The 144,179-nt window shown below is 43.6% G+C and overlaps 1 protein-coding gene and 1 long non-coding RNA gene across 2 annotated transcripts; one reads left to right on the top strand and one right to left on the bottom strand.

The window, feature by feature from the left end:
- The first annotated feature begins 11,413 nt into the window (after nt 1-11,413).
- On the top strand, nt 11,414-13,210 carry LOC134478540 (uncharacterized). Its single transcript, XR_010051248.1, has 2 exons — nt 11,414-11,540; nt 12,078-13,210. It is a non-coding gene; the product is annotated as an uncharacterized LOC134478540 (long non-coding RNA).
- On the bottom strand, nt 13,024-98,734 carry Nid1 (nidogen 1). The gene is made up of 20 exons (XM_003473369.5): nt 98,447-98,734; nt 72,692-72,991; nt 71,310-71,536; nt 68,404-68,762; nt 65,576-65,725; nt 62,379-62,630; nt 59,299-59,499; nt 56,108-56,353; nt 54,063-54,206; nt 48,710-48,835; nt 43,528-43,677; nt 42,316-42,438; nt 31,644-31,871; nt 29,532-29,704; nt 24,898-25,024; nt 21,317-21,488; nt 20,338-20,495; nt 17,111-17,234; nt 16,192-16,304; nt 13,024-15,009 (listed from the first exon to the last, which is right to left on the bottom strand). Exons 1-20 carry the CDS (start codon nt 98,669-98,671, stop codon nt 14,888-14,890), a joined length of 3,720 nt encoding a protein of 1,239 aa, XP_003473417.1. The 5' UTR covers nt 98,672-98,734; the 3' UTR covers nt 13,024-14,887.
- Between the last annotated feature and the right edge of the window lie 45,445 nt (nt 98,735-144,179).

A 144,179-nucleotide genomic window follows, 5' to 3' on the forward strand; every position in this document is an offset into this window, starting at 1 on the left:
GGTCTGCAGCAGCACCAGCAGGTCACTGAGTCACATCTGTGTTATCATTGAAAGGAGCTGAGTAATGAAATCAAACACAGGATCTAAAAGAAAGACTCGGCGTCCTGTCTTTAGGGTTTTAGGACTATGTCCGGGTAACTGGGTATACAGGAACAGTGTGGTTTGTGCCTGTCACCCAGAGGTACAGCGGATTTGCAGACATAGTGCCCCATGTATCAACAGGTAGGTATGCCATATTGCCCCGGATGAATATGCATCTCTTGTGGCTCTTCTCTTTCCCGAGAAGCATTTGAGACTGTGGCCAGTATGTCAAGGAAAGTCAGACTTCTGCATGATATGAGGCTCTGGAATCCTCCATCCAAAGGACTTATAACCATTTCACTTCCCCTTCCCTTCACAGAGGCTCAAGAGGAAAGGTGACAATGGAAGGACACTGCCATAAGCAATGCCAGCTCAGTCAGAGAGCCTGGGATGCCGGAAGCAGCAGGGAGGAAAGGGTCTCCTTATGTGGCACCAGGGGACGGGGACTCGGAACATTAGGTACAACGCAAGTAAAAACATATAAATATATACTCTTAAAAAAATTGAGAAATTCACTGTATATTTTGATCACACCTTATGGTCCACTCAGGGATGCTGGCACTGCCAGCTGACTGTCCAGCTGCCCAAGGCAGCCACATTTGTCACCTGATGCAGCCTTGCTGAGGAGAGCAGGGTGAGAATCAGTCCTGAGGCTGCCAGAGCTGGAAGAGGGAGACCAGAGTTGAGCTGCGGGAGGCAGGGTGAGCCCTGGCCACGGTCCATCCCTGAGCTCAGAATCTCTCTTCTGTGCAGGGCAACGTTCTGAGGTGACAGGAGGGTCACCGTATCCCTCGGATTTCCCAGAAGAGTAGCAACTTGACGCTTTTCTCTGACTGTCAGAGCCTCACCTGGAGGCTATTGACTGCTCTGGTGTTGTGTCCCCCAAATTCATATGTTGGAGTCCTAACACTCAGTACCTCAGAGTGTGGCCCTCCTTGAAGAGCAGCTCTTGTAGAAGTAATCACAGTCTTCAGGGCAGGTCCCGACCCAGTGTGACTGGTGTCCTTATTTAAGAAGGAAGATAGTTGGAGGCAGCATTTAGGGAGACGCCGTGTGAAGATGAAAATGGCTCTCTGCAAGCCACAGGGATCAGCCTGGCACAGATCCCCCGCTCACGTTTTATTTATTTATTTTTTTATCGGTACCGGAGATCGAACTCACGACTGCCTGCTTGCAAGGCAGGTGCTTATGCCGCTGAGCTAAATCCCCAGCCCCCCCCCCCCATTTTAGATCCTTGGGAAGAACCAGCCCTGTTGACACCTTAATTTTAGACTTCTGGCTTTCAGAACCATGAGAAAATACTAGGGGTGATCACAATATAAGAATATTTATAATATTTTTTTACAGCAAAAGACACACCCTACTGGAAAGGACCCCCCCTTACTCAAACACACTTCTCCCTTTGCCACTTTCTGCAAGTTTTCATGTGAGTGTCTTTACAAGGAGTGATAAAAATACAGTGAATGCTGCTGCTGAGTGTTCTCCAGTGGAAATCAGCCTCATAAAAACATTATGTCGTGTCCTCATCCACTGTATTCACTGGCCCTGGTACCATGCACCTCTCTCTGTCTCTTCCCCAGAGTCAAAATGACAGTAAAATGTGAACATATCGAGTAAGTTCAGGACACCAAAGCAGACACAACAGTGCAACTAAAGACACAAAAGAGGGTTCCAGAATAGCTTCAGAATCTGAGTATTTAAAGGGGGACCAATGACAAGGTATTTTTACATTAATGTATTAAAGAAGAAGAATGTTTGATACCGCATATTTTGATCACATTGAGTAGATTTTTGTTGTTGTGCCCACCCACTTCACGGTGCTTTGGACTGGGGATAAAGCTCAGTGGAATAAATACCAGCCTGGCAAGTGTAAGGTCCTGAGTTCAATTTCTGGTCCAAAAAGAAAAAGAAGGTAAAAGGGCCAGGGTTATATAGCTCAGAGGCATAGCACCTGCCTGGCAAGCACAGGGTGCTGAGTTTGATTCCTGGTACAAAACAAACAAAAAAAACAAGGTAGGAAATGTGGTGCTTTGTCATGGCAGCCATAACCAACCAATACATCCTGGGTGGCCCTCTGCTGAGCCCAGGGGTTTTCTGCATTTATGCAATTCCAGATCCTCCGATACCAATCCAGCACTGGAGATATCTCCAGCCCCAACACAAAGACTTTGATTTTGTGTTTTATTTTACATTATTTTAGATTTTTTGTCTTCAGTGTTGGGGACCAAATAGGAATCTCATATACGCTACCACCAAGGTACAGTACTGTGCTTATTTTGATTTAAATATGTAAGGACAGTTACGCATGCACGATTTTAAAGCCATTTCATGAGGAAAGATTTTTAGTAAAAAGCAGGTATTCCCAATCCCCACTGTCTAGCAGTCAAGGGCTTCCCTTGCTCCCAAGCTGAGGTCTCTGGTGGGCTCAGCTGGATACCTGCCAAGGGCACAGAGCAGAGCACAGACTTGTTTTTTTCTTCTCAGAGCGTCACCTCCAAGAACACCTGAGGGAAACCCCAGGGAAGGTCAAAGAGACCTGTTCATGGGGACATGGCAACTGCTCTAACAGCCACAAAGGTTCCCAAAGGGCTTCAAGGACTTTAGAACGGTGTTGGACTCCGTCCCTGAGCAGTGACAGGAACAAGAGCAGATGTGATTGGCCAGACTGGACACCCCAGGCTGGAAACAAAAGCGCCATCACCTCATCTTCCTGAGCCTCTAGGCATTAGGGAACCTCCCTGTCCTGCTGACCCACATGCAACAGTGCCACAGGGATGCCAGCCCCAGGGGGCAAAGGGCTAGGGGCCCTCCCTGTACCCCATGCTCACTATCCTCAGCCACAACTTCCTCTTTGTGACTTTCATACAGTACCTTTATCCTCAAACAGGAAGTGCTGCAAGGCTGCAGTGGCCATGGGATGGTGGCCCAAGCACCCCAAGAAGACAATTGCTGCTCAATCTCAGGAACAAGCAGCTCAGGCTGGGTTCATGGTCAGCTGCTGGAGGGCCCGGGGGAGGGCAGACGCAGGTTTATGCACCTATGTGGTCTGTGTGCACCCCCTCTCCTTTCCCAAAAGAGGGTCCATGGGAGAGGGGAATTACTCAACGGTCACTGCAGTTGTGAAGGGGGAACCAGGCAACTTCCTATTCTCAAAGGTCTACAATTAGCGATATAAGGGCAGCTTTTCCCCACTTCTCTCAAATAGAAATGATTTTAATTGTAAAAAGAATACATGCTTGTAGCAGAACACTCAGTGTCAGAGAGGACAGTCTAAGATGACAAACTGAAGTCCTTACTAACCCTTTCCTACCACCATGGCCTCTCCTGAGAGAGGCTGGGACTCTCCTGGATCTCCTTTCAGGCTTGTCCTAAATGCAAACACACGTTTCCTTGGTTGATGAAAACAGGTCATGGACCTTCCACAGTGGTGTGACTTCCCAATTCACTTATCTCTGCAGCTGGGATGTATTTCTGTGTCACTATAGAGAACCTTCTTTTGTTTGCACTCAACCTCTCTCTTTTTCAAAGAGATGGTGCCAATGGAATGACCTAAATGGGAGCTGGCTGGGGTGAGAAGAGGCACAGAGTGAAGTGGGAACCGCAACAGAGAGATGGCGCCAGGAATCCCAACACCCCGCTGTATGGCATCTTCATACGTTCCTCAACGACTCTGGGCTCAGATGTTGCATCAGTAAAATATAGATTGCCTTTGACTTAGGTTAAGGGCTAGAGTACCAGACATCAAGAATCATAGCCCTTCCTAAATAAATGTTCATCAGCTGGTGTTACTGTGAGACAGTTGTCCCCAAGTGCTGTACAGATGCAACATGATCCCTTCAAAATCCCAACAAAACTTTGTTTTCCAGAAATTTTGTTCAGTGGCTCTCAACCTCCACGCACATTACAATTGCTTGTGGGGAGCCATAAAAAGAATTCTTAGTCTCAGATCTCTGATTTTAAACAGGGATAATACCTCGTAGCCCAGGGTGATGATGAGTTCAGAATGTGTTAAAGGACAGACAGGGGGCAGTTCCTCAATCATGGGCCTTCACACGCACAGCTAACCGTGATCTCCTTTTGCAAACCTAAGCTCTTTCATTGCCTGGAATTTAAGCTGGATATTGATGATTGGAGGAGCAACTAAGGGCACCTCTGTGGCACACTGAATATCAATTCTTCTCATTTGCTATGTGTGGGTGCCTTGCCTCACTTATTTAGATCACTGCCCTGGGAGGTGGTGTCCAGCAGAGGAAACAGAGATCCTATGAGTTTAGACAGGCTGCTAGATTGCCGCTGAGCCAAGACTTGAGGTCATGTGTAGACACTGTTATCTGGGGCCCTCCTGGGTCCCCACAGCTGCCATCATCTCGGGGGATGTAACGATGTAACACAGTCTACTGTGACAAGTCCAATACCTTGGCCAAGCACCATGATGCCTTTGCAGAGGGACTTGGACCTTTAATATGCACCAATGAATGCACAACATGCCCGGCAGCTGTGTGGTGACCCTCCTGCCGGGCACCTACAAGCTGTTCTGATTGATAAGCAGCTTCACTTAGAAGAGCCACTGAATTCCTCACCATCTCATTATCTCTCTTCTTTCACATGAGTGTCTTCAGAGACAGCTATTGTAAGTGAATCCTGCTTGAAAGTGTTGGAAACCACTGCTCTGAACCTGCTTCCTCCAGCATTTGTATAGACAGTGAAGATCGAAGGCCTAAATGGAGGAAAAGAAAAAAAAATTAAACTCATTCTCTTCCTCTTGCCACGCACAATAAATGCTAATGGAGGGGCTGGGGGTTTAGCTCAGCAGGTGTAAGCGCCTGCCTTGCAAGCAGACAGTCGTGAGTTCAATCCCTGGTACCGATAAAAACGAAAAAGACAAAAAAAAAAAAAGCTAATGGTTTTCCCTAACAGGCAGGCTTTGGTGGTTGACAGAATTATACATTTAAAAGAATAAATGTTAAAAAAAAAAGAATAAATGTTAGGCAGCTTACTAGTCATCAGCTAGTTTGGTTTTTGTTATTGCAGGAAGAGAGGCAATGTTTTGATGCCTTACCTGCTGGGACTTGCCTTGTTCTAGCTTATGTTTATAGTTATTTCTACTATTAGTGTACTGGCTTCCTCAGCCCAAGAATCCTCATTTACTTCTTTTGAATCATTATTGTACCTAGGAAAAAGCAGGCCTGGCGTCTGTGCTTCTGACATGTTTTCTGAAGCATGTTAACATTAACAGTGTCAACAAGGGATAATGTAAAATGCTGTTCTTGGCATTTCAAACAGTGATACGCCAATGGTTTTACTGCGATAACCCTGCCATTGGCTTTTGTCCTTTTAATAAAATGTGGGCCTAAATCTCCTCTCTCAGGAATAGATTTACAGTTAAACACTGCCAGACACACATGATGTGCCATCATCTTCCTGATATATCTCTGTCCTTTGTCTTTCCATTGAGACACAGTGTTCAAGTAGCTCAGTCTGGAAAGATCAATGTCAACCTGAAATAGAACGCTAGACATTTTTCTAAATTGCATCAAAGTGAATTATACTTGGAAACATCCTGTGCTTTGAACCAACCTACTTAGAGCAATTAAAGAGGCAATTATCTATGTTTCCTGTACCTGAGAGGGGACTGAGGTTTCAAATGCTTTCCCTGAGTGCCCTCGCAGATTTTTAAATTGGTCCATTTTCTTCACTGGGTTGGTAGTACCATTTCCCAGAAACCTCTGTTTTCTCTGCCGCTTCTTAGCAAGAGCTGGTATCTCCTTATCAATTAAGAATTCATAAATTGCTTACACATGTGTCTTCTCAACCTCTTAAGGATCCCTGCAGAAGCACTATGGAGTTCCAAGGCAGGGCAGCAGCTGAGTCAGGGGCCTCCCTGGAGGCTTCTCTCAGCCATGGCCTCTGTGCCCCTCAGCGAAGGCCAGCACAGCCAGGGCACTGCTGGCCTTGTCTGCAGCCACAGAGGGAAACGCCCTTGCTGACTTAGATGCCACTTCACCGCAAACAAAGTCTTTACCTTCCAAATTCTTGTTCAGCGTTAGTTGTTCCCCTGCCGTGGGATTCTCTTTGGGAAAATACCAAAAGAGAGCTGTGTATGCTTCCTGTGGTTGGAATACGGTGGTTTCCCCTCCAGAAATTCATGTTGGAGTTTAATTCCAACTGAGAGGTGTCAAGCCTGTGGAAACAGCAGGGTGCGGGGGTGCATGCCTGTAATTCCAGCTCTCTGGGAGCCTGAGGCAGGAGGATGGAAAGTTCCAGGCCAGCCTGGTCAATTTAGTGATTTAGGGAGACCTTGTCTTAAAAAACTAAAAGGACTGAGGAATGTAGCTCAGTAGCCCAGTGTCTTTCAAAAGAAAGTCAAAAGAGAGTGGAGTCTACTGGCCATACCACCGTGAACGCGCCCAATCTCGTCTGATCTCGGAAGGTAAGCAGAGGTCAGGCCTGGTTAGAACTTGGATGGGAGACCGCCTGGGAATACTGGGCTTAAAAAAAAATAGCGTGGAAGCTTAAAACAGCCATGAAATTAGGGGTGCTTTGGGGAGGTGGTTAGGTGAAGCACTCAAGATTGAATTCTGGTTGCTTAATTAAGAGACTCCCTCTTCTTTTCTGCCCCAAGCATGCTTTGCGACTGCCCCCATGTGGCCATGGATGGAACTGTCTTGAGAAAAGCCCCTGGATTTCAAATGAACGGGCAGGGACTGGGGCTCGGGGTGGTCCTATGACCACACCAGCAAAAAGCGACCAGGAACCAACTCACAGACTCTGGTTTCAGTCCTTTCTTGTTTTGTTTTGTTTTTGGTACTAGGGGTTGAACTCACGACCTCACACTTACCAGGTAAGCACTTGAGCCTCTAAGCTAAATCCCTGGCCCTTCAACCCATTTTTTGACTTTTCCGTGTCCTAATTTCTGTCTGCATTGTTTTAGCTCCTTGTAGGAGACCTGATCCTTTATAGAGGCTTCTAAATCCTTAACTGCAGCTTTTTCTCCCACTCTTGGGGAAGGAGAGGAGGACCAGTTTTCTACTGAGGGTCCAAGCCCCACCCTGCTTCTGCTTTCCAGATCTTGCCGTCTTCACGTGAACCCATTCTGATAATGTCTAAAAGAGTTTGTGCAAAGCTGTGTCTCTCATTGTGGAAACATTGTTCGTCACAGACGCAGTTAGTGACAAGGAGATGTGATTCTAGGTATAGATGTGGAGGGGCTGGAGTTTAAACTGGAAACCTTGGAGGCTTGTACAGAACTACCTGGTGAAATCCAGTAGTGTTTTCTGTTTACTGTTGTCTATTTGAAAGAGATGCAAATAAGATCTCTAATGGGACCCCCTTTGGTTTTGTATTCCCATTCCCCATAAAATGTTACAATTAAATCAGGCCTTGTGGTACATGCCTGTAAACCCTGCACTGAGGAAGGCTGAGACAGGAGGATTCCAAGTTTGAGCCCAGCAATTTAGTGAGGAGACATAGCTGAGTGGGAAAGCTCTGGTTCAATCCCCAGTACCACATTACTATTATCAAATGTGCTTTTGTCCTTGAGAGTCTTTGAGTGATCACCCTGCATTGAAAAGCCGTCAGGGTCAAGAGGACTCTTTAGCCTTATGCTCAATTAGTGGTGAGGAAATGGAGATGTGAATTACCCTGACTCCAGCAGTACATGTTGTATACATGTATGGAATATCATATGGTACTGTGTACATGCTATAATTACTATATGGTGATTTTTTTTTTAGTATTTAAGGAGATGGCAATGTTAACTACCCTGATTTGATCATTCTACTCTGTATATATATATATATATATATATATATATGTATATATATATATATCAAGTGATTGCACAGTAACACATAAATTTTTATAATTAAGATAATTTTTAAAACAATTCCCTTGCTTAAAAGTGAGGCATGGCAATGCATGCCTGTAATCCCAGTACTCAAGAGGCTGAGGCAAGAGGGTTACCATGAGTTCAAGGCCAGCCTGAGTTACATAGTGAGTTCAAGGCCAGTCTGTGCTACATAGTGAGACCCTGTCTCAAAAAACAAAACAAGAAGTTCTCTTGTTTGCTGCATAAGTCTACAGGAATGTCTGTTGCCCCATGGGATGGTAGTGTTGGAGGAAAGTGCAATGCGATAGTCAAATAAGAATTTCAAGGCAAACCTCCAAGTATAAAAGTTTTGCTTGAGAGTTATATAAAAGTGAAGGTAGCAATCTAGGACACATACAGAGGCCAGAGGGAACTCTGGACTGTCCAGAGCACAACAGAGAAGATTGGGATTTCACTGGGGAAAAAGAGAGTTACACAAGTTGTTTTTGGGAGCAAGTTCACCGGCACTTTCCAGATATAATTTATCTGAAAGTCTGTCCAGTGTTGGGATGTGGTTTACAAGCTGGGCTGAAGAAATGCCAGAGCCGGGGAAGGTGTCAACCCCTTCCAGACCCCGAGATGCTCAGATCCTGAGTTTTTTTACTTTACAATGGTGCAAAAGTGATGTACTCTGTAGAAACTCTAGTTGGAACTTTGAATATTGTTCCTGTCCTGGCTGGAGATGACATGGCATAGGCCTCTCTCATGTTGCAGAGTGAGGCTGTGTGGTGGGTCAGGTCTAATCCATGTATTTTCCAGTTCAGATATTTTTCATTTTGCCACTGGCTTAGCAAGCCATGCCCCCCAGGTAAGTCGAGGAGCACCTGTGGAAACTTAATCTTGGCTTCGAGGCAGACCCTGCATTGATAGAGGGGGAAAGGGAGGTTTATTGTTTCATTCTTGGATGCTAAACTCTCTAAGGCAGCACTGGTGTTACTGGAGGCCTTGCCACCTGGGCATATAGCAAACGCTCTGCATGGTTGTGGTTATTTAAATAGAATCTGTGAGTGGGTGAAGGAAGAATGGGAGGGTTCTGAGATTTGTAATCAGACCCCAAAACTTTTGTCCCTCAGGACATCTAATATAAGCAGTAAAGTAAATGACTTGTGTAATAGCAAAAATTCACCTGGTTTTAGAACTAATTACAGCAACTCTATTTGCAGTGTCTGTCTTTGGATCAGATTTGTCCTTTGTTATGGTTTATGCCTAGATGTCCCCCCAGAGCCTCATGCACTCATAGGTGGGTATCCTAGGGCTTATCTGCATGGACCTGTCCACTATGACCCTGAAGCCTGCCCCCTTGAGTGAAGCAGGGCAGATGGACCTTACCTGTCCACAGAAGGGCTGAGGAGGGGTTGAAGCAGTCACTGAGGTTAGTTAGGCCAGACGAGCAGGAGCAGGAGGCTGCAGAGTAACTTGCAGGACCAAGCTAATGACTAAGGCCAACAGGAGGCCCAGTGGGAACAGAGCCACCTGGCTCAGTCACTACCTGTGAGAGAGACAGCATCCAGGCTGGGTTCCTGGACTCTGGGAGTTGAGATTGGGTCTGGGGAAGAACCCTGAGAAAGCATGAGGTTGCACGCTTCTGAATGTAATCAAAGTGGCTGAGAAATTCCTGTGAGGGGCTAGAAACCCCCTAGATTAAGAGCTCTGCATCTGAAAATCACAATGAGCTATTAAATGAAACAGGGGTTTGGGGGGGGTACATTTTTGGAACATCTGCTAGTTATACTATAACTAAAATATGAGAACTGTAAAATGTGAGATGTGATTATAAAAAATAGCTTTTGAATTTTTAATAAATTCAACTATGTAAAATTCCAAACATCCATAAAAGTTAGGAATACAAAACTTAGGAACTCCAGCCAGCTTCAGTTGGGAATTCAAAAGAAAAAATCCCTAAATTAGGACCATTTGATGGAAGTTTAAATTTATAGTGAAGGTAAAGGGAACCCAAGAGGAATACAGCAGTCCCAGGACAGCAGCAAGGGTCTGTCACCTCCCTGAGACTAGCTCGAGAGTGGCTATTGAGACCCTGGCAGAGTGCGGGTAGAGAGCAACACCCCAAGGGCCTCTGTGACCATTGGTCAACTTGGCAGAACAGGGGGACACAACCAGCCCACCTCCTCCCTCTGTCCACTGCCTGTGAGGAAGCCAGAGAGTATGGGAGCGACAGATGTTGTCCACATGGATGGGTCTCTTGGGCCCTGACCAGGGAAGGGAGGACCAATGGACATGTCCAGCAGGCATAATCCCATCTGGCAGCTCTCAGCGGCAAAGAGCATGTCAATTCTCTATGATTGCATAACAAAGTACTACAAATTTATCAGCTTAAAACAACCACCACTTATTGTCTCGCATTTCTGTGGGTCAGAACCTTAGCCTGGCCTGGCTCCCTGGGTCCTCCAGTGAGTCAGTCTCGCAGGGCTGCAGGTCTTGAGAGAGGTCTCAGAGGAAAGAATCTGCTTACAAATCCCTCTGGCTTGTGGTAGAACCCAATTTCTGGCAGTTGTAGGACGGAGACTCCCAGGGCTGTCGGTCAGGAGTTGTTCTCAGTATGCTGAAGTCAGCTTGCACCTTGGTTCATGACTCCCTGCAAGACCACCCTCATCTTACCTGCTTTCTGTTTGTGCCCATCTCTGACTTTTCCCTCCCTCGTCTGCTCCTAAGGTCCACCTAAGGTCAGCACATTAGTAATTTTAATTCCATCTACAAGCTCCTTTCATAGCAGAATCTAAATTAGAGCCTTGAGATCTTTAGAATTCACCCCGTAACAAGGGTAAGCATTTTGCTAACCTTAGGTAACTACAGTTTGTATTTTGCAGTTAAAAAATGTAAACCCAACCAGTTTTATTGAGATATATCTCACGTGCCATCCAGTTTACTCAGTTAAAGTATACACAGAGTGGTTTTCAGTATACTTGTAAAAAAATGGTAGAATGTAACATGGGATTTGTCCTTTTAGCCATTTTAAGTGCCCAATTCATTGGCATTGATTATACTGTGTTATGCAATCATCACTATTTTCAAAACCTTTTCTTTGCCCTCCAAAAACACTCTGTAACCTAAGCAGTAACTCCATTCTTCCCTTCCTTCAACCCCTGGTAACCTCTAATCTACTTTTACTGTTTATGGGTTATCCCCTATGTAAGTGGGATCATACTATTTATTCCTTTGTGTCTGATTCATTTTGTACAACATAACTTTTTTTTTTTTTTTTGGTCTTTTTGAGACAAGGTCTTGCTGTGCAGTTCAGGCTGGCTTCAGGCTCACTCTGTAGCCCAGGCTGGTCTTGAACCTGCTATGATCCTCCTGCCTCAGCCTCCCGAGTCCTGGGATTACAGGAGTGTGCCACCACGCCTGGCTTAACATACACTCATTCATGTTGTAACATGTGTCAGAATTCCATTCCATTTTATAACTAAATTGTATGTGTAACCCCTATTTTGTTTATCCTGATGGACACAGGTGGTTCCTACCCTTTGCTATGGTAAATTGTGCTGCAATGAACATTGGGTTCCAAGTGTCTGGCCAAGCTCCTCCTTTCATTCCTTCAGCTGTGCATCTAGGAGAGGGACCTCCAGATCACACGGTAAGTGTATATTCAATTTTCTGAGGCTCCAAATTGTCCTCCACAGTCTGTGCCATTCTACATTCCAGTCAGCAACGCATAGTTCAAATTTTTCCACTTCAGCATGTTTTTCTGTATAGTAGCATTCCTATGGGTATGAAGCAGTATCAAATTTGGTTTTGATTTGCAATTCCTTCATAACTAATGACACAAAACTTTGTTGCTGGTGTTGGGAATCAACTCAGGGCTTCACATATGCTACACAGATGCTCTGCCCAAGCTGCAGCCCCACCTTGGAGCATCTTTTCATGTTTATTGTCAATTCTGTATCATCTTTGTAGAAAGATTCAAATCCATTATTCACTTTGGATTGTTCTCCAGTTGTTGAGTTGTAGTTCTTTACACTTCATGTTAATCTAAGATATATACTTGCACATATTTTTTCCCTTTCCAGTGATTTTCACTCTTAATAGTGTCTTTTGATGCACAAACATTTTAAATTATTAAGTCTAATTTACCTCTTTTCCTCTTCTTTGTGCTTTTAATATCACATCCAAGAAATTGTGGACAAATCTGGCGTCAGGAAGGTTTCTCCTATGTGCCAGCCCCTCAAGGATGACAAGCAACAACCGGTAACCAGAGCCCAGAATTTCAAGGTTTTCAGAGAACAGAAGCCTGTTGCCTAGCCTGGCTCCAGCAAAGAACGGCAGGAACTTGGGCTGCTGTCCCCATGGTTGCTGCCTTTCGGGCTGGGGGCTGATAAACACAAACAAACCAGAGCTGAAACGAACCGAACTGGACCAGCCTCCTCCAAGCTGTCTCCTAGGCACTGGGCATGCATTGCCACATACAGAAGCCCGGAAATCCCGCCACAGTCCTACCCATCCAGTCGCTGTTCTGATGCAGGCATGGATTGCCGGAGCTTTCTATTCCACCATCTTTTGGCCGCATGTCATCTTGAGGTCACTAGGTTTTATGGATGGTATAAAATACTGGAAAATTTAAGTCCCAGTACAAGTTGCCCCTTTCAGACAACTTACAATGAGCCCTCAAGTCCTGCCTCCCTGCTCTGTGGCACCTGAGCTCTGAGCCCCTCACTTGAGATCCCGAGCCACTATCAAGTCAGAGGCCATTTTCACCCCACTGAGGGACACGTGGTGGCACAATCTCAAAACAGACTGGGTTCTCACTCCACGACTGCCCTTCCTTCTCCTGCAGGTAAAGAGGGCAATCGCGGCTCACTGTGAAGCTGAGTAAGGAGCCTTTTTCTATTCCCTGCAGCTAGAACACCTTTCCTAAAAAGTGAGAACAATGTCCAAAAGGGTGATTTGGGACTTATGATGTGATTACTGTTTAAGTCAACAACAAGTCCCTGAGCTTTTTCTAGACTGGGGGGGAAACATCCAAGTCCTCTGACACTCTGACACGGTAAGTCTTGGGGCTCCATCGTGAACTCACTTCCTAACATGACAGCTCTTCATTCAAAACAGACAGGGAGACTGTCTTTTTAAACAAAACATTTTTTAATATTCTTCACTAATATTTGTACAGCTGTAAACTCAAGGAATTGTTCAATACTTGTGTACATTTTAGGGAATAGTTAATAAGCACCTTCAGTGGTTTCCACAGTTTAAAACTTACCATTTAAGACTTTAGAATGAATCTAGTGAAATGAGGAAAACAGGCATAAACACTAACATCATGTTGAACACTTGATATGCGGGGCTTGATACAGGATGATAAATACAAAAAAGAAAGACTAAGGTGTGGGGCTGGCCTTGTGTAAGACCCACGTTTCCCCAAGCCTGGGATTCTTGGGGATACAGTTGCCTCTCAGAATACTCCAATTACGTAAGGAAAGATATTCAATTGGGGTTCCCAGGCCCCAGAAGCAGGTCAGGCAAAGGCAGGAGGGAAGGGGCAGGGACAAAGTGCTGGGGCTTGAAGCAAATAGGTGGGGAGAACAAATCCTTCCATGTGCTTAGGACAAGTGATCTTTGGCAGAAATGTACCAGTTCCTCTTTGGTGTTGTGCATTTTCATATTGGTGTTCTTAAGCCCCTCCTCGGCCCCTTTTCTTGGCGTTTCCATTCCTGCCTTTGGTCAGTCTCTTCTGAAGCTCTCTACCCATGGTCTCCACCCCTCTCACCCCATGCTGTCCTGGCCCAAGCTCCTTATGCTTCCAATCCACAATCTCTGTTATCTCAGGCCCCTGGGAAGCAGCTGGAAGAGATAACACCAGCTACTCACATGGTCAGGAAATGTTTAGGAAACCAATGTTGAAACATAAATATGAAATGCAGCAGTCGTCCCCTTGCATTAGGCAATGTACAAGTAAGGGTCTGAGCCATTACTATAAACACTCAAGCAGATCTTCCCGAACTGTGCCTTCAGATGAAAACAGAGCCAGCAGGGGCCACCGAGGGAGGTAGACATGAAAGGCCAGGTCCTGACTGAGGGCAAAGCAATACCCAGGGTGGGGGCTGCAGGTGAGGGGCCAGATGGACCACAGCCTGTGACCTGCCCCAGCCCGTGCCACATCTGGGTCTCCACGAGAATGGGCACTGGTACCAGCAGCAGGGCTGGAGACCAGCACAGCACCACAGGCAAATGCTGAGACGCAGGTGCTTCTGGTAAAGAAGGATAATGGGTCATCTCTGGTATCATTTAAGGCACATCAAGATAACTCTCATAGTCTCAAACATCTCTACATCTTACAATTTCTTCCCCAGGATGCTTCTTTGACAGAAGCCTCTGACTACCAAAAGTCACTGCTGAACAGCCAGAATTTCACCTGGAAGGGCAGCTCCTTATCGTCTACCAGCTTCCAAACCGCCCTGGAAGTGGGTGGGTTCTGGTCAAAGGCAGAGCACGCTCACCGAATCATGGCTTGGGCAGGATGAAGATGGTGAGGAGCTGGGAAGTGGAAAGGTGGGGAATTAAGAGCACCAAGAGAAAAGGAGTGGCAGGGTCAGCTCCCTCCTTCACATCCTTGTCCAGGCAGGCCCCGGCTGGCGTACTGAGGAGCTGGCAGGTGTCTCAGAGCGTAGGCCGCTCACCTCTGGGGACTAGGACCAGGAAAAGGTCCTAAGACATGGGACGGGGCACACTGTTTTCACCTGGGGCTCTGTAAGCTTGTCTGAAAAATGAGGTCAGGGTGGGAGATTCAACCCCTGAATCGGGGCACAGACCTCACTACAGAAACCCTGGGCATGCTTTGGGGAACAGTGTGAGAAAAGTTGTTTGGGCTCAGGCTAGTTCTGAGCCTAATGATCCCTCAGCTGGAAGACAGGTGTCCGTCTGGACCAAGCAGTATCAAGTCGGGCACTGCTGTGAAATACTCGGAGAGGGAAGGAGGCACTCCTGTCTTCAGTTCTGCTCCACACAGTCGACTCCCAGGGTGTTGTCAGGGCAGCGGCAGGTCCTGCTCCCTGGGGTGGCCAGGCAGAGGTGGGTGCAGCCGCCATTGTTCACAGAGCAGTAGTTGTGACCTGGAAAAGGCAGATGTCAGTCCACAGCCTCCTCTCTCCTAACGCAATTAGCTGACTGGAATGCAGCCTCCTGATTAGCCCTATTTTTGGGGTTTGCCAGAGACCACACTCATGAATGCTCCAGGGGAGGAGAGGGGGCTGTGCTGGCAGTCGGCCAAGCTGAGCTACTGGTTTCCTCCTCATTAAACCAGGCAGGCAGAGACTGGCTCCTGAGCAGGGCCATACAGATTCACCTACACAGACTGTGGGGAGGACTCCCCAATCAACCCGAAGCTGGGACTCCGTCTAGCTCATCAGCTGGGGTTCACACTGCCTGTAGGGAGGACGGACCATGAGGCTCAGAGAGAGGCCTTCAAGAGGAACACAGCACAGACAAGGATCCACCCGCTGCTTCGCCACTGTGAATGCGCAACTTTGATCAAGTGGTTTCTGTTTCTCTTGTATAAAATGGGAATCACAATAGCATCAAACCCACAGGGTCACTATGAAAACCAAGCAATATATACAAAGTGCATACAACTTTAGTGAGCTAGTGTCTGCAAAGAACCAGACTCAGATAAGCATCTTAGATAGATTTCACTTCTTATTAAGCATTGCTATTGCTGTTAAACCACACAGAGGAACAGTCAAAGCAGCCAAAATGCTATGCTAACATGAGGGCCTATTAGGGACCTGACGACCCAGCCAGGGGTTAGGACTTTCCTCACCGTGTCTACTTTATATATTTATGGATCTGGCTCACTGCTTGTGGGAGTTAGAATGGAGTTTCAACTTGATTAGCTAGGAATCTACCCTGGAGACTGGGGGAACACACTTCTAGGTGTGTCTGGTGGGTCATGGAGGCCCAGTCTTGGGGTGCCTGTCTCATCCCTCACTGCTTCCCACCTGGCACACTTCTACTCTGTTTCCTGGGTACCATGAGCCCTTCCACCACAGTGTCTCTAGTTCAGAGCTAGCTGACTGTGGACTGAACTGGTGAACCACATTAAACATCTCCCACTTAATTTATGGGTGTCAGGTGTTGTGACCAGCAATGGGAACGCTAACTAAAACATCACTCCAAAGTGGAGGCTGGAAGGGAACCTATCTCTCATCATGTGATCCAGCCTACCAACAGCTAGCACGTGGGCTCTGAACCTCATGATCTCCAGATCCCCAAGAGTGGCAGCATAGATGGTTTACCTTGGGGACACTGTGCCAGGGTGGTGGTGATGCCATACGGCCGGCTCTGCTTGTGGGGGTGAAACGTGTCTGTCACACTAGAAATCGTGAGATCAATGGCAACCACGGAGTTCCTGCAAAACATCAGAGGGCAGAACACTTCTCAACTGGACAGCCTCCTTCGTAGCTTGGAGGCCATAAACAGACAGGGTGATCTTGCTCCCTGGAACCCCTCTCTCCTCCTAAGGAGTGGCAGGTGGTCTGAGTGTGGGGCTGTCAAGCATGCAGCTCTTTCTTAAAGATGGGCAGAAATTAGCAAGCTCTAAATTCCAAGAGGGACATGGTTTCTGTACAGACAGCCCTAGTCAGCTACCTCCTCAGCTTATGCCTCCTTCTGTGAAAAAATGTGGTTAATTACAGGTTAAGAATTGTAATTAAACAGGGTGTGGTGGTACATGTTTGAAATCCAAGCATCCTGGAATGCTGAGGCAGGAGGATTTCAAATTCTAGTCCAGCCTGGGCAATTTAGTGAGATCCTGTCTCATAATAGATAAAACAGGACTGAGAACGTAGCTCAGGGCAAAAGCCCTGGGTTTAATCTCCAGTACTGAAGAGGAGGAGGAGGAAGAGGAAGATGTGGCTGTGGCAATGGCAGAGGCATGCAACCCGCCAGCCAAGTGACCCTGGGCCAGCTCCTGGGGAAGGAACAGAGAAGCTCTCAGAAGGCCCCAGCATGTAGTCTGGAAACTGCCTGGGAGCGTACAGACGAAGAATGACGCCTGCTCGCTCAGAGTCTTGCCCTCCCTCCTTCTTAACCCTCATCTCCGACCCCTGAAAAGAGGGGCCAGGGGCATCTTTGAAGGCTCAAAGGTCTTGACAGGAGTCAGAAGCAAGGGGCCCGGCCTCCCGGAGTCCCAGGGCAAGGCAGCAGCCCACGTACCCCTTCCAGTCTGTATAATACAGATTCTTCCCAAAGCTCGTCACTGCAAAAGGGTACTCAAGTCCCGGGAGGACCTTGCGTCTGCTGGGCTGACTCGGGTTCAGGCATTCGGCCCGATGGGTGCCTGTGTGAGGAAAAACAAGCTGTTCATTGTTCATGCAAGAAACGGGCCCTTTGTGTCCCGACTGTGGGTGAAGAGGCCAAGAGTGGGAGAAATTCAGCGCTGTAGCCACAGATCCTGGAGGACTCAGGGCTCGCTTTAGGACATGGGCGCACTGCCCCTTCTGGTATTCTTGCTTCTTTCGTCTGTGTCCAGGCGCCCACACTGGGTCCTAGAAGGAGATGTAAGCCAGGGTGCCCTGCCCCTGCCAGCCTCGGCCTCCATCTCAGAGGAGGGGCTGCGCCATCTCCAGCTCTTGCTCTGCTAAGAATCTTGGGACCCCGACTCCCTCTGGTCAGAGCAATTACAAAGGTGGTGCCTGCTGAGCGCTTTCTTTCCCTTTCATTATCTCAGCATCTATTGGACCTTATTATTCTTTCAGTTTTTTTTTTTAATTGGTACCAGGCATCGAACTCAATACTGCCTGCTTGGAAGGGAGGTGTTTATGCCTCTGAGCTAAATCCCCAGCTCCCTCTTTCAGTTTTTTTTTAATACTAGGGAGACAATACAATATTTACAAATGTGAGCTTGATTTATTTCACCTGAGGATGGTCTCAAGTTGCCTCCATTTACCTATAAAAGCCTCAAGATCATCCTTCTTTATAGCTGAGTAATATTCTATTGTATAAAAATACATCTTTTTATACATTTTGTGGTTGATGGGCATTTTTATGCACACACACACACACACACACACACACACACACACACACACACAAAGATAACCATACAGAACAGTTTGTGCTTTCAATGTTTGATCATTTTTTATGTCTAAATCTTGTAACCTGAACAACTACTTCTAATATAACAATATGCAATATACTAACTAGTGTTAATTTCCTATTTTTTTTAAAATTCTGTACCATTTCTATCTGTCTTCTATCTGTATTCTATCTATATATCTACCTTTTATCTGTCTTGCTTTAAAAAAAAAAAAAAAAAAAAGAAGAAGAATCTGTGCCACCTTAATGACCGTCCTGAAGCTTGTGTGGTCATTTACATGGTGTGATAAAAAAAAGAGTGAGTATTTAAATTTTTTTTATTTTTGTCTTTTTCCTTTTTATTGGTACCGGGGATCGAACTCATGACTGCCTGCTTGCAAGGCAGGCGCTTATGCTGCTGAGCTAAATCCCCAGCCCAATATTTAAATTTTTAAAAATGTAGTATAGTAAAAGCCTTTAATTCCCTTCAGAATATTCCCCCTCACTTCCGACACATTCATCTCATCATTCTTGGCTCTTTCTGAGGCAGTTCTGCAAGTCCCCTTCTGTGAGTGTTCTTAATCGTGCTGTTGTGGCTGCCTATCCCAAACTGATTCAAAACACTGACCTTTTAGCAAATAAATATATGAAAAGTGTTCAACATCAATGGTCATTCAAGAGATGCGAATTAAAACAACACTAAGATTCCATCTCACTCCAGAAAGGATGACTATTATCAAGAAACCAACTAATAACAAATGCTGGCGAGGATGTGGGGAGAAAGGAACCCTGCTCCAGTGTTGGTGGGAATGCAGACAGGAGCACCACTGTGGAAATCAGTGTGGAGATTCCTCAAAAAACTAGGATGAGAGGTCCCATTTGGCCCAGGCGTTCCCCTCTTGGGTATCTTCCCAAAACAATTAAAAGCATCATAGCACAGTGACATATGCACACCTATGCTTATAGCAGCACAGTTTGTAATAGCCAAATCTCAGAAACAATCCAACTGCCCATCAACTGGTGAATGAACAAAGATGTGGGTTTCTTTTCTGCAGTCAAATACTGCTCTGCCATAAAGGATACACGAGACATTACCATACTCTTGAGATAAGTCAGACACAAGCGTGAGTACCACATTGTTTCTCTGGAGTGAAAAACCAAGAGTGTAAACAAGGACCAAAATGTATTTTGAAACAGGAGGAAAATATTCAAATAGAGAGGGGAACAAAATGAGAAAAGAAGGAAAACATGGAAACAAAACTTTGTAAATGGGAAAGGGAGGCAGGTTCAGGGAAGGCAGGGGAAGGGGGCAAAACATTACATCATGTACAGGCACAAATTCTCTTTCATGAATGTGATCATTATGTATATCTGAAATGCACTAGTAAAATCTAATTAAAAAAGAAAAAAAACACTGACCTTTTCGTGGTCATTTTGACTTTGGGGAAAGTGCCAGATCAGGGTGGCAGATTCTCGAGGAAGGTGGATGAAGACACGCTGTGATGTTTTTATGAACCTGCTTTTTCACTGGATGACACTCAGCGGCAGCATTCGCCACTTTTTTTTTTTTTTTTAAGGTACCAGGAATCAAACTCAGGACCTCACGCTTGCCAGGCAGGCATTGAGCCCTATCCCTGGCCCTCACCATACTTTTTATCATACAGACACTTGTGAAAGAAGACCTCCAGAGCTGCTTTAGGAATCGGCAAAAAATAGCGTGCAAACCAAGAGGGAGTGGCCTATTTCAATTAATGGCAATCTTTCTTTCACTGTAATTGATTTTTAAATTTCAACATTCACCGTTTATTTTGATCACCCCTTGTCAGTGCTTGTGCCCTACTTATCCTAACTGGACAGGGACGCAGTCCTACCGCTCCACATCCTGACATCTGACACACAGCTTGAGAACGCAGCAGAGACTTCTGCAGAGAGGGACAATGGATGCTCTCCCTCCATGCCACGCCTGAGGGGCACCGGTACCTCGCAAGGAGGGCACATGCCAAGGACCACACATGGTGTAACTCCCGAGACTCAAAGTCCTGCTGAAGCCATGTGGATTAAAGGGAGCTCTGAAAGTGCTTGACCCATGCAGCAGCCTGCAGGCCCCCTGTGGTGCCACTTAGAATAGGGGACAGCCAAACTCTTTAGCAGGGCCAAACAGTAATTATGCTAGGTTCTTTGGGCAAAACCAAACATAGTACCAAGGTATTGATACAACCTCTTAAAATGTAGTATTTCACACTGTAAAAACTGGTCAGAGCATCTGGGTTACACAAAAACAGGTAGCAGGTTGGACTTGGCCTGAGAGTCACAGTTTGCCAACTCCTGACGGAGAAGCCTCCCTGGATAGTCAAGCTTCGCATCACCTGCATCCACCCAGCAAAGCTGTGATGAGAACGGGTCGAAGGTCAGGCCATTGGGCAAGACCAGCTCATCCTGTGCAAGAATCCTGCGGTTCGTGCCATCCATGTAGGAGGTTTCAATTTTGGGGTTATCTCTGTTCCAGTCTGTCCAGTAAAGGTTCCTGGAGGAGGAAAAGAAAGATGAAGGGGAAGAGCAATGCTAAATATGAATGAGAGAAAAGATTATGAGAAACATTTTAAAAGAACCTACAACAAACAGACTAGCAGACAGGAACACACAGAGGAGTTGAACAAATGGGTTCTTTTCCAAAGACATTTAGATTTGGTTCCTCATCTGAATTTGGTTATTCTGTTACTAACACATTCAGCTCCTTAACATAACAAGCTATCAACAAAATGTCATAAATGACATAAATGCAAGTTAATTCTCCATATGCCACCACCATACAGACCCAGGGGACCAGAAGGCGGGCTGCAGACACTGGGAGAGGCGATGGCCAAAGCTCTATTATCCAAGAGGTGGCTGAGTAGCCGTAGCACAAGGAATGTGCTCCCAAAGTGGGTCAGAATGTTGGGGGCGCAAGACTGCACGAGGGGGAAAGAGTGGAAGCAGCATTGTGCTGAGGAGACCTGCAGGGGCCTCCAGATGGTCAAGCTCCAGAAAGCAGTCCAGGGGAGCATGAGGTTCACGACCACTTGACGGTAGATCCACATCGAACTCGTGGAGAAAATGCCCAGTTTTGGAGCTGTCAACTTACAAAGTCTCTTGGCAAGAGATTTTTAAATGGAGCACGGTCTGAAGTCTGCATCATAATAAATGTGCTGGCTTTCCGCCAGCTTGCAGGATCCCTGTGAGTCACCGACCACAGACCCCTTCATCCCAGACCCATTCATCTCAGGACAGCAACGCTGGCGTTAGAGCCTCACATTTAAGAATATCCAGCAGAGCCAGATGCAAATGTAACAACAGACACACAAATACCCTCTCACGGGATCCGTTACGATGCTCCTGGGGTTCACCAAATCAGTATCAAACAGCACTCGGCGCTGCGTGCCGTCCAGCTTGGCAACTTCTATTCGATCCAAGTGAGAATCCGTCCAGAACATGTTGCGACCAAGATGGTCAATGGCAATGCCTTCCGGGCTCCCCAGACCTAGAGCCGGACACAAAGCAGGTGAGCTTTTCCTTTCTTTTCCTCTCTCTCTCTCTCTCTCTCTCTCTCTCTCTCTCTCTCTCTCTTCCTTCTGCCCTCCCTCTCTCCTTTGGCCTTCCTTCCATTCTGTGATGCTGGGGTCAGAACCCAGGGCTTTGTCCCCTGAGCTGCATGCCCCCCTAAAACTAGATTTTGCTAATCACCCAGTGCTATTTATTTCACAGGGTATCGAACTCTTACACTTTGAAAAACTAAGTGGGAATGTATGAAATGAGTGCTGTTTATAATATATCAACTCTCAAAGTGACAAACTAAAATCACATGTGGTGGTGGGAGCAGGGCCAGCACAGGCACTGAGAACTCAGCGCACAGCCTACCACAAATCAGACCGAATTCCAGGTTCCAGGGGATCCTCGAGGAGGGATCCAGCCTGCAGAAGTCAGAGAAGATTTCCTGGGAGTGGGGAAAGGCACCTCCAAAGCTGGCTCCTGAAGGACCCCCAAGAGTTTCTCAGGCAAAGATCCTGGATGAGAGTTTTGGGGAGCAAGGCCAGCACATGGGTACAAAGGAAGATGGGAAGCGGACTGAAGGGAACTGTAACTTTCTACAGCTGGAAAACATGAGCCAGAGACAGAGTGAGGATGCTGGGCATAGTGGTGGACGTCTGTAATCCCAGTACACTAGAGGATGAGACAAGGGGATTGCAAGATTCAGCCCAGCCTGGGCAACTTAGTGAGGCTCTAAAAACAGAAAGGGCAACGGATGTAACTCACTGAGAAGGCCCAAAGTCCAATTTTCTCAGTATTAGGGGGCGGGGGAAGAATTTAGGTTTTATTACACAGGTAAAGGAAAAGGTCTTTAGATGGAGATGGACCAGTAAGTCTTCCTTTTGCATTAATTATGGGGCAATAATACTTTGAAGAAATGTAAGTATAAGGGGTAAAAGTGGTACCACTGATTACAAATGACCCCCACTGCCCCGCAGTGCTCACTGGGCTTTAACAATGGTGTTCAGGCCAGTGCTGGCACCAAGTACCAGACTCTGCAGTGTGAGCACTCAGCATGCATCTAGCTTTATCTGAAGTTCAAGATTTCAAGTTTTTTGGCTATAAATTTAAGAAATTATAGTGACATTGTGCAACTATTAGTATCACTTAGGATTCTTCCCTGCACCGAGCAGGGACAGGAAGCCTCATAGCATAGCTGGAGGGGAGCAGGCAGGAAGAGGCTGCCCTAACTGAGGGCCTGGGGTTTTCTTGTCTGTGCACAGTGAGTCTAGCACTCAGCCCTCTTGGTACATCAGCTGTCCCTGGACCCCGGCATGTCAAAACCTCTGGTACTAGAAGTAAAATGATAAACTAGAAACTACACTTGAACAATGTCTATTACTGAAACCCTAAGTGCTTTGAAAAGCATATCATAATCTTTCCCATGTCCCTAGAGCCCCAAGGACTGTAAGACTGACCTCCAGATGTGCCTTCTGGCTTTCAGAAAGAACCTGAGTAATCCATTCGGGGGAATGCTTGGAATGAGCACATCTGGTAAGAGATGGGAACCACATGGGCACACAGAGCTCAGGGAAAGGCTGCCCGAGGCAGCCTTGACACAGTACCTGGAGGCACCCCGCAGGAGCTCCGTGTCACCACATTTCCTCTAACACAGTCCCAGTCCTGACTCGAAACCCAGAAGTCACCAAGGCCCTGCACACCCAACCAGGAAAACACTATGCTTCCAAAGAAGAGCCTAAACCTCGCTCCTTACTGTGCAGAGAACAGGGTGGATGGCATGGTGGTGTTTTATTCTGTACCGCCCTGTGAAAAGGAAATTGATTATGAAACTCACTAAAGATATTGGTTAGGATTTCAATGCCTAAAGAGAAAGAGAAGCTCTGAATTCTGAGTATATGAAACCAGGAGGAAAAGGGAAAGGTGCCCACAGCACCTAACTCCCCAGCAAAGCACCGGCCTGAGCCCTGCTAGGGAGATACAGTACCTGAAAGGCATCCCCCACCCCCACCACTGTCTCTGTCTCTGCCTGGTGATTTTCATCTACAAAGACTATGTTTTGATTGAATTCTGTGTCTTTAAAGTAAGCAGGCTTTTCTTGGAAGGTTTTTCCTGTGTTTAAAACATTTTTGGATGATTATCAGTTCCAGAGGCAACAGGAAATAGTGAATGATGACCTACTCCCTCCTTCTGCTAGGCTTTCAAATGGAATTGGAGATAATAGCATTTTCAACAGAGATAAGAGGCACAAAGGCATTTTTGAACTTCTGTTCAGTAAGCCAAAAAGCTCCTAACGACCAGCAGACATCATTTAAATGTCCTATCTGTTTCCAGAAAAAGATTCAGGGTTTAAATGCAAAACCAGAGAGACTTAATCCAGCCTGGGGTCAGTTCCCACTGCAGCAGGTCCCGGAAGGGGGCGAAGGGAGGCGAAGTGCCTCTGGGGATCCTTCAGCACTAAGACCCTTGCAGGGCACCTACTGCTACAGAAATACTAACCCAGAAAAGGCAAAGTCTCAAGTGAAAAGGTACACAAAATGAAGTTTATATATTTTAAGGATAAATCTCTGGTTTGAAAATTTTACAGACAAAGCAAGAAGATGTTATATATAAGTATCAGCATGACAAATCTGAGCAAAAAACATTCCCAGGATGAGTCATGACTTAAGCAACGTGTAATTCTTGACAGCACAGGAAGACTTTTACAGGGCCTAGGATTTTTGCTACAGTGGCCTTTGATCTAGATAAAACATTCCCATATAAAATGGTCTTGATGTATTGAGTATGGGCCTTAAAATACTGCAGAGTCCTGGGCGCATACTGGCTTCCTTTGGCTGAGACAATCTAAGCAATTAGAGAGGTAGAGAAGAAAAGTTACCCCTAGCCCCGCGATGCTACAGGGTGAAATGGCAACTCTTTAACTCCACAGCTGTCCTGAGAATAGACAACCCTCAAGGTCAGTGTTTGTCAAGACTTGTGACCTTCCTGCCTTGTGATTCATCTGCCTGTCCCCTTTGAGAAGATCTTCCTGAATTACATGGCAGAGTGGCCCCACCAGGTTCCGTAGCCAAGAGAGACATACACATAAACCTAGACAGTGAGTTTGACCTTCATGGCTCGTGAAAACTGGCTACAGGTGCTTTCTGGGAAAGGCATGGCACTTGTCCTGTTTTGATTTTATTCTCCTGAGCTAGCAACAAACCTCAGTGACAGTGTCCCTGGGTTAATGGTGGGTCCTTGAGGGACGTTTCAGAGGCGATGGAAACGTGTGCTTTGGGACAGAAGCCCAGCCTCCAGCAAAGCACCACACCTGGCAAGCAGCCATTGCACTTTCCACCCCCCACCTCCTACATGAGCTGCTACAAACAGGACCAACGAGCGAGGGGTGGCATCTGCCTGCCTACCCTGCTGGACGAGGATGGCCGGCTCTCCACCATGCAGGCTAGCTCTCCCGATGCAAGGCTCCGTGATGTCCGTCCAGTAAACCATCTTGTCTACACAGTCATAGGCCAACCCAATGATGATCTTCTCCTACAAGTGAGGGGCAGGGTGAGGCTTTGAATGAAGTACATTTAAGTCCATTATCTATTTCAAATCTTGCGTCATTGAACTACAGCTTTTTATATATTTCATGTAACACTTTCCCCACAGACACAGGCATATATACATGCAGGAATGTGTGCATATTTCCTATCACCTGTAGCTTGGCTTTTCTTAACTGTGCTAGTTTTGAAGAGCAAAACTTTAAAATAGTTATTGTTTAATTTATTATTTTTCTTTTATGACTAATGTTTTTTATCTACCACCTAAGGAATCTCCCTACCTGAAGGTTGTAAATAAAAGGCAAAATATTGGAGGGGAAGAAGTACAACCTTGATACAAAAGTAATGCATGTTTATGGAGGAAGTACTGCGGAATCTATGCAAGTGTAACTGAATTGAGCAAGGGTACCGAATATAAGGTCAATATAAACCTGTACTAGCAAAAAATAGAAAATGAGCTTTAAAAATGTTTACACTGGTCTCGAAAAACTCATAAAATATTAAGAATAAACATTTTTAAATGTGCAAGATTCCATACCAAACACTACAAAACACTGCAGAGTAAAAAAAAAAAATTTTTTTTTTGTTGGTACTAAGGATTGAACTCATGACCTCAGACAGGCACTTACGCTGCTGAGCTAAATCCCTGGCCCTGCAGAGTAAAATTATAAAAATGAATAGAGGTATATTAATTTGGTGGATTGTGAGATTTAATGTTGCTAAGATTATCTATCAGTTCTCCCTTAGTAGAGTTAGATTCAGTGCCATTTTATCGAAGTCCCAGCAAGCTTCCTCTTTTTATTTGTAGAAACTCACAAGCCTATTCTAAAATATTATACAAAAATGTGATAACATCTAAAATAATCAAAGCATTTCCAAAAAGAAACCAATCTGGAAGGCTCCCTCTCCATGATTTCAAGATTTAGTAAGTATATCAAGGCAGCGTGGAGCTGATGTGCAGTTTGGCAGAGAAATGAACACAATAGAACAGATCTTAGAAACAGATCCTCAGTCATGTAGTAAACCAACGAGCCAGGGAGAAGTCATTTTTTTCAACAAATGATGCTGTGACATTTGGATTAACATGTAAGTAAAAGACTCTTTGTCTCCCGTGGGAGCACGTGCTTGTAACCCCTGCATTCCGGGAGACTGAGGCAGGAGGATTGACAGTCTGAGCCCAGCCTGGGTAATTTAGCAAGACCCTGTGTCAGAATAAAAACTAAAAAGGACTGGGGTGGCAGATGCCCTAGGTTCAAACCTCAGCACCGCAACCCCAACACAGAAAGACTCTCAACCTGACTTCTCACCATACGCAAACATTAAAAGCTGAAACTGGCCAGGCATGGTGGTGTACGCTTGTAATCCCAGCACTCAGGAGGCTGAGGCAAGAGGACTGTTGCGGGTTCGAGACCAGCCTGGGCTACAAAGTGAGCTCAGGGCCAGCCTGAACTGCATAGCGAGACTGTCTCAAAAAGACAAAATAAACAAATAAATAGTAAAAAATAAATGCTGAAATTATATGGCTCCTAGAAGAAATGATAAGAAAAGATCCTCATAGTCTTCTAAATAAGTTTATCTACCAGGCTAAACCTGTAATAACAGACAGGGCACTCCAGACTGCAAAACTGTGCTTCTAAGTTCACTATACTGCATTATCAATATACATGTGTTATAAGTTTAGGTATAATTATCTATTAAATTTATATTACAAACTTACATTCCATCACAGTGTGTATGTCATGTCGATAGGTATTAATCGTCTGGGTAGCCTCTACACTGGGCAGGCACAGCATCCCCAATCACCAAGACCAAGGGCCCAGGCCACGTGTGCTGCCTCTCTCACTGCAACCCATGGTCATCATCTTCTCTAACTCCCATCTTAATAAAGACCATTTCCTGTGGGAAACATACCCAAGAGCCTCTACTCACTGATTCTTAGCAAAGTGAAGAAAAAAGGATCAGGGGAAGTAAAGGTGAGGAACTCTTTTGAGTTTAACAAAAATCAACTGGGCTACACTCACAGTTGAAGAGACGCTGAGCAATAAGATACCTCTCCTAGGAAGAGGGGAGCCAGTTATTTGTCATTAATTCATTAACAAGTATTTACTGGCAAGTATTTATTGACAAACATCCTTTGCTTTGCTAAACTTCAGGGAAGCACTTGAATCTTCCTCTAGGTCCTTGTACACTGCCTAGGAACATTCAATTTCATCAATGAATGCCTCTAATCAGTTAGTGGAGCAAGAAACGGGCACCCTCAAGATGTGACAGGTTCCTCATCTGCAGGGGAAGGCTGATAGGCCTGGCCTGTCTTCAGCAAGATTCCTGTCTGGTTGGCTTAGCCAGAATCCCTGTGACTCCAGACAGTCACTCCCTCTCTATGCACTGACCCCACCTGCTCCTTGCTTGTGCATCTTCAGAGTTGAACCCAGTCTCTTCCTCACTGCAAGACCTGACTGCCGTAGTCCCTGCACCCACCAAGATGTCCTGAATAAAGACTTTACCACATTTTAACAAAACATTTAAAAATAAATAATTTTTCCTTTAACATCTGCATGTGCGAGGTGTGATAAAAAATACAGTGAATGTTTAAATAAAACTTCATTACAGTAAAAGATGCACTGCCATTAATCCTCCCTCAGAATAGTCTCCCTCACTTCAAACACATTGTTCCTATTACTTTCTGAAGAAGCCATTTTGGAAGCCCTCTTTCGTGAGTGTCTTTTCATGGCGTTCTTGATGTTTTAAACCTAAATTGATTCAGAACATTTACTGCAATTTCTGTCAGATAAAACCACTGCAGTGTGTCCTCATCTCCTTATTCACCAGCCTTCTTTGGCTCTTTCCAAAGTGAAAATGGCCATGAACGGATAGGTGTGCTGGCACACGCCTGTAATCGCGGCTCTTGGAAGACTGAGGCAGGAGGAGCACCATGAATTTGAATCCAGCCTGGACTACAAAGTGAGTTCAGGGCTAGCCTGAACTAGATACAAGGCTCTGTCTCAAAAACAAACAAACACCATGAAAGGTAAATACTTTTAACCCATACAGGTCATCAAGGCAGCCAGGACAGCACAATTAAAAACATGAAAGAGAACTTCTAGAACTACTTCAGAAGGTGGCGAGAACCAAGGGATGGGTAAGTATGTTTGAAGTGACATGGAATATTTCAGAGGGGATCAGTGTCTTTGACTGTAACACACTTTTAAAAAACTTTTAACATTTGTATCTCATATGGTGACCCTTAGTCAAGATTCCATTCTGTACAAATACCAAATTACTCAAATTGCCTGAAGCACCATAGAGATTGCCTCAGAGTGAACCTTTGCTTACAGATTGTTTTGGAAAAACTTAGTTCAACTCTTGTAAATTAAAGTATGTATTTAAAACCACAGGTGGTTTTCCCTTGATCCAACAGGCAGAAGTTTATCTCTAGATGTTGTCCATGAGATGCTCGAGAAAGACCTGGCAGCCAGGTGGGATCTCAGCCCATTATGAGGTCAGTTTCTATCCACAGCCTGGGAAAACCAAATTATCCAGTTTACAAAAAACTCTGGAATGAGCACTTGGGTGTGGACTCAGAATCAGGCATTTTGAGGATCAGAAAAGACTCAGAAAGAAGCCTCTGGGGAACCGTGGGAGAAGGGGACCAGGACAGTCTTTTCCTGGCAACATTAAGGTTATCAGCAAGTAGTTCCCCTCAAGAGGTCAGGTCACACGGATAGTGACCCCCGTCTCACAGTACTCAAAAGTAAACTCAAAAGGGATCAAAGACATGAATGTTAATGCTAAAACTATAAAACACACAGAGTAAAAGCCTAATGACACTGGATTTGGCAATACTTTCTTGGACATAATGCCAAAAGCACAACAGGCATCAAAAGAAAAAACAGGCTAAATGGACATCAAAAATTTACACATCTTTGTGCATCATAGGACATGATCAACAGAGAGTTTAAAAGGCAGCTCATCAAATGGGAGAATATATTTGCAAACCATATATCTTATGAGGCCAATATCCAGAACATATAAAGAACTTCTACAACTCCACACAAAAAAGCTGATTTTAAAAAGACCAAAAACTTGAGAAGTCCTTGAATAGAAGATATATAATCAATAAGGACACAAGATACTCAATATCACTAATCTTTGTAGAGCTACAAGTCAATACTACAGTGAGGTGCCACCTTACGCTCAGAAGAATGGCTACTATTGCTGAGCAGCTGCGCTGGAGGACACAAAGGAGGCCAATGATGCCATCTGAAGGATTTATGTTTTTAGTGGGGCCTCATGTATTTTTAAGTGAACTTTATTCAGTGTTCCAACACAGTGAGCCTCACTGGGGGGCTGGGAATAGGGTGGACCAATCAAGAAGTGGAATCTCAGGGCAGCATGTAAGTGTCCCATTTCTGGGGTCAATCCAGGGTGCTGCTAGGACTTTACCCTCTAGGTCACAAGAGCAGGAGCTGTCACCAGGGCCAGCAGCCAGCACTTACCGGAACATGAAGAAATGCCTTGGCTTCTTCCTTCTTCATAGTATTCCCCTCCAGGGGGAGGCGCTCTATCTTCCCAGTCTGGGCAAAGAGTAAGTGGGTCCCAGGGGGCAGGGGAATCACAGAGGTAGGCAGTGCAGGTCTCTGGTCAATCACGGGGGGGACTGTGCTCAGACCTAGGGGACAGCAGAGGCCAGTGATGGAGGGCTGTGCACAGCAGAAACACAGATACACACACACGTGGTCTCATAAACACATATACATACATACACGTACACATGAACACGAACATGTGCACACATACAAAAACAAAGAGGCACATGTACACAACCACACATGCAACTACATTTTGGGTCATGTCACCTTTATAGCACCACAAACCTAAAAGTCACACATTTTCTACCTGAAAGCCCACAGTCAAAAGAGCATTTGTGAAGAAGGCAGGATATAAGTTTATCTCCTGGGACAGACTTTGCCACTCATGCTTCTTCAGTGGCCACTCTGCAGTCACTGCCCAAGGAAAACCATGTTTTGCAGGTGCCGCTGCTTGTTAGTGCCAGAGGAGCCCATCACATCACTCAGGGCATCCTGCACACCCTGTTCTGGGCTGAGAAATGGGGTGGCGTCAGAGCTGGACTGGAAACATGTCCATTCCAAGACCTCAGGATCAACAGCCTGGCAGGGACTCCAAGCCCTGCCCTCTGACTGAGCCAGCTCCTTCAGTCTCCGGGTAAGAGGAGTCCCAGGAGGGGGTGGACAATCTGTGGCACAGAGCACAAGCTAATCTGCTGTGTTGGGAAGACACATGCAATTCCTGGGCTTCAACTTCTCCTCTCTAAGGTGACAGCTGGATGAGCTGGATAAAGTGACAGCTGCTTCTCTGGTCTTGCCCAATATATGCAGTCAGTGACACACAACACTCTGGTTGTCCTCCTTACAGTCTGGACTTCCCCTGCCCGGCTCCCCTTGCCAAGCTGGGGCTCTAATCTGCACCCACTGTGGTTTCCATCAAGCAGCTGGGTGCTTCTAAATCCGAAACTGGCTTCACACTGGCACTTACTAACCCCCTTCTGGGCCTCCAGTGCTTTTCAATGTGCCATGACCAATACCTGGGCCCCTCAACCTGGCATCTGATGCCCCCTTGTCCCTCACACCTGAAAACTAACCCCTGAAGCTCTTGCACAACCTCAAGGTTCCTGTGGTGTTTTCCAAAGGCCTCCCTGTCAGCCACCACTCTTGCAAGCCAGGGTCTTCTTTCCATGGCTTTCTGATCGCCATCCACTGTCCCTGGAGCTCCTTTCCCCAGACTTTCCCTGTTCCTATCTCTCAGGGTTGTTGAGGGGCCAAATCCATGACATTCCTCTGGTGTCACCAGCACCTATACCAAATGTCATGTGGGTAAGTTAGTGCTGCTCCTTAGCAGCTTTGGGGAAATATCTGGGAGAAGCTCTGTATCTTGTGGTTATTAGCTAAGCTGAGAAGAGAGACTCAAATCAAAAGTTAGCTGTATCAAGTTAGTTGTGGCAATGACTGCTGTCTAGAGCCCGGGCATCATGAGGGCCAAGCCTGGGCGTCAGCTCTGCAGTGGGGCCACAGATGACTGCTGTGACAGAAGCAGAATTTTAGAAGCAGGCAACATCCTCAGGATTGTCCTGCTCGTCTGTCCTGCAGAGGCCAAGGAAGCTGAGGCAGCAGAGAGAATCTGCATGGAGTCCCACAGCCTCGGAGCTGTCCTACACCAGCATAGCCTTGAACTGGCTGCAGAAACCTTGGGTTGTTTGCTCCTTGAGGTCACAAGCTGCCCTGGCATCTTAAGTCCTTGGGCACATCAGTAAAGGCATGAGATGCTGAAAGATGTTAATGGATGCCTAAATAAACACAGCGCTGGAGAGGCACCAGAGGTCCCCCAGTTGCCCTGTCCCCACAACCCAAGGTCAGGCCTCCCACACACATCCTCTCTGCCCATCTCATATCAGTGCCTGGGCTCCACTGGGCAGCTACACAGTACCTGTGCGTGCATGAGAGTATGGGCATGGAGGGGACAGGGAAGTGAGCAGAGAGACCCCTGCACCTGTGGTTCTGGGCCCCTGGCTCTCCTACCCGCTGTCTACTTACATGGAGGCTGCAGCCCAGCCCTGGTCCTGGTGCCCTCCAGCTCACGGCCATCACGGTCCACACACCAGCAGTAGCCAGTGCTGCCATGGCACTGGGTGGGTGCATAGTGCCCATGCTCGTCACACTCAGGGACAAAGAGTCCTGGTGGCCTGGGCCGCTGAGTGTCTGCTGCCCCCACTGCGCCAAGAATGTGTTCACGCTCCTGCTGGCACCGGGTCTTCTCCACCTCTGTCAGAGACAAGGAAATAGAGCCACCAGCCAGGTCGGATGTCCTTGTGCACCACTGGGGTGTGACTCACAAAGCACCTGTCTCTGGATTTAGTGTTACTAACTTTTAAAAATTTAAAACATCAGTTATGATTTAATGGACTTAACTGTTAAGATTACATTACCTTTACTAAAGTTTTTAAACAATTGTAAAAATCAAGGCAAAACAACATAAAAAGAATCATTTCAAAGTGTGATATTCAATAGTACATTCACAGTACCACGAATCTAGTTCTGAAACATTTCCATCACCCCAAAAGGAAACCTGGTCCTCAGTAAGTAGTCACTTCCAGTTCTGGGGGTTATATTTTGTTTTTTGATGCAGTAGTGGGGACCATTGCACTAAGGTACATCTGCAATCTTTTCTATCTTTTTCAGACAGGGTCTTACTAAGTTGTTAAATTAATTAGGCTCTAATTGGAAATCCTCCAGCCTCAGTCTGCCAGAGTCAGGATTACAGGTGTGCACCTCAACCACCTGTCTTATGGGGAATTTTACATCTTCCTTACACGTGTCTTTTCACTCTCATGCTCCTTGCTGACTGACACTGAGTCAAGACCAAAGAGCCTAGAGATAAAAGATGAGAGTGCTCACCAACTCTTGTGTTTTCCTTTAATTATCTGGCATGAAACTGGGCTTCTCAACCATGCAGCCCAAGTCCCAGAGCAAGTACTACACGTGCTCCCACATAAGCTATGGCCTGGAATAAGTGGCTCCCGAACACCCAGATTTGCAACTGCTTCCACAGTCACTAGAGCCCGGGCATCATGAGGGCCAAGCCTGGGCGTCAGCTCTGCAGTGGGGCCACACAGAGGGAGGCCAAGACACTGGGGGAAGTCCGTTTCCCTCTCCCCTGACCGCCAAGAGCTACAATTATGTCTTGTGGTCTGTCCCTTTCAGGTTGCTCCACATGCTACTGGTGCCCCTCCTCTCTCCCTCACCAGTCCTTCCGGAATCAGGCTGCACTCCAGACTCTGAAGAGCTGTTCCCCTAAGAGCACAGGGGGGCAGTCACTAACTCCTCACCGGGCACACAGCCTAGAGGAGGGAGCAGGCATTCCCATCAGCACAGAGGGGCCAGGGCACATCAGCCACAAAGGAGGACCTTGTTCTCCACAGGACAGGGTCACAGGAGGCCTGCCTGCCTGTTTCTTTTTTATTTTCCACTCCTGTGATGTTGAGAATCAAACCCGGGGTACGGACGGTGCTGGCAAGTACTCTGCCACGCATCCACACCTCCTGCCCTGCAGGCTTGTTTTCATGACTGGAGGACCAGGGATAAGGAGCACTAACAGTAGGGCTCAGCCAGTTTTGCAAAGTAAATACTCTCAGCTTTGTGGCCATACATACACTGTCCATGACAATTATCCAACCGTATGGCTGTGGTGCAAAAGCAATCATGGGCCCCTCATGTCCCTGCTCTAGGGACTAAATCCAGGGATTCTCTGCCACTGAGCCACATGCCCAGCCCTTTATATTCATTTTGAGACAGGATCTTGCTAAATTGCCCAGGCTATACTCAAACTTGCAATCTTCCTGCCTCAGCCTCCTGAATAGCTGGAATTACATTTGTCTGCCACTATTCCCAGCTGCAGCCACATTTAGTACACAAATGTACCAACTGCATACAAGGAATATAAACATCATGTACTGCAAACTTGTACAGAAAAAGGGGGGGGGGGGTCATGGGATGGGGAGGGGGAAGAGAGAAGGAAAGGGGGCTAAAAAGGAGCTACGATTCAGATGTGTTATGCACATGAACCACTTTGCATGAGATAAACACTATTCCTACACCCATGTACTAATACAATAAAATGGAAAATGCACAAAAATACATAAATGAATGTGACTGTGTTCCATGGAAATGAAAGGAAGAGAGAGACATTGTATATAATAACACATGCCTGCTGTAATCCCAGCACTCTGGGAGACTGAGGGAGGAGGATCTTAGTGATGTAGCAAGACCATGTGTCAAAATACAAAATAAAAAAGAACTGGGAAAGCACCTCAGGACAAAAGTCTTGATTCTACCCAGAAAGGAAGAAAAAAAAAAAAAAAAAAAAAAAAACGAAACCCACAACAATGGGCTGAGTTTGGCCGATTTGGATGGCAGTGGCTGACTCAGGCTCTAGCACATTACTAAGGGAGGAAAACATGTGTGCATGAGTATGTACTAGTAAGACACACTGTGAAAGCCCTGACAGATTGCGTAGTTGCAGACCTTTGTGTCTGGGGGTTTGCGTCACAGTGGCGTCGGGTCTGTGGTGCTGTGGGCATGTCCACAGTGCTGCCCAGCTTCCACCTCCCCCAGCTGCAGAACGGCTGGCAGCAGCAACCTACCTCTCAGGATAACTTTGAGGAGTGAGAGTCAAGTGACAAGTGTCTGAACGTGTTCCCCAGTGTTCACTTGTTGGGGGCCCCACTGCAAGTGAGAGGCGAGACCTTTAAGCGGTGAATTGCTCATGAGGGCTCTGGGGGAATGCCCCATTTGTGTTTCCTGGGGACTAGCTTCCCTCTCTCTCCCCCAGATGATGCCAGGTCATAGGGCAGCCCTCAAGAGTCCCTCTTAGATTTCGCAGCCCCCAGAACTGTGGCCAAACAAACTTGTTTCTTATAAATTACCTAGCGCGTGGTATTCTGTTGCAGCAGCAGAAAATGGGCCGGGACAACACACACAGATGCATGTTAAGCTCTGCGCTCAAATGTTCACGTGTGGTAGATCCAATGACACGCGCTGCGCTGCCAGCAAATGCTCAAAGCACCCTTTGTCCCTGTGCCAATCCTCGTGTTGGCCTGCCCACCAGCTTAACAAGATTGCACCCCTGGGGAGAGGCAGTTCTTGTGCCAGAAAAGTGTTTGTTGCATCTGGCAAGAAAAAACTGTATTTTTCTTCTGTCCCCAGACTAATGTAAACAACAAAACAGTTGATGTAGGAAAAGCCAAACACGGATATGAATAAGCCAGCTAGGTGGAATACAAATGTTGGGTTTTGTACACTCCTAAATAAAAAATTTGTCTGCTTCCTCAAACCGTTCCATTTGTGCTGGCTTTCAGAGATTCCACATTAAGGGGCCACAGTGGCACAGTGCTGGTAAAGTGTGAGGTCATGAGTTCAAGGTCGTGGAAGCTGAGGTAAGAAAGTTCCAAGTCTCAATCCATTCTTGGCACCCGAGTGACTTATTGAGACCCTTTTGCAAAAAGAAAAGAATTTAAAAAGTTGGGGATGTAGCTCAGTGCAAAGGCCCTGGGGTTCAATGCCCATTAGCACAAAAAACAAAACAAAAAACCCTCAGTGATCTTAAACTGACAGTGAAACTTTTAAGTGCTGTATCTTGAGTTTATGGGAAGGAAAGGAAACTTCAGTTCTGACTCAGGAAACTGAATTTCAAGTTGTTTACAGAAAGCTGTGACCTCAGTGGGGCTCCTGGGATGTTGTCAGCTGGGCCAGCAGGCAGTGGAGGCTCCTACTGAGGCTCCAGGGCCCAGGGATTGTCCAGCAAGGGCCCACTGGATGGGTGGACAGTGGGGTCATGGAGACTGTCTCCTGGGCTTGTGCCTGGTTGGGAAAGTGCTGACCGAGGCAGATCACTTCTGGCTAGAGGCTCCCGGAGGAAGCTCCCAGGCTGATATTCATCAGAGAAGGGGCAAGCGGTCAGGTGACTTTTCTCAAGGAGGGGACAAAGAGAGCCAGAGGGAAATGAAGTGGAGAGAAATAACACCGGGGGAGGACCTGGGGAGGGAGCACGGATAGGGGGCATGAATTAGGAAAGTTGCTCATTCAGCTCCACCAGGGACTTTGGGTGGCACTTAGGTGACACATCTGCAGTGTGCCCAGTGCACAGCAGCCTGGGGACAGTTTCACTGGCGTGATGTTCACAGATCTTTTTTTTTTTATAGGTACGGCGAATTGAACTTAGGACTTTGCGCTTGCCAGGCAGGCACTTAAGCCCCTGAGCTGTATCTCCAGCCCCTGATCTGGGTACAGTAGCTGCCCGATGGAAGGCCAGGGAGGACAGCAAGCCCAGAAATCCTGGGTAAGGGTGGACCTCTTTGCACTGTTCCGAGGAGCAGGTTAGAAGGGACTGCAAGGAAAAGAGGGGAAGGAGGAGGCTCAAGGCTCAGTGGTACTGATTTGGAAATAAGGCCACCAAGAGCTCAGGGACACAGAGGTGACAGTCCAGGGTCACAGGCATCGAGTCTGGGACATTGTCAAATTTATGGGCCTGGCTGGGGCTCCCACAGCCCGACCGCATCACCTGCTCCGTGCTGTCCTGCCCCATCTCCTTGGCAGTCCCACCTGCCCTTGAAGGCTTGGTGCAAAGCTTTCCCTGCCAGCTCCTGGGGTCTCTGCCCCGAGCCCTAAGAATCACTCACACATTTACTGGTTCCTGCCAGTTACAGTGCAGGCTCCTCTTGGTACAGGGGGGGATGCTTAAGAAGTATTTAAGCATGTTACTACTTCTGCTACTAGTTATACCACTAGTTATTCTAGTTAGCTGGATACTTTGGAAAACTAGCTAGACCCTCATATCCTACCCACTCAAAGGGGCTAACTGTACCAGCAGTGATACATCCCAGCTGGTGAGAGTGAAATGCAGAGCTGTGGTTTCCTGGACAATGAATGCATAAAGTATTTCAAGAAGGAAGCAGAGACAACAGAGAGGTTTGTCATTGACTTTTACATGAGCAGTTTGCAAGAGAGGCAGGTTTAGGGGCAAAGACCTGGGCAGTCTGAGGAGAGGCTCTAAGAAGGTAGTGACCTAGTTTTAAAATCTAATCACCAGCAGGTTAAGTAAATAATAAAACCTAAAGCCTACACATGCCTGTAATACCTGTATTCTGGGGGAGGTTAAGGGAGGAGAAGCACAAGTTTAAGCCCAGCCTGAGCAGCATAAAGACAGCCTATCTCTAAATAAAAAATGATTGGGCGTGTAGCACAGTGCAAATGGCCCTGGGTTCAATCCCCAGTAATATGCACAGAAAGGCAAGACAAAGCAAAACAGGAAAGAAGGAGGGGAGAGAAGAGGAGAGAAACAAAGGAGACCATGACAGTGTAGAACTATGAACCCTGAAAGAAGCAGGTGAGGCCACACCACCAAGGGCCCCTGGTATGGTGCCTGTTGGGAGATAGCAAATGGAAGCAACAGAGCATCCAAGAGGTCTGGGAACAGGCAGACCCCCAAAAGGAACCACAGGCTAACTGCGGCACAGTACGTGAACCTAGGAGCTGAGCAGCTGGAATTCTCAATAAACCTAGGAGCTGTCAGGGACCCACAATGGGAGAAGCTACAGGAGTAGAGTCAAAGTCAGGCAAAATAACATCTCTGAAAGTGAAGGACCAATCAAGATAGATCATGTGCAGGTACAAATTCCCTATGATGAATGTGAGCAGTACGTATATCTAAATTGTACCAATAAACAATTTTTAAAAAGAGAAGGACCAGATATGGATGGGAAGGGTAATATAGCCAAAAATCTCAAAAGCAATTGAAATATTTTTAAATACTTCACAGAAAAGGAAACTCTGCAAACTAAGCCACTCTTGCAAAAGTTCAAGTAAACTTGGATTCACATAATACAGAGACAGAAGAATATAGGACATCAGATCCCATAGGAAGTTAGTATAAGACAAGGATAATAAAGAATAGAATAACAACCTTAGGGACAATGAAAGTTTGTCAGAAAGATATACTCACAGAATAGATCATAGTAACTAAGGCACAATAAGAAAATGATGCAGACAGCAAAGAACAAAATGAATCAAAATTTGGAAAACTACAAAACAGGTCAACAGAATTCAGAAAGGACATAAAAATAAAACAAAAAATATGAACCCAAAAATGAAGACTGCATTAGAAGGAACAAAAATGTGAAACATACAGATGAGGCTTTAACAGAGACAGAACTGAGGAAAACATTTAAAGTCAAAAAGAAATAAGATAAAACAGACTGGAGAGAAGGGAACAATTACTAGACAAAGACAAAGAGGATTCAAAATATGAGTCCCTGAAGAAGAAATAAACCAAGGAATGAAAGGAAAACACACAGTAAAAACTGTAATTCAAAACAACTTTCCTCAAATTAAAAAAACAAAATAAAACAAAAATCCCAGTCTGGAAGGGCATACCAAAAAAGCACACCGTGTAATGAAGAATAGTGACTCAGAACAATCAGCACCAAACCATGTTCTGGTAAACTTATCAGACTCTAAATAGAGAACCAAAAACAGAGCACAGGCTTTAGGAATGTAGATAAAGAGAGACGGCACCATCAGATCATCATTTAAGTCTGACAGCTGTGCTTTATGTTAGAGTCAAGGAAAGACAATGGGAACAAGGAATACAGTTTCCACAAGCCCTTCCTGCAGCTCTCGCAGAAAACCTGCTTCTGACAACACAGTAACTAGACAGTGACTGAATAAAGCCATGGGGGTGAGCCATGGGCGTGCATTCTAATTCTCACTGTACTTAGACCCTCTCATAGAATGAGAGAAATGCAGATGTAATCTTGATGAGGGTAGAAAAACTTCTCTAGACATGACTTTGAACTGGAAATATTCACATGCACCAGTAAGGCACACCCCACTCTGTGGGCGCATTCCCAGGATTCAGATTGTGTGTGACTAAAGGACTGGGTGGATGTCACTAGCCCAGAATGTCTTGTACCCTCTGACCCTCTCCTGATTCTCCTGCATTGCAAAGCTCTAGCCAGTAACATACTCTCTGCAAGACAGCCTCCACTTCCCACAAGAGAAGTCCCTTTTCACACTGCCAGCTGGTCGGCCTCTGGGGATAGCACAGCATGGAGGAGGCCACTTCCTATCTTGGTTTCCCTTTCCTTGTCTCTCTCATGCATCATGTGCCCTGGAGGGAGCCAGTTGCCAGTCTCACAGATGCTAAGGTACCCTGGGGAGGGGCCCTGCCATGGGAGGACATGAGGGGCCAGCAGCTACATGAGTCCTCTGTGCAGAGCCTTCTTTTCCGTCAGAGCAGACCCCAGCTTTTGCTGCCACCTTGACCACCTTAATCTGAGACTACCCGGTAAACTGCTTCTGAATTCCTGACCCAACCCATACAAACTGTGAGATAATTAATGTTTATTGTTACAAGCAGCTAACTTTGGGAGACAACTGTCTACAACAATAGGTACCCAATATGGTACACACATACACACTCACATATGCATATACACACGACACATGCACAGGTACACACTCACACATGTATCTCACATATGACTCTTGATTTCTGAAATGCTATTTTTATACTCTACCTACAGCTATTTTCTAGAGTTTTCTACTTCGTTCTATCTAAAAAATAATGATAATAGTAGTCCACTAGAGTGATTTCACAACCACACATAATTATGGGCAGAATGCAAAAGGATGGAGCAGGGACAAATTATAATTTCCTCTACTTTGTCTGTTCTCATTTGACACTGCCATAGCCATGACCTTTTAGGCTCACCTTTAAAGCCAGGTTGGTTTTGTTTTTGGAGCCAGCAACTCTGTATACACCAGGTGCCAAATGAGTGCTGACTGTTCAATTCCTGTGCTTCATTAAGTTTGGCACCAGGAGTCATACGATATCATGTACCATTTCTCACTGTAATGATTCATAGACTGTTTTAGACATAGAAAATTTAGAATAACATGATGGAAAATCTCCATGTTCACATTCTAGCTAAAGAGCAAATGTTAGAAATATAAAGGCAGACCCTACTCTGTGGTGGGAAGTGTGTGTTCCCTTAACATTTGAACATTGAAAACTGCACCCCCCTACACACACGCTGTCGAAGAAGGAGGCCCTCTGGGAGGGTATGTGGTCACAAGGGCGCAGCCCTCTGGAATGAGACCAGCACTTTATAGAACAGCCCCAGAGAGACCCTCACTCATTCATCATGTGAGGACACTGCAGCAAGACAGCTGGCCATCTGTGAACCTGGAAATCGGCCCTCCCAGGACACTAAATTTTTGGCGCATTGGCTTCAAGTTTCTTAAACTTTGAAATTATGAGATTAAGTTTCTGTTGCATATGAGCCACCCACTCAGTGGTATGTTGTCACAGAAGCCCAGGTTGACAACGACACCCATTCCTCTCCCATAACCCCAAACCCTATCTCCCACTACAGGTGACCTCAGTGTGGGCCCCTTATTTACTACTTGCATTTCACCATCTTCCTAGGTATGTAAGTTTATTTTTACACTGGTCTCTATTTTATGCACATGGGACCATATTGCACACATCCTTTTGCAATTTTTTCTTTTGCTTAACAAATATTATAGTTAAACTGGGCGTGGTGGCACATGCTCATAATTCTAGCACTCGGGAGGCTGAGGCAGGAGGATTGTTGCAAGTTCGAGACCAGCCTAGGCTACAAATTGAGCTCAAGGCCAGCCCAAACTGCATAGCAAGACACCATCTCAAAAAGAAAAAAAAATAAACAAAAAACTATGGTTTTGAGATTTATCTGGTAACTCCAGTTCATTCATTTTAACTGTTGCCTGCTATTTCACTGTGTGGAATTAATCATAACTCATCTGTCTCTTCCTCCTGCTGGCAGTCATAGACGCTTTTCTACCGAAATTTGCAGTGAACATTCTTGTACATCTCTGATAGCGTGCTGTCTCTTGGATATATAGCTAGATGTTTAATTTTCTCAGGGAACAGGACCAAATATATAGACAGTCCGATAAACAGTTCCTACTAACACTGTCATTGCCTTCTCTTCATATCCCAGACTGCAGGTCTGGATTCGTTTCTGTTTGGTAAACAGAACCTTAAAGAGAGGGCAGGGAGTCAAGCTAAAAACAACAAAAGCCAAAACCCTGAAACATCTGCTTCTCTTTGAAGTAAAGATGAGAGGCGAGCCTGTGGACTAAGGGACACTAGTCGGTTTTATAGCTGTTGGAATGCCCAGACTCGCACTGCCAACAATTCTTCTCTGTACTCTGCCTATCAAAATCTGTGCGTGGGCCTACAGTACTTACCCATAAACCCATGAACAAAAGGTTAACCCTGCCTAGATCCATCTAAGCTGGGTCTAATAAGCTATTTCCACCACAGGCCAGAAAGTAAACTATTTAGGTTCTTTCCACTTTGTGGGCCTCACAGACTCAGTTATAAGTACCGATTTCTCCTTTCCTAACACAAAAGCAGCCAGACTCCATGCAAGACCTAAACAGCATGGCTGCGTTCCAATAAAACTTTATTTACAAGCTGGGCATGGTGATGCGTGCCTGTGATCTCAGCACTTGGAAGGCTGAGGCAAGAGGATCACTGTGAGTTTGTGGCTGGTCTGAGCTACAAAGTGAGTTCAAGGCCAGCTAAACTGCAGAATGAGTCCCTGTCTCCAAAAACAAACAAAAATTTTATTTACAAGATCAGATTGAGGGCCAAATTAGATCTATAGGCCATAGTTTACTGATCCCTGTTCTAAACAGAAGACAATTTAGCCTAGAAACAATTTAAACTTCATTTTATTTGGCCATTTTCTCCTTTTGGATTAACACCATTCTAAAAACTAGTCCTAGTAAGGGTGTGGGTAAACAAATACTTTTGTGTACCGCTGGCAGAAATATAGAAACTGGTGGATTCATTTTTTCCCCATTAACTGTAAACAGCCATGACCCTGCATGAGCAGTAAATCCCACTGGGTACCAAAGATATAGAAAATGTCTCTGCACACTGCTCTCAGTGCACTCAGACTGGTGAAAGAGGCAGGCACTTGCATATCTCCTGGCTGTTTGCAAAAGTGGAGAGATGGAAATGTCCCAGGTAGCTCTACTAAAACATCCATAGTGTTATGAATCCATCCAACCAGCAAGAGCAGCAATAACTAAAAATAAATAAGGTGCCTGCTACCTCCTGCTTGAGGGGTTAAGGACATTCTTAACCTCATGTAAGGACACGAGAGGTTTGGAGAACTGAATCCACATTGAGAGTTCACTTGACCAACCCAGTTCTAACACTTACTATGTTGGCAATCTGGAAAGAGTATTTTTCTTCCCTGATGTCACACCCTCCAGTTACAAAGAGATAGTCGCAGCACTTACCTGATAAAGACGATCATGAACATGCCATAAAACAGACCTAAAAGGCACTGCTTAAGCTTGGATCTTGAATGTTCCCCAAAGGGCAGGTTTTGAAGCTTGGCCCCCATCTGTGGCCCTACTAGAAACTTTGGGAGGTGGGGCCTAATGGGAAGAAGCTGGGTCACTGGGGGTGTGGCCTCAAGTGGCATATAGGGACACAGCCTTTCCTCTCTCCTTTTCCTTTTGGATCACCATGAGGTGAGGACTGTCCCCGAAGTCTTACTAATGCCTCGCCTCCCCAGGGCCATGTACTCAGCCCTTGTGGATACAGCAATAGGCCACCAACTCTACCACCTCCACTGTTGTCCCTTACCGCCAGGCACGCATTGGAAGCCGTCTCCTTGGTAGCCAGGTTTGCACTGGCACATGAAGGAGCCTGGAGTGTTGTAGCAGAAGGCATCAGGGTGACAGCGACTGAGCTGGCATTCGTCCACATCTGCAAAACAGACACAGGCCAGGGTCAGTGAGATTATTCCTAGAATTTGTGGTTTATGCAACAGTGTAATCCATTTACTCCTATCTATGAGAACCAGCTTTTTGGAACAGTGACTTTAAACTTACTAAACATTAATTTTCAAGACACTAAGTCCCGAACACCCACATAGAACAGAGGTGGTAAACCTATGACATGGGTGCCACAGCAGGCTGTGAAACTCTAAAAGGTTTGCTATCACTAATCTAGGACAATCACAAATGTGTTTCACTTTGGCAATAATGTCCCCATGAGAAATCAAGCTTGCAGAAAGGAAAAAGGAATTACGTAAATCATAAGGTGATCCCTTTCATCAAAAGCAAGAACTGCTGAAATGTCTGCATATTTGGAGGCAGGTCATTAACTGGTAGACAAAAAGCCCCAGAGACCAGCAACTCACTCACTAAACAATGAAGAGACAGTATCTCAAAGCATCTTAAAGAGTGTGAGCCTTTCAAGAACATTTCATGGTATATAGTCAAGCAATTTTGCCAACTAAAAGATTTGGGACAGTGCAAGTTATCTTACCTAAAATTTCTTCTGTGAACACTTGGCAACCACCAGTGGGGCTCCTCCCAGGTGTGAAAGGATTCTGTGTGGCATTTATTCACTGACTCTGGAGCCATTTACTCAATAAGGGAACTCTGGTTTGGTGGGAAGAAAGCTAGAGCAAGCCAGCCGAATGATTGTGTGTATCTTGCTAAATAAAAGGATAGACTTTATGATGTATGTGTGCAGGGACTGTGCTTTTTTGTGAAACATTAACAATGTCTTCAGCTCCCAGCAGAGAGCAGGTGTCTAACTGTTGCTTGAACAAGCAGACCAATAGAATGAACCAGTGTGGAGTGGACAAGTATCATCACCAAGACCAGCCCCAAAAGAAATTACAGTTTCTGTGTAAGAAGCAGTTCATTTCTCCAATAGTGCCAGGACCATAATTCTTTCTTATATTTGGGGGCTGGGGATGTGGGGTGGCTGGGAACTGGTCATGGTAGGTATCCCCGAGGAGAACTTTCCAAGTAACACAGGGAAAATCCAAGAGTGACCACATACCTTGGCAGGCTCGGCCGTCCCCAGAAAAGCCTGGCAGACAGGAGCAAGTGTAGGAGGAGCCTCCCGTGTAGATGCAGGTGGCCCGCTGGGGGATGTCACAGTCATGGAGGCCAGTGGCACAGTAGTCAATGGGGCGCTGCTCCACGATAGCTTTGGAACAAAAGGTTAAGGCCGACAGTTGGAAGAAGATCCCTAGACAGGCTGTGCCCAGCCCAGCTCCCACCATTCCATCAGTTCCACCAAGTGGGCTTGATGAGGGGCCTCCAGGGTGCTCCTCTGCTCCCCGGTAGGTTTACATCTTGTTTCTTCCCCTGGATTAGGCCTCCCACGCCTTGGTGGGTCATTCCAATCATTCAAGCTGCCTTTACCCTCAGTTGCCCCCAGGCTCTGGCTCTTACCACCCAAGAGCCCAGCAAAGGACCCATGAGCCCAGTGAAGCTCCCAAGAGCCTGCTTTTCTGGAGGTGGAGTCTGGACATATGCAGATGTTACTAAATGTTACCTAAATGGTGCTTTCCACAGCCTGGCTCAGGCAGCTTTTGGAGCCAAAAATCTGAAACCACATAGTGTTTGTGACTTTGGCCCACTCTGGACAGATAATACCTTCCAATGCCAAAATCAATGTCACTTACTTCTCACCAAGGTAAGAGAAGCTTCTTCAAGGATATGAGGTAAATATGGCATAGGACTGAGGACATTTGGGGTATGTGGCTCTGGCTTTGTACCAGTTCTGTATGGGCTAAGCACATGGACTTGGATTCACTGTTTATTGCATAGAGCCTTGGATTCTGCGTCTGCACACCAGGAATGATGACTTCTGGTGTCAGGGAATACAGCAAAGGGAGCCATAGCCCCGATGACAGGCACAGGAAAAGTGATTGAGGAAGCCCATGAGAGACATGGGCTGGTGATGGGGCCTCCTGATGCCGCAGCCAGCCATGACAGAGATCAGAGTGGTTCCCGATGGCTGATTCTGTTACTCTGGGTTTTCATTGCACCATTTTCCTTCTGGCTTTTTGGAAGCACTAAGACTCAGGACGGTTTACCCCATGGTGTGCCAAAACGCAACTCTTTTTTCCTTCCCAAGACAACCTTGGATCTGGATTATTGTATGGACAGGACTCATCTCTAATTGATGAATCCTCCTAAGACCGATTTTGATTTATCCCGCCTTAAAGTAGAGAGGAGAAGGAAAGCGAGGGGCAAAAACGAAGAGAAGGAGTCTGGCAGGTAAAAAGGAGACACTTCAAAGGTCTGTGCGGAGTGACAGGCAGCCAAGGATTGGGGATAGAAGCTGGTCTGTGCCCTTAGCAGCTTAGACTCCTGAAGCCCATGGTGCTCACCACCTCCCCCGGACACGCAGCATCAAACCAAACTGACAGATCACAAGGAGGCCAGAGTTCACAGTGCCGCCAGCAGTACCAAACACCCGTCTGAAAACAGTAACCCAGAATCTACCTAAGCTGCCGGGGCACAGCCCTGTTTCCCTGGGCTCCTCCTCTTCTCTCCCTTCCCAAATTCAAATGTTCCCTTCTTTAAAAAAAGAAAGAAAGAGAAGAAAAAGAAAAAAAAGAAAAAAAAAAAAAAGAAAGATTCCCTTCTACCAAGGCCTCCTTCCTCCCAGCTCCCTTAACTACCATAATGTGACAGCGGAGGCTTCAAGAATTAAAACCAAAAGAAGGCAGGGAAAATAAATTCCCACCATAGCCACGACAATCAGGAGATGACTCCCACTCCGCTTTCCGCTCTTTCTTCCACCAAACATTTATGCAGCTTTTCAGCTCCTCAGGAGCCACTAGACCTTCACACCTGCGTGCAGCTCTAACTACTGCTGCTTGTCTTCATTTTCACACGTGTATTTCTAAAAGCTTCAAATCCGTGACAAGAAAGAGCAGTCCATAGTGTAATTTTTTAAGCCGGATCTTTCTTTATGTAAGACAGTTTCTCATGCCCAATGACTTCCATTCTTACCAAAGCTTTCAAAATTAACTTTACAGCCCTGAACAGTATAGCTGCATGGTTCTCATTTCTAAGTAAATAAAGCATTCTAAGCTAATGTCTGCATATCAGTTAGTGAAAAGTGGCCCTAAGGGGCCTCTGTGGCTGCAGGACCCGCCCGTTCTCACGGGAACACAGCATCCAGACGGCCTTGCTAACTTTATTGCTACAGAGAGGAGCCCCTGGAGCCTGGGAGGGTCAGTGACCAACACCACAGAGGAGAAACTGCTGCTCCAACTGCCGAGAATGTGGGCTGATATGCGTGCGAGAGGGGACACCAATACTTCCAGACTCAATTTCCCCAGGACTGCGCCAGGCAGAAAGGTGGCTTTCCTGCCTTTTCAGTCATAGGGAGAATGCAGGGGTGAATGTGGGCAAATTTTTGGAAAGGAAAGAAAATTTGAGCTCAAAATGGGAATCCAGAGACTGTTAAGTCAATGTTTCACTTTTCTGGTGCATTTGTTTCTGAAGAAAACTCAGGAAAAGGACTGTACCCTGACCTGGAACAGTGATATGGTCCCTGGGAGACACATGCAGGCAGGCCGGGGCTGAGAAGTGAGGCACAGAGGATCCAGCAAGAGATACAACAGGAAGAGGGACAAACAGAGCAAAAGAAGCCATTTACAGGAGGAGCAAAAGGCAGGTCACTCAGGTCCCAGGAGAGTAAGTCACAAGACTTTGGATACTATAAATTCTAAAACAAAATACAATGAATCCTTCGTACAGTTTCCCTAACAATACAACTGGCAAAGGGCTTTGTGCTCAGCAGCCTTTTCACTAAGCCTGGCTTTGCTGTTGCTTTGGCTTTTTTTTGTCGTTTGTTTGTTTTGTGGTTTGCTCTTTTGGGGAGGGGGGGGTACCCGGAATTGAACTCACAACCTCCACTTGCCAAGCTTGTGCCACTAAGCTAATTCCCCAGCCCTTCTGCCGTTGCTTTGTTAGAAGAGCCAGGGCACCCTGCCCAATACACCAGGCCAAGTGCCACAGGCCAGTGTCCACTGAGAGGACATTGGTGTCAGAAGACATCAGCAAGGTGACTTATGAGCAAGCTGAGGCACACCTTTCCTTCACCAAAGCAGCTTTCACATGTGTCAATGAACTGTAAAAGTCTGCATCTAGAGGAGAAGAGGAAGTCACAGGTGTCCTGCCTGCCTGGGCCCCAGCCCTCTGCAGAGTGGGACAAACCAGGCTCCTCACTGCTTGGCTTCTTTTTCATGTTCCCTGCTCTGGCCTAGACAGCAATTCCCAGCCCAGGCTTTCAAACTAGGATACTGTTTGGAGAGGGAATTTCAAGATACAACTGGAGCTGATGAAAGGGGCAGAGATCTGAGCAGGAGGGAACTTCTTGGGGGGACTGGCAGTAAAAAACAAAGATCATGTAAGGCCAGTCCTGCCAGAACCCAGTGACCACCTCCTCTCCAATGGTTTTTACTCTTATTTTTGAACAATGGAATCCACTATTCAAAAATCTTGCTTAAAATTTGATTTACAGAAAAATGGGAGGCTGGGGGTCAGAGGAGCGGACATCAGCCTGCCCATGACCTCTCTGTCTTTATAGGCAGCTTCGAGGCACTTCAAGGGTTCTACGAGACACAGGATGCCAATGATCTCATCTGAATACCTCATTTTACAGATGAGGAACTGAGGCCTAGGAGCTTAACTGTCTCCCTCTGAATCAAATACCCAGGAGCAGCTATTTTTTGCACAGCACTAGCTCCATACTTTGTCCTGCCCCTTCAGTGTATGTGGCCATCAGGAGTGGTCAGACCCAGAAACTCAGGTCACCACACCTCCCACATGCATGTCCAAATCGGTTACAGCGACTCTGCAGACCACCACCCAAGGGCCACAAAATCCGCCATCCATGCTTGAGCCAACACAAGGTAGAAATGGCATTGCCATTAAAAACAAACTCTGGAATCTCCTGCACCTCCAAAACCAGAGGAGGATTTCAGGCCAAATACAGAGAAACTGAAGTTCTCTACTCAGAGGAAAAATAAGTAACTTTAGCAGAGTGAGAGGAAATCTCAAATCTGCAGAGGGAAGTGACCTCCTGAGCTCCCAGATGTTTGGGCTGCACTCAAAACATGAGAACTGCCTGTTCTTCCACCCTGAGGACACTGCTTCAGCCTGGAACTTTCTGGTGCCTTGTCTGAGCAAAGGGAACATATTCAAGGCTTAGCAAATAGCCAGGAAGGCGAAAAGAACACTGGCTAAAACAGCACATAGGATGCTGCTTGAACCAGACACACACGGTGAGCTCAGATGGCTTTCAGCTGACTTCTTTCCAGGCCTGGAAGTCTCCAAGAATCTTGGAACATGAAATTCTTGGACCCTGTGTCCACGCACAGCAGTAGAAGGAAAGATAAAATTAACAACCTGGCTCTTTGTGGTTGGCCCCTAATCATCATCACCAAAAGAATCAACTAAGAGCAGCATTAGCCTAAATAAATTAATACGGCAGTATTAACTTACTTCAGTAAAACTAAGAAATTATGCTGTGATTTAGAGTGGCTCCGAAAGGAATTTTAGATGTAATTTAGGTAGAATTCAGTCTAAAATAGCTAATAGCATAAAAGACCCCTGGAAGGAAGCCCTTCAGTAGCATTCTCAGCTTTACAGTCATAGTGAAAATGGTTAGACATTTATAAGCAGTGCTGGGTATGGTGGCACATGTCTGTAATTCCAGTCACTCTGGGAGGCTGAGGCAAGATTTCAAGTTTGAATCCGAATTGGAGAACTTAGGGACTTAGTAAGGACTTGTCTTCAAACATAAAACTTTTGGCCAGGGATTTAGCTCAGCAGCATAAGCACCTGCCTGGCAAGCATGAGGTTGTGAAATCGATCCCTGTTACCAATGGGCTGGGGAGGTAGCTTAACACAAAGGTTCTGGGTTCAATCCAATGTCACACACACAAGCACACACAAATACTTATAGAAGCAAATGCAAGACAAAATTTACAGCAAATGAGGCGATGATGCTGCCAGCATAGACAAGAACATAGCTCATTCCTTGCAGCTCTGACTCACCAGGTAGGTGAGAGGGGCAGGGTAGATCCCATTTGCCTCCACAGACTGCCCTTCCCAAGGGCAGACCCCAGCTCCTTCTTTTTGGTCAGCATTACTACTCTGCAGAGCCAGCACACAGCATGAACACCTTTTGAAGCATCAGCCTGAGAACTTACCCACGCATTTGCCTTGGTCTGAGAAGCGGTAGCCCTCGGAGCACTCACAGCGGAAGGTGCCTGGCAGGTTGTTGCAGATCGCTTGGCTGCCGCACACGGAGGGCTGCTCTGAGCACTCGTCGATATCTGCAGGAAATTGTGTGAGAATGCACATTCTTTTCAAACCTCTTCCAGGATCACCAAGCGATAATAAAATAGACAGCACTTTCTCTGAGAATGGATCTATGTTAACTTAACATATATTTTTCTCTATCCCTGAAATAATGTGAAATAAAACATTTCTTTTTTTCTGTGTATAACTTTAGAAAGTAACTCCCCAGGCCCTTTCACTAAGGAAGGGTGAGCTTCTCTCAATAAGCCCCTGACATCAATGAGAAATAACACATCTGAAGGATACAGAGACAAGTCTGGTCTCTGGATGAAGGCCCTAAATTTGACAGGATATTTAAATACACTGCTGCTCAAACTTTTGCAAGGCATGGTGGGGCAGGCCTGTAATTCCAGCCCTCTGGGAGATAAAGACAGGCAGATAGCAAGTTCAAGCCCAGCCTGTGCTATTTAAGGACTTAGAAAGACCTTGCCACAAAATAAAAAATGTTTTAAGAGCGAGAGCTTTGAGTTCAATCACAGCACCCACACAGAACAAAACAAAAAATAACCTTTCTCCAATTATAATTACATATGAAGGCTGGACAATTCAAAGCCTAATTGTGGATTTCTGAATGTTGTTTAAAGTTTACCAGACCGAAACAAAAGTGATTAACTCCTAACACGTTGAATGAAGGCCTGGAGTGATGGCCTGTCATATGGCAACACTACAGCCATGACTATGGAGTCATGTAGATTTTCAGATGTGCTTTGGATCACGTTCAAGCTAGCTTCCTTTAGTTATTAAGTGGTGTGGTCTCAGGCAAGTGACCTAACTATTCAGCCTGAGTCTCCCCATAGGTAAACAAGCATAGTAACACTCATCCTGAGGATTCTAGAAAATGAAGGCCTAGCACGCTCAACATGTAGATATTCTTGTAATTATTAGGCATTTCTCCTAAATCCTCCTCCGTAATGATAAGCATGGTTGAGAACACAGCCCTCAGAAAACCACCAGGCTTTGGGAGCCAGTCTGTGGCTACCAATAGCGGAGAAACGGAGCTAACCTCTCCTTAACCTGGTTCCTGTCCACTGATGGGTTGCAGTGAAAGTGAGGTCCTCCCTCACACTCAGCATGTACACAGCTCCTCCCAAGAGGTGTGTGCAGATTTCACGTCAGCTGAGACCATTCAGCTGCCCCTTCAACCCCTCTCCCCAGCACTCTAAGGTGACTTTCACACTCTGCAGTCTCCAGGGTCCTCTCTGATGGCCAGCCTGGTCAGGCCCTTCATTGCTGAGACAATGGTCTCTCCGGCTTCTTGGACAACACAGCACAAGGCAGTAAACATCCTTGCCACATCAGCCCACAGTTTGTTCTCTGCCCAGCCAAAAGCCCAAACTAAATGTTATTCAATCTTTTGAAGATATACTGATGTGTACACACATATACATGTGAGCATGATGTGTTTATGACACAGGATCTCAAACACAGGACTGTGCCTGGCCCGTGTGAGGGTTCTATGAGCTGCGCCAGGCTGAGGATGAGGACCACGCAGCAAGTGAGCGCCTCCCAGTGCCACGTGCCAGTGGCTGCTCCCCCGACAGGAAGAAACATCATGCTGTGCCCGCTGCCCTTGTCCTTCTCCTCTTGGAGGATTCTCCCACAGATGGCCAGACGCGGAGTGTAGGGCTGCAGGCCAGGCACTCAGACCCAAAAGCCAGAGAACAGAGCAGCAGTTTTCAATCAAGAGGACACAGCAAAATCACCAAGGGAAGTTTTCCAATCTTCCCCCTCCCAAGAACACTTACGCAGACGGAAGCTATATTTTTTGAAAAAGATTCTGGAGCATCAGGCTCTTCCCCACACCTGCAGTTCCTCCAGAACCACAAACAGGATCTCAGGAGGGTGGGACGATCCCCAGGCAAGGCCCCCAGTACCATGCAGGTTTATACATATGCGGTCAGGCTGGTGACATCCAGGTCTTACTAGAAAGTCCCTAACAGTTTCCCTGCTAATATCTTGTGGTTCTTGCAGTTTGGGAATTTCTCCTTGTGTGTTATTTAAAATTCTTCCATAAATTGAGGCCAAGGCCTTAACTCCTTCTTTAATGGAAATAGTGCCCTGGTAACTATAACAACGGTCTCTTACAGCATTCCACAGTATCCGCTTAAAGATCATGATTCTTATTACTCAACATCTGTCTGGCCTCTCAGGAAGGATCTTCCTTTTGCAAAATCATTCTCTAGTCCAACAGGAAATGCTATTGAACAGGATTCAATAGAAAGATTTTTTTTTTTTTTTTTTTGAGACAGGGCCTTGCTATGTAGCCCAGGCTGGCCTTGAACCCATGGCAATCCTCCTGCTTCAGCCTCTGAGTGCTGGAGTTAGACATGTGGGTCACCACGCTCAACAATTATCTTTTTGAAGTCTTTTCAAAGTGGCTACTTTTCACAAATTTTCAACAGCTCTGTTTCTTTAATATGTCCCTTTTATAAAGGCCAGATTCTTTGAAGAATCTCACTGATTTGTGAATCGCCCTCCAAAGACCCCAAAATTATTCAGTGAGGGTTAACTGAAACTGTCTCTACAGATTCCACATTTCGGATATACAGCCACCACTATGCCACACACTCCCAGTGACCAGAGCTCCACAGTCCCACTGGAATTCTCCAACCTCCCTAGAAGGCCCATTGTGAGATGTCTGGCCCAAACGAGCCCTGCTGTGGAAGTCACACATCATTATGTCAACAGTGCACACACTGAATCACAGAAGTTCACCCTCACTCTCCTCAAAGGCCCTGCCTGAATCAAAACCACATGAGAAGTGATCTGCTTAATGCAATTTCCTATCAAAAGCCCAAGTCCTGAGGCATAAATGCTGGGAGGAGTGTTCTAGTGACCTACAACAATAAGTAGCCCGACAGGAATATCCCCACATTCCGCAGAGCTAACACCCCAGAATAATGGCTGACCACCAAACAAAACCCAGTGTACACATGACCACTTGCATGCCTGCCTGGTAGGGATAGCCAAAGGTTTCCTGAGACACAGCAGATTGCATAAGGCAGGACTGGCCTTCTGAAGGGACGCGCTCCCTCTGTGACAAGCTGAGGCACCAAGGTGGCATCAAGAGAAAGGCTGTAGGACAACAGCAGCAGGTGGCGTTGCTTGCAAGTATGAAGTACAGATGCACACATTAGGGAAGTACAGAGAGATGAGGGCAAGTGTCATCTGCATCTTTAACTGCTTCCGGACCATCATCTCCACAGACTAGAAGGGACACACACACACACACACAGCATCAGGCTGCTTGGAACTTGGAATAGAGCAGCTATTTAAGACTGTCATACACCTTACTGGGCAACTGACAATCACCCAGTGAAGCAGTGTTATATCCCCAATGCAGTGTTGTGTTACCAGGAAGGTGAGTCTCAGACTGAATTTTATTTCGTGTCCAAATGTATCAGCAAGCTTCCAAACAGTCACATAACTGCTTCTGTGAGCCCAAGACCCTGCTCTCCAACATTTCAGGTTTCCTGATGAGCACCCTGCATGGAATTGACACTGGGAGACAAATCCCGCAACACACTGCACCAGGATCTGCCACAACAGTACCCCAAATCCATCATCGGTCAGCAAAAAGAATTCCAAGGCTTCTGGGCTTCCAGACTTGTATTCTCTGGTCAAGCAAGGGTGGTGGCAATTGCCCACCTTGCTATACCTGAATACATTCTTCATTCCCCCAGGAATGCAGCCTTTAGATCCCTCTTCCTCATTAGGGAGCCCTCTGGTGCAAATCTAAGCAACAGTTTGACATTCCTGCTTTTGGTAAATGGACTAACTTCTCCTTGGAAGTGCACTAAAATTTACTGACATATAAATACCAGGTGATTTATATTAAAGTTGAATTATAAATAATAAAATAAACACAAGGAGGAAGAGAAATACAGATGTTTAGGATAGAAGCTCAAGTTCAAATATTCTGTCACTGGCTCACTTCCATTAGTCAGGCTGGTTGCTACGAAAACAAAATGAAAACAGAAGACAGCAAGTGCCATCAAGGCCGCAGAGGACTGGAGCCTTTGCGCACTACAGGTGACAATGTAACATGGCACATCCACTAGAGAACACAATGTACAAAGTCCTCAAGAATTCAACACAGAAGTGCAGTATGATCCAGCAATCTCACGCTATGGGACACAACCAAAAGAATTGAATACATTCGCGGGGCTTTCAAGGGGATTTGTGCACCTATGTGCATAGCAGTATTATTTCCAAGAACCAAAAGGTGTCCGTCCATCAATACAATGTGGTGAAATATTATTCAACCTTAAAAGTATTCTGACATATGCTACTGTGTGGATGAACCTTGAGGACAATGTAGTAAGTGTAATAAGCCAGAACAAAATTCCACTGACATGAGGCTTCAAATATAGACAGAAAATAAAAGTGAGATAAGTGGTTGGGTGAGGAGAATGTGGAGCACCTGTTTAAAAAAGAGTCCACTATGCAAGATGAAGAGTTCTAGAGAAGGATGGTGGGGATGGCTGTACAACAATGTGAATGTACTTTGTATCACTGAACTGCACATTAAAAATAGTTACAATGATAAATTTCACCAGGTGTGGTAGCACACACTGTTAATTCCAGCACTCTGGGAGCCTAAAGAATGCAAACTCCAGCCCTGCCTGGGCAATTTAGTAATTTAGTTAGACCCTGTCTCAAAATAAAAAACTTTTAAAAGGAGCTTGGGGAATGGGGATGTAGCTCAATGCAAAGGTCTTTGGCTTAATACAATCCTCCTGCCTCAGCCTCCCAAGTGCTGGGATTTACAGGCATGCACCACCATGACAGCTTTTTATTTTATCACAGTTAAACATAACTTTAAAAAAACATGTAAAAGAGTCTCTCGTTCCATGTTACAGAATTGAAATAAAATGGTATTTGTGAATTCCTTAACACAGAGCCTGAATAAATTACATAATCACAACTATAAGGTATATTCCAGCTGCGCTTATATTCCTAGAGTTAGCAGCAACGGTGGCTTTTGTTTCCCTTCAAATCTGGAGCACAGCATGGAATTTGGCCCCGCTCTTGGGAGTTAGGCCCCCAAATCCTACAAAGGAGCAGTACTCCTAAACTCACCCAGGGCACAGCAGGTGCATGAGCAGTTCAGGCTCTCCCACCCCCAGTTCGACTACATGAGCGTCTTCCCAGTGAACTGCCCCAAGCCCCCACCTCCCACACACAACCCACAGGATGTACCGTAGCAGGTCCGCCCATCTCCACGGAAGCCAATGGAGCACTCGCAGGTGAATGTTGTCCCTTGGCCAGGGCGACAGGCTGCATTGGTGTCACAGCCGTGAGTGCCGATGTAGCAAGGATTCTGAAGGGCATCGGGGGAGCCCTCTGTGAAGGAAGAGAGGCGGGAAGAAATCAGTGTCCAACAACTCCTGCAGGCCCCCTCCTTTCCACTGAAGCAAGCCACAGGAGACAGAGAGGAATAGCGGAGCTAGCCCGGCACCTCTCGTGTCACCTGGGGGTGGGACCAGTGAATCAGGCCTCTCTTCCCCACTTCCTGTATCAGTAAAAATGTTTTATCGGCACCAGTCATACTTGTTCGCTTCCATGTGGCCTCTGGCTGCTTCTGTGTGACCATGGCAGAATGAGATGAAGATGGCTGGCAAAGGCTACAGTATCTACCACCTGGTCCTTTTAGGAAAGAAAAGCTGATCACTGATCTCTGGAGCCACAGCTGTCAAAGGGGAGAACCACGCCTCCCCTCCCCCTGCCTGGGAACTAAAGTGAGGATGCACTGGCCAGCTGGGGGAGTAACATGGGTAAGGAAGAAAAGTCAAAACAACTGAAAAAAGACCTAAATTATAAGGACCCCAGGCATTCAGATGGGGACAATGGGAAGTCAGATGGTGACGTATCACAAAAGTTCGATGTTACGGCTTATGTCTAGATGATCCCCCCCAAAACTTCATGCAGTCATGGGATGGGGGGCTTTTCAGAGGGGACTGGATCTAGAGTATATGGTATTGAGAGCAAGAGTGTATGATTACTAAATCAGTCTACTGAAGGCTTTGGCATGGTTCTGGCTAGAAATTAAGACTATGAGTGCTACACCCACCCTAGGGAAGGTACACCCTAGGGAAGGTAGGCTACATAAAACATAAGGGACAGAAAGAGGGTTAACATGCCCTCACTTGCCTGCTGGCTGTGGACTATTTCTGCTCTATGATGAGCCTCTGCATTACGCCCTGCCTTGGAGTTAGCTGATTATGGACTGAAACTTCTGCAAACTATGAGCTAAACAAACCTTTTCTCCTTTACCTTTAGGTGCTTGGCATTTTGTCTCAGCAATAAGAAAAAGTACCTGAGACACCCTAGTGTTGTGCAGTCCCCAGGGTAAGAGTTTGTCTTCGTGCCTGATTTTATTTAGATTTCTTAAGCCCAAAGTACACAATTACTTTCAAAATGGGAGCATTAAGAGTTTTTTTAAAAGTTCTTCCTTGAAAGAATAAAGAAAGTGTGCTCTATACACACAATAGAATATTGCATAGACTTTTAAAAAGAATGAAATCGTGTCATTTGTGACAACATGAATGATTCTGGAGGAGGTTAACTGAAATCTGGCACAAACAGATAAATACCCTATAATCTCACTTAAATGTGGGAGCTAATAAAGCTGATATCTAATAAAGGGGCAGAGCTAATAAAGCTGATCTCTCTGATAAAGGGGCAGAGAACTGAGAGTGTGGTTAATGGTTACAGAGAGAGGGTGGGAGCTGGACAGGAGAAATGACCTCTAACATTGTATTGCGCAGTGGGTTAATTCTGTTTGGCAACAATTGCATGTGTAAAAACAGTAGAGAGGATTTTGAATGCTTTCCTCACAAATGATAAGTGTTTGAGGGATAAATATACCAATTATTCTAATCTAATCATATACGGTATACGTGTTAAAATTAATTACACTGCAACCCATAAATATATGCAATTATTAATGCATTAATTAAAAATAAGTTTTGAGAAAAGGTCTGCCAAAGCCAGCAGCATCCTTTGGTTGATCGTCTGTGTAAGGTAACTCATGAGGTTAGTATTCTTCTCTTCCCCTAGATAGGATATAATCAGCCCTTCGGTTAGAATATATGCAGGTAGGATTTCCAAGAATCACAGGTGGAAAGATATTTTTTTCTTAGCCAATATTTTAGCACAATTTTCTCCTATAGATAGAAAGAGACCAAAAACCTAATTTAAAGAGCAGGGTTTCAATGAGTGAGTCCAGAGAGCTTGTCCCTCACCCCTCACGGGTCCAATGGAGTTGCTGAGGGCGTAGCGCAGGATCCTCTCCTCCTGGTTGTACAGGACAAACACGCTGTCCACCGAGAGCTGCTGTGTGCTGGGCAGGGCCTGTCGCGCTGTGTCATGCACACACTCTTCAAAGGTGATGGTCTGGCGCCACTGGTAAACGTAGGTGTGTGACGGTGCCGCACCAGCTGGCTCAGGCTCAGTCACCGTGTACTCCCGGGTGGAGGAGGACATGATCACTGGGGTGCAGCAGGGCAGGAAGGGACAAGGCAAGAGACAAGAGAGATCTTTAGACGCACTCATGCTTTGGAGCCATCAGTGGCATTCCCTGCCCACAATGCAAGAGATGACAGCGGTATAGGACAGTTTAACAGAGTGGATCAGGTTTGAGAGTTGTGCAGCTTCCTACACTTCTCACACCTTCATTAGTGGTATTTACACTTTTTTAACCCCTTGCACCAAAGATGGAGTGCTTGTTGGCAGTAGATGCTCTATTGGTTAAAATAACACACACATTTGGGATTATCATTTCATAATTTAGTTCACAGTCATGTTAGATAAAAAGGTTAACATGCAGAGGAAAAACAATATTCTGCTTACTTCTTCATGGGTTTACCAAACACAATTATGAAGATTAAGCCCTCATTCCACTTACTATGATTTGCCCTTGGACATCAAATGAACATACATACCACGTATTGTTTCAGATAACGAATATTCTTTATGGTTATTACTGTGCTCTAAAATTACTCAGATCAAGCTGGGTGTGGTGGCGAACACCTATAATCTAGCACTTGGGAGGCTGAGTGAGAAGGATTGCTTCGAGCTCAAGAGCAACCTAGTCTGCAAAGTGATTTCAAGGCCATCCTGAATTGTAAAGTGAAACCTTGACTCTAAAAGACCAAACAATAAATAAACAAATGAAATTACTCATATTAATAAAGACAACTTCAACAACTGAAAAAGACTGTAGAATGCCTATAGAAAATCCTAAAGAACCTGCATTATTAACATCTCTTGTTTTTTATATCAAATAGTTCCCTGGAATTTCCTAGACTCCTAGCACTACAGATCAAGGTCTGGTGGAATGAGTGTATTTTTGGAAAGAGATAAAACCAAATTCATTCCTCACACTACTTGCAAGCTGTGTGTGTGACCACACAGCTGTCACTAGCAGTGTTAGCTTCAGTTTCTTTCTTAGAACAGGAGTGATGGGTGGATGAGGACATATATATAAAAGGTGCAGAATCAAGCAGACTGATCTCCTAGCCAGGGCAACTACCATTTACTGAGAAGTTAATGCCTTCTGTAAGTTACTTTACTTAGAGTTAATAAATTGCGGTTAGTCCAAATCACCCCAGGGCAAGCAGTTCTGTAACATTAAGAAATGGAATAAATGGGTTTTAGCAGTCAATTTTGGAAAAGTTATCATGAGTAAACCTCAGCAGAGGGACACAGTCTTCCCCACTCAGACTACAGCCGCTATTTGCGCATGTGACAAAAATTTTCAACTTCCTATTAAAAAAAAAAAGGATATAAAAGACTCTTTATATTTTTCCATTCTACTGCAGTTGGCTCCCTATTAGAAGCATAAAAGCCAGAGGATAAATAAAAGATCAGTGTAAGATGCTTCTGTCCAGCTCCCACGTGCTGGCTTCAGAGAGCCTACCTGCTCCCGGCACTGGCTCCCTCCTGCACCAATATGCAAAGCCCTAGGCATCTGCACAACCTTTCTGGACAGTTCTTAGGTTGATACAGTGACACACCAGTAATTCCAGCAAGTGTGTCACCTGTAATCCTGGCAGGCTGTGGCAGGAGAATTACAAGTTCGAGGCCACAGTGGGTAACTCAGTCAAAGCCTTGTCTTAAAGAATAAAATACAGGTTGAGGACACAGCTCTGTATGGAGGCCAAGTTTAATACCCAGTACCCAAAAAATAAGTTCTATTATTTGACTCAGTGCCTCTGTTTCTAGAAACTGTCTCTGAAAAGAATCAATTTGATCAAGAAAGATGGTCATTTAAATTCAGAACGAGTAGGGAAAAGTGAAAACAGGAAAGAGGAGAATAATTTAAATTAACAGCCATCCAACAGAATTAGCCAGTTCCTTTAAAATGTCTGGGGCCAGGGGGCAGTGATATAGCTCAGCAGCACATCACCTGCTCGGCAAGGGTGAGGTCTCGAGTTCAATTCCCAGTACCCATCCCACCCAAAATGTCTTCAGGCCAGGCATGGTGACACACACCTGTAATCCTAGAACTAGGGTGGCTGAGGCAGGAAAGTTCAAGACCAGCCTGGGCTACAAAATGAGTTCAAGGGCAGCCTGAACTGCATAGCAAAACCCTGGCTTAAAAAAACAAAACAGAAGTCTTCAAAGGTTACTTGGTTAACTGTTAAATACTTACGATTTTTTGTCTTTTTCCTTTTTATTGGTACCAGGGATCGAACTCACGGATGCCTGCTTGCAAGGCAGATGCTTATGCCGCTGAGCTAAATCCCCAGCCCCAATACTTATGATTTTTAATGACACATAACTGCGATGTCACTGAAACAAAATGCCTCACTGCAGATTATATAATCATACTGTATCAATGTCAAATTTCTTGATTTTGATACTTACAATGTGGCTTTGTAGGAGAATGTCCTTGTCAGGAAAAGCACAAGAAGCATTTAGAGCATTAATTCTCATGATACATACACTTACTCTGAAATGGTCAGAAAGGTGTGTGTGTGTGTGTGTGTGTGTGCGCGTGTGTGCATGCCATACGTACATGTGGCAAAATGTTAACAATTGGTAAATCATATATAGAAACTGCTCTATTTTCAATTTTCCTTTAAGTTGAAATCAGCTACCAGATGGAGAGTAAATGCAGTGATAAGAACTACAAATAGATGTATGTTTCAAAACTATTTTATCTTAAATTATACGACAAGTTGGGAAATTTAAGCTGAATAAAGATAGGTGAGGGAGATTAGTAAGTACAGAATGAAATTAAGTAATTGTCTCCAGATTTTACAATTCCGTTATGCTTACTTTCTGCCTTACACTAAATTCTCTAAAAGTGTGCCCTGCACGGAAGGTCCAGTGTTTTTCCCTCTTTAAGCCCTGGAGATGGCCTCAGGTCCAGCAGACCACTGGGGTGTGGAGTGTGAGGGGTATGGCGATGTCCCCGGGGGTGACTCACCCGAGCCGGAGTAGTGGTAGAGCTCTGTATAGGGCTCGATGGTCACAGAGGAACCGGCCGGGATCTGTGGCACGCGGCCCTCCAGCTCCGTGTCAATAGTCAGGTGTCCGTGCTCGTCGATGCCACTGAACTGCTGCCTGATGACCAGCTTGCCCGGGTGCCCCACAAAGGTCACCTCGGCCTGGCGCGTGAACTCACCCCCTGCAAAAAAAGCAAGATGAGCCTGTCAGTTATCTGCTGTCTGGCTGGCAAACCCTCCCGCCTTGCCTGTGCTCACAGTGCCAACGTATGACTGATAGAACGTGGAGCTAGTGACACTGAGGACAAAGCCCAGGCAGCCAAGTGGCCCAAGTACAGAAGAGAGAAGCTGCTTCCAGGAGATGTGTGGCTCAGGAGTTGTGCCAGAAAAAAGGGGCCTTGGGTCTGACTGTATTCCAGTGGTGGTAAGCCTATGACACAGGTACCACAGTGGGCTGTTTGTATCATTGAAAGCTCTAAAATCTCTCTGCTGTGTTAAGAACTGGCTGGGTGAACTTAAGTAAGTTGCTTAACCTCTCTAAGTTTCTATTTCCTGATGATATAAAAAGAGATGCAATCTACCTTGTGAAAGTAACAGGAGATAAGTGTTCCACAAAATTGTTGAAGCCAGACATAATGGTGCATGACTTGTAATGCCCAGCGCAACAGGATGCAGGAACTGCAAGTGACCAGAAATGAGGTGCAGCACACCAGCTCCAAGAAAACGGGAAAATACTATCCCTCTATTTAGTTTTTTCCCTTTTCCACCAGAGTAGACACTCTTTACAGCAAACTAGAGCCCCAGAGTTAATTCGTATACCACTATTTATTTTTGTATTTTTTATAGATTTTGAGAACTAAAAAAAAGGTTTTTTTCTATCTCTAAATGGTTAAAATAATCAATATAAGAACAAGTAAAGTTATGTATGGGTATTACATGCCTATAATCCTAGAGGCTGAGGCAGGAGGATCACAAGTTCAAACCCAGCCTGGGCAACACAGCAACCTAAAATAAAATTCTGTCTCACAATAAAAAATTAAGTCTCAGTGCAAAAGCTCTGGGTTCAATCTAGTACACACATACACACACAGTGAAAAATGCATGAAATTTAAATTTCAAGTAGCCATTAACCAAGTTTTATTAGAACACAATCAGACTCATCCATTTACACATTGTATTGTTTGCTTTTTTTCCCACAGTGACACGGCGGAGTAGTTCCAACAGAGACCAGATAACCTGACATATTCAGAGAAAGCTTAAAATGTTTACTTTCTGTCCCTTTGCAGAGCCTGACCAAGTTTCAAAGGTCCAACTGATAACACAGGTTCCCAGCAATTTACAGAAGCTTTCCAGGTAACAAAGATTTGCTGGGTAATGAAATGGAAGACTCTCCCCTGTGCTACAGTGTCACTCACCCACTTGCAAAGCAAAGCCCCTGAGAAAGCCCCACAGAGAAGAAGCATTTGCATGTGCAGGAAGCTCGCATGCCAGCATGGATGTGGATCTGATACTCCAAATACATGTCTGTGGGTAGGGAAGAAAACACAGCCCAAAAAATAGCAAGTAGGATGGGAAGATTCACTCCTTTCCAAATACATACCCTCTTTTTCTTAAAATTATTATAAACAGGGCCAGGAGTTTAGCTCAGTGGCCTAAGTGCCTGCCCAGCAAGCATAAGGTTGTGAGTTCAATCCCCGGTACCAAAAAACAAAAACCAAATTATTATAAACAGCCAAGCTAGCCAGAAACACTATATGCTGTTGGATAGGACCAGGGCCTCGAGAGAGCCAGGACAAAGGTGAAACACATCTCAACTATGGCTGAGACACATCTGTTGGACACCAGACCTCAAGATAAAAACAAAATGACCAGACTCGTATACTTCCTCAAAGGACAAACACTAGGCCTAATGAAGCCAAAATAGCCATCAGTCACCCCTGTGGGTGACCAAGACCTCTGGACCTACCATTTCCTAGAAAAAGTCTGTTCTGTCCTTGCCCACTAGCTATGCAACTTGCTTTCCCATTGGTTCAGTATTACCTAAGCAGTTACACTTATAATCTTACGGGTTGAGCAGAGCTCTGACTCACATTATACCCATGTGTATTGCTCTATAAAATTTCCCTGCAAAGTGGGGTTCTTGGGCAACCCATTCGGGCCCCCTCCTATTTCTCTGACAGGAACTGTCTATCTCTTAATAAATATTTACTACTCTTAACAACCTCTGTTTATCCTAGAATTCATTCTTCAACTTTTAGAGCACACAAACTTGGCATACCAGATATCTAACAGGCTGGGAGTTATATTTCCCTCACTTCATATTTGAAAGTTCTGACATTCACTCTGTAACAAAATGGCCATCCTTCAGGAAGTTATGCATTTAAACTGACAACAGGAGCAGTTATCCAGGTGAAGCTAGACAGAGAGGCGGGAGCTCCAGACGCCTCTGGAACTGGGCAGGAGGCACATCTAGGGAGTCAGAGATAAGCCACAGGTCCCGAAGTGATGAGATGAGGATACAGCCTCTGCTATTCCAGCTGTTCCCAGGAATGGGCCACAGACACACAGGTGACTGGCTTTCCAAGAGGAAGGGAGGGGCCACCATGACAACAAAGAAACAGCCCCCAAATCATCTGTCCACATAGTCCCTAGTTCCAAAAGACATAGCTTCTCGGGTTTCCTAGGATGCAGGAGGGTGATATGTATCAGGTTTAATTGACCAGCCAGAAGTGACAGGTTCTTCTTCTCTGAGCTGACATTGAGATGTCAAATGTCAGCCCTGGATGCCTATGTGAGTGTAGAGAAGCTGACATCACAGTTCTAACTCTCTAGCATGACACTGTTCCTCCACCAAGCACATTTCTAGGCAGTCTCCACGAATGAATACAGTATGTGTTAATTCCATGTCTTCATCTTATTTCTAGGATAGAAAATAAGGGCCTCTGTCCACAGACAGAACACTTATCAGAAAGCACCTGCAGACACAGTGCCCTCTGCGTTCCCAGGCCTCCCCCAGGAACCGCTGCGTGGCCCACTGACTTTAATGTCTGATATAAATTACCGGTGATGCTGAAGCCATTCTTGAATCCGTTCTGCTCCACAGCAAACATCCACCCAATGATGCCTCCGATGGGTGCCAGAGGAAGCAGGGAGTAGCCGACGGTCTCGGGGATGGTGCTGATGGCCGTGTAGGAGCGCCCATGGTTCATCACCACGTAGGAGTGGAGGTCAGTGTTCTCAAAGACTACAGGGGTATGGCTGCTGCCCACAAAAATCCTGCCCTTCACCTTGCCATTGACACGCTGCGGGGAGCCTGAGCCAGAAACAAAGAAAGAAAGTGTATGTGCTTTGCAGCCAGCTTCCCGAGCACTACGATGGGTGACAGAAATATACAGTGCATATTTAAATTTAAAAACTTATGGTATAAGACACATGGCCACAATTCCCCCTCAGAATACTCCTTCTCTCTTCCTATACACCTGGAAGAAAACTGTTAACAGTTAAGTCAGGGCAACATGGTGAATGTTCATTTTGTATACCATGCACCTCTGTAATTTTTGAATATATATAACTTGCATATAGATGTACTGTTTAATCAGACAAAAAGCACTAGAAAAATTAAGTCAGCCAGGCACACATAGTGATGCACAGTTGTAATCTCAGCACTTAGGAGGCTGAGGCAAAAGAATCCCAAACTCAAGCCCAGTCTGGACAATTTACCAACTTGGTAAGACTCTGTGTTAAAATAAAAAATAAAGGGTTGGGAATATAATTCATTGAAAAGGTCTGTGTTTAATCCCCAGTACTGCAAAAGTAAAAAAGACAGACAGACAGACAGGAAAGAAAGGGAGTTAAGTTACTTTTACTGTATTCAAATAAAAAAACTGAAAGCTGCCATGTGACTCAGCAATCCCAATTCCTCCAAATATAATCAAGAGAACAGAACACATAGTCCACACAAAAAGCTGTGTGTACTCACAAAAAAGGGAAATAACCCAAATATCCATCAACTGTTGAACAGACAAAACATGTCATTATCCATCCACTGGGATATTATATGGCTAGAGAAAGGAACAAAGCACTGACTCATGACACAACATGGACAAAACTCGAAAACATTGCAGGAAGTGGCACAAGCCAGACACAAAAGTTCACACATGATGTACGATTCCACTGATACAAAATATCCTAATCAGGAAAACCCATGGAACCAGAAAATAATTGGGGTGGTGGGGGCGAGGGCTGGGAGAGATGCGGGAGAAAGCAGAGTGACTGCTCAGGGGTTCATACATTGCTTGCTTCTGTGATGACAGACACGTTCTAGAATTAGAGGGAATTTTTATACAGTTCTGTGACTATATTAAGACTCATCAAATTACATGCGTTTAAAAGGTAAGTGAATTAGATCTCAAATAAGTGAACAAAAATTGAAGGGAAAGGTGAAACAAAGGTCATTCTGGACTGCTCAGGTCTGAAGCAAACTGCTCCGAGTTGCTGAACAGGGTCACAGACCAGCCAGGGCATCTCTGACACAGAATAATTCTGCACACACACTGAGTCATCCCACTGGGGAATCCTTCTGAAGCTTGCAGGCTCACAGCAAAAAAATGCATCCCAGGGACAATTACAAAAACAAGGAAGAAAGCCAAGTTAAGGAAACCAAACATTTTTTTTCTACCAAACTTGAGCTAGAAAAGAATTTTTTAAGTAGCAAGAATCCAACAAATATTTAAACCACAAAGCTATTACAGGACGAGCATATAATGTTAAAATTTGTGGCTGAACAAATTTGCCATCTCTGAGTTTGCTGCCAAACAAACTGCTCAGCATGTTGGGCTCTGATCTTGGGGAGAAAAAGGATAACGAGGTTGCTCCTTAAGAATTAACTTTTGCTGTGGATTTTGGAAACCCTCGAAGGGTGGAGAGGTAAAAAAGCCAAGGCTAAAACAAAGAAGCTAAGCACACCATGAGGTTGGGGGAAGTTCGGAAGAAAACGCTTTAAAGAAGTCTATACTACCCTGCAAAATTAATATGAAGAGTATGCTAGATTTTATTTCATTGTTGAATAGTTTTAAAAATTACTAAATGATAATTAGGGCAAGGAATCTGAGAAATAGAACGTATTTCTCCAACTGGGTTTTATTTAATCAAAATTCATAAGCAAGTTAAATTCCTCATTAGGACCCAGGATCTAGCTTAGTGGCATACACGCTTGCCTGGCAAGTGTGAGGTCATGAGTTCAATCCCTGGTACCAAATGAATAAATAAAGGCAGGGCATGGTGGCACATGCCTATAATCCCAGCGTTTGAGAGGCTGAGGCAGGAGGAAAGCTGCAAGTTCAAGGGCAGCTTAGGCTACAAAGTGAGTTTATGTCCAACCTGAACTGCATAGTAACTCTCTGTCTCCAGACCAAAAAAAAAGTCCTCATTAAGCACACAAGGAAAGTAACTTGTGCCTGGTGAGGCAATCTGGTGGCACTTGAAAGACAAAGGCTCATGGGCATTGTTGTTTCTGATTCTGTTTCTGATTCTGTTGTGTGGCATGAGAGGTCTCACTCAGAATGTCAGCTGTCACCAGGATCTCAGATGTACCATCAGAGAACATTAAAACCCGCTAGTCCTTTGAAGGGCAGAGCTGAATGCTGATCTTAGCACGTCAGGGAATCCACTTAGGAGTGGGCCCACTGTGGGTCGAGCCCTCAGGAATTGCTGAGCACACCTCTGGGCTCCAGCACCACCATGCCGTAATTTCAGGAACACAAGGTCACAGTAATGGGGGTAGAATGATGAGAATAAATCTGACCCACTGCTGGCTATGGTCTAAGCCAGCCTTCTGCTTCACAACCACTAAGATAGACAGGTCTACAACAATGCCACATATAACTAGACAGACTCTAAGGACAAAGACACAAAAGAGGTTTAAAGTAAACTGAGGAGAAGGGTGGGGGACTTGAACAGTCCCTGGTCCAGGCTGCATAATTTCAGCTCAGCTTGGGTAGCTGGGAAGATGGCTCCCAACGGTCATCACCTTATTGATGACAAAATAGTGCTGGAAAGGAAGAGATTCCACACCAAGGTAGAAAAACAGATACTCACCAAGGAACAAGCAATGAGAGAAGGACAAAGAACAGGAGATAAGAGATGAAACTCCACCAACTGTACACTTCAGAGGTCTGGGCAAAGGCTATGCCTCTAAACAAGCACGAACACAAAACCTCCACCCCTCGCCCCACAATGGTAACACCTGGAAGCCGATACCTTCTGCAACGCACTGCCTGCCGTTGCCCGTGTAGCCGGCCACGCAGCTACAGCAGAAGCCAGTCCTGTAGTCTCTGCACTCCGCATGCACTGAGCACTGGTGTCTGTTGCTGGCACACGTCTGCTGGGAATCCGTGGTGTAGCTGAACACTGTCTCGAGAACACAAGGGCACACTGTTACCACTTCACCCCACTCCAGGCCAGGAGGATTCTCCCTGCAGGACTGCCATCTGCCTGGGCCCTGAAGAACCTGGCTCATCACAGCGGGCTACTGCCCACTACAGACAGCTGGTGACACGGTGATACAGCTCTGTTATTCAAACCCCTGGGGCAAACAGGTCTAACAGTGAGAAATGATAAATGTGAGCTATTGAAAACTGCTGCCACCCAGGGTCCTCGGTGTCACTGAAACAACATTAGGTGGCTGCCATTCAACATCAGTCTGACAACAACATCTATCCAATGTGGTCAGAAGAATCAGCTTCACAGGGCTGGGAATTTAGCTCAGCGGTAAAAGTGCCTGCCTTGCAAGAATAAGCTTCACATTTAGGGGGACTTCAAATGTATATTCTTTTTACTATTTCCCATAATTGTGTTAAAATATACATAACACAAAATTTCCTATCTTAACAACCTTAATTTTGGTGTTTTTTTTTTTCTTTTATGTGTGCATGTGTACACCAAGAATCGAATTCACAGCCTCACGCTTGCCATGCAGGCACTGTGCTGCTGAGCTATATTCCTGGCTCCAACCTTAAGTTTTTTGTTTAAATTTTAACCCTTCCCTTCTCCCCAGGGAATAATTCAGAAGCTTTGATATTCAAAAACTGATGAGACTTAATCCTTCAGTTTTATCTGTTCTAAAAGCCTTTGACCCAAGCAAGAATCAAAAGGAATCTCTCCCTGGTTTAAATTTCTACCTCCCAGGCTCACTTCATTAGAATCATAGACCATTAAATTTAATGATTCAGAGCAAATTAATATGGAATGAAGTTCAAAAGCAGAAGAGGGGTGAACCGTTTCGAGGAGGTCAGTGATCTTGCTTGTAACTGACAGTCTGAGTGAAGATAAAAGCCAGGTTAAACCCAAGCAGGTTCCATCAGCCCTTCATTCTCCACGGGGGATTTCCAGTGTGGAGAAGGATGGTGTTTGGAGCTGACAGTGTGTGTTTTGCTGAATCAGAAGCCCCGCTCTCAGCAGGTCCACTATGGCCTACATAGCTGAAGGTGAAACCAGATAACACCAGGAATGTGCTGCTGGCCACAACAGGCTGACCTTTCTATTAAATACAGCAAAATAACTGGGAAATGGGACAGAAAAACAGCTGTCATAGACACATTCTGACTTCAAATCCAAGCATTTTCCAGAATCAAGTAGTACACTGCCATAAGTTGTTGGGGCTAACCACAGTTTCATTTAAATGGGGTGATTTCACAAATAAGGGTTTCAGTGATATCCAGGAAGGGTGGCATGGAAGTAAGATGAGACGCCCAATTTCAACATCTATTCACTCAGCACTGCAGGGAGATGGCTCTGTGCTCTGTGGCAGACAGAGCGCCACCCGCTGAGAGATGTGGGCATTACCTCAGAATTCAGGGCACAGAATGTATGGGGCAGGGAGGGGCTAAGGCAGGGATCCACATCCTCGTCCTCCACCAAATGGCTGCTTCTCCACTTCTGTGTCTCAGAAGGGACAGCACGCATTACCCAGCGAGCACAGGGTCTGGAGAACTCAGTAAGAACAAACATCTCTGACCACTGCTATGAAAAATACCAGAACAAGTAAGAAGAATGAAAATAAGTGACTAGTGTGGAATGGACATAGACTTCTCTGGGAGTCTTGGAATAACTTCTTATTAGAAGCAGTAAGAAGTCATAGAAAACCTGCTTCGGGTTTGGAATGGTGGTGTGCACCTATAATCCTAGCTACTCAGGAGGCTGAAGCAGGAGGATTGAAAGTTCAAGGACAGCTGGGCAACTTAGCAAGACTCTTTCTCAAAATTAAAAAGCAAACATAAAGGACTCAGGATGTAGCTCAGTGATAGAGCACATATCTAGAATGTGTGAGTCCCTGGGCTCAGTCTCCAGGAAGAAGGTGTTTTTTCTCAAAATGTAAGAAAAGCTTGATACATAATGGTAGACTAGATCTTCACAAAATTGTCATTTTCATAGGAAGCCTGTGGTTATTTTGTATTTTTAATCTTCACAAATCAGCTCCAAAGCTGATGGAACCTGGGAGGAAAATTAATCAGTTATTCTAATTCCAAAACCAAGAGGAAATAAATGTCAAAGATAAGCTGCAGAAGTAGCCAAAAGTACTTCTAAAATGTTTTTTCAGCTGGACGAATACATTTCGTCCACAAATAAGAAAAGTTAGCTTTCAAAATAACTTTAAAGCATATTTTCCTTTAAAACAGACAGCTGCAGGGGGGGGTGGGGGTGGGGGACTATAATCCCAGCATTCCAAAGGCTGAAGCAGGAGAATCACCATGGGTTTGAGGCCAGCCTGGGCTAGATAGCCTGATCTCAAAAAAATAAAAAAAAGAAATAAGACCAGAATACAAGGAATCTTGAAAGAGGGCACACCCCACAGCTCCAGAACCATAGTTCTGAAGCCAAACGATAACTGGGCAGCTACTAAACCATCAGGCCTACACATCTCAGCCGCTGCTGTGAACTCTCAGCCACTGCTTCCCAAAGCTCCCATCCTTGTGACCTACTATGTGATGTACAAGGGCCCCCTACCGCCACCCTAGTAACAATAGTCCTTCCTGGACACCCAAGTGTCCAAGGGCATCCCCAGCCAACTGCAACTTAAACGGTCTTACCAACTCCTGTTTCCTCCACTTCATCCACATCTATGACCTGGGGCTGCTGTTGGGGAAACTTCTCCACCGGCAACTGGAAAGACCTGGACCCCTCAGTAGTCTCATGGCGTGGGGAGAGGGCACGAGGTACATCGTATGTGTCAATGTCTCCCCTTTTTGAAATCTTGAAGGGCAAAGATGGGGTTGCTGCATCCTCCAGGCCAAGATGAGTGGTCATATGGTCATAATCTTCGACTTCTCCTGCAAACTTTGCTCCATTGTCGGGTTGGAGGCTCACCTCCGCCTGAACCACACCTTTGGCAGTGGCTGGACTCCCAATCTCAAACACCCATGCGCCCTCGAGCCCACAGTTGCTGCTCCTAAGGGAAAGAAAGGCTTCTTGAAAACAGGCCTGTAGTCCTCAAGCAGCCCACTCACCACCAGGAGGAGCCCTTGGGACCCGTGTGGATCAGAAACCAGAGCCTGTGATCACCTGTCCACCTGAGCAGGGGCTGGAGGGCAGGAGGGCAGTGGCTGTCTCACCTGACTGCCATGGAGCTCAGACAGTCCAGGGATATTGGGTAAACTGAGTCCAGATAGGCACGCTGAGAGGGTCCCCCTCAGCCATTCCTGAGGACACCTTCAGGACTCAGGTTATGGACCCAACCATATGAGCTTATGGGTTGGAGTCTTTTTATTCTCTCCACTATTTGCTTTCCCTAGCAGAGTGCATGTAACAGAAAATACACAGGTGGGCTTTGATACAACAGCTCCTCAAGCCCTTGGAATTTCCAAAGTGTTTGTATGTTAATAAGCTGAGTGGGATTTGGGGGCTTCATAGGTTCAGATTAGGTGGCTGCCGGCCAGAGCGACCTGGCCAGGACTGGATATTGGCAGGTTCGGCCTCATCCCCACCTCCAAGGAAGTAAGACTGGAGAATGAATCAATCACCAATGGTCAATGATGTAACCAACTGCATGTACTTAAAGGGAAGGCCATAAAAACCCTAAATGGCACAGCTGGAGACAGAGGGAGGTGGGGGGCAGGAGTTGGAACCCCTTCCCTGCACCTGTTCTGGATTTTTCCTTTTGGCTGTTGCAGAGGTGTCTTCTTTATGATACCCTTTCTAGAATAAGGTGCTTTTAGGGTTTTGAGAGCCTTTCAAGCAAATGGGGTGGGGGCAGTCCTGTGGGGCAGGGCCCCTCCATACTTGTGTAATCTACACTAACTCCTGACAATTACTGCCAGAACTAAAGGGTGAGGTGATAGCAAATAAGCTATAAAATCTAAAGGCATTTTATAATTATATATACACAGCAGAATAATCCTATCACTGTTTGCTCACTATTTTTAATGCTCTGTTTTTGTTTTGTTTGGTGCTGGAGATCAACCCAGAACCTCACATTCAATGGCAAGCACTTTACCATTGAGTTTAATCCCTACCTCTCATTTTTTAATATTCTTATGCACCAGTGAATAGAAGGTAAGTAAATGAAAATTATATAAAATGGCAAGATTACACAATGAAGTTTGAAGAATGTTCTAAACCTGTTGTTAAATACAAAAATTATGGGGCTGGGGATTTAGCTCAGCGGCATAAGCACCTGCCTTGCAAGCAGGCGGTCGTGAGTTCGATCCCTGGTACTGATAAAAATGAAAGACAAAAAAAAAAAATGGCCAAAAAAATACAAAAATTATTAAAAAGTTAAATTGTTTGAAAAGTTATATATATACTTTTTTTGGTTTCTTAAGACAAGGTCTTCCTGTGTAATTCAGAATGGCCTTGAGCTCACTATGTAACCCAGGCCATGAAGCTCCTCCTGCCTCATCCTTCCAAATGCTGGAATTACAGGTGTGCACCACCATTCTCATCTAAATTATATATTTTAAAAGGCAAAAGTACTCAAAAATTTATCTTCTGCTAATAATTTTAGTAGTATTTGTGTTCTTGAAGTTCTTCAAGTGTACTGTAAATTTACAGTAAGGAGAAAAAATATAATAGTGCATTTTTTCACAACTCCCATAGTGACTGACGTGACATTAGTAACCTGAACTTGATCAGGGGAAGAATGTTTATACCACAAAAATAAGCCAAGTCCTATGAATCAGGGCTCCAGCCATCATAAAACCAGATGTTAAGGATTTACCAGCATACCACTAAGTAAGGGCAGAGACATTTTAGGCTAGATTTAGACAATCTGAACCTGGAGGGAGGGGCCTCTCTTTATTTCTTAAAGACCAATGAGAAAGAAAGGGCTTTATTTAAAAAAAAAAAAAAAGAAAGAAAGAAAGAAAGAAATTGGTTTGAGCTGTCTCTCCTTTGCCAAATCTACAACACGCCCAAGAGCACTGTTACATTGGGCGACGCTCAATCTTTTAAGACTCCCCCTCTGTCAGCGTGAAAAGAAAGTGATTTATTTTCCTAGTCTCTGGTTCTGGCAAGGACATGATCTTGAATGATCTTTATTTGCATCTTCGTATTTGCAGAGGTCATGGTAAAAACCATTTTAGATTAGGATGACACCTAAAAACAGGATTCGTGTTCATTCGTTCCCTTACATTCATCAGAGATAGTATTTCATATTATGAAAGTTAGGAGTGTAGCTCAGTGGTAGAGCTCTTGCCTAGCAAGTACGAGAGCCTGGGTCCCATGCTCAGCACCACAAAACAAACAAACAAACAAACAAAAAGCCCCGAGGCAGAGGATAATGATTGTAAAGCTAGACTGGACTCTATAATGAGTTTGAGGCCAGCCTGAACTACATAGTGAGACCCCATCTCAAAAAAACAAAAAAACAAACAAACCTTAACTAGATACAAAATTTAAATCCATAAGATCATTGTTAGGGAATGATCTATAATACCTATTACATTTTCCTTGGTAAAATAATAATAATAATAATATTGGAGAATCTACTGAGGCATACCTGGTCAAGTTTTCAATCGACTTGCTATCATTAGCAAATATATTATACACTCCGTCACTCTTCCAAAAGAATCCCACTAAACCTTGGCTGAAAGCAACCATAGCAGGCACTTGGCTCTCCTCCTTCTTGTAGAAAGTCTTATAGAACTGCAGACCATCTTTGGGGTACAGAAAAATGGCGTAGGTGCTGGCATTGGAGGAGGCCAGAACAGCCTGGAACGTGTTTCTCTGTGGAGATGAATGAAAATCCAGTTACCCAGCAACACACGCATGGATCTCAAAATGTGCTATTCACCAGGCTACATATAAGAAGTCCTGTTGATGGCTGCAGCTTCATCTTATCCTGTAGGATCACACATTCCAGTACAGCCTTTCTAGACTGTCTCTAAGACCATCTCTAAGACATGTCAACATGTGGTCTCCTGATCATTTAATGAATATACAAGATATGAAGAAAAAGCTGGATGTTTAATTTTTTAAAATTATTACAGTAGGACGCATTGCCAATAATCTCCCTCAACATACACCCCCCCACACATACACACAATACTTCAAACACTGCTGTCCCATCATTCCTCTGCTTTCCGCAGTTCTGAAAGTCCTCTTTTGTGAATCTCTTTAGTTGTGCTATTGTGTCTGCCTTGACGTCCTGAACCAATTCAAAAACGCTTACTTTTCTTGGGCCTGAGATTTAGCTCAGCAGCATGAGTGCCTGCCTGGCAAGTACAAGGTCGTGAGTTCAATCCCTGGTCCCCTCACCAAAAATGTTTACTTTCCTTGGTCACTCTGGAGAAGAGCCAGAAGTGACATGGTGCCATTATGAGCCTGCCTTTCAGCTGTGTTGGATGGCACCTGGCAGCAGCACTCACTCAATTTTTGGTCGCATCAAAAGACACTATGAAAGTAGACTTCCAGAACTGCTTCAGAAAATGGCAAGAACAATGGGATAAGCATCTTTAAGGAGGAATACTGGGGAGAGGCGCTCTTAATAGCAGGGCAGCTTTTACTGTGATTGTTTCTTTCTTTAGAAACACCATTCTTTTCAATCACACTGGTAATCACTTCTCTATTAGAAGCTAGCTTTCTGACCGCTGCCACTTCAAGGAAGAACACCCAGGGGTTGCTGCTTACTGGTCCTATTTTTACCATGTAGGCATCTTCTCAGGACCTGGCTTCTCAGGACATCCAATCATCACTGAAATATAGATTTATATACCCTTGCAGAAGTTTCTGGACGTTTCATACCTGCAATGACCAGCCTACTCTTTTTTGCTTTAGATCTCCCTTTCTGACCAATAACAGAGGGACTGGGCTTACACTAGGAGAGTAGAGTGTAAAGTTAGTGTGTCACACCATTTGCACTTGTGCCCGGGTAGTGCTTACCTGGCCTTCCTGGGCAGCGTTCCTGCTGGACCCTTGGTAGGGGGCCACAGATTCCCAGGTCACCACCACCACACTGCTAGGCTGGAAAGAGACCTCTGGGAAGCCTCTCTGGACGTACTCTGCCGCCAGCTGAGTGATGGAGGGGGACAGGTCTTCTCGATAATACACCTTCCCAAGGCCGTCAGTTGTGTCTAAGTCTGCTAGGAAAGGTGCCACCGCGCTGAAGGTGGGTGGAAAGAGTCCAGGATGGGATTCTTTGGCAGGCGGTTCGCTCATGGCAATGATGCCATTTGTGGTGACCTGTACAAAACCAAGTGTGGTTAAAAGGAGTGCAGAAAACACTTTGTTTTTCGTAGGTGAGCTGTCACAGGGACCCACACCATTAGTCACAACCCTGCCACGTCAGGTACAGAAGCTTAGTCAAGTGACTCAGACTGTAGGTCTCAAGTTTCCTCCTGCCTCATGTGAAATGCTTTGTGGCCAACCATGACCCAAATGTACAATATCATTCAAACCTTACTGATTCACCCACAGATGGAGAAAACATGAGCACAGGACTCTGCTAAGTGTGTGGGGACATCCACGAGTAGGACTGGGCCCTGCCTTCAAGAGACTGGTGATCTAGAAGCTGAAGGGTGAGACACACAGAGTACACAATAACATGTCCAGACATAAATCCACATGAGACAATTATTGTGACTGACTTAGATTGGCGGCTAACCTGTAGTAACCGTTTACAATGTTCCAGGCACCTAAGTGACACCCAATCTTCTGACGAACTCCAGAAGGCCAGGTGTTACTAAAATCCATACGGTGCTGGCAGGGAAACTTAGGTGAATTTATCAATTTGTCCAAAATTACCAAGTGAGCTGAGCATGGGGTGCACAGCTATAATTCCAGCACTGAGGAAGCTGAAGCAGGAGCATTGTCACCAGTTTGAGGCCAGCCTAGGCTACATAGTGAGTTCAAAGCCATCTATAACTACATAGCAAGAACCTGTCTCAAAAAAACTGGGGAAAAAACCCACAAACAAACCCAGGAAGTCACCAAGTAATTAGTGGATTCAAACACCAAGAACCCAACTCACAAGTTGGTCATCTATATTTAGCGCATGTACAGATTTCTTGAGATCATTTCTACCTTCCAACGGGACATCACCAATTTTCTTTTCAGCTAAAACCCACACTACTTGAAAAAACAGGGACAGGCCACTGAGGTACCATGGCAACCAGCCTTGTGGTAGTGCACTATAGAAGACCAAGTGGATGGCTCTCCTTGAAAGCAAAACTGTTACCTCTGCATTATTTAAACTGGGCCCTTTCTCCATGTACTGATATGTGTAGAGCTGGCTATGTTTCTTTATCCCTTCAAATGGCTGTAAGCAATGCAAATAAGGCTAGCTAAAGTCCTGATATGTAATCTTTAAGGCCAACCTTGACAATTTCTTGTTTCCTCACATTGTGTTCCCTGTTAGGGTTAAAAGCAGCAGGATGGCAGAGCCAAAAAGTTCCATGCAAGGTAGCATGAGGTCATGAGTTTGATCCCTGATACCAAAAAAACTAAGTCTATTAACTTCCCAGGATACAAAACTTTACATATCAGAAACTAAAACAACAGCCTCCTAAATTCATTCCTTTGCTACCCTAATTGAGTTATGCACATCGATCTCCCTACATCTCTTTCTCACTGCCTATTGCATAGGTGCTTCCTCTCCCATGACTAGATCAGCTTACCTTGCTTCCACCATCGTTACTATCACTCAACCTTGAACCACTCCCATTTCACAAGATGTTAAGGTCTGGAAGAGGCCTTAGATCAGGGCCTTTGTCCATATATCCTCACTTGGATAGGATTCAGGACCCCTTGGCTGCCCATAACTTTGAATATCTTAGTGTCTTTACTCTTGCTGTGGGTTGCACTAGAGGTGATAGATTAAAATTAATTTGCTGGGATTCCAATAGCATTTCAATGGGATTACAAATGCAACTTCCCAGATTGTGAGGACTAAAAATAAGATTACAATATTTATTTGGATTACAACAGTGTTGGTCACCTGGTCCTACTACTCACGCCACACCAATGAGGTTAAATAACTCCTATTTCTTTTTAAGATACAGTCCACCAATGACATGAAATCCCATATCAGCTCCCGAACAGTGCCTTTTTTTTTTTTGAAACAGTTTCTCATTATGCAATTCAGGCTGGCCTTGAGCTTACTTTGTAGCCCAGGCTGGTCTCAATTTGCAATGGTCCTCCTGCCTCGATCTCCCTAATGCTGGGAATACAGGTATTCCCCACCACACCCGGCTTCCAGACCTTTTTTTAACGCTAGCCTGAACTAAATAGCAAGAACCTATGGTGGAGGGTGGACAGCAACAAAAAGAATCTAAATTTGACAGGGTACAATGCCACATGCTGGTAACCCCAGTTGCTTGAGGCAATTACTTGAAGATCATAAATTCTGACCCAGTTTAGGTAACATTAGACCCTATCTCAAAACAACAACAACAAAAATTCTGCAATTTTTACTTAAATTTTCTAATCATATGGGAGGGATTTTCCAAACAGCCCTTTATTGTGCTCTTTTAAAAGGCTATAAATTGGAAACACACAAATCTTATAGAGCTACTCCGCCGCTCAGGAGCCTGTCCTCCCCCACCCCCATCTCACTTTATAGTTCTGGGACAAAAAAGAGAGGAACTAGAGGATTAAAACACAAACGTTCCGGGTTAGGGATTTAGCTCAGCAGCATAAACGCCCACCTGGCAAGTACAAGGTCATGATTTTGATCCCGGGTACCAATAAACAGAAAGTTCAGAAACTGGTGGTGAAGTTCAGAAAGGTAGAACCCATTTGGCCTCATGGGAAAGGAATCAGAGGTGTTGCAGTTAACTCTAGATTTACCAAAACCTTCTTTTTCTGAGACAGGGTCTCACCATGTAGTTCAGGCAGGCCTTGAACTCACTATGTAGCCCAAGTTGGCCTCAAACTTGTGGCACTCCTCCTGCCTCAGTCTCCCAGAGTGCTGGGGTTACAGGACCAAATCTTGTCTTTTTGCAAACTTCATGGGCTGTTAACTCCTCCCATAACATATTTTCCAGCATCAGCTGGCCAGTGAGACTTATCTAAAATCCACAGGCAGGGACAGCAAGGAAAGGAGTCCAGCAAGGCGCAGCGTCCAGCACAGACAGCCAGCTGCGGGGGAGCATGGGATCCGGCTCTGGCTCCAGCTGCCAGAAGCTGCCAGAAGCCAGCTGCTGTGGGAAGTGATCACACAGCGGCGGCCAGGTACAGACAACTCAGATTCAAAACGCTGCTTCTCAATGAATGTAAAATCAGTTCAACAATTTTGAAAACACTGCCAGTATCTTTTATGAACTGGAATCTGGGCACAGAAATGTTTCCATTGTCACCGGAATCGCCTGACTTGACAACTGGGTCTTATGCAAGCATCATGAAAACAGTGCGAATGATGTGGGTGGATAAAGGTCATGTAACCCTCATTAGTATTATTATTAGAAAATTATTTTTCAGCCAATTAACTGTGGCTTCAACTCAGTTGTCTGTGAAACTGATGAAAGATGACTTCACAGAGAAATGTAATATGCAGAAGGACCAGGAGTTTGGTTGGAATTTTTTCCTTTACTGGGGAGTGAACACTATGGTGTTGTCTCATCATTTTATTCACCAAATCTGGCACCGTGTGACTTGCAGCTCTTCCCCAAAGTCCCCAAAGTCAGAATGACTGTGAAAGGTAAATAAGCTTTAAATTTGTTTAGGACATCGAGGCAGCCAGGACAGGGCAACTTGTAGAACTGCTTCACAACATTACAAGGATGATGGGATAACTTATGGAGGGGAGTTATTAATTATAATGCATCTTTTGTTCTAACACATTTTTTAAAACTTAAGCATACATCGTATTTTCCATCATAGTTCATATGGCGCAGTAAGGGTGAACACAGGAGACCTGTGCACCACGACTGTTTTGGATGTGATGCCTCGGGTTGAGCTCAGGTGGGACCAGCAGGTAGCAGCCAGAACCATATATCTGCAGCTTTTCCGGCTGGAGGGTGATAACCAGGGTACACAGCACACAGTGTGGGGAAAAAGAACCGACTGTCAATCTGATGGGAGATCTCAGTGCAGGAAATACAGAAGGCAGAAGAACATGTTAAATGGCACCACAGGGATGTGATCTGCAAAATCCAGAATAGAGGACATCTAAAGGACAACTACCGTGGCACAGCACCTGCCTGGCAAGCACAAGGTCCTGAGTTCAATTCCTGGTACAAAAAAAAAGAAAGAAAGAAAGAAAGGGCAACTACCAAGAGTCTTTAATAATTAAATCACAAGGGGTAAAATACAGTGTGGGGAATCTATAGATTTAAAAAGTCCTAGTTGGGCACACACCTGTTATCCCAGCACTCAGGAGGTTGAGGCACAATTGGTGTGAGTTTGAGACCAGCCTAGGTTACAAAGTGAGTTCAAGGCCAGCCCAAACTACATAGCAAGACCCTGTCTCAAAAAGAAAAAAAAATTAAAAGTCCCAAATAAAAGGCTGGGGATGTATGTAGCTCACTGGAGGAGTATTTCCTAGGGTTATATCCCCAGTACCCCACACAAAGTCTTAAAAAGAGATACACCCGCCAAACGCAATTTGTGTGCTCTGCTTGGACCCTAACTTCAATCAACTGAAAAGCAAAATAACTTTTACAAAATTATTCGAGCATTATATTGAGGAATTATTGCTTTTAGATGAGACCATCATTTTGCTATTTTTTTTAAAAAGTGTTTTTGAAATACATTGTGCAAGATCCACAATATTTGAGATTTGCTTTAAAGTAATAGTTTGCTGGACGAGATGCCACAGTTCTGTAATCCTAGCACTCATTTGGGAGGCTGAAGTAGGATTGCCTCAGAGTTCAAGGCCAGTCTTAGCTACATAGTGAGTTCAAGGTCAGCCTGACTTCCCAGTGAGACGGTCTCAAAAAAAAAAAAAAAAGAAGAAGAAGTTTGGACAGGGGGAGGGATGGTATGAAAAGGTGCTATACATTAAACAAGATCAGGGTCACAAATTGATACTTGGTGCAGCCAGGTAAAGGGTACACGTAATTTATTATTCTATTTTGGGATATAGTTGAAATTTTTTCATAATAAAAGTTTGACTTTTTAAAAATGGACAGCGAATGAACATGATTATCTAACGCATAGCAAAGAAGGGCAGGGGCTTTAATAGATCAGCCAACACCCAGGCGTTCTCAGGAGTGGGTCTGTGGTTTACTGTCTTCGATTTTGTTCTTCCAATTTTACTGAAGTATAACTGGCAAATGAAGTCACATAAATTTCAGTGGACCACACGATGATTTGATATATGTCATACAGTGTGAAGTGATTACCACAATCAATTTATTAGCAAAGTTCACAGAAGGCTGTGGCACATCCAGACCACACACAGACTCATAGGACACGGAAACAGACTCCAGAGCCCAGAAATAAACCTGTAAGTATATAGCGCCAATCAATATTTGACAAGGGTGCCAGGGATGCACAATGGGGACAGGTGGGAAGTCTCTTCAATCAACAGCCATGGGAAGACTGGAAATCCCCACATGAAAGAAGAAAAATTGCTGTTGTCAGCAATCACAAAAATTAACTCCAAGTGGATGAAAGACTTAAACATAAGATCTAAAACAATGAAAGTCTCAGAAGGGCCGGGGCTTTAGCTCAGTAGCGCCTGCCTGGGGAGCATGGGGTTCTTTGTTCAATTTCCAGTACCCCCTCAAAAAAAACCATGAGGTCCTGAGTTCAATTTCCAGTATCCCCTCAAAAAGAAAAGTGTCAGAAAAAAAAACAAAGAGAACGCTCCTTGACATTGGTCCTGATGGTGCAGAGGTGGGGGCAGTGTGACATCAAAAGTACAAGCAAGGTACTGGGGGTTTAGCTCAGTGGCATGAGCACCTGCTTGGCAAGCGCAAAGTCCTGAGTTCGATCCCTGGTACTGCAAAAAAAAAAAAAAAAAAAGTACAAGCAACAGAAGCAAAAATAAGTTAAGGAGGCTCCACCTCTGCCTGGTTTTCCTTCCCTCCCTGGACTTTTTCCCTCCAGTTCTCTCCAGGGACTCCTGAGAATTATTGGGCAGCCAGTGAATGTGCAAAAGGTGCTGGCAAAAGAAAATTTAGCAATTAAAGGTAATGAGAAGCTCTCCACAGTGCCTTGGGTCCAAAAAGAAGCCACTATCAAGAAAATGTTACTACACGGCCCTGTGGGTATTCTGTTTACATCTGTGCTGGTTAAAAACTCACATGGATTATACACGTATCAACTCCCTGCAATGAATGTAATCATTATGAGCTACAAACACATACTACTCAGTTTCTTTTTAGTTACACAGCTTATGGGACCAGAGTATAGTTTGGTGTGAATGTTGCGAGATAGAAAGCTGCAGCAGAAATATGTGTGTTAGGAAAAAATTGTTTAGAACATTAACAGCTCTCCAGACTCATCGTGGTGTTCTGCCAACTCAACACTGCAGGATTTTTTGCACCCATAGAAACAATTTCTCACTCAGCTGAGTCCTTGCCAAAGTCTCCTTTCCCACAGCAGTACTGGGGGGGGGGGGTGTGTGTGTCAAACTCTACCACTGAGCTAGAGGCCCCAGCCCTTTTCATTCTTTATTTTGAGACTGGGAGGAGGGGTGGGTCTCAATAAATCACTAAATTGCCCAGGAGGGACTAGAACTTGTGATCTTCCTACCTCAGTGTTGAATTACGAGTGTGCACACAGCTCTTTCTTCCTGACCTCCCACGCAGGACTCACTGCTTGCTCCTTTCTGTCTACCCTTACTCTCTACCTTTGCAATGAGCCACCTCCGAACCCTGACCCTGGTGCACTAACTCCTACAGACACTGTGAAAGACTTATCCCCTAGAATAAACTACAGGACATCATGGTGGCGGTCTAACATGGCAGAAGGCCAAATCAGGATGCTTACCCTGACCGTCACTTCCTCCTTCTTCCCCTTCAACCGATTACAACTTCCTCCTTCCTTTCCCCAGGCATGCAAAGGAAGTTCCAATCAGCTCCTCAAGCATCACAGGTACCCACCCCAAGCACCAGATCCGGTCAAAGGTCACATATGCTCCCCACCCCCTCTATCGGGTCCAAGGAGATACCCCAACTGTCAGGAGCTGTGCGCTCCTTTCCATGTCCTCACCAAATGCATTTTCCTTTTCTACTTTTCACTTCTCTATTGTGCCAGATAACCCTTTCATGGTGGTGCCTTGCCACTGGGATTGGCAGTGTTTGTGAGCTCCTGGGAGTCACCTCCAGTCTCCAGCTCCCCTGCCTAATGAGCCACTTTTCCTTCCTCTGGGACCTGCTTATTTGCTACTTCTAGCCTGCATCCAACAGCAATCCACCTCATTTGTCACAGGTGAGCTACCTTTCCATTCAAGGGTTTCTATACCATTTGCCTAGCCTTAAAAATTCATGAGCTCATCCTAGAAAACCTACCTGTTGCCATCTCTGGACAAAGATAACAGTTCTCGCATTCCTTGAAAACAGAGGCAGAGCTGTTACTCTCTTGTTCTCTGGAACCCACCCCACACTCTTGGTGACAGCAGATTGAGAATGGGTGTCGGGACCTTCCTGTCACACTTGTTTTTTTGGGTTTTTTTTTTTTGTCTTTTTCCTTTTTTATCGGTACTGGGGATCGAACTCACAACTGCCTGCTTGCAAGGCAGGCGCTTATGCTGCTGAGCTAAACCCCCAGCCCCTCCTGTCACACTTTCAAAACAAGTGATGAATTCTTTTGCTAAGTGTGACCCAGGATAACTCTCACATTCTTTGGGCAGAGCTAAATCCCTCATGCCCGAGGCAGAGTTGTTCTCTTGGCTTACCTCTAATTTGGTTACTAAAGGGAGTATCATTCCTGTCCCCTGAAAAACACACCTCTGGGGTGCCTGGTTTGTAACCTTGGTGTTCTTGGCTTCAAGAAGGCCATAAAAACCAAAAACTGATCTTTTACTACCTGGTGGCTTGGCCAATCCACCAATTCAATGGCAGTTCATGGCCTACGGGCGGGACATTTGACTCCTCTAGCCTTCACAATTTATATAACTTTTGTCACAATGGCAGCAAGGTGGCAGAAATCCCTTATGTTCAGGCCTTTTTCACTCTGAGGAGGCATTCTTCTCTCAGTCAGTCATGTACGGCAGCCCAAGCACTTCTGGCTCACTCTACTGTACCAGGATCTCTCCCTTCCTCCCCATCACACCCCTTAGATGATGTGCCTCCAGTCTCTACTCCTCCTCCCCCATATCCTCAAGCCCAAACCCCTCAGACTTCTTAACCAGAGATTTCTGAGCCCCCTGCATCATCCTCTCTCCCAGTCACCCCCAGTGACCTCTAACCCTTTCCTTATTTCCTCTCCCCAATCTCAAATTTCTCGATCCCCTCAACCTGAGCCATCCATTTCGTCAGATGGCTCCTCTTCTTTCGCCTTGCTCCTATATTGCCGTTCTCTCTGCCAGCTCATCACATTCAGTCAGTCTCATATGTTTCAACCACCTAGCAGGCTGTATGGTAATCCCATACCACATGGTCCTCAGCAGCCATCTTACTGCAGCTCATATGGAGAACAGCTCCCATCTTGTAGTCCTCTACCATGTGACAGTTTGCTGCCATTTTGTGACAGGACACAGGGTAAATGGCCACCATCTTGTGGTCCATCATCATGGAATCAAAGCAGCCATCTTGTTGCAGGTCACATGATGACCAGTAGCCATCTTGTGTTCCCTCACCATGTCATCACCAGCAGCCATCTTGCTGTGGGTCTCATGGTAACCAGTAGCCATCTGGTGCTTCTATCACATGGTCGATTACCTTATAATTGCCCACAGATGTCTGCTGGGCGGTTGGCTACTCAGTGGCCATCTACACCTCCTATTCCATAGCCTTCTCAGCCTCAATCTCTATTCCCCCTTTGGGAACAGGCTGGTCCTGAGGGACTAGTTCATATTCATGCTCCTTTTCCCCTTGCTGACCTATTTCACATTTACCATAAATTAAGTTCCTTTTCTGCTATTCTTATTTCAAGAAATCTCTGTTAATTGACCTCCAAAAAGATTTGCACTAGTCTATACACTATAGTTCAAATTGGCCAAATATATTTGAATGCATTCTGATTTTGTAAGATATTTGTCAGTCTGTCTATCTGTTTGTCCAGTCTGTTTGTACTGTACAGATTGTCTGTTCATGTTTGTCCATTTGTCTGCTCTATAGACAGCTATTCCTTTTTATTTGAGCTGAACAATTTTTTCCTGTTTTTTTCATTTTTAGATCATTGAATCAAGGTTTATTTGGGCTATAGATTTTAAAAAAGCATGCTTCTGGGTTGCCAGCTGGTCAAAATGAGGCTAAAATTGGTTAAAGAAAATCCCTTGGTGTGAGGAGAGACAGGACAAGACTTTAATTGATGAATAAGAAAGTGGCTGTCTGCTAACTTTAACCAGTTCTTATTCATTAATTGGAGGTCCCAATAATCTCCATAGTCTTATGAGAGACACCCCAACTAAAGTAATAAAAGTAATAATAAGGTTCTTGATGCAAATATGAAGGTTTCATATGGCTAAGACAATTCATTATTGCTGATATTATGGTATATTCATGACTTCAAATATAAAATTGGGATTGTTTTTGACAATAAACATCCTTTAGATTCAGATATCTGTCTTTTTTTCTTGTGCTCCAGCCAAGAGATTCAAGATGAACCAATATGAGGTCACCAGTCAAATGATAATTTTTAAACAAAAATTTACATAACATCCATCAACAAAAGGACCTAAGAGCCAATGGATTACAATTGCTATAATTTAGAAAGTTTTTACACTTAACTGTCAGCCCTACTGCTCATGCTTTGATTATACATGCCTTTGTATATATACTTTGATTATACATGCTTTGATTAAAGTTTATTCTTGCCTAGAAGGTGCCAAACCCCAAGGCATCATGCAGATGAAAACAATAACAAATATGCTAAATTTCTTTTAGATTCCTTTTACTGGGATTCACCAGATCTTTTCCATAAAAAGGTTATACGACACATATTGAGGTCATAATTAACTATACTCAACAGGCCTTAAATGACACTGTAGCCGATCCTCTCCTAAATAAAAAAAAGTAAAATTAATAAAACAGGCCATCCTCCAAAATCAGCTGGCATTAGACAGTCTAAAAGCACAACAGGTACTTATACAATTACAAAAACTAAATGTGTTTATGACAAAGCAGTGACATGTAAGTTTCTAAAATTCCCTGGACCTTATCCTTATCTTCCTTATGGAAAGCCCTTACTAGAACTGTACTCATAATTATCCTGTTGATTCTATTATTTGGCCCATGCATACTTAATTGATTCTTTGCCTTTGTCTCCTCTAGACTAAAAGCTGTACACCTACCTAAGATGAAAATGCCTGGTATCCACAGAGGGCCGTTAGTTAAAAGCTCTACAGAGTATTCCTGACTGCCATTTAACAACTATGATCCCCTTCAACTTGAAGAAGCCAGATTGGTCATCACCCATTATCCCTTATGGCATTTTAGGTATTTCTTCAGGGGGGAAAATGTTATAGGCAGCTGAGTCAGTTAATATTATAGGCTGTCAGACAGGGCTAGGCCCGCAAGGAAGCCAGCACAGAGAACCAGATGTCTTGTGACCTTGGAGGAGACAGATACTTCCCATTGTAGGCCAAATCCCAAAACAAAAGGCTAAACTTGGACATCAAACCCCACAGAGAGACCTTATTAACACGGCTTTTTGCGTTTTCAACTACAGAGACAAAACTCAAAAGGAGGAAAAAGTGGCACAAAAAAGAAACTTGGTAAATATCAGTCTGATCTTTTAGCAGTGGCACTTGGGGCTCCCAAGACAAGTAAACCAAAACAAGGTAGAGCTGCCTGAGCCCCCACCCCACCCACCCCATGCTTCAAATATGACAAGAAAGGACACTGGGCAAAAGAATGCTCCAACCCACGTGCTCTGGCCCCTCTGTAATCTCAGGGGCCACTGGAAGCACGACTGTCCTATCTGCCAGAGAGCAGGTAAGCCATCCTCTAACTGCTTGCCCTCACAGGAGATCTCATCACCACCAGATTCATCACAGGCTGATGTACTTGGACTTGCTGCTGAAGACTGATGGGGCTCGGAGCTCACAGCCCCCATTATGGTATCCTTCTCAGGGCCCCGAGTTTCTCTGAGATAAGATACTCTCTGTACTTGTAAACACAGCACCCATGTATGGTCTTCGTCCTGAGTTTTCAGGCCATTATATTAAATCTTCTGTGTAGTGGGTGTTGACAGCCAACCTACACAGCCACTTCAAACAGGCCCATTCCATGCAGGTTCTAGCCTCTCTTCCTCACCCAGAGCTTTCTGGTAATACCAACATGTCGCATATCCCTTTTAGGTAAGGATCTCTTCCAAAAGCTTACTTCATAGGCTAGGTTATACACATAATACTCAGGGATGGATTTTCCAGGGATCCAAACTTGTTCTCCCAGATCAACAGGCGGTAGACATCACCACTGACTTACACAACTGTTTCCATGTGGGATCACAGGCCCTATCCAGGCTCCTGGCCCCAGCAGTTACACATCCTTCTCCGACGGCTTTCATCCTTTAGATTACTCACATCTGTCATCTCTGTGTTTAAAATCTTCCCTCAGAGACACATATCATCCCCTTCCTTTCCTACTCATCAATTTTGCAGACACCCCCAAGGTCAGGACTGGCAGGTAGAATTTACACACATGTCCTGCCACAAAACCCTTAAATATGTTCTTACCTTTGTCTGTACTTGTTCAGGATGGACAGGAGTGTTTCACACAACCAGGGAGACTGCTGATGTAGTTAGTAAAATCTTGTTACAAGAAATCATCCCAAGGTTTGGTCTGCTTCAGAGTATCCAGTCAGATAATGGTCCAGCCTTTATTTCTCAAATCACTCAACAGAACTACAACCAAAGCGGAGTGGTCCCTCCTCACAACTCCAACTACATTTGCGGTTGTTGGACTGCCATCCTGGTTCCATATCACTTAAGCTAAGTAGTGCCTTTCTAACCTGAATTACCTTGACTCTACACATCCTGAGTGCTCATCACATCTCCTATCTCCCACCTGTCTGCATATCACCAAGGGCCCACAGCCACAACTTTTAGGACAAGTCATGTTTTGTTATCCTAGTTGGCTCCCGATCCCTTACATGCTATTGATTATTCTTTTTGCGGCAGGACTCTTGGGCAGTCTTCCTAAAGAGTACTACATTATACATAAAATTGCTTTCATGCTGTGCTACATAACAACTATCTTAGTTCTCTCCACCCTCAGCTGTTTAGTTAAACATGAGATTCCTCTGGGTCTAAGCTCTCGACTTACTTATGTAACACAGCCACAGCCCTCCCCACCCTTAATCTATAATTTGCCAAACATGATTCAACTGTCAGGCCTCACATTTCTCATGCTCCCAATTTCCTCCAGTCAACCCCTAGACCAAAAACAAGTCCTACGTACTCTTTTACTTTACACCTCAGATGGGAAAATAATTGCCTCCTGTGACTTCACCCCCCCCAACTCCATGCTTATTTTTCAGATTGTTCCTCACCATGGCCTAATGGAATGAATGATACGGTCTACTTCTCCTGGGTCCCTTCATTATGATAGTGAGCTGTCTCCTCATAGCACCTTGTCTTTTTATTTATCCAATTTAGGATGCGAGCATTCACTGATGATATACTCCTTGTCCTGACTGAAACTCCTGGTACCAGCTTCTACATGGGCATCAACCATCATCCTGTCAAGCCCCTAAACCCCAGCGTGACACCCCTGTCCGGCAGGAAGTGGTAAGAGAGAGTCTTCACCCTTTCTTAAGAATAGAAAGAAGAGAAGGAAAGGGTTATCCCCTAAAATAAAATACAGGACATCATGGTGGTGGTTTAACATGGCAGAAGGCCAAATCAGGATGCTTATCCTGATGGCCACTTTCTCCTTCTTACCCTCCAACCGATTACAACTTTCTCCTTCCTTGCATGCAAAGAAAGTTCCAGGCAGCTCCTCATGTGTCATGAATGCCCACCCCAAGCACCAGATCCGGCCAAAGGTCACATATACCCCCACCCCATCTCCTGTCAAAGGAGATAGCCCAACTGCCACGGGTTGTATCTTTCCACATCCTCAATAAACGCACCCTTTTCTTTTTTTTTTTTCTTTTCGCTTCTCTATTGCACCAGAAACCGCTAACACACTGTACCATCCATCACACAGCAAAACCCTCTTGAGCTGAACATGTTCTTGAGAAAGCTCATCTGAATCACTGAGAAATAATAACTGCAATGTTATACTGTCTTGCTTATTTTTGGTGGGGTCTTTTTGTTTTGTTTTGTTTTTAGGCTGACCCTGAACTATGTTGTAGACCAGGCTGGCTTCAAATTCACTGCAGCCCTCCTGCCTGCCTCAGTCTCCCAAGTGCTGGGATTACAGGTGTGCACCACCACATCTGGTTGTCTTAAGGTAGCTCAAACGTTAATATGCCTAGGCATAGGCTCAGTGACTTTGCATGAAAGAGTAAAAACTTATTTACTGAAAAACACCGCCTGCATGTCGACCAGTGTAGACACTGCCTTGAAATTTTGTTTCCAATTTCAGTTCACACTGGGAGAAAGTTCCCTTAGTAAAGCTCCCTGTGTTTCTAGCAGGTCCCTTTAGTCGACCCACTCACCCCAAATCACAAAGCAAGCAAAACTGGCTTTTCATCAGCTGCCCTGGGCCAGAACATGTCAATTATATCACAAAGACCACGGAGTGAGGAAAATGCCCTGGCACCACCGGGTTAACAGCTGGAACCACTTAGGTACAATTGTTTCAGTGCCACAGACAAGAAGGGGATGGAGAGAACAACTAACTAAAAATGGAAGGGTGTTTCCCGTTTTTGAAAGTATTTCCTGTCTCGTTTCCCTCTTAAAAGAGTCACTGAAGAAAATCTAAATGCTTCCCCTGAATACATGCAAAAGAGATTAGATGTTTTATGTTCAAATGCACACAAAAGTCAAAGGACAGCCATCATTTGGCTTAAATGGCCTGGGAATCACAGCCAGGGGGTGTAAGGCAAATAGCAGGAGCTGGGAAAGCCTGCTCCAAACCCCTGTGGTCAGAGAATACTGGCCACAGGCACAAATAAGGCAACAAAGTGGTTTCAGAAATGCAAAAGCTATGCTGAAAAGACAATGCAACTTGCAGGAAAGCAAACTCCCTGCGTGGGAGGCAGTGGGAATTAAAGACAAAATAATGTAAAATAAAGATCAGGGATTTAGCTTAGCGTCATAGTGCGAGGTCGTGAGTATGATCCCCATACAAAATAAATAAATTAAATAAAGAATGGAAAAAGCAACACACAGAGAGTGCATGCTGAGTTGGAGGTCCTTTACTATGGCTGATTGCATTTTTAAAAGTTTAATACAACCATCCTTTTCATACAGGTCAAAGACTAGAAAAGGTGAGGCTTGATTTTAAAGTTCATACAATAATAGGACCAAGATCCAAACAACAGCGGCTGAAGCCCACAACCACACTTCTGTGCAATGTGGCTGCTTTGTTTAGAGAAAGCAGGTACAAGAAGAGTCAAGAAAGACGCACGTAGGGGTGCTTTCAGTGTATGTACTGGGTAGCTGGGAAAAGCCAGAAAAGCAAGAAAGCCTAAGAAGAAAAACTTTAAAATCAAGCCAGGGAAGAACCAAACAATTGAGGTGGAGGTTGGTTAATTTCTGACCAGGGTCCAGAGGTAGGAGCCTCATCTCTTTTGCACAGTACGTTAGTTTACAGACCATTTTAATCCAATTATCTCATCAAAACATGTGAAATGAGTAATAGCACCTTCATTCTTGGGTTTGAGAGGAAAAATGAGTTTTAGTGCATAGATCTCACTTGCCTAAGAAGTGACAGAACAGAACTCCAAGTCTGACTTGCAAGATTCTGTCTAGAATCAGACAATGAAAAGGAGGATTACCAAAAAAAAAATGTGGTACAGCCCAAAGGGCATAGGGCTGGTCACAGGTTTCCACTTCATCCAGTTAACACTAGAGAGAGACGTTGGGTCAATTATCCATCTTTTCTGCAAGAAGTTCCATCTGAAATGACCTTCCTTCCCACATTTAAAAATAGCTGGAGCCGGGCGGGGTGGCACACACCTGTAATCCCAGGACTCAGGAGGCTGAGGCAGGAGGATCGTTGGGAGTTTGAGACCTCCTGGAGCTACAAAGTGAGCTCAATGCTAGCCTGAACTGCATAGAGAGACTGTCTCAAAAAGACTAAAAAAAAAATAAATAAAAATAAAAAACAGCTGGAGTATTTATCCTTCAGGGAGAAGCCCCATCCCTTAGTCTCAGGGGAAGGAAGGCTATGTGCCTCTTTAGGAATTTGAATTCTGATGGCAGGACCTGATCTGTGGCAAGGGGAGCCTCATATTACTCTGATTCTTTATTTGAACATCAAAAATAACAGTGAAAGAGTTAAACCAGTATGGTGGTACATGTTTATAATTCCAGCACTCCAGAGGCTAAGGCAGAATCACTGAGAGTTTGAAGCCAGCCTACCTGGGTTACAGAGTGAGTTCAAGGCTGGCCTCAACTGCATAGCAAAACCCCATCTCAAAAGGACAAAAAAGAAGAAGAAGAAAGGAAGAAAAAGAGAAAGAAAGAAAGAAGGGGGGCTGGGGACTTAGCTCAATGGCACAAGCACCTGCCTGGCAAGTGCAAGGTCATGAGTTTGATCCCTGGTACCAAAAAAAAAAAGGAAGGAAGGAAAAAAAAGAAAGAGTTAAATATTTAATGCTTTCTGTTGCTGGCTTTCCAGAAGGAGCCCTATTGCAGTTCAATCTGAAAGTTACAGTGGATAAGGAAAAGCTCTGCTTTACCAAATATGCCAGCTAATAAGTACAGAAAGTGACAAAACCAAATAAGCAAACAACACAAGAAAATAAAGAACTGTTTTGCGACTCTGAATGTAATAATCAATTCTGGTAGAAGTCATCAGAGGATGCTAAGCCATTATATGAAAAGTTGGGGGCACCCCTGCAGCTGAGAAGCCAAGCACCAACCTTAGCTTGTGTGTTGTGTTTAAAACGTAATTTGACAGACACTATCTGGCTGTCATCTCCTTGATGCCATTTAACTCAGCATGGCCAGCAGAGCAATAACTGCACAAGCTCTTCCTGATGTGATTCATTGTGAAATATACAGCTTTATTTATGAAACATTTTTGTTTAAAAGTATGAAACCTCCAAGGATAAAAAGGCAAATAATCCCAGCACTCAGGAAGCTGAGACATGGCCTTAAATAGGTACACAGCACTCAAGAGGCCAACGCATTGCCTTGAATGGGTACACAGTGAGCTCAAGACTAGTCTAAACTGCATAGTGAGACCCTGTCTTAAAAAAAATGCAAATAACCCAATTAAAAATCAAAGGATTTTAACTACCTCTAAAGACAATGTGCAGGCTGAGTATGGTGGCACAGCTCTCAGAAGGGGGGGCAGGAGGATCCCTACTAGTTTGAGGCCAGTCTAGGCTACATAATGAGTTCAAGGCCAGCCTGCACTACATAAAGAGACTCTGTCTCAATAGACAAATAAGGGGCCAGGGATATAGTTCAGCAGCACAAGTGCCTTCCTTGCAAGCGCAAGATCCTGAATTCAATTCCTAATACCAAAAAATAAATGAATAAAGTAAAATAAAGACAGTATAGAAATGGTCATCAAACACTTGGCAAGATGTTTATTAACCATCGGGAAATATAAATCAAAATCATGAGGTACCATACCACTAGATGGCTATAAATCAAAACACCAGAAATAGAGCTGAGTGTGTGGTACAACCCTGTAATCCAGCACTGGAGAGTCCCAGGCAGGAAGATTACAAGTTCAAGGCCAGCTTGGGCTACATAGTGAACTACATGGGGAGAACCTATCTCAAACAAAACAAAACAAAGCAAACAAGTCAGAGGGCCAAGATGTAGCTCAGTGGCACAGAGCCTGCCTGGCAAGCACCAGGTCCTGAGTTTGATTCCCTGTACCCCCTCTCCCCTAAAAAGTCAGAAATAACAAGGGTTGATGAGGCTGTGGAGTAACTGAAACCCTCAAACACTGTTAACAGTGCCATCTTTGGAAAACAGTTTGACAGTTCCTAGAAGCACTATATAGTTATTCAATGCAATTCTACTCCTAGGTATTCTCAAATACTAAAGAGTTCAGAGCAGAATCTACACAAAGACTTACATGAACGCTCGTGACAGCATTATTCAAATAGCCAAAAAAACACAAAACTGCATGTCCATTAAGCTGTGAATGAACAAACAAAATGTAGAAGAACCACAAAAAGATTTTTATTAGACCATAAAACAATAAATGCTATAGCCTGGATGACCCTTGAAAACATTAAGTGAAAAAAGCCAGTCACAAAGGACCACATACTCCATTTATATAATGAGCTGTCCAGAACAGGCAACTCGATCAAAACAGAAAATAGACTAGTGGCTGCCGGGGGCTGGGGAGGGAGAAAGGAAAAGTGGCTATAGATATTGGGATTTACTAGGGGGTGATAAAAATACTGTATGCTAGAATTAGATCATGGCAATGGTTACATAACTCTCTGAAAAAACACTGAACCAGCCAGAAGCGGTGGTGCATGCCTGTAACCCCAGCTCTTAGAATGCTGAGGCAGAAGCGTACCTGAAAGTTTAGCCTGGCCTACATAGTGAGTTCAAGGCCAGCCTGGGCTAATAGCAAGACCCTGCCTCAAAAAACCAAAACAACGAAGAACAATGAATTTTATTGTATGTGAATTATATTAAATAAAACATTTTTTTAAAGCTGAGGAACTGAGACAGGTATGTAAAATCAGGGGAAGATGTTTGCACATTTGAGAATTCCTCTGCGTTTCTCTGCAAGTAAACTTTTTAAAACCAGATATAGTGGCACACTCCTGGAAGCCTAGCACTCAGGAGGCTGAGACAAGAGGATCACTATGAGTTCGAAGCCAGCCTGAACTACATAGCAAAACCCTGGCTAAAAAAAAAAAAAAAAAAACAAAAAACTTTGTGATGCGATACCATAAAGATTATAGCTTATTTGGGAAACTTCAGCAAAGGGAAACTGATAAAACCAACATGAAAATTTTCCAGTCCCCACTGGAAATAAATATGGAAAATGTTAATAGTTGTTAACATGATTGTAACTGGAAATGTGTCTAGGAGTGTCACGATACAACTTTCTCCTGTTTATGTGCTTGAAAATATTTATAATGTTTGAAACATGAAAGGAACGGAAAAACTCACCCAAGGACAAAGCAGTTTAAAAGCTATTTAGGGCCTGACAGCCAAGCTGTTTCACAAGCAATACAGTAGTGACCGCTACAAGAGTTGGACTATGTCTGATGTCAGTTCTCACTCTGGCCAACACGCCGGGATGAGGAGTCTGCAAGGAGCAGGAGCTAACAAGGCATTATAAGCCAGGTGCAGTGGTGCATGCCTGGAATCCCAACTCCCAGGAGGCTGAGGCAGGAAGATCCCAAGTTTGAGGCCACTCTGGGCCATTAGAGAGACCTTGTCTCAAAATAAAATAAAAAAAGGGCTGGGGTGTGACTCAGTGCTCCCTGGGTTCAATTCTCAATAGTGGAAGAAAAAAGAAAGTCATGATGGAAGTAGGAAGGGAATGAGGGAACATGCACCCAGCGTGGGGCAGTATAAAGAGCACTGAACTAGGAGTCGGAAGATGTGAGTTCAAGTTCTGCCACTGACCATCGAGAGGACTTTAACAAGCCCCTGAGCTGTTGTATGTGACTGCTTCTTCCTACAGCATGGAGCCTGACATACTCCTGCCTGAGCCATCTCCCAGGGCTGTCCCATGTCTCAAAGGAGACCCAGTCCAAACTGCTTTCACCTCCCACCAGATCAGGACCCTCAGCTTTATCCCTGCCTCCTTCTGCACCTGATACCTAGACCCTGGTGAACTCACTCTATCCCTTACCCCATCTCTGCAAAATCCTCCTCTGGGGTGGCAACATCATTTTTTTTTTAATTCAGGGAAATTTGAAAACGTATATAAATAGTGCAATGAATCCCCACATGCTGGTCAATTTGCTCTCACAATTATCAAAAGACTCTGCTTCTTTCATCTACACCTTCCGCTCATGCCCACCACTCTTTTCTTCTTTTTTGAAGGCGTTTAAATGAAATCACAGACATCGAAATACTTTACCTGTCAATATTTCCATGTATGCCTTTTCTAGAAAAGCAATGTGAGAACAGTTCAATCCCCAGTACCACAGAGGATAAAAGTGGCTTCCCCAAGTGGATTTCACAGCCAGCTGGTTTTAATCAAACCCTGAGGGCCTCACTTGCATTTGACTGCTGTGTCTCCAAGTCCCTTTTCACCTTTGCCAGCTCACTCCAGCTTTGTCCCCAGTGCAGCTTATTTGAGGAACATGGTCAACTTTTAAAATCAAATCGGGGCCACAGATATAGCTCAGTGGCACAGTGCCTGCCTCAGCAAGAATGAAGTCATGAGCCTGATTCCCAGTTCAAAACAAAAAAATCAAATCATGTCACTAACTCAGTTAGAAATATCAAAGGGCTCCCAACTGCTTCACAGAATGAAGCTAAACAATACTGACAGTCATCCATCCATCCATCCATCCATCCATCCGCTTGTTCAACAGAGAGCTCCAGAGGCATCATCCCAGAATTGAGGAGATAGCTGCAAACTCCACATGCCCATCTTCTGGGGCTCAGACTCTCATAGGGGAGACAGGCAATAAGCAAATAAACAAATGAATAAATAAATAAATGTAGGTGCCATGAAGAAGAGTATCACCAATGTGGGAGGTCAGGGAAGAAAGACTCCTGGAGAGCTGGGACCTGAAGCAGAGGACACAGCCTGGAAGATGGAAGAGAAACACCAAGACCTACACAGAAGGCACAGGAAGAGAAAGGAGGCCAGGCACCTGGAGGGCCTCCCGAGAGGCAGACAGCAGCATGAGGGCAGACGGACCAACTAGGCTGCGCCACCCGTCAGAGGCTGTGCAGACACCCAGGAGGAATCTGGCTTTCATGAAGCACACAGGAAAAAAGCTTGGAGGGCTTGGGGTTGCGAGTGAGGAGGACACTCGTGGCACTCATGCTAAGGCACTGAGGGCCCTGCGGCAGCACTGCGCCCAAGCACACCTGTCACATGCCAAGTGCTTCCCAAGATCTGTGCCCTGCATAGGCCAGGGTCTCACATGCAGCACAGTGACCTTATAGGAACCCCATTCCTGCCTCTTGCCCTTCCCTCAAAGCTAACCTTTTCCATCCTTTAGCCCCTGCTGTGGGAGGAGGACCCCTGTACCACCTGCACTCCACTCTGATCCAGGTCCACCCGACCTTGACCCTTGGCCTCTCTCGAGTGCTCAGCATAGCATAGTACTGTCTAATACCATCTTGTCAGTAGTTAGGGAGAGCAGAGTGCTGTTATGGATTGATCACACATACTCCCAAAATGTTATGTGTGTGTTCATAAAAGGGGAGTAGGCCATGGGGCATCAATCTTATCAATGACTTAATCCAATGAAGAGTTCATAGCTCACTGTGGTGGTTGGAGGAAGGTCACCAGTTCAAGAAGAACACAAAATGTCCCTGGCCTCTTCCTCCATCCTTGGCTCTTTTCTCACTTTCTGCTTCCTGGCCGCCATGAAGTGAATAGCTTTTCCTTGCCATGCCCTTTCACCAAGATGTTTGTGCTTCGGAGCCAGGTGACCATGGACTGAACCCTCTGAAATGGTAAGCCAAAATAAATTCTTCTTTAAATTGTATATATCAAGTATTTGGTCACAGCAATGGAAAGTTGACCAATCCATTGATCTTATTTTCCATCTCTATGTCCAGAATCTCACTGGTATATTAGGGTACCTAGCATATTAGTGAATAAATTAACTATGTGTAGAGTTAGTAAATGATGGAGCTTAACATTTCACACACATAAACCAAAAAATTCCAGTGTCCTGAAAAAGTAAATGTGCTTGCTCAGCATCAGATCATTCAACCAAAGAATACTAAAGACACAAGATAAACTGGGCCTTAGGAATAATGTTATCAAACCTCTTCATGTTATGAAAAGACCAGAACAAAGGCTAAGAATGAAGTGATTTGACTTTATAAATTGGTCAGTGATTAATTTGACTAGTAAATGGGCAAACTTCCTGTGTGCCCATAAGTTAGCCATGGTAAATGTGAACAACTAAAGGTGTTTGTGTATATAATGTATATTTGTGTGTGAGAAAAAGGGAGGCAGGTGGAAGATGGGTGAAGATAGAGGCAAACAATCTTTTTGCTACCAAGGATATCTTTTTATTATTTCTCCATATCATAAAGAATTTCGTGTTTAAAACAAAACTAAACATTTTAAATAATAACTAATTCATTTTTCCATTTTTATGAATCAAAGACAATAATATGACATGTTCTAGAGATTTTCTTTATACCCAGTGAAAATTCCCAACCAGCATGTGACAACTAGCATAAATAAACTGAGATGATCAAATTGCAGTGGGAGGAAGAACATGCTTGACTGATCTATACAACCTACAACCTTATTACAATTTTGAAGAACTCTTGCCTTGGGAGTTCAGGGTTCACTGGCTAAAGTGGCAGAGCTCCTATGAAATGTCCAGTGGGCTGATTAGGTCTGGGATGAGGCCCAAAGAACAGCTGGTTTTATTGGTGAAACTGTACTGATTTACTATTTCAAAACAAGAGGTCATCCCATGGGAAAGATCAGACCTCTTCATGTAGAGATCCTGCTGTGGCTCACAGGAAGAAGTCTGGAAACCAGAGTGGCACCTGCCCCTCCCATGGGACATTTCCTAGGGAAACTTTCCTCCCACCTTTGAACATCTGTCAGAAGGAAGGCTTAGCCATGAGAGATCTGGAGCACATCAGCTCAGCAACTTTCCAACATTGTGGTCTCAGGGTCCGTTACACTCTTATTGACTTAAGAAGACGCTTCAAAGTTTGTGCTTGAATATATTATTATAATCAACGCTTACCCTGAGAAAAATTAAAGCTGAAAAACCTTTAAACATTTCTGTTATGGTTTGAGTCCAGAAGTCCCTCCAAAGCCTCACATAGCACAGGTGGGGCTTTTCTCCAGAGGTGGCTGAATCTAGGGTGTGTGATAACTAAATCAATTCACAGTTGTTTTCACGCCACCCTAATCCTGGTACCCTGGATGCAATATAAGGGACAGAAAGGCTTGTCTTCTCCTTTGCTTGCTTGCTTTTGCTGCCTTCTTATCATAAACTGGTTCTCCTCTTTGATACCCCACTGCCAAGCCACCCTGTGTTGGTGCCGCCAATTATGGACTGAAACCTCTACAAACTGTGAGCTAAATAAACCTTTCCTCCTTTAACTTGTGGGTGTCAGATATTTTGTTTCAGCAATGAGAAAGGTAACAAGACAATTTCTAACATTTAAATAATGAACCTATTCCATGTTATCATAAATATAACATTATTTTTTAATGAAAGTAAACCAAACAAAAAATATTCAGGGAGAAAAGGGTCATTATTTTAAATTTTTGTAAATGGATCCGATGTCTGGTTTAGTGAAAGGCTAGTTTCTCATCTCTGGCTCTATATTTGATCTTTGGTGATAGCTATCATGCATGTCGCATGTTGCTTCTGCTGAACTCTACTGTACATTCATGAGAGCATGAGAACATAAAAAGCAAAACTCAGTACTATTATTAGGAAGATTTTTGACCCTGGAAATCCCTTAGAAGTTTCCAGGGCAGCCACTGTGCCCGCGTACTCTTTGGAAACTGTCATCATCAAGTGTTACTTTCTAGGACTCCCAAGTCAACTCCTGGCATCTTCTTACTCTCCTCTTTCTCCCTGTAAACCAGGTTTCCACTTCCTCCCACATCTGTCTGCTTGTTTGAGGGTCTGCTGGCCTCAGGATCTCTCCACCTGTGGTCCCCATATTTTGTGTGCAGCCAACACTACATGTGCAAACTGGGCTAATCTTTTCCCCACCACCCATCCCTGTCTGCCTTCTTAATGGCCCACATGTGCCCTGGCAGAAATCCTGTTGGTGCATCTCAGAGCACCTCTCTGAGCCCCCTTCCCCCACTCCCCCCACATAAGCCTCATCCCTAGTTCTGGGTGAACTAGCAGCTATGGCACTGATCTCTTGCTTCCAAACTCCCCTTGTCTATCTGTCTAGGCCATCATGCAAACCACTGTCACACTTGCCCTACTAAAAACAGGCACACCAGGAGACCAGCTATAGATCATGTGACCCACCTATCACAGACCTCCTGGCCATCTTTCACAACATTCCAAGTCTCTGGCCCAGGTCTTCCTCCTCCCTGCATTCCTGCCAGTTGCTACCATGTGGGGCAGTGGTGGCTAGCCTCTCCACTGACTCTGGTCCATGAGATGTTAACAGAATGACCCACACAGAGGCCAAAGAGGAGACACAGGTCTATTTTTTTCCCCCAATTTTTGGTACCAGAGATTGAACTCAGGACCTCGTACTTGCCATGCAGGCGCTTATGCTACTGAGCTAAATGTCTGAGGAGACATGAGTCTGCATTTGCTCTCTGACATCCCTATGAGGAGGACAAGCCCAAGCTGGCTGGCAGAAGCAGCAGTGTCCAACAGAACTCTCAGCAACTATAGAAATGCTCTGTTACAGCACTGTCCAACAAAGTAACCACTGGCCATGAGAGGGAACCCAGCACTGGAAATGACTAGTGTGACCGGAAGGCTGAAACTTTTGTATTATCTACTGATTATTCATTCAGATAGCAATTTATGGCTAGTGAATGTGTATTAGAAAAAGCAGCTGTGGAGAACCAATTACCCTGACTGACAAGGTCACCCTGGATCAGTCCACTGCCAGCTGATTCCAGGGGGTTAACTTGGATAAGAAATTTCATTTGTAAATAACCATTGATATTTAGCATTTCCTTCCATACAAATGTAGGCAACAAAATACTGTAACTTAGCGAGACTGTCTGCAAAAAAAGTCATGGGTTCAAGGTCCAGTATTACTTAACAAAGAAAAGGGGAAAAAAAGTTATTACGGACGCTACTCCATGTAGTGTGTTTTCTGTATTTCAACATATTTGGTAGTGTCGTGGACTTCATTTCATGCATTTGAAAGTGCTATACTTAGCCGGGCTAAGCTTGCACAAGCCCATAACCCTTGCATTCTTGGGGGCTGAGGCAGGGAGATCCCAAGTTCCAGCCCAGCACAGGCAACTTAGCTAGTCTCAAAAAAAGTTTAAAAAGGAGGGCTGAAATGTAGCTCAGTGCGATGGCCCAGGGTCCAATATCCAGTACCAAAAAAAAAAAAAAGGTAAAATTAAATTAAAGCATTATACTTCACCGGCTTCCCTAGAGAGCAGAGAGCTCTTTGTGAGTTGCCACCAAAGATTCACTCCTTTGGGCGAAACCGACAAGCTCCACGAGGTGTTGGTAATCCGGGGCGTGCCTCGGCCGCCATTCGGCTGCCCACGATCCCCTGGAATGCACACAGCTTCGCATGAAAACCACATGGCGTGGTTGGAGAAGGCAGCCGCACAAAAGGGCCTGACCAAGTTGACAGCGCCCCCAGCCCAGACCAGCACAGCGGAGACTCCAGATAACTAAAGGTCACCAGCGATCTTCATTTGGGGACCTCCCCCCGCCGGGGGTGATAAAAATCGGGCACAGGAAATTGGATCACTCAGGCGCCCTGCTTTTCCAGGCCTGACCTCTGAACTCTTGAGCCGAGTCCAAATAGAGAGGGCAGAGGCACTGACTGCCAAGACACATCCGGGCAGTCGCTTCAATTCCCGGGTCAGAGAGTGGGATTTGATAGCCTTTCACCCCCTGTCCACGGAGTGCAGGCCGATGGGCGCCGCGATCCACTCTGGCCACAGCCCTGTGGGTCTCCCCAACCACGCCCAGGCCCTGGCCCCGGCATTGGATACTGGGACGCGCTGACCCAGCTGCTGATCCCAGCTATTTACGAGGCTGAGGCAGGTGAACTACAAACTCAGGACTAGCCTGGGCAATTTACCGAGGGTGTCTCCATATAAAAAAAAAAAAAAAATAAAGGCTGGGCGTGGTGACACACACCTGTAATCCCAGCATTTGGGAGGCTGAGGCAGGAGGACTGCTGTGAGTTTGAGGCCAGCCTGGGCTATACAGTGAGTTCAAGGCCAGCCTGAACTGCATAGTGAAACCCTGTCTTAAAACAAAAGTTGAGGATGTAGCTCAGTGGCGAACGGCCCTAAAAGTTCATCCCCAGTATCGAAGGGGTGGTGTGGGTTGAAATATATTTTCAATTAACAAGAATACAAGTGATTGTCATTTCTTTATTAAATTCACAACTTCACTCTCAAAAAAAAAAAAAAAAAAAAGGCGCAGGACAAAGGCCCGACGAGGACCGACCTCCCGGGGGCGACGCAGCCCACGGCCGCGACAGAGAGCTCCGCCCGGAGTGGCGCGCAGAGCGCGCGCAGCCAGACGGACCCGGCGGCGTCCCAGACCCGCGCGCTCGGGTGACAGCGCCCGGGGCGGGGTGAGGAGAGGAGACCCCGGGGGCTCACCCCGCGCCAAGCTGGCCCGGCCGCGCTCTTGCGGCCCCCTCGCGGCCCGGCGCCCCCTCCCGGCCCGTCCACTCACGTAGACTGAGTCGATGTCCGAACGGTCGTAGAAGCGGAGCGCCTCGCTGAGCTCCAGGGCCGGCGACACGATGTCGTCCCCATCCTCCAGCTCCAGGTCCCCCTGCGAGGGGCCAAAGGGGAAGAGGTCCTGGCGGCTCAGGCAGCCCCCGGGCCCCGCGAGCAGGAGTTGCAGCAGCAGCGCCCGCGTCCACGCAGCCCCGCTGCGGCCACTCGCGACCTGCATGATCGCGAACTGTGGTTCCGGGAACACTGCAGCTCGGCGGCTCGGAATAAAGCGGAGCTCGAACCCGACCCCCCGCCCCCGGCGGCCCCTCCTCCCTCCCGCCCCAGAGTTCCCACCCCGGGAAATAGGGGAGGGGAGCGGAGGAGATGGGGAGTCCCCGCCCCGGACACCCCGCGCGCGCCTGACGCGGCCCAATGGCCGCTAGGGGAAGGCGGGGGTCGGCACGGGTCCCCGGCTGCAGGCGCCGCGCCCTGAGTCCCCGTTCCAACCCACGGGGTGGGCTCGCCTCGAACTCTGCGCCGGCTCCGCTCCAGGAGCAATGCGCTGGCCTCTGCGCGGTACCTGGAGGCCCTGAAGGTTGTGGATTCAGGAGCCACTGCGGGAGCTTGGCGCGTTTCTCGGGGGAGGCCTCGGGTGGGTGCTGGGAATTAGCGACGAAGGACAGGCCGGCAGCACCGCCATTAACCCCTTCATCTGTGCAGCCAACATTTGAATGATGGTTCTTAATGTGAGGGGTTCTGCAAGTAGGGTCCCACCTCCACCGCAGACAAGTGACAGAGGTGTAACGCAATTCAGTGTTAGGATAGGTTGGGACCCTAAGTGATAGAAAGACATGGATCCGGAGAAGTTTCGTGTGGGATGGTGGAATCGAATCAGGTTTTCAGAAAGAAATGAAATTCAAGCTGGAGCGCAACAAAGGTCATTCTATGAGACTCCAGGAGAGAAAGGGATGGTTTCAAGGGACAGCACGTCCTACCCCCACCCCAGAGAGTTTGGGGAAGGACCGTTCCGGGTAAAACTTTGCATAACAAATCTAGGAATTTAAACCCGCCCAGTGCTAGCGCTTAAAAAAGAAGTATTGAAAGTTTTTGACAAAGGGAGATAAACGATTTAAAAGTGATGTTTGACCAAATAAATAGTTGATCATTAATTCGGTTCTAAACTGAAAGTAGAGACAGGTCATCCTAGCGCGGTTGAAAGAAGGGCGGACATGGGGTGAGAAAGGAAAAGGCAGAAATCAAAGTGGACCTAAAAGTTACTGCAAAAAGAAACCAGCCCCGATGAGGAATTTGCCAGTGAGGCAAAAGAGAAATGAAGATAAACTGGGAAGCCTAGAGGACTGGAAAGCCGGTGGTGCTTTCAGATCAGGGAAAGAGGGCCTTGGGGTTGAATATGCGTTTGATGTCAGGCTTGTTAACTCCATAGGGTCAACAGGACATCCTTGTTTCCTGCCAGCAGCTAAAATTAAGGACCTGGAAACTAGCTTAAAATCGTTTTGCCCAGTAAACAGCAACATTTAGGGGGTGTAACCCTGAGTAAGCAGAAGAGACACATACAGCAAAGGAAACACTTTCTGAGCATAAAAGTTTTTGATCTACTCATGATACTTTCCATTTTTATTTATTCTCTTTTATTTTTTGGTACTATTTTATTTTTGGTACTTGTCGGCTTTGCCCAAAGGATTGAACCAGAGGTAGGACAGAAGAAATAAAGATCAGTAGATACCCAGGCACGGTGACACAACCTTATAATCTCAGCACTTGGGCAGCCTGGAGCCTGAGGCCAGCCTAGGCTGAGACTCTGTCTTTAAAAAAAAGAAGAAAAAACTTAATTAATTAATTAATTAATAAGACAAATAGGAGACAATAAAAATGGCACTTTTGTCAGGCATGATGGTGCAGCCGTAATGCCAACACTCAGGAGACAGAAGCAGGAGGATTGACCTAAGTTTGAGGCCAGTGTAGACTACATAGTGACTTCAAGGCCAGTTTGAATTACATAGAGCTTAGCTCAAAAAAAGTTTTACTAAAAATTGTACTTTTGGGAGAGGCAGGAGCTGAGATGTTTTAAGAAAAAGAGAGAGAATGAAATTGATCCTAAGATAAAGGAATAGATTGAGAGAATTCCAAGAATGTTTTAAATTATCCATCTTTAAAACAAAAAAACCAAAAGTGAGCACATAATGGTAAAACTGATCATCCTTTTCTAGGTGGTAGGTCACCTTTTCCCAGAATTTCTCAGAATTTCCATCCCATCAAGAGAAGCATACGTGTTCCCAGTTCTAAAAAATAATGTATCCTTCTCTCTCTAAACGACTCTACTCCACTTTTGAATGTGTGCTTTTACATTTTGTTAGATTATTCTGGCACAATAGAGAAGCAGAAGTCCAAAATGAACAGGTTTTTTGAGTTGAAGTCATAGAAGCACAAAACCCATGACTGCTGGGCTGTCTCCTTCAACCAGGTACAGAGAGGCAGAAGGTTATATGACCTCTGATTGAATCCGTGCATGGGGCGGATATTGATGACATGTGAGGGACCAATTGGAATTCTCTGTGCAAACAGGAAGGTGAGTTGCAATTAGTGCTGAAGGAGCAGGAAGTGGTAGGCATTCTCGCTTTGGCTTTCCGCCATGTTAGACCACCGCCATAACTGTACAGTAATTTATACTAGGGCAAGAACCCTTCACATTTGTCCTTAATGAATCTTTCCTGTGCCTGGACCAATTTGTTTCCGTTGTCTCCACTGTTGGGACACGTCTCTGTTTTCTCCAGAGTTTTTTCTAGTGTCCGGGTGCTATAGGCTCTTTCTAGATATGCTTTCTAGGTTCTTGTCCTGAACAAAGAATTGATCAAGATAAGCACAAGAGGTAGCAAGGTTTTATGTTTATTAAAAGTATTGGGGCTGGGGATTTAGCTCAGAGGCTCAAGTACTTGCCTAATAAGCATGAGGTCATGAGTTCAACCCCTGGTACCACCCCCCCCCAAAGTATTAAGGGTAGGAAAAGAAATATTCAGAGTGAGTGCTGGCCAGGTACAGGTAGGAAAAGAAGTATCCTTTCCAGGCCACTAAAGAGAGAAAGAACACAGCAGCCAAGATCAACCATTTTTATACCTCCCACTCTTCAGGCTAAGGTCAAATCTAGGCCAACCTATCAAAATGTTCTTGATTTTTCATCAGAAGAACTGAATATAGCATTTTCTTATTGGTCCCAGGTGCCGGGTTTTGAGAACTGTTTTTCTGTGCATGTCCCAGATCTCCCTGATTGATAGGCCGTGCCCATTTATCCAGCTGCTTTTATTTATGTACCCTAATCACCTGCCTCCTTTTTGTGCCCACTCCAGCAAATGTTATTTTCAAATTTTATTTTTATGTATAATTGTTAGAGTATTCTGGCACAATAGAGAAACAAAATGAACAAGTTTACTGAATTGAGGACATGGAAAGGAGCACGTAACCCATGGCGGTTGGGCTGTCTCCTTTAACAGAGAGGCAGAGGGTTATATAACCTCTCTGATTGAAGCCGCCGCGTGGGGCACATATTGATGACATGTGAGGAACCGACTGGGATTCTCTGTGCCTGCAAACAGGAAGGAGAGTTGCAATTAGGGCGGAAGAAGCAAGAAGTGGTAAGCATTCCTGCTTTGGCTTTCTGCCACGTTAGACCACCACCATAATTATACAGTAATTTTTACTAGGGCAAGAACCTTTCAACAATTAAATTAGCTGTTGCTGTGGTTTGTGTCTAGATATCCCCCCAAAGCCTCATGCGGTCATGGGGGTTGGGAGGCTTTTCAGAGGTGGCTGAATCTAGAGTGTGTGGTGCTGGGATTAAGGGTGGATGATCATTTCACTGATTGGTTTGGCACTGCCCTTACCCCAGAAGCCTAGATAGAGTGTAAAAAGGGCAGAGAAACACAAATTTTGGTGGTTGATTTTGCTGTCTTTTGCCGACCACGAACTGTTGTTCTCTGCAAAGCCACCCAGTCCTAAAGTCAGCCAATTATAGACTGAAACCTCTACAAACTGTGAGCTATCTAATCCTTTCTTTCCTTAACTTGTGGGTTTTGGGTATTTTGTCTCAGTAATGAGAGAAAAGTAACTAAAATAGCTACAATTAAAAAGTTAGGTTTCTGCTGGCTGCATAGCGAAATCCTGTCTCAAACACACACACACACACACACACACACACACACACACACATTAAATTCTTTTCAGATCCATCATGCCCAAACTTCTTAAGAATACTGTAAGTCCATAAATTGGTATAGTTTTAAAAAATTAAAATGCAGGAACCTGATCCTAAGATTTGTTTTATTTTGTTTTAGACAAGGTCTCACTGTGCAGTCCAGGCTGACCTCAAACTTGCAGCAATCCTCCTGCCTCAGCTTCCTGAGTGCTGGAATTATAAGTGCACCATACCTGACTAGATACATGTTAAGAGAATTCAAAGAACAGTTAAATTATCCATCTTAAAAAGAAAAAAACAAGAACTAGGCTCATACTAGGAAAGCAGACCAATTTCCTTGGGGGGGGCGGGATAGATTTTCCTGGAGTTTTCACGTCATCAAAAGAAGCATAAATGTTACCACTGTCAGGAAATAATGTGCCCCTGTCTCTCTGAATACCACTCCAGTCTAGGATGTGAGCTTTTAAATTTCTGCCTAATAACTCCTGTCCTTTCTTCTTTCTGACCAGTATTCAAAATTCTTTTTCGCCTCACAGGAGTCCACAAACCTTATTCTATGAATAAGGATGGGTTAGATTTCTTATCCTCAAACCCTGCCCAGGAGCAAACCCAGAGCTTTCACTCTAAGCCACAGCCATAGCCCCTTTTCACTTCTGTATTCTGAAATAGGGTCTTGCTGAATTACTAAATTGTTTGGGCTGGGTTGGACCACGTGATCCTTCTGTCTCAGCCTCCCAGAGTGCTGGGATTACAGGCACGAGCCAGGGTACACTGCTTGTATTTCTTTTAATCTCCTTAGCCATTAGAGCTTGGAGGCACTTACCAAGCGCTTGGAGGCACTCAATGTTCTATAGGTACCAATTAGTCTTAAACTCACCTATTTTACAGAGCAGGGGTGAGGAGACCTAAACAAGTTAAATCATTTCGAGGTTGCACAGCTAGAAGCCTGCAATGACACAAGGTGAACTGGCTAATAGGACTTGCTATGTAGGCATGTATTTATGTGTCGTGCTGGGGGCAGAATCCAGGGCCTGGCCCGTGTACTATGTCCCCAGCCCCAGTGTCCCACTTTTAACTGCTAATCGAATGACCTTTGATGAACATACTATGGCAGCCCGTGTCACACCGAGCCTTTCCTATCCCCATCCCTCCTCCTCCTCCACGACTGCTGCCCCACGCGTCCCTGGGTTTCCGGGTCACTGAGGTCTCCTTTCCTGTGTCCACCTGCCCAGCACAGGCCATGGGGCACCTTGGTGCAGCAAGAACAGGAGCACAGCGCTTCCCCTGTGCGCTCCGTCCTCCTGCAACCCCACCCGGCCCTGCTCACAGCATAGCTGCCTATGCCTGCTGCCAGCTCCTGGAATGCTCTGTGCCTGCCGCAGATTCTGTCCGTTTTTGGTGCTCAGACAGCTGCCGGAAGCTCCCATTGGTCGGTGGAGTTTTCCCCGGAATGCGGGAGGGGAGTTTTCCACACTGTTGGAGTCCTGCTGCCAAGAGTTGGGCCCCTTTTGCCAGGCGTATGGAGTGGACGGGTTCCAGATCCTCCTCATCCTTGGCATCCATATGTGATAAGCATTGTGGTGAGGACTAGATAAGGAGATCCATGAAATTCTGCCAGCACAGAGTCAGCACAGAGGATGTACTCAGTTAACACCACGCCGTGGTGTCATCTCCATGGAGAGTTTTCATGATTCTTACTGCTCCCCTATCAACTGAGAATGTACGTGAGTGAGACGCGGCACTAGGATTTGGAAATACCACGCCCATTACTGTATCATCCCTCTGGTGAGAAGCTTGCAGTGTACTGGAGGAGACAAGATGATAACTTAGCGCCGTGCCCTAACTGGTGCACAAAGAGCAGGAAGAGATACTGCTGGGTGTGTGCTTGATAGCTCTGCCAGATGCCTCGCGCAACTTTGAATTTAATGCTAATCACAATTGCACACGCACAAGCCAGTAGACCCCTACTGATTGGGGGACATTCTCAATTTCACGTGGAATGGCAGAGCTAAGACCTGAATTGTGCTTTTAAGCCAAGACAAACACCCTTCCTGCCACATTATCCTGCTTTGCTGGGTAGGCAGGGTTTCTGCTGTGATTTCCACCTAGGAGGTGTGCTTGCTCCACTGTTTATACCCAGTGCTGAGGCTCCATTTCCCTCTGCTGTTTCTTTATTTCATCAGTGCCTCGCCTGTGTAAGCTCAGTATATATTGTAAGCTGTTGTCACTTACTATTAATAACCCTGACCTCACTTCACATAAGTCAGTCCTTGTGGGATGTGATTGATCCTCTGTCTCCTACCAGGACAGTGTGACCTGTGGCCCCGTCACTTCTTTAGAGTATGTGGTCCTAATATGTCTCATGTGTAATCATAACCTGCATCAGAGAATACTTAGTTTCCCATCGTACTCTGGACATATTCAAAGTGCATGTAATAATGTGCTGTTTCTCTAGCCATTCTATGTGTATTCCCAGACATAAACTCTTTGGAGCAAGGACTATGTGTTCCATTGGTGGTCCTAAATTCACAGAGCCTAGCCCAATGCTGTGTGCACATGAGAAAAATTAACTATTTAAAACCTCAATAACACTTTCAGAGGCGAAGCTGGGTGTGGTGGAACATGCCTGTAATCCCAGAATTTGGGAGGCTGAGACAGGAGGATCCCCATGAATTTAAAGCCATCCTGGGCAACATAGTGAGTTCTACATTTGATAGCTGCAGTAGCAATTGCACAGGTGATTCTATGATATAACAATTGGGGAAAAAAAAGTGTGTGTGTGTGTTGGGGGGTTAATGCCTTAGTGGTAGAGCACTTACCCTAGCATTTACGTAACTTACTTTAATTAAGTAATTTAATTAAAAAGCAAAAGCCTGATACTTTGCTTTTTTGATTTTGATACTTTGTTCCTTCTTTGCTGTCATCCTGGTGGGGCAGGAAGACAAAATTTAGGAAGCAGGTCTCAGACTGTGTTGATAAGAAGCCAAGGTAACTTGTTTACCTGGCTATTCAGACAATAGCCCTGGGCAACCCGGAGGGCAAACAGCTCCCTGGCCAGTTTCCCCAAAGGAGGCTTCAGTTCTGTCTACCTTGCCGGGACAGTTGGCCACCTATGTGCAGCCATGGAGGCTTCCTGGACTTTCTAGATGTCACATAGGGTTAAATGTGTTAATGTTTCAACGTTAGACCAACTCACCTAATTCATGAATGAAATCCTAAGCCAAATTCTGATTTCAGACAATTAATGACATATTTAAATGACAAAGGAAGGAGACCAAATGGGGTTTGATGCTACCTTTTTGAGATCTAAATGTGACATAGTGTTTTGGGGGGGGGTTGTTTTATTTTGTGAGAGGGCCTCACTGTGTAGTTCAGACTGGCTTTAAACTCACTGTGATCCCTCCTGCCTTAGCTTCCTGACTAAGGAGGATTACAAGTGTGAGCAACCACACTCAGCCAAGAGGTATTTTGATGAAAGGGATTTGGGAGGCACAGCAGTGACCCACTGAGTATGTCCACTACAAATTTGATTTGGATGATGCCAAGCCATTCAGGGAAAGGTTTAATCTGTGTGGTTTTGTCTGTTTGTCTCTGTTTTGTTTTGTTTTTGAGACCAGGTCTCACTATATGGTTCAGATTCGACTTGAACTCACTATGTAGCACGGCCTGGCCTTAAATGTGGAGTGTGTGTGTGTGTGTGTGTGATCCTCCTGCCTCAGCCTCTCAAATGCTAGCATTACAGGTGTGTGCTCCCATCTGTGTTTGGCATCCTGTTTTCTTCTGGACCTCTTCCTGGCTCTGTGTCATCAGATCTCCAGCACAAGCTGCCAGGATTCCACTTGCCTTTTGTTGTTGTTCTTACTGCTTTGTTTTCTTATGTTTGTCTTTGTTTACTTGTTTGTTTTTTGAGAGGTCTCACTATGCAGTGCAGGCTTGCCTCAAACTTACTTACGTAGCCCAGGCTGGCTTCAAACAGCAATCCTCCTGCCTCAGCCTCAATTCTCTTCTAGTAGGTCACTTTTTCCTGGATTTCCATCCCATCAAGAGAAGCCTAAGTGTTCCCAATTCTAGGAAATAATGTGCCCTTCTCTTTCTATCCAGCTGTGCTCCACTCTTGAATGTGCACTTTTCCATTTGTCCCTAATGAATCTTTCCTGTGCCTGAACCAATGTTTCAGTTTTCTCCACTGATGGAAGCTTCTTTGGATTCTCGATGGTTCTTTCATAATTATCTCAGAGTTTTTGTAAACTTTAGCAGTGACACACAGAAACAGTGCCCAGTCCTTCATGGTAGACTTATCAGGAGACTCTTGGCATCATTTTGTCCTGATGCTGGTGGTGTTAACTTTAATCAACAAGTACACGCACAGCTCCTAGATTTCTCCACTATAGTGTTACTGTGTCACCATTTATAATTAATGAATATGTTGGGGGGAGACAATGTGAAGCTATGTAAATATCCTGCTCTTCATTAAACTTTTACCCTCTAATTTTACCTCATTGATGGTTCTTGCCAGAATGAGTCACTACTGTGACGGTAGCCAGGTGTTTCCACCCCACGTTGGTCATTAAATGTTTTTATTCTGCTAAAATATTTACCACCACAATCATTTTGAAGAGCAGAGTTCAGTGCTATTAAGTATATTCATACGGTTGTGCAACCACCACTGTCCATCTCTACAATTCTTTTCATCTTACAGAACTGAAACTCTACACATTACACTCAGTTTTCCCATCGCCTCCACCCTGAGCAATCACCATTGTACTTGCTGTCTCTATGAATTTGATTACGTTAGGAAACCCATATTAGTGGCATCATAATATTTGTGTCTCTGGGACTGGCTTATTTCACATAACACAGTGTCTTTCAGTAGCATGTGTCAGAATTCCTTTCCAGCGTCTGCTCTGTCACTTTTGGTTGATCCATCCACCTTGGGATGGCATGCCGCTGCCCGTGTTTCCACTATTATGAGGAGTGCTGTGCAGTATCTTTGAGAGGCTGCTTACAGTTCTTTGGCACACATCCCAGAAGGGAGTCACAGCATGATCACCAGCCACTCCAGCTCATATGCTCAGACCATTGATTGTGGTGAAAAGGATTTATTCAAAGCTTGCCTCAAATCACCAGCTCACCATGCACAGGTGGGTAAGGGTCTTCTACAGCAAGCTAGGGTGGGAGGAGGGGAATACAAGGAAACAATAACCATACTCAGGCCTTGGTTCATCCCTTCTTGGACCCAACCTCTCTCTCTCCCTTGCCTAAGGGAATAAAGTTAGATTTGACTTCCTGGTGTCGCCATCTATAAACTCTGTCCATTAATCCGGGTTCATGCCAGGGCTTTGGAATTTACCAATAATCCCAGAACTCAGGTGGCTGAGGCAGGAGGAACACTGAAGGTTCAAGGGGACTTTGGGCTACATAGTGAGTTCAAGACCATCCTGAATTTCATAGTGAGACCATTTTTTTTTAAAATTCCCAATGCCAGTTACAGCATCATATAGTAATTTTATTCTTAATATTTTGAGAAGCTGCCATATTATTGTCCACTGTGGCTATAGATGTTCCATTTCTACTAGCAGTGCTCAAGAGTTGCATTTTCTACACATCTTGAATAATATTTGTTTTTATTGAGACAGGTATCTATCCATCTGTCTTCCATCTAAGAGTATCCTTCCTAATGAATATGAGGTAAACTTCATTATGACTTTGGTTTATAGTTCCTTAATGATTAAAATGATATTTGGCATCTTTTCATGTTTATTGGTTATTTTCATATCTTCCTTAGAGAAATGTCTACTCAAGATTTTGCCTACTTTGAACTTGTTTGTTTTTTGGTGTTAGTGATTATTTTTGAAAGACTTCAAACTTTAAGAAAAATTGGTAAAATAAAAATACACCCAAATGCACGAGGTTGTTAACATTTCACCACATCTGTCTCTTTCCATCTCTTAGTATGTTATTTGCATAATCATTTGCCAGTCAATTTTTTTTTGAAACGGTCTCCTTGTGTGCCCAGGCAGGCCTCCACCTCACAGCACTTCTCCTGCCTCAACTTACCATGTGCTGGAATTGCAGGTGTGCATCACCATGTCCAGGTTGAAAGTCAATTGTAGCCTAAATCTGCCTAGATACTTTAGCGTAGGTGTCCTGAGAACAAAAATTTTCTCTTTGGAACAACAGCACACTCATCATAGTTAAAAATTATAGTAGTAACACAACACAATCACATTATCTAATTATACAATATGCACTCAAAACTGACCTGACTTCTAGCTTCCAGTTCTATGAGACAATAAACTCCTGTTTAAGCTCAACTCATGGCACTTTATTCCAGGAGTCTGGACAAATTAACATATAGTGTAACTCTTCAGCTTTCTGAGCTTCTTAAGGCAGATCTCTTTTTAGTCTGGGCATTGTGTTTACAGCAATGTAGACTAGTTTGAGGGTCAGAGAGCCTGGAAGGCTAATTGCAAAGTGCTAAAAATGATATGCACAGATGCTTCCTTTATTTTAATTAATTAATTAATTAGTTTATTTTTTGGTACCAAGGAGGTCAACTCAGGACCTCTTTGTTGCCAGGCAAGTACTTGTGCTGCTGAGCTATATCCCGGTGGATGCTTCTTTTATAAAGATTTTTATCTCCTCTATCTAAAAAGAATGTGACGTAGTTGAATTATTTTCCCCATTTAAAAAATAACTTGTTAATGTTGAACTAGTTTATGACTTGCAAGAAGCAGGCACATTGTTTTTTAAAAGGAACACATTTCTGGGTGTGGTGGTGCATCCCTGTAATCCTAGTACTCGGGAGACTTAGGCAGAAGGCTCACTGCGAGTTCCAGGGCAGTCTGGGATACATAATCGAGTTCAAGGCCAGCCTGCACTACTGAGAGAGATCCTGTCTCAACAAAAAATAAAAAACAAAACATGAAACTTGAGGCCTAGAAGCAGATTCTTTTACCACTGCCCACGCTTGCATGGTTTAGGAGGGCTAGATGTGCTCCACTAAGTCCCAGTGGGAAGCCCTACTAACTGCATGACTCTTAGAATCTTTTTTTATTCTTTATGCCCTTCAGCAGCGGTAAAAGTAGAACCCAGAGCCTCACACACACACAAGGGACAAGCGCTCTGCCCTAAACTCCACCCCCAACCTCATGCCTCATAAGTAACTCACTCCCGCACTGTAATGCTCTCCTCCCTATCCACCCATCTGATAGAAACAGTGGCTTGGATCAGTCTGACCTTTCAGCTCTGTTCCGCCTGTTCTCCTGGGTCTTGGGCCAAATGCTGTGTATCCAAGTCAGCTCTCCTGGACCTCTATGATTGTCATGGTTGTTTTTGTTAGTTGATTTTGGTATTGGGGATTGAACCCAGGACATTCTCACTGAACTGCATCCTCCAGCCCTTTGTTTATTTTTTGTTTTATTTTATTTTTGAGACAGGGTCTCACTGAATCACTAAATTGCTCAAGCTGGACTGTTTCCTCCTGCCTCAGCCTTCCAAGAGTGCTGAGATTAACACATGGCTCACCACCTGGGCTGGTCTAGGACTCTTTTACATTTTTTGTGACTCTGCTCAGTATCAGTCCTATGCTGTGTGCCCTCCTCACTGGGCAAATATTTACTAAATGACTACTATACATTGGGCACAGCTCCAGGGAAACAGCTGTAGAGAAACAGCAGGACACCAAAGTCCCTCCTCTCTAGCACGTCTGTACCAGCTGGGATAGGGGCAGCAGTGTGTTCCAGGTTCTTATTTGTCCTAATTAATGAATGGGTCAGGATGCGAAAGATTACCATTGATTTTCTTTTTGTATAGGGGGAATCAAACTCAAGACCTTATGCTTGCCGGGGAGGCACTTGTGCCTAGTCGCATTACCACTGATTTTAGGGCCAATATTAAAAAAAGAAAAAGGAGTAGAACAAAAGAAGTACAGTGGGAAGAAGGTGATTTGAAGGAAAAAAGAAGCTACGTCCTGCAAGTACTACGGATCCCTGCAAGAAGAGAGGCCAGTGAAGGCAAAGCCCATTGCTGCCGTCCTTTATGTGGTCTTTGAAAGCTGATCCAGGTGCGCTCACTTGATCTCCTGTTAGACTGACAGCAGTCGCCAGGATGGCTGATCTCATCAGAAGACTGGTGCTCCATGCAGGGCTCTGCCTCATCCCAGGTCAGGCTCGGGTGCTGCTGTCCTTCGAGCGCGCTTAATAAATCTCCTTAGCTGGTAGGTCGCATCCAGTCCCTGCAGCCCCGTAGCATGCCCTAGCTGTGGCCTAGCCTCCTGCTACACTTCCACAGGCAGGGAAACCACGGGTAAAACACAAGCGCCTCCTGTGGCTGGTGGTGATGGGTGCGGTGCGGAATCCAGGGGCTGGAGAAGCGGGGAAGAAGAGGGTTGCCAGCCAGATGCTGCTGTAGGTATGGAAACCCAGAGGAGAGCCCTGAACCCTGTGATTGTCAAAATGCAGGGTCCCTGCACCGTCTAGGGAGCTCGATGAAATGTACATTCTTGGGCTACCCCAGACCTGGCAAATCCGAGCTTCTGTGACTGAGGTCTCCCTGCGTGTTGGGACAGGCACACCACGAGGTTGATGCCACTAATGGTGGTGTACTCTGCGTGGAGCTGCACATGAATTCATGGCATAAATGTCTTCAGACCTGTTGGGCACAGTGGGGCCCTCCTAATTTCAGGACTCCTGGAAGCCAAACGGGGAGGATTACCAGTCTCAGCTGAGGCTAAGCAACTTGCTGAGATACTTTGCAAAAAGGCCTTGAGTTCAATTCACACTATTGCAAAAAAAAAAAAAAAAAAAAAGATGGAGTTGGGGGAGAGAGAGTCATGAGGTTCTGTAGGAGAATGTTCCAGGCAGAACAAAGGCCCTGAGGCCAGTGCAGGCCTGGCCTATGTGGATGTACAAGTGACTAGAGAAATTGAGAAAGGAGAGTAGGTGAGGTCAGTGTGTGTTTGTATATGTGTGAGACACATGCATGAGCACATGTGTAAGATGTGTATGCAGATGTATAGTACACGTATGTGTTGCATCTGTGTGGTGTATGCAAGCTTCAGACATGTGCATGTGTGTGCAGTGTATAGTGTGCACTGTGTGTACACACAGGTGCATGTGTGGTATAGGTATGTGCGTGTGGGTGTACTATATTGCACATGTGTGTGGTGTATATGTGTTTGATATGTGTACATGTGTGTGTATACTGTGTACATGTTGTGTGGTGTATCACACAAGGATGAGTGGTGTGTTGCTGTGTGTATGTGCTTATGTGCATGTGTGGTATACACACATATGGTGCTGTGGTTTGGATGTGGTTTGTCCCCAAAAGGCCACATGCCTCAAACCCCAAGATAACAGGTAGTGAAATCTAAGAGATGGACTCTGGTGGAAGCTCATTAGGTTGTGGGCTCAGACTTGGAAGGGACCCTGTATGAGGTGCTGCTAGATGTGATCACCTGAGCTTGGGTATTTCGGCCTTCAGCACTGAGTCAAGCTAGGTCTTTTCCTCATTAAGTACTCAGTCTCTGGTATTTTGTTATAGAAGCACAGACATGTGGTGTATATGGTGTGTGCATGTATGATGGGTATGAGCCTGTGTGTGTGTGTGTGTGTGATATGTGTGATGTTTGACGACTCGGGAGGAATGGCTATCTGAAGGGGACATTTCTGGGTTCCTGAACCCTCACACTTCTAAACCTAATTCCATTCTACTTATTTTAGTTTTCTCATTGCTGAGGCAAAATACTTGACACCAAACTTAAAGAGGGAAAGATTTACTTAGCTCACGGTTTGTGGAGGCTTCAGTCCATGGTTGGCCGGCTCCAAGGCAGAGTAACACATGGCAGAGGGATGCTGCAGAGGAGGACATTCATGGCACCTACAAGGTAGCAAAAGCAACAATGGAGTGGAGACAAGATTCTTCCTGTCCCTTATATTGTATCTGGGCTTCCGGGACTAGGGCAGTGCCAAACCGATCAGTTGACTGATTTAGTAATCATAAAACCTTAATCCTGGTGTCACATACTATAGGTCCAGCCACCTCTGAAAACCCCACCTATGACCTCATGAGGCTTTGGGGGGACATCCAGACACGAGCCGTAACACTGTTCCTCCCTGGAAAACCAGGAAGACTCTAACATCAGCCACTGGCCTGGGTCCTACGACCTTGGCGCTGTGATGTGATTCAGGGTAGGTGGGCCCTGCTCCTTGCCAGTGCAAAAAAGCCAGAGCAGGGAGCACAAGTCAGTTAGGGGGTCCTCAGCGTTAAGAGAAATAAAACACCATTGGAACACTGGAGTAACTCTTGGATTTAAAGTCAGGAGGAAGTGAAGGATGAAGAACTTTCCATTACACATGAAAAGCTCGAAGAGCAAAGTGGGGAAAAGCTGGAGCTCTTCTGGTGGTTGTTTGTTTTTTTGAACCTTTATGGGAGGCAGGAAATTGAACAACTTCCTGGGAAAGGAAAGAGCCCCAGTCGACACCAGTCAATAGGAAAAGGATGCAGTGGCGCCAGAGAAAGACTAAAGCAGCCTTTAGAGAAGACTTCTGTGCTGAAATATAAGCAGAGGGACCTCAAGGGTCGGGCCATGAGGTCTTTTCATGGCTCTGAGCTGTCTGCAGCCTGCCTGTCCCTGCCTGTCCTCCATACCCCTGTTGGGGGACTCATTAGAGATGAAAAATCTGATCATGTCAGTCCCTAAAATTGGCCTCAATGGTCTATTTCAGTATTCCTAAAAATTTGGAATCTCTAGACCTATGAAAGTTTAAGCAAAAGAAAAAAAAAAAAAAAAAAAGAGGAAACCAGAGTACACTTGCCTACTTTTTATTGTCATCATTTAACTAATAATAGGACACTTAAACACCAAAATAGAGACATGACATGGTGTCTTAGTTACTTTTTACTTCTTGCTGAGACAAAATACCTGAAGCTCAAGTTGGGAAAGGAAAGGTTTATTTCCTACAGTTTTTGGAGGTTTCAGTCCACACTCAGTTGGCTCCAAGGCAGGCGGGCATGGCTGGGCTACAGTTCATGGCGGCTGCAAACAGCAAATAGGAACCAGCAAAGAGCAAGACACACCTTCTTCCTGCCATTACATCACATCCTGGCCCCACCCCTTTGTGGGTGGAGCACTGACACCGTCAATCCAAGCACTAGACAATGAATGAATAACAAACACACAATTCAAACTCCTGAGGCCTGGGCATAAAACATGACACATGGTGTCAGGATAGTCTTTTTTATTAGGATAGTGTTTTTGATTGAATATGGTTAACTCTATGAAAAATTCACATTATGGAAGTTATACATAGATGTATAATACTTAGATGTATACTACAGACAGGTGTGGTGGTGTATACTTGTAACCTCTGCACTCTGGAAGGCTGAGACAGAGAGATCCCAAGTTAGAGTCCATTTCAGGCAGCTTAGCAAATTAGTGAGGCCCTGTCTCAAAATAAAAATATTAAAAAGAGCTGAGGATGCAGATCAGTACGATAGCCCTGGGTTCACTTTCCAGTATAAATAAGTAAACCCTATAGAGATAATAGGTAATTATATATAATTTAATGGGTTTCATTGCTTATTTATTCATGTATTTTATTTATTTATTTTTGGTACTGAGGATTGAACTCACAACCTCATGCTTGCCAGACCACTGAGCTGTCTCTGTGGTCTTTACTTTTTATTTTTTAATGTATGTAATTTCTTTTTTGAGACAGGGTCTCCCTATGTAGTTTAGACTGACTTTAAACTCATTATGTAGCTCAGGCTGCCCTTGAACTCATGGTGCCTCAGTTTCCCAAGTATTGGGATTCCAGCTTGCACCAACACACCCAGCTCTAATGTGTATGATTTAAACTATTTTATCAATGAATGAAGGAGAGTTTTTGTTTGTTTGTTTCTAATGAGAGTTTTGCTAGAGGCTGCACTGGTACTGACTGCTTAGGAAGAGCCTCTGACTGGGCAGGAACCCGAGATCCTTCCTCACCAGGGGCTAAGACCGCCTCCAGCCCCTCCACTCCTGCTGTTCTACACCAAGGCCTGAGCTTTGGGCTATCATGGGTCTCCTGTTCCTCCTACCTGGATGCTCTTTTCTTCCCTTGAGTCTTCAGGTGACCTCTTGCTTGTTTTGCAAGCCCTAATCATGTGTTAGTCTCCTTGTCTGCTTTGTCCTGCCTCACTCCCATGAAGAGAGGTGGTGACGCTTGTGCCTTAGAAGGTGTCTCGGTTCACTTTGTGCCACTGTAGTAGCATGCCTACTATTCCTCACAGATATGCAGGTTGGAAAATTCAAGCTCAAGGCACCTTCTGTATGTGTCCTTACATGGCAGAGGAGCAGCTGGAGCAAATCCACACCTACAGCTCTTTTCATAGTGACATTAACCCATTCCTGAGAGCAAAGCCCTCCAAATCCAAATTCTTCCCACCAGGCTGCATCACTCAATGCCCTTGCTTTGGGGACTGTGGTGATTAAGCTAACCACGCCAACTTGTTTGGCTTCTGAGCCACCTAAGGGCTTAAAAAAACGCCCTTCGGGGTGTGTCTGAGCAGGCTATGGAGGTGTGACCTTGAGGTCCACACCTGGTCTCTCACGCCTTCCTTTCTGGAACAGTTTTCTTGTTCTGCTTCCTGACCACCATGAACTGAGCAGCTTTGCTTCAACATGGTCTTCCACCATGATGTTTCTGCCTTGGAGCCACTTAACCATGGACTGAATCCCTTGAATCCATGAGCAGAGTTAAATCTCACTTCCCCTAAATTGTGGGTGTTAGGTATTGTGTCCCAACGATAGGAAAGCTGACCAATTCAGGGATCATATTCTAACATATGAAATTGGGGATGTATGCTCAGATCATGCCAATGGTACCACTGTTATATTTTTATTGGTGTTTTGGTAAAAACTTTCTTCTCTCTCACAACTTCTGAGTTTCTGTCTACTCAGGCTAAAGCCTTAAACAAATATTGAGTGTTCATTAAATGGTTACAATCTGGTAAGCATGGGGAAAGTAAACATAATGAGAAGGACTCAACCATAAGCCAACTACTTATGAAAACAACCTTGCTGCAATGTCAACATGAAGAACTCCAGGGAGAGCTAAGTCACTGGTCTCAGTGTCCAGAGAGGTTCTGAGATAGAAATGATATTTGCAGATTTAATTTAAACACAAGGCATTTAAAATTACTGCCTTGCACAAGAAATGTAAACATATACAAAATGTAAACATATACAAAAACATATACAAAACATATACAAAAAATGTAAGCATATACAAAATAAGAACAAATGAGATCAAGAAATGGACAGTGGGGAGGGAGGAGAGAGAACAGGGATGAAAAAGGGAACTGAGATGTGTTATGTACCTACATCAGTTCCACACAAAGAGTGTAAACATGTACTGCAAGCATCCACTAAAAAACGTACTGATTATTTCCCACAAAGTGAGGTCTTTGCTTATCCACCAATGATCCCGAGAGGGAAACAAAGTTGTTACACAGTCTTCAAGAAACCAAACAAGGGGCCAGGGATACAGCTCAGTGCCACAGCTCCTATCTGGCAAGTCAGGGTCTTGAGTTCCATTCCTGGTACCAAAGTGAGGGGGGAAAAAACCCAAATGAGTGAAGCAGTAGTTAGAACTGTAACTAACACATTATTAGTTAGTTTTTTTTTTTTAATCTTTTTTGCGGGGGAAGGGGGTTCCAGGGATCGGACTCACGACCTCACACTTACCAGGCAGGTGCTGTGACACTGAGCTAAATCCCCAGCCCTCATTATTAGTTTTTAAATTTTTAGTAGTGCATGTTTGCGGAACATAATGTTCACACTCCTTGGGAGGAGTTGGTCCAGGTACAGAACACATCTTAATTCTTCTTTTCCATCCCCTTGTCCTCCTCCTTTCCCTCTCACCTACTTCCATCCTTTGGTCTCCATCCCTTTTTGCAAAAGATCTATCTCCTTGTTTTCTATTATCTTTTATTTTGCTTTTTAATTTATTTATACTTTGGGTTTCTCATATAAGAGGACTCATGTGATATTTAAGATGGTGCATCTGATTTCTTTCTTTCTTTTTTCTTTCTGTGTGATACCGGGGATCAAACCCAGGTCCTCACACTTGCCAGCCAGTCACTATGCCACTGAGCTACATCCCAGTACCACCTGCCTTATTTCACTAAATGTTATGTTCCCAAGGTTGCATCCATTTTCTTACAAATTACTCAAGTTTATCCTTTATGGCAAAGTAGTACTTAATCGTACAAATACCACATTTTCTTTACCCATTCATCTGTTGATAAACATGTAGGCTGCTTTAAAGACTTAGCTATAATACATTGTGCTGCTATAAACATGGATATCCATGTATCATTATAATTTGTTGTTTTTAACTCTTTCAGCAAGTTATCCAGAAGGGAAATAACTGGGTCAAAAATTTCTAGTTTTAGTTTTTTGAGGAATTTCCAAAGTGGCTAGACTAGTTTACATATCCACAGAAATATGCAAGTGTTCTTCTTTCTCTGCAAGCTCATCAGTATTTGTTATTGTTTGATTTCTTGATGATAGTCATTCTTTTTGGGGTAAGATGGAATCTCAGTGTTGTTTTAATCTGCATTTCTCTAGTGGAAAAAATGTAGATTTTTTTCGCGTATTTATTGTTCATTTGTACTTTGTTTTCTGAGAAACATCTATTTATTTCAGTTGACTATTTTCTGCTCATGTCTTTTATGTTGGAGAGGTCTAATTTGTTTGAGTTTATTATATATTCTAGATATTAGTCTTCTGTTTTGAGGTGTAACTGGGAAAACTTTTTGCCATTCTGTAAACTGTCTCTTTTGTAAGCAGACTCATTCTGTAGTCTGTGTCCTTTGCTGTGGAGACGTTTCTTAATTTGATATAATCCCATTTGTTGATATTTGATGTTATTTCTTGTGCAGTTGAGGTCCTCTTGAGAAACTCCTTGCCTATACATATGAATTCAAGAGATTTACTTATTTTATTTTACAGAAGAGTGATATTTTATTTTTACTGGTTTAATATTTAGATCTTTTCTGTTTCTGTTTTAATATTTAGATCTTTGATTTATTTTGATTTTAGTTCTGTATGTGATGAGCAATATGGATCAAACATCAATCTTATACCTTTGGACAGCCCATTTTCCCAGAACTATTTTATTTATTTGTTTTTATTTTTGTCTTTTTGAGACAGGGTCTCACTATGCAGTTCCTTGAGCTCACTTTGTAACCCAGACTAGACTCAAACTTACAACAGTCCTTCTACCTCTGCCTCCCACATGCTGGGATTATAGTCAGGCACCACTATGTATGACCTAGTACTATTTCTTTTTTTTTTTTTATTTAAAGAGAAAAAAAAAAAAAAACCAAAGCAGTAAAAGGGTACAAATAATACAGAATTTCAAGGAAAAAAATACAGTAACATATCACTAGTTAATAGGCTATACATTGTCATCTTTGAAATAGTTGTCCAAATTATAAAATTAAAGCATGTAAAGTGAACATTCATACAATGAGATTGCAGACAGTGCCGATCAATGATTCAACAAAAGTTCAGTAATACGGATTTCCATCCTACACACTCAAACATACATGCAGTTATGTCCCTTAGACCACCTTCTTTTCCTCTCTTTTTATTAACAATTACACTTTTTTGGTTTTTTTTACTCCCACAATTATTATTATTTTTTTGGAGAGAATAAAACCTAGCATGGCTAAACAAAACAGACTCGGTTAGAACAAAAGGATGGGCATAGTACATGATGTAAAAATAGAGTATCAGGTGATCTAAAATGGTTACCATTGTGCCTCTTGCTATTTTTTTAAAAAGTTGCCTATATCATCAGGTATAATAGAATTAATCAAAACAGTACAGAACAAGACCAATAAAACCTACACTGGAGACCTTACAGGATTTCAAAAGAAGATAATAATCAATCCATAATGGGCATCTTAGTGAATCTTATTGCCTTCAGAGTGGTTGCCTATACACTCAAACTTGATACTAATCAAACAAAATAGAATATAGTAAAATCTGACAGAACAAGATGGGGAGAGCAATACTGGGGATCATATCAGGTTAACAGGAAAACAAAAAAGTTATTATAATATATCCCGCTAATTTTAAATTTAGTTTTCCTTAATTGAAAAAAAATGTAAGAAAAAAATAGATTAATTTTTAAAAAGAGTGGGATCAAGGTAAAAGAGGACATTGTATTAGAACAACACAGGTCAGAACCGAACAATTCAAGCATCATTTGTTTCACCCCCAGATAATCTAACATAACAGTAGTCACCATAGTGCCTCCTTCCTTGAATTATTTGAGTATAACTTCATATACTATAGCATCAAGCATATCAAGTCAGTCTGAAGCTATTCAAGAGAATGAAGAAATTACAGGGTATTTAGAACCAGTTAACAGAAAACGAACAATGGTTTCTATATTATCTCTTTGCCTATAAAAAATTTTGTTTATACTATAACATACAGTAAAATATAGTAAGATACCACATGTTAAAACCAGTGGAAACAGGTGTACAACAGCTTGATGGGACTTCAAAACAAGATGATATTAAATCAGCACTAGCTTTTATGATGTGTTGTTTTTTTCAGAATAGCTATTCGTACTATCACCGATACTAAAATCAAACAACCCAGGTTAAAACCATTGCAATTAATGAGTGATAACATTATATGGATTCAAACCAATATGATTGGGAATCATGATTACCACATACTTTTATGTATTCTTATCATTTCTTATACTAGGGAAACTATTTGATATTTATACATGTGAATTTGATTTATTTCACTTATGAGTATGGTCTCAAGCTGTATCCATTTATTTATAAATATCTCAATGTGATCATTCTTTATAGCTGAGTAGTACTCCATTGTATAAAAATACCACAACTTTTTTATCCATTCCTCAGTTGATGGACACTTAAGTTGTTTCCAAGATCTGGCTATTACAAATTGTGCTGCCATAAACATGGGTGCACATATATCACTGTGGTATGATGCTTTCAGTTCTTCTGGGAATATGCCTGGAAGTGGAATAGCTGGGTCAAATGGGGTTTCCAGTCCCAGCTTTTTGAGAAATCTCCAGACTGACCTCCACAGTGGTCGCACTAGTCTACACTCCCACCAACAGTGCAGGACAGTTCCTTTTTCCCCACAGCCTCTCCAGCATTTGTTGTTGGTGGTTTTCTTGTTCGTGGCCATTCTTTCAGGAGTGAGATGAAATCTCAGTGTGGTTTTAATTTGCATTTCTCTAATGACCAGTGATGGTGAACACTTTTTCATGTATTTATTTGCCGCTTGAATTTCTTCATCTGAAAATTGTTTATTCATCTCAGATGCCCATTTTTGGATTGGATCTTTGAATTTTGGGGGTCTGATTTTTCTATGTTTTAGACAGAAGTTCTTTGTCTGAGGGGCAGTTCACTAAGATTTTTTCCCAGTTTGTGAGTTTTCTTTTCACTATGCTGGAGATTTCTTTTGATGTGCAGAAACTTTTTAATAAGAGGTGATCCCAGTTATTGACTCTGGGAAGTATTTCCCATGTGGTTTGAGTCCTGTTCATGAATTCTCTACCTACTCCTATGTCTTCAAGGTTTTTACCCAATTTGTCTTCCAATAGATTTAGTGTTTCTGTTTTAATATTAAGATCTTTGATCCACTTAGATTTTATTTTAGTACATGGTGATAGGCATGGGTCTAGCTTTAGTTTTTGGCATATGGAGAGCCAGTTTTTCCAACACCATTTATTAAATAGACTGTCGTTCTTCCAGTGAACATGTTTGGCCCCTTTATCAAAGATAAGATGGTTGAGTGTGTTGGTAGTTGTGGTTGTATCTTCTAATCTATTCCACTGATCTTTGGCTCTGTTTTGGTTCCAGTACCATGTTGATTTTACTACAGTTGCCTTGTAGTATAACTTCAAGTCAGGGATTGTGATACCTCCTGCCTTGCCTTTGCTGCTTAGAATTGCCTTTGCTATTCTAGGTTTCTTCTCGCTCCAGATGAATTTTAGGAGTGATTTCTCGAGTTCTATGAGGTATGTTGATGGTATTTTTATCGGGATTGCATTGAATCTGTATAAAAGTTTTGGGGGAATGGCCATTTTCACAATATTTATTCTTCCCACCCATGAGCAAGGGATATCTTTCCATTTACTGAGATAATCTTTAATTTCATTTTTCAGTGTATTATAATTTTCCCTGTAGAGGTCTTTCACTTCTTTCATGAAAGTAATTCCTAAATATTTCATTTTTTTGGTTGCTAGTATGAAGGATGTTGCCTCTCTTATTTCTCTCTCTGTGACTTTGTTGTTAGTGTAAGGAATGCTATTGATTTTTGTATTGATTCTGTATCCAGCTACATTACTGAATTTATTTATTATATCTAGGAGTCTTTCAATGGAGTTTTGGGGATCTTCTATATAGAGTATCATGTCATCTGCAAACAATGATAGCTTAACTTCTTCCTTTCCTATCTTTATGCCTTTTATTTCTCTCTCTTGTCTAATTGCTCTGGCCAGTATTTCCAGTACTATATTAAATAGGAGTGGTGATAAGGGACATCCTTGTCTTGTGCCTGATTTTAAAGGAAAGGCCTTCAATTTTTGGCCATTTAGTATGATATTGGCTGTTGGTTTGTCATAGATGGCCTTAATTATATTGAGGTAAAGGCCATCTTTTCCAATTTTCCGTAAGGTTCTTTATCATGAATGAATGTTGGACCTTATCAAAGGCTTTTTCTACATCTATAGAAATGATCACGTGATTCTTACTTTTGGCTTTATTGATATGGTGGATTACATTTATTGATTTATGTATGTTGAACCATCCCTGCATGCCTAGGATGAATCCCACTTGGTCGGGGTGTATCATCTTCTTGATTTGCTGCATCCTATTTGCCAATATTTTATTGAGGATTTTTGCATCTGTGTTCATTAGGGAGATTGGTCTGTAGTTCTCTTTTTCAGTTGGGTCCTTCTCTGGTTTTGGTACTAGAGTAATATTTGCTTCTAGGAACGATTTAGGAATGATTGCTTCCCTTTCAATTTCATTGAAGAGTTTGAGGAGTGTTGGCATTAGGTCATCTTTGTATTTCTTGTAGAATTCTGCAGTGAATCTGTCTGGGCCTGGGCTCTTCTTTGTAGGTAAAGATGTAATTACATTTTCAATTTCATTAATAGAAATTGGGTTATTCAGTAGTTTTACATCTTCACGATCTAGCTTTGGTACTTCGTATGCTTCTAAGAATCTGTCCAGTTCCTCTGTGTTATTAAACCTTTGAGAGTAGAGGTTTTCGAAATAGGTGTTGATGATCTTCTGTATTTCTATAGGGTCTGTGGTAATTTCGCCTCTTTCACTCCTTATTGCATGAATTTGAGCTTTTTCTTCCCTTTTAAAAATAAGGTTGGCTAGGGGCTTGTCGATTTTATTTATTCTTTCAAAGAACCAGCTCTTTAATTCGTTGATTTTTTGGATTGTTTTTTGGTCTCTATTGCATTGATTTCTGCTCTGATTTTTATGATTTCTTCTCTTCGTTTGGCTTTGGGCTTGACTTGCTCTTCTTTTTCTAGATGTTTGATATGTAACATCAGGTTATTTATTTGTATTCATTCTGTTTTCCTAATGTGGGAACTCAATGCAATAAATTTTCCTCTGAGGACAGCTTTCATTGCATCCCACAGATTCCAGTAAGTTGTATTTGTATTTTCATTTGTTTGTAGGTATTGTTTAGTTTCTTCTTCTTTTTTTTTGTCTTTTTCATTTTTATTGGTACCAGGGATCGAACTCACAACTGCCTGCTTGCAAGGCAGGTGCTTATGCCGCTGAGCTAAATCTTTTTTTAAAATTTAAAATTTTAAATTTCAAAAGGAAAAAGAGAAAAACACAAAACAAAACAAAGCGGTGTAAGGGTACAAGTAATACAGAACTACAAAAAAAAAAAAACCAGTAAGAAATCACCAGTTAATAGATTACATATTATCATCTTAGAAATAGTTGCTCAAATCACAGTATCAAAGCATACAAAGTGGACATTCAAACAGTGAGACTGCAAACAGTTGTGTTCAATGATCCAACCAAAAACATTAATATGGTCATTAGTTTCTTCTTTAATTTCCTCTGTGACCCACTGATTATTCAAGAGTGTGTTATTCAGTTTCCATGTGTTTGTGGGATTTTTGCAGTATCTTTTTATCATTAATTTCTAATTTCATAGCGCTCTGGTCCGATAGCATGCAATGGATAATTTCAACCTTTTTGCATTTATTTAAATATGTTCTGTGAATTAATATATGGTCTATTTTAGATAATGACCCATGTACTGCTGAGAAGAATGTGTATTCTGTTGTTGTTGGGTGATATACTCTGTATATGTCTATTAAGTTCATTTGTTCACAGGTGCGACTCAGTTCTTTTATTTCTTTGTTGATTTTCTGTCTGGTTGATCTGTCCACTGGTGTCAATGGTGTGTTAAGATCTCCTGTTAGAATTGTGTTACTGCTAATTTGGTTTTTCATTTCTGTTAGTACTTGTTTTATATAACAGAGTGCTCTGGAGTTTGGTGCATATATATTTAAGATAGTTATCTCTTCCTTTTGAAGTTTTCCCCTAACCAGTATGTAGTGTCCTTCTTTATCCCTTCTGATCATTATTGGTTTGAAATTCAGATTATCTGGAAACAGAATGTCTACCCCTGCTTTTTTTTTTTTTTTTTGGTTCCTGTTGCATGAAGTATTCTTCTCCATCCTTTGACTTTTAGTCTGTGAGTATCCTTTTGGGTTAGATGGGTTTCTTGTAGACAGCATATGGTTGGATTCTGTTTCTTGATCCATTCTGCCAGTCTGTTTCTTTTAATTGGTGCATTGAGACCATTTACATTAATGGTTAGAACTGTTATATGTTGGTTTGTTGTTGACATGTTATCTTTTTGCTGTTGCATCTTTATCTTTCCGCTCTGTTTAATTGTCTGCTTTGTTTAGTGGTTTTTTCCTAAATGCATCTAGGCTGTCTTTCAGTATTCTTTGCAGGGTTGGCTTGGTGATCATATAGTTTTTAGCTGTTCTTTGTCATGGAAGTGTCTTACTTCTCTATCGATTTTGAAGGACAGTTTTGCAGGGTACATCAGCCTAGGTTGGAAATCATTTTCTTTTAGGATCTGAAATACTTCACACCATGCTCTTCTTGACTTTATTGTTTGTGCTGAGAAGTCTGCTGTGATTCTGATAGGTTTTCCTTTATAGGTGATTTGACTTTTCTCTCTGACAGCTTTTTTTTTTTTTTTTTACTTTTTTTTTTGTCTTTCTCCTTTTTATTGGTACTGGGGATCGAACTCACGACTGCCTGCTTGCAAGGCAGGTGCTTATGCCGCTGAGCTAAATCCCCTCTCTGACAGCTTTTAATATTCTATTCTTTTGTTCGATTTCTGGGATGTTCATTATTATATGTCTGGGTGTAGATTTATTTTGGTTATGGCTATTTGGAGTTCTATATGCTTCATTAATCTTGATATCAGTTTCTAATCTCGTGTTTGGGAAATTTTCAGCTATTACTTCTCTAAATGTCCTCTTGACATCCTTTATGTTGTCCCCTTCTTTTTCATTTATCCCTATCAACCTTATGTTGTTCTGCTTTGCATCGTCTTGTAGGTGTTGAATTGGGTTTTTTTTTTTTGTCTTTTTCATTTTTATTGGTACCAGGTATCAAACTCATGACTGCCTGCTTGCAAGGCAGGCACTTATGCCACTGAGCTAAATCCCCAGCCCTTTTCTTGTTATTTTAAAAAGATCTTTCCTTTCCTGTTCGCTAGCTGCAATCTTGTCTTCAAGGTCTGAGATTCTATCTTCACATTCATTGAAGCGGTTTTTACAACTTTCAATGGAGTTTTTGATTTCCTGTATATTTCTTTGCATCTGCTTTATGTATTCTGTTTGTTTCTTATATTGTTCATCCAGGGATTATATCTTTTTGTTTAGGTCCTCCAATTTTTTAACTGTGTCTTCTTTAGATATGTTCAGCATCTCCTTCATTTCTTTTATCATTTCTTCTTTTACCTGAGAGATTATTTCTAATTTGAATTCCTTTAAGGTTTCCCAGAGTTGTTTCTTTATTTCAGTTACTATTATTTCAGGTATTTGAGGTATGTGGAATGTGTTTTCTTCTGTGCATGTGGTTCCTAGACTTCCTTGGGATGGGATGGATGTTTGATGTTGCATTTTGGTCTTTCATTTTGTCATTTTCCTATACTTTCGAGCTTCAAGTGTTGTTCCAAGTGAGGGAGAGAGTTCCCACAGACCGCGTCTAAGCCCAACTGGTTGGGCCCACAGGGAGCCACAGCCTGGCCCCTTAGGCGAGGAAGAGTGTTCCCTGAGACTGTGGCGGGATTCCGTGCCTACGCCTGACTGGCTGGGCCAGGCAAGAAACCACGTGCTGGTCCCCAGGCAACAAAGAGAGTTCCCCTAGACTGGGGCAGGATTCCATACCCACCCCACTCGCTAGTCCTGGCAGGAAACCACAGGCAGATCCCCAGGCACCGAAGAGAGTTCCCTTAGACTGGGGCGGGATTCCTGGGACAGGATTCCTTGCATAGGCCCCACTTGCTGGTCCTGGCAGGAAACCCTAGTACTATTGCTTAAAGAGACTGTCTTTCTTTCAGTATATGTTTTTGGCCCCTTTGTCAAAGATCAGGTAGCTGAATGTGCCTACAGTTGTATTCGCATCCTCTGTTCTATTTCATTGATCCACATGTCTGTTTTTATGCCGCTACCATTCTGTTTTTATCACTATAGTTTTATGATCTAATTTTGAAATCTGGGACTCCTGATGCCTTCTGCTTTACTCTTGTTGCCCAGCATTTTTTTTTTTTTCTTTAAACACTGTATTTTTTATTAAGACTTCAAAGAGAGTTCAGACGTTTATGGGTGCTTTATAAAAAAAGAAACAAAAACATTTTAGGATAACTGTGTTTGAGGGAGTTTTCAAAAAATATCTATGAACATGTATTTAGAGCAATAATTTTATAGTATTTTTCCAAGTCCCCTCTACATGAATAATTTTCAAAGTATTATCAAAAGTCACTTACATATGTATGATTTTACTTAATTATGATTATTTTCACACATTGAACAACAACCATGAATACCAAGTGCTTTCCCACATTGCATACATAGGCTTGGGACACAATATGACATCACTCAGAAGGTTAGCACCTCTGTCAGCTCAAATGCCAGCATTTTTTTTGCATTTCGGGGTCCCTTCTGGTTCCATATGAAGTTTTGGATTGTTTTCTGTAGTTCTGTGAGGAATGCTGTTGGGATTTTGATTGACGTCTTAGTTACTTTTCTCATGTTGCTGAGACAAAATACCCAACACCCACAAGTCAAAGGAGGAAAGATTTATTTAACTCACTGTTTGCAGATGATTCAGTCCATATCAGCTGGTTCCCAGGTAGGATGGCACATGGCATCAGTTCATGGTGGCAGAAGACAGAAAAATCAACAAGAACAACAGGGGAAATAAGCCTCTTTCTGCCCCTTTTATTTTATCCAAACTGCTGGGATTAGGGTGGTGCAAGTCCAGTCAGTGGGCTGATCCAGGAGTCACCCAGCCTTAATCCTTGCACCCTTAATCCCACATTGCTCTGCAAATCCATCAGACGCTCTAGATTTAGCTGCCTCTGAAAAGTCTGTCCTCCCCATGACTGTTTGAGCCTTTGGATGAGCAGCCAGATACGAACTGTAACAATTGGGATTGCATTAAATCTATAAACAATTTTGGAAGTACAATCATTTTGATAGTGTTTGTTCTACCTATCCAGGAACAGGAGATATCTTTTCATTTTCTGATGTTCTCCTTGATTTTTTTTATTTCAGAGTGCATTGTAAAGGTCTTTTGCTTCTTTGGTTAGCTTTTTTGGTTCTTTGGTTAATTCCTAAGTATTTAATTATTTTAATACCATCATAAATGGTACTATTTTTATTGTTTTTCTAATATCTTTCTCAATGAGTTCATTACTGGTGTACAGGAATGCTATTGATCTTTGTAAATTTATTTTGTACCCTGCTGCCATGCTGATTTTTTTTCTTTTTGAGACAGAGTCTTGCTATGTAGTATAGGCTGGCCTTGAACTTTGAATTTACCATGAGGCCAGGTTGGCCTTGAACTCATGGCAAACCTCCTGCCTCAGTCTCTCAAGTGCTGGGATTACAGGTGTGGGCCACCAAGCCTGGCTTGCCATGCTTACTTTGGTTACTAATTCTACTTGTCTTTTTGGTTGAATTTTTTGGGGTCCTTTATGTAAGATCATGTTGCTTGCAAATAACAATAATGTGACTTCTTTTTATATACATATCCGTTTTATTTATTTTCTGCCTGATTGCTTTGGCTAATGTTTTAAGTACTACATTGAGCATGAGTGGCAATACAGGATACCTTTGTCTTATTCCTGATTTTAAAGAGACAGTTATCAGTTTTCTTGTATTTCCTTTCGTTTTGGTTTTATTGAGACAGGGTCTCACTGTGTAGTCAAGGCTCATTTTGAACTCACTATGTAACCCAGGCTGGCCTCAAACTCATGGCGATTCCCCCTCAGCCTCCCAAGGTGGAATTGCAGCCATGTGCCACTGTGCCCAGGTGCTTTCAGTTTTCTCCATTCAAGATGATGTTGGCAATAGGTTTGTCATAAATGGCTTTTATTGGGTTGATCTATCTACACCTATTTTCTCCACAGGTTTTTTGTTTCTGTTTTTGCCATGAATGAATGTTGGATTTTGTCAAAGACTTTTTCTGTCATCAATCGAGATGGTCCTTACTTCTGTCTGTGTGATGGATTTTCATTTATTGATTTGCATATGTTGAACCATCCTTGCATCTCTGGGAGGAAGCCTCCTTGAACAATGATGTATGATCGTTTTAATGATTTATTGTATTTTGTTTGTTAGCATCTTGATTGTTTTTGCATTTATATTTATTGCCAGGCCTGGACTATAGTTTTTGTTTTCTAGTTAATCCTTGTCTGGTTTTGGAATCAAGGTAATGCTAGCTTGCAGAAATGGCTCGGAGAGTACTTCTTCCCTTTCAATTTCATTAAAGGGTTTGAGGGATATTGGTATTAGATTTTCCCTGAAATTTTCTTAGAATTCAGTGGTGAATCCTTCATGTTTTTCTTAGTTGGTTTTTTAAATTATTGCTTCAGTTTCATTGCCTATTATATGATTATAAAAGGATTATGCAGGGTTTAATTCATATGTATCTAGGAATCTACCCACTTTCCCTAGATTCTTGATTTATTGGACTATAGGCTTCCAAATTTCCTGGATTTCAAATGTCCACTGTGATTTCAACTTTCTCATTTTAAAAAAAAAATTTCACTTCATTCTTTCTCCTGTTATCTTAAAAATTTGCTTCCTTGTGCTGGCTTTGGGTTTGGATTATTCTTGTTTTTCTAGGAACTTGAGATATATCATTGGGTTATTATTTGGACTTGCTGTTTTTTGTGATGTGGGTATTCACAGCCATCACCTTCTTAGGATTGCTTTCATTTGTCACATAGGTTCTCAATTTTTTGTTTTGTTTTGTTTTGTTTTGTTTTGGATTTCATGTCTTTTTGAGACAGGCTCTTGCTATACACTTCAGGCTGATATTGGGCTTACTTTGTAGCCCAGGCTGGGTTGAACTTGCAAAGATCCTCCTGAGTGTTGGGATTACAGGAGTATGCCACCATGCCTGCTGGTATGTTGCACTGGCATTACTATTTGATTTCTTCTGTTCCTCATTGATTATTTTAAAAAATGTTTAATTTTGCATAATTTCTGTAGCTTTTTTGCCATTGGTTTCTAAGTTCCTTGCACTACGATCTAATAATATATCTGGAATAATTTCAATTCTTTTATATTTATTTAAGCATATTTCATAAGCTAGTATGTAGACTATTTTGGAATAAGTTCCATGTACTGCTAAGAAGGAAGTATACTCTGCTGTTGGGTGGAGCACTTTGTAGATAACTATTTTTTTTTTAACTTAAGGAGAAAAAGGAAAAAAAAGAGAAAAAGGGTACAAGTAATACAAAATTTAAAAAATAAACAGTAAGAAATCACTAGTTAATAGATTACAAACTCTCATCTTAGAAATAGTTGTTCAAGTTACAAAATTGAAGCATATAAAGTAGACTTTCAAACCGTGAGAGTGCAAACAGTTTTGTTCAGTGATCCAAAAAACACTCAGTAATATGGTTATCTATCTTATACACTTAAACATATATGCAGTTATAACCTTTAGAGCACTTGCTTTTCTTTTCTTTTGTACAATGACAATTACACATTTTGGGTTTATTACTCCCACAGTTCTTATTACTTTTTTAAATTTTTTGGTCTTTTTCCTTTTTATTGGTACCAGGGATCAAACTCATGACTGCCTGCTTGCAAAGCAGGCGCTTATGCTGCTGAGCTAAATCCCCAGCCCCCTTATTACTTTTTTTGAAGAGAGTAAAACCAAATGTGACATATCAGAACAGAGTCAGTCAAATCAAAAGGATGGACATAATAGATAATGTAAAAACAAAACATAAGGTGATCAACAATGGTTACCATACTGCCTCTTGCTATTTTAAGAAGAATTGGCAGTTATAATAAAATTGAACTAAACAGTAAAGAATAAAACCAAAGCATTGGAGACATTACAGGATTCTAAAAGAAAATAATAGTCAACCGGAATGGGCGTCATAATGATTCTTATTGTCTTCACAGTTATGCCTATACTTTCGAACTTGGTACTATCAAGCAAAGCAGAATAGAGGAAAATCAGTCAAAACAAGATGGTGAGGGCAATACAGTATTTCAAACAAGTTAATAGGAAATCATAGTAGGTTACTATAATGTATCCTGCTATTTTTTATTTATTTTTCCCTTAATTAAAAAATAAAAAGAAAAAAGTAAATAATTTTTAAAAAGGGGATTGAGATAAAAGAGGGCGTAACAACAGAACAGCGCAGGTCAAATCAACCATTTGAGCAAAATAGTGTTTCACCACAAGATATCCTGACATAAAAAAATAGTTACCATAGTGTCTCTTTCTTTGAAATCTTTGAGTATAACTTTGTATACTGTAGGACCAAACATATCAAGACACTATAAAACCATTCAAGAGAATGACATTATTACAGGGTATTTAGAGCCAATTAACAGAAAATGAACAATGGTTTCTGTATAAACTCCTTGTCTATAAAAGTTTTTGCTTATATTATCATATATAATAAAATCCAGTAAGATACAACCTTTTAAGACCGATGGAGACAGAAGAATACCAGTTTGATGGGACTTCAAAACAAGAGGATACTAAATCAGCACTAGCTATTATGATGTCTTGTTTTCTCCAGAATAGCTGTTCCTACCCTCCGATCTTCTCTGCCTCATTTCTATTGAGCTCTTTTTCTGTCGTTTGTTGTCAGTTTGTCTTCTTCATTTCGTTTTCTGCTCCATTCATTGTGGCCTCTCTGCCACTATTTCTGGAATTTTGGTATTTTCCTTTTTTAGACTATCCTGCAGTATTCTCTGTAGAGTTGAATTAGTGGTTGCAAATTCCCCTAGTTCCTCAAGCACCTTGTTTTTCCATCAATTTCTAGGGACAGTTGTGCAGGATATATCAGTCTTGGCTGGAGGTTATTATCTTTCAAAGCTTGGATTATTTCCCCCCATGTTCTTCGTGATTTGATGGTTTGTGCCGAGAAGTCTGCTGTAATTCTGATGAGTGTTCCCTTGTAAGTGATCTGTTTCTTGTCTCTGATGGCTTTTAATATTATGTTCTTATATTGGATTTCTGGAATTTTGATTATTATATGCCTGGGTGTAGCTCTGGTTGTAGGTGACTGGAGTCCTGTATGCCTCATACATCTGAGTATCTTTGCCATTTGCTAAATTAGGGAAATTCTTTTGGATTATTTCTGAGAATAGCTTTTGTAGTCCATTTGTTTGTATCTCTACTTCTTCTCTTATGTTCTTAATTCTTAAGTTATGGACCCTCTTATCATCTTCTAGCTTTTGTATTGTTGCTGTTTGTTTTTTTATTTTTAAGAAGTTTTTCATTACATGGTCCCATATTACAAATCTGCCCTCCAGTTCAGATAATCTATCCTTAGTTTCTTTCAAGCTGTTATGCCAGTTTTCGATAGTTTTTAGTTTCCTGGTAATCTCCTTGAACCTGCTTCACGTATTCTATGCTTTCTCTATTTTCTCCATCAAACAATTCTCCCCTTTTTTTCTGTTCTTACATTACACCATCTGTTTTTTTTTTTTTTTTTTTTGGGCGGTGCTTAGCATTTCTCTAACTATTCTGCTTATGTCTTGCTTCAGGTCTTTAATAACTTCATTCCTGAACTCATCTATGAGGCTCTGGAGATAGCACTTTATGTCTATTGGTGCAGTGTCTGCTATTGCCTGTTTCTCAGGATTGGGGGCCAAGGACCCTTTCTTGTTGCTCCCTTTTCCCAACTTTGTAGATATCTATTAACTCCACTTATTCAAAGATTTTACTCAACTCTGAGACTTCTTTGTTGATTTTTTTTGTCATTGGCCCTTTGTGATAGTGGAATATTAAAGTCCCCCCTATAATTGTGTTGGTGTTTATCTGTTCTTTTATGTTCATTAGTGTTTGCTTTATGAAGTTCAGTACATATATATTTATATAATTGTTATCTCTTCCTACTGAGTTATTCCTTTAACCAATTGTAGCAACCTGTTTGCTCTTTTGATCAGTTTTGCCTTGAAGCCCACTTTGTCTGAAAATATGATAATTATTGCTGTTTGTTTTGGGACTCCTGCTGCATGGAATATTGTTTTCTATCCTTTAATTTTTAGTCTATGAATTTCTTTTTTCTATTAAATATGTTTTTTGTATATAGAACACTGTTGGGTTTTGTTTTTTGATCCAATCTGCCAACCTATGTTTTTGATTGGGAAATCAAGGTTTTTCACTTTGAGCATTATTACTCAAAGATAATGACTTATTCTTTTTTTGTTTGGCAACCTCGTGCTTGACAGGCAGGCACTTATGGCACTGAGTTGAATTTTCTATTCTTTTTTGTTTTAAAGAGCAGAATATTTATTGAGAATGGAAGCTTCTGTCCAACAGACAGAGAGGTCCTGAGCGGGTTGCTGAGGATCCTGGCTTTTCTAGGGATTTTTATATAGCAAAACCACTAGGTGAGGCAGGTCCAAAGTGAGGAAAAATGGGAACTCACAAGGTGGTTATGAGGTAGGAAAGAACTATGACCAACCAATAAGATTATGAGTGTAATCCCTCAGGTAACAGTGATTAAATCAGGATCAAATGGGGAGATGAATTAGGTAGGAAGCACGCATGAATACAGAACAGGGCCTTTGCTTTTAGGGGGGTTAGGTTAGTGGCTCCTTCTGCCTTCCTCAAGGTGATGGATGCCTTTTTAGAATATTAGTCCCTGATGTTTATACTTAGGGTATTGTTGCATTTGTTTTGTCTTTTGTCCTGAGATCTGACCCCAAGCAGAGGTTGCAAGATATCATCTGGTCTTCTGTACTGGCTCCTCCTCCTCTTCCTCTTTCTTCTTCTTTTCTTTTTTGTCTTTTTGAGATAGGGTTTTGCAATGCAATTCAGTCTGGCATTGAACTCACTTTGTAGTCCAGGTTGGTTTTGCTCTTGTAATGATCCTCCTGTCTCAGCCTCCTGAGTGCTCGGATTGCAGGCATGTGCCACCATACCTGTAACTTGCCTATAATATTTCTAATTAACTCAGCTGCCTGTAACATTTCCCCTTCTGAAATATCCCAAACTGCAATGAGGGAGAAATGAACAATGACCATCTGGTTCCTTCAGGCTGAAGGGGGTCATAGTTGTTCAGAGCTACTCTACAGAGGCTCTGTCTAAAGGCCTTTGATAGACACCAGCTATTTTCATTTTGGTTAGGCTTACAGCTTTAAGCCTTCAGTGACAGTCTCCAGTTTCCAGGGCTTGAGTTTGGTGTGCTGCATCCAAGAGTCCAGGCCTGTTGTCTGGAGAGTGGAAGGAGTCACAGGATCCCAGTGTATGGTCCTCCCCGTGTTGGTCCTCTGTCCGATGACCTCACAGAAGACCTCCAATAATATAAGAGAAGGAAACTCCCAACCTACTAGATGTCCAGTATGAGTTGTGTCCACTAAAATCGAAGAATCAATTTTAGGAACAATGGAGATTAAAAGCAGAATATTTATTGAGAGAAAGAAAGCTTCTGTCCATGAGAGAGTGACAGAGGGGTCCTGGTGGGTTGCCCTAATGACTTCTTGTCATTGCATTATTTTCCTATTGTGGACTCCTTTTTATTCCTTTCTATTTTAATGCTTTTGTATGATATATTCATTCCATTAGACTTCTCAGCATTGTTTGCTTCATCATCTCTTTCTAGGGCATCCTTGAGAATTTCTTGGAGTGTTAGTTTGTTGGTACTGAGTTTGTTTCTTTCCTTTTTAAAAAAATTTTTTTCTTGACACTTCCAGGAGAACATGGCGAACAGATATCAGCAGCTATGGAGGCTCTCTGAGAGACCCAGCTTAGAATCCAGGAATGGTGTGGAGTGAGGAATCCTAAGAAAGAGGAGATATACCCTGCTGACCCAAGAATGAACTGGGCTGAGAGAAACCAACTGGGAATGCAATCCTGCTGCTATAACAGAAACAGATAAAGCCTCAGCATGGAAGCTGGAGCCCGCGCCATTGGAAGCCGTGATTTGGGTTTCCTGCCACTGCTGCAGCGTCTGAATTGTCTCGGCAGGGAGAGAGATGTGTGAAAGCACTGAGAACAGGAATCGGTGAACGGAGTTAAGAGCTGGGCGGGTGGGGAGCCGTGCATCGACCTCCGGTGAGTGAGGGAAACTGGAACTCTCCCACTGTTTAGGAGGCTCCAACAGAGGACATTCTGGGACCGGGCAGACTTGTCGGAACAGGGCGCTGTAGTGACTTCAGTCACATATCCCCCTCTCAAGCGGGATTGGTGAGCAGTGCCTAGCCTATGTGACGCTGCTGGCTGAGACCCAGTAGGCTAGCACAACCCAGGTCCCAGCATCTGGAGGTGCACCCTAGTGGTGAAGCTTTAGGTAGGTTCACCTGGAGGGGTGGGCCACGCAGAGGCTGCCCGGTCCGTAACTCCCTGGTGCGCTGCAATGTGCGGGAACAATAGCTGGCACAATTCAAACAGACTGTGGCTGACAGGAAAGGAAGCTGGGCCTCCTATATACACTTGTATAGAAGGAACAAAGAATATGGGAAGAGGGAGCAACAAGAAAGGCTCCTCGACCCCCAATCCTGAGAAACAGGCAATAGCAGATACTGCACCAACAGACATAAAGCACTGTCTCCAGAGCCTCATAGACGAGTTCAGGAATGAAGTTATTAATGACCTGAAGCAAGACATAAGCAAAATAGTTGGACAAATGCTAAGCACCACCCAAGAAAAAACAGATGGTGTAATGGAAGAACAGAAAAAAAGGGGAGAATTGTTTGATGGAGAAAATAGAGAAAGCATAGAATACGCGAACTAGTTTCAAAGAGATTGCCAGGAAACTAAAAACTCTATTGAAAACTGGCATAACAGCTTGAAAGAAACTAAGGATAGATTATCTGAACTGAAGGACACATTTGTAACATGGGAGCATGAAATGAAAAACTTCTTAAAAATAACAAAGAAACAAACAGCAATAATACAAAGACTAGAAGATGACAAGAGGATCTATAACTTAAGAATTAAGAACATAAAAGAAGAAGTAGGAACTCAAACAAATGAACTACAAAAGCTATTCTCAGAAATAATCCAGGAGAATTTCCCTAATTTAGCAAAAGGTAAAGATACTCAGATGTATGAGGCATACAGGACCCCAGGCACCTACAACCCAAACAGAGCAACACCCAGGCATATAATAATCAAAATTCCAGAAATCCAATATAAGAACATAATATTAAAAGCCATCAGAGACAAGAAACAGATCACTTACAAGGGAACACTCATCAGAATTACAGCAGACTTCTCGGCACAAACCATCAAATCACGAAGAACATGGGGGGAAATAATCCAAGCTTTGAAAGATAATAACCTCCCGCCAAGATTGATACATCCTGCACAACTATCCCTGGAAATTGATGGAAAAACAAGGTGCTTTCAGGATAAAGAGGAACTAGCGGAATATGCAACCACCAATTCAACTCTACAGAGAATACTGCAGGATATTCTAAAGAAGAAAAAATACAAAGATTCCAGAAATAGTGGCAGAGAGGCCACAATGAATGGAGCAGAAAACGAAATGAAGAAGACAAACTGACAACAAACGACAGAAAAAGAGCTCAACAGAAACGAGGCAGAGAAGATTGGATGATAGGAACAGCTATTTTGGAGAAAACAACGTCATAATAGGTGATGCTGATTTAATATCATCTTGCTTAGAAGTCCCATCAAGCTTTTGTTTTTCTGTCTCCATAGGTCTTAACATGTTGTATCTTATTGGATTTTGTTATATGTGATAGTATAAACAAAAACTTTTATAGACAAGGAGATTATACAGAAACCATTGTTCATTTTCTGTTAGTTGATTCTAAATACCCTGTAATACTGTCATTCTCTTGAATGGTTTTTATATTGTTTAGATATATTTGATGCTACAGTATGTGAAGCTATATTCAAAGATTTCAAGGAAAGAGACATTATGGTAACTACTTCTATGTCGGGATTATCTTGTGGTGAAACACTATTTTGCTTAAATGGTTATGTTTTGATCTGCACTGTTTTGTTGTTATGCCCTCTTTTATCTCAATCTCCATTTTATTATTTACTTTTTTATTTTTACCCTTCTAATTAAGGGAAAAATAAATTTTAAAAAATAGCAGGATATATTATAGTAACCCACTTTGATTTTCTATTAACTTGATTTGAAGCCCTGTGTTGCTTTCACCATCTTGTTTTGACTGATGTTCCTCTATTCTGTTTTGCTTGATAGTACCAGGTTCGAAAGTTTAGGCATCAGCTGTGAAGATAGTGGGATTCATTATGATGCCCATTCTGGTTTACTATTGTCTACTTTTGAAGACCTGTAATGTCTCCCATGTTTTGGTTTTGTTGGTTTCCTTCTTTACTGTTTTGTTCAATTTTATTATAACTGATGATATAGGTAATTCTATTTGAGATAGCGGGAGGCATTGTGGTAACCATTGTTGATCACCTTGTATTATGTTTTTACATTATCTATTATGTCCACACTTTTGATTTGACCGACTCTGTTCTGTTATGTCACATTTGGTTTTACTCTCTTCCAAAAAAGTAATAAGAACCGTGGGAGTAATAAAACCCAAAATGTTTAATAAGTCATTGTACAAAAGAGAGGAAAAGAAAGTGCTCTAAATGATATAACTGCATGTATATTTAAGTGTATAAGATAGACAATGATATTCCTGAGTTTTGTTGGGTCATTGAACAGAACTGTTTGCAGTCTCACTGTTTGAATGTCCACTTTGTATGCTTTAATTTTGTAACTTGAACAAATATTTCTAAGATGACAATATGTCATCCAGTAACTAGTGAGTTCCTACTGTTTATTTTTTTCTGAAATTCTGTATAACTTGTACCCTTTTTCTGCTTTTTTTCTTTTTCTCCTTAAATAAAATAAAAAAATAAAATAAAATAGTATATTAAAAATTTTTTTCTTTCCTTTTTTTTGGTACTGCAAGTCGAACTTAGGACCTCGTACTTGCATTTCTTAAGATACTCTTTTTTTTTTAATAGAAAGACCTTACTCCTCCCTAAAGTATGAAAGATAAGTTTTCAGAATATAGCAGTCTTCTTTTAGAGCTTGAATTTCTTCATTCCAAGCTCTCCTGGCCTTTAAGCTTTCTGTTGAGAACTCTGCTATAATTCTAATAAATTTTCCTTTATAAATGATTTGGTACTTTTCTCTAACAGCTTTTAAGATTTTGTGTTTGTGTTAAACTTCTAGGATTTTGACTATGATGTGTTGTGGAAAAGTTTTTCTCTGATCTTATTTGGAGTGGTATATGCCTTGCTTATCTGCATGTTAAATTCTTCCCTGTATTTGCAAAGTTTTCTTTATAAACTGATTTTTTAAAATGCCACTTGTGTTTTCTTCTCTCTTCCTACTCTTTTTCTTCTTTTTTCCTTCTGTCTTCCTGCTCTTTTCCTTTTCCTCCTTGTTTTTGTAATAGGATCTTGCTAGTTTGTTCAGGCTGGCCTTAAACTCACAAATTCAATTGAGACTGGCCTGCTGGTGATTGATCCTCCTGTCTTAGATGGCTTGATGCTGGCATTATAGACATATGCTACCACACGTGGGCTCATTTTTCTGTCTTCTGGTCTCTCACTAATTCCAGAAATCTAGGACTACTCTTCTTCGTGTCACCTGCAGCTGTTGGCTCTGTCTTTCACGTCCTCTGTTTTAAGGTATCGCTGAGTATCTGGTCGCTTGCATCTGCCTTATCTTTTAGTTCTAACACTTGGCCCTTACCTTGCTCACTTCTGATGCCTGTACCTTCAACAGAACTTATAATCTTCTAGATTGCTTTCTGGTGCCTTTTCATGGACTCTAACTCTGATAAACTGGTAATTCATGTTTTGTGTCATTTTATTCATCTTAGCTAGCTTTTTATCCCTGTCTTCTGTACCTCACTGATCATTGTTTATTAAGTCAATTGTCTGTTTAGCTATATCATCTTTGAGCTTGCTGAGTATCTTATTGATTTGTGTTTTTCCTCCTTTTTGTCTTTATTTATTTATTTATCTCTTTTTGGGACAGGGTTTTGCTATGCAGTTCAGGCTGGCCTAGAACTCACTTTGTAGCCCAAGCTGGCCTCAAAGTCACAGCCATCCTCCTGCCTCAGCCTTCCAAGTGCTGTCTTTTATCATTTTGTGTAATTCAGATTTTTGGTTTTTTATTTTCTCAACATCAATGCCCCATTGGATCAGCTTTGGAGAAGTTGGGTGTTTTTAGAGGCATTTTGTTTCTTCGTCTTCTCATCTTTCTATTGTTTTGTTTGATTTGTTTGTGCTGAGAGTTGCAGGTTAATTATTGTAGAAAGATTTTGTTGCTGGTATAGTGATCTCCAGTCAGTATCTGCTCTTCCATGGAAATGACTAAGTCTAGGTCTTTGCCTCTGTGCTAAGTTCCAACTACCTCTATTAATTTGGCAGAGGAGTGTGAGGTGTGATTGGCTTACTACCCACTCTCCAGAAATGACAAACCAGATATCAACATATAGTAAAATCCAATTGATAGCAACAACTGTCACCGCAGTGAAAGCCACAAAATCAGCAACAACAATTGTGTCAAAGATAAGCTAGATATTGATCTACATAAGAACCTACAAAAGCTACCAATGTCCAACTTTCACCATAGAAAACAGACTTGTAATTATGATAGAGATATAAAGACAAACCAAATATTGACAAATAGTAAATATCTATGAAATGTAACAACCATACCACCAGTAATAATCAAAAACAATTCAAGGATAATGAGGTTAAGTAAATATCTAAGGATTAATAAAGTTTAGTAGTGGACTTCCTGAGAACATGGCGGACAGACAGCAGCAGCTACTGAAGGCTCTCTAAAGACTCAGCTCAGAGGCCAGGAATGATGCGGACTAAGGAGATACGAACCAGTAGAGATATGCTCTGCTGACGCAGGAACGAACTGGGCTGAGAGAATCCAACTTGGAATACAGTCCTGGCGCTAAAATAGGAACAGAAAAATCTCGGTGTGGAGGCTCGACCTAGCGCCATTGGAAACCGCAGATTGGATTTCCCGCCGCCCAGCGGCTGGCTGCCTCCACAGCGGCTCGGCAAGGAGAGATGCGCCGAGCTCTGGGAACGGGAGTCTGCGAACGGAGTCGGAAACAGGACGGACAAGGAGGAAAACTGACTGGTGGCGAGGTGAGCAAGAAACTGATCCCCTACCACAGTTTGACTCCAGCAGAGGTTTTTCTGGGCTCGGGCAGTCCTGTAAGAGCAGGGCGCGGTGACAACTCCAGCCGCACATTCCCCTCTCGGACGGGATTGGTGAAAGGTGCCTGGCCTGAGTGACGCTGCTGGCTGACTCCCTAGGCTGGCCTAACCCAGATCCCAGAGCCTGACGGTGGCCCGGAGGAGCGACCGACTCCCGCGTAGGCTGCCTCCTCCGCAACTCCCTGGGGCGCAGCGGTGGGCGGGAACAACTAGCCAGCGCAATTTGATCAGGCTGTGGCTGACAGGCAGGGAAGCCGGGCCTCCTATGTAAGATTGCATTTTATAAGGAACAGAAAATATGGGGAAGGGAAGCAACAAAAAAGGCTCCTCGGCCCCCAATCCTGAGAAACAGGCAATAGTGGACACCGCACCAATATACATTAAGCGCCATCTAGAGAGCCTCATAGACCAATTCAGGAATGAAGTTATCAATGACCTGAAGCTAGAAGTATGCAGAATAGTTAGAGAAATGCTAAGCACCACCCAGGAAAAAGCAGATGGTGGAATAGAAGAACAGAAAAAGAGGGGAGAATTGCTTGATGGAGAAAACAGAGAAAGCATTGAGTATGTGAAGCAGGTTCAAAGAGACTATCAAGAAATTAAGAAGTCTATCCAAGACTGGCATAACAGCTTGAAAGAAACTAAGGACAGACTATCTGAATTGGAGGGCAGACTTGAAACATGGGAGAATGAAATGAAAAACTTCTTAAAAATAACAAAGAAACACACAGCAATAATACAAAGACAAGAAGATGATAAGAGGAGCCATAACTTAAGGATTAAGAACATAAAAGAAGAAGTAGGGACACAAACAAGTGAACTACAAAAGCTACTCACAGAAATAATCCAGGAGAATTTTCCTAATTTAGCAAAAGGTAAAGATACTCAGATGTATGAGGCATACAGGACCCCAGCTACCTACAACCCTAACAGAGAAACACCCAGGCATATAATAATAAAAATTCCAGAAATTCAATACAAGAACAGAATATTAAAAGCTGTAAGAGACAAGAAACAGATCACTTACAAGGGAATACCCATCAGAATTACAGCAGATTTCTCTTCACAAACCATCAAATCACGAAGAGCATGGGGAGAAATAATTCAAGCTTTGAAAGATAATAATCTCCAGCCAAGATTGAGATATCCTGCACAACTGTCCCTGGAAATTGATGGAAAAATGAGGTGCTTCCAGGATAAAGAGGAACTGGGAGAATTTGCAACCACCAATTCAACCCTACAGAAAGTATTGCAGGATATTCTAAAAAAAGAAAAATACAAAGAACCCAGAAATAGTGGCGGGGAGGCCACAACGAATGGAGCAGAGAACAAAATGAAGAAGACAAACTGACAGCTACTGACAGAAAAAGAGCTCAACAGAAATGAGACAGAGAAGATTGGATGATAGGAACAGCTTTTTTTGGAGAAAATGACATCTTAATAGGTAATGCTGATTTAGTACCATCTTGTTTTGAAGTCTCATCTAGCTTTTGTTCTTCTGTCTCCAATGGTCTAAACAGGTTGTATCTTATTGGATTTTGTTATGTACGATAGTATAAGCAAAAACCTTTTAAGGACAAGGAGATTATACAGAGACCATTGTTCATTTTCTGTTAGTCGATTCTAAATACTCTATAATGCTGTCATTCTCTTAAATGGTTTTACATTGTTTTGATATACTTAATGCTACAGTATATGAAGTTGTACTCAAGGACTTCAGGGAGGGAGTCAATATGGTAACTATTTTTGGGTCAGGATTATCTGGTGGTGAAACACTATTCTGCTTAAATGGTTATGTTTTGATCTGCCCTGTTTCGCTGTTATGCCCTCTTTTTTCTCAATCTCCACTCCATTATTTACTTTTTTATTTTTATCCATTTAATTAAAGGGAAAAATATAGCAGGATATAATATAGTAACCCACTTTGACTTTCTATTATCTTGATTTGAAGCCCTGTATTACTCTCACCATCTTGTTTTTGACTGAGGTTCCTCTATTCTGTTTTGCTGGATAGTATCAGGTTCGAAAGTTTAGGCATCAGCTGAGAAGATAATGAGATTCATTATAACGCCCATTCTCGTTGACTTTTATCTACTTTTGAAGACCTACAATATCTCCAATGTTTTGGTTTTGTCGGTTTTATTCTTTACGGTTTTGTTCAATTGTATAACAACTAATGATATAGGCAATTCTATTAGAAATAGCGGGAGGCATTATGGTAACCATTGTTGATCACCTTGTATTATGTTTTTATATTATCTATTATGTCCACCCTTTTGACTTGACCGATTCTGTTCTGTTATGTCACATTTGGTTTTACTCTCTTCCAAAAAAGCAATAAGAACCGTGGGAGCAATGAAACCCAAAATGTGTAATAGTCATTGTACAAAAGAGAGGAAAAGAAAGTGCTCTAAACTATATAACTGCATGTATATTTAAATGTATAAGATAGAAAATGATATCACAGAGTTTTATTGGATCATTGAACAGAACTGTTTGCAGTATCATTGTTGGAATGTCCACTCTACAAGCTTTAATTTTGTGACTTGAACAATTATTTCTAAGATGGCAATATGTAATCCATTAACTAGTGATTGCCTACTGCGCATTTTTTTCTCCTGTAAATCTGTATAACTTGTACCCCTTCACTGTTTTTTTTTCTTTCTTTTCTTTTCTCCTTAAATAAAATAAAAAAAATAAATAAAGTTTAGTAGTAATGCTAGTTAAGGTGGAGAGAGTGGGACATGGAAGAATGAAAGAAGTAAAATTTAAATAATAAAAGGAAGATGAGAAAGAGGAAATAAAAGTGAGGTAAAGGATCTTTTTAAATTCAATTTATTATTATTATTTTTGGTACTGGGGATCAAACCCATGACCTTGTGTTTGCCAGGCAGGCGCTTAGACCACTGAACTAAATCCCCAGCCTAAGGATCTAATTAAGTAGTGAAAGAAAATTAATAGAATGAGATAAAAGTAACAGAAAAAAATAAGAAAAGAAGAAAACAGAAAAATAGAAAGAATAAGTAAGAAAAGATAAAAAAGAAAGGAAAGAGAAGAGCCACTACCCCAAAATATACAATGAGAAAAAAAAGAAAACTTTTTTTGTGTTTTTGCGTGAGTGGTTTTCTGTCCAGAGTCTGCCATGTTAGCATCTACCAGTGAGGGGAAAGGGCTAATGAGTCACTGCTAAGATCTCTTTTGTTTCCACATTCACGTTTTAGTGTGAGAATACTGAATCCTGCTCCACTTTTCTCACTGGCTGTGGCCAGTCAATGCTGTCCACCCTGGAAGGTTCCAGTTTTTGAGTCCTTCTGTGAATCCCCTCTCACAGCTTTCTCCACCTAGCTATATGGCCTGTGGGCTTGTGAGGTACCCTCCCCAGCAGTGCTCCAGAGGCCCATCTGTCTGTACACCCCAGGCTGTGGTAACTGTCCAGGCCGGGGCATGTTCTTGCTCACATTGGTAGATGAGGAAAGCAAACAGACCACTGAGTTCTGTGCTGCATTTAGGCAGCAAGACAGAGGTTCAGTCAAACTGCTGGACTTAATGCCAACAGATCCAGCACCCCTGAGAGCCACATACACTAAGGAAGTCATGGCCCCTGTGTCTGTCTAGGCCTGAGCTTAAACTTCTCAGGGGCTCCTGTATCCAACCTACGTCCTCTCTGTGACTGTCTCTTGGGATATCTTTCATCCAGTCACTGTGGAAGGACAACAGCAGAAACACTGAAATATAGCCATTCTATAGTTGCTCTGTGGCTCAGTCTTAAATAATTATCCCTTTCGGGGCTAGGGATTTAGCTCAGTGGCATAAGCACCTGCCTTGCAAGCAGGCAGTCGTGAGTTTGATCCCTGGTACCGATAAAAACAAAAAGACAAAAAAAAAAAAAAAATTATCCCTTTCATAAGTAGGGTCCTGATTATATACCCTCAAACATGGCAGGTACTTCCTTGGATTTCTTCTCCAATTCTAGCCCAATATACAGAAAGAGTCACTTTCAGAGAAAAATGACATAATGTTTGTAGTTAAAATAGCCTTGAGCTTCTCTTGAGGCCAGTGCTACTGGTTTGGTCAGTTGTTCCTACCTGGAGCCTCTGACCCTGCCTGGATTTACATGTGTGAGTGGCGCAGATCCCCTTCCCAGGGACTCAGCAAGCTTTCCAGACTGCTTCACTCCTTTCTCTGCTTTGTTTTCCATTTCTCCTGTTTTGCTGTAGTTTCTAGTCCTCCTGTTAAGTTTCCTCTGGATTCTCAAAGATCTGCTTGTTTGTTCTCTTCACCATCTTGTTTTCCAAGTGTCTTGATTCTAGGTTCCAGAATCTACTGGTATCTACTTTGTCATTTTTAGCTTCCTATTTTTTTTTTTTTTACTTTTATTTTTTTGAGACAAGTTCTTGCTATGTAATTCAGGCTGGCCTTGAACTCAATTGACTTTGAACTCTGCCTCTGCTCCCAAGTGCTAGGATTATGGGTATGCTCCACCAGGCCCAGTTTAATCTCCTTTTTTTTTTTTTTTTTTTTTTTTGTACTAGGAGTCAAACTCACGCTTGCCAGGCAGATGCTGTGCCACTGAGCCATATCTCTAGCTTTAATCTCCTATTTTTAACAAGGGAATATTTGTTGGGCATGGTGCTCATGCCTTTGATCCCAGCTGCTCAGGATGCAGAGGCAGGACGATGGCAAATCTGAGGACACCTGGGCAGGTTAGTGAGCCCTTCTCTCAAAAAAAAAGGAGGAAAGAAAGTAAGAGAGTGAGGATGGAGATGTACCACGGTGATAGGACCCTTGTCTGGCATGCACATGTTCCTTGGTTTCATCTCTAGTAACTAAGGACTAGGAAAAATTTTTGTTATATTGTTAGTGAACTTTTTAAACCTGAAACTTGTTCAAATATCATTTTCTCACTAGTCTAGACTTCAGCAACATGTCCTTTTCATCTAAAACACACCTTACATACACTTCTGTGCAATGCATATACACTTCTCAACAAATGTTATGGTTTGGATTTATTTATTTATTTATTTTTACTATTTTGAAACAAGGTCTTTCTCTGTAGTCCAGGTTGGTCTTGAATTCACTATGTAGCTTAGGCTGGCCCTGAACTCACAGCAATCCTGCCTCGGCCTCCCGAGTGCTGGGACTATAGGCTTGCGCTACCATGCCTGGCTCATAGTTTGGCTTCTAAATGTCCCCAAAGATTTGTGTGTTGAAGGTTTTATCCTCCGTTGGTGCCCCCTGGAGAGATGGAGGACCGTGTAGGAGGTGGAGCCAATCAGGAGGAAGTGAGGTCACGGGGGCGTGGCCTCAGCAGGGATGCAGCGGCCCTGCTCCTGTTCCCCTCCACCTTAAGGTGTGCCCCCCTCGATGTTTCTGCCTTGGCTCAGGGCCCGAAACAACAGCGCTCGCTGACCGTGGCCTGGAACCTCTGAAACTGAACCAACTTAAACCTTTTCTCCCTATAGGCGATTCTCTCTTGGTGACAGAAATCTGAAGCTGCGCGGATTCAGAAATGGCCAGA

The sequence above is a fragment of the Cavia porcellus genome, unplaced genomic scaffold (assembly GCF_034190915.1).
Source record: "Cavia porcellus strain 051 isolate PalLab524CR breed Dunkin Hartley unplaced genomic scaffold, mCavPor4.1 scaffold_13, whole genome shotgun sequence".
Classification (NCBI taxonomy): Eukaryota; Metazoa; Chordata; class Mammalia; order Rodentia; family Caviidae; genus Cavia; species Cavia porcellus.

Coding starts and splice junctions, on each gene's coding strand:
- Nid1 (XM_003473369.5), bottom strand. CDS start 98,671: ATGCAGGTCGCGAGTGGCCGCAGCGGGGCTGCGTGGACGCGGGCGCTG. Junction 65,726..68,403: donor AGTGGAGGAAACAGGAGTTG/GTAAGACCGTTT, acceptor TTCTCGAGACAG/TGTTCAGCTACACCACGGAT. Junction 62,631..65,575: donor CAGGCAGTGCGTTGCAGAAG/GTATCGGCTTCC, acceptor TTTCTGGCTCAG/GCTCCCCGCAGCGTGTCAAT.